General features: G+C 34.4%; 15 protein-coding genes and 1 pseudogene across 27 annotated transcripts in view; 11 read left to right on the top strand and 5 right to left on the bottom strand.

The window, feature by feature from the left end:
- Window positions 1-9,710: 9,710 nt before the first annotated feature.
- Window positions 9,711-17,057, top strand: LOC18055832 (probable sucrose-phosphate synthase 1). 3 transcript variants are annotated; one of them, XM_024192324.1, is made up of 14 exons: window positions 9,711-10,132; window positions 10,216-10,305; window positions 11,387-11,402; window positions 11,575-11,816; window positions 12,104-12,167; window positions 12,279-12,977; window positions 13,103-13,219; window positions 13,362-13,493; window positions 13,594-13,770; window positions 14,097-14,150; window positions 14,259-14,321; window positions 14,454-15,398; window positions 15,548-15,675; window positions 16,425-17,057. In XM_024192324.1, the coding sequence occupies exons 1-14, from the start codon at window positions 9,996-9,998 to the stop codon at window positions 16,702-16,704; spliced, it is 3,144 nt and encodes a 1,047-aa protein (XP_024048092.1). In that variant the 5' UTR covers window positions 9,711-9,995; the 3' UTR covers window positions 16,705-17,057. The 3 variants fall into 3 exon arrangements, with proteins under 3 accessions (XP_024048092.1, XP_006453095.1, XP_024048093.1); XM_006453032.2 differs by lacking the exon at window positions 11,387-11,402; XM_024192325.1 differs by lacking the exons at window positions 9,711-10,132; window positions 11,387-11,402 and having other exon boundaries at window positions 10,228-10,301.
- A 3,492-nt stretch (window positions 17,058-20,549) lies between these two features.
- LOC18055831 (heptahelical transmembrane protein 1) lies at window positions 20,550-22,665 on the top strand. The gene is made up of 4 exons (XM_024192323.1): window positions 20,550-21,046; window positions 21,156-21,248; window positions 21,672-21,729; window positions 21,825-22,665. The coding sequence occupies exons 1-4, from the start codon at window positions 20,760-20,762 to the stop codon at window positions 22,509-22,511; spliced, it is 1,125 nt and encodes a 374-aa protein (XP_024048091.1). The 5' UTR covers window positions 20,550-20,759; the 3' UTR covers window positions 22,512-22,665.
- Window positions 22,666-24,228: 1,563 nt separating this feature from the next.
- LOC112101603 (probable glycosyltransferase At3g42180) lies at window positions 24,229-26,014 on the top strand. The gene is made up of 2 exons (XM_024192322.1): window positions 24,229-24,592; window positions 25,343-26,014. Exons 1-2 carry the CDS (start codon window positions 24,242-24,244, stop codon window positions 26,012-26,014), a joined length of 1,023 nt encoding a protein of 340 aa, XP_024048090.1. The 5' UTR covers window positions 24,229-24,241.
- A 3,956-nt stretch (window positions 26,015-29,970) lies between these two features.
- On the top strand, window positions 29,971-32,488 carry LOC18055830 (probable glycosyltransferase At5g20260). Of its 2 annotated transcripts, none has more exons than XM_024178562.1 (3): window positions 29,971-30,119; window positions 31,253-31,607; window positions 31,823-32,488. In XM_024178562.1, exons 2-3 carry the CDS (start codon window positions 31,266-31,268, stop codon window positions 32,486-32,488), a joined length of 1,008 nt encoding a protein of 335 aa, XP_024034330.1. In that variant the 5' UTR covers window positions 29,971-30,119; window positions 31,253-31,265. The 2 variants fall into 2 exon arrangements, with proteins under 2 accessions (XP_024034330.1, XP_024034331.1); XM_024178563.1 differs by having other exon boundaries at window positions 29,980-30,085; window positions 31,252-31,607.
- Window positions 32,489-36,400: 3,912 nt separating this feature from the next.
- On the top strand, window positions 36,401-45,650 carry LOC18055829 (N-alpha-acetyltransferase 35, NatC auxiliary subunit). Of its 4 annotated transcripts, none has more exons than XM_024177469.1 (16): window positions 36,401-36,722; window positions 37,002-37,069; window positions 37,681-37,836; window positions 38,543-38,608; window positions 38,942-39,092; window positions 40,237-40,316; window positions 41,128-41,400; window positions 41,478-41,621; window positions 42,315-42,449; window positions 42,752-42,850; window positions 43,558-43,614; window positions 43,955-44,159; window positions 44,416-44,534; window positions 44,813-44,881; window positions 45,100-45,198; window positions 45,285-45,650. In XM_024177469.1, the coding sequence occupies exons 1-16, from the start codon at window positions 36,599-36,601 to the stop codon at window positions 45,522-45,524; spliced, it is 2,085 nt and encodes a 694-aa protein (XP_024033237.1). In that variant the 5' UTR covers window positions 36,401-36,598; the 3' UTR covers window positions 45,525-45,650. The 4 variants fall into 4 exon arrangements, with proteins under 4 accessions (XP_024033237.1, XP_006453092.1, XP_024033238.1 ...); XM_006453029.2 differs by having other exon boundaries at window positions 38,436-38,603; XM_024177470.1 differs by lacking the exon at window positions 38,543-38,608.
- A 6,254-nt stretch (window positions 45,651-51,904) lies between these two features.
- LOC18055827 (putative clathrin assembly protein At5g35200) lies at window positions 51,905-57,345 on the top strand. The gene is made up of 16 exons (XM_006453026.2): window positions 51,905-52,026; window positions 52,570-52,694; window positions 52,786-52,855; window positions 52,988-53,085; window positions 53,312-53,453; window positions 53,543-53,643; window positions 54,277-54,360; window positions 54,535-54,585; window positions 54,678-54,743; window positions 54,813-54,878; window positions 54,957-55,037; window positions 55,147-55,224; window positions 55,612-55,761; window positions 55,896-55,968; window positions 56,247-56,359; window positions 56,563-57,345. Exons 2-16 carry the CDS (start codon window positions 52,596-52,598, stop codon window positions 56,923-56,925), a joined length of 1,635 nt encoding a protein of 544 aa, XP_006453089.1. The 5' UTR covers window positions 51,905-52,026; window positions 52,570-52,595; the 3' UTR covers window positions 56,926-57,345.
- A 799-nt stretch (window positions 57,346-58,144) lies between these two features.
- LOC18055828 lies at window positions 58,145-61,822 on the top strand. Its single transcript, XM_006453024.2, has 3 exons — window positions 58,145-58,984; window positions 60,044-60,228; window positions 60,923-61,822. The coding sequence occupies exons 1-3, from the start codon at window positions 58,528-58,530 to the stop codon at window positions 61,436-61,438; spliced, it is 1,158 nt and encodes a 385-aa protein (XP_006453087.1). The 5' UTR covers window positions 58,145-58,527; the 3' UTR covers window positions 61,439-61,822.
- An 80-nt stretch (window positions 61,823-61,902) lies between these two features.
- Window positions 61,903-67,637, bottom strand: LOC18055826. Of its 3 annotated transcripts, XM_006453025.2 has the most exons (6): window positions 67,433-67,637; window positions 67,021-67,344; window positions 65,193-65,313; window positions 63,880-63,939; window positions 63,352-63,766; window positions 61,903-63,247 (listed from the first exon to the last, which is right to left on the bottom strand). In XM_006453025.2, the coding sequence occupies exons 2-6, from the start codon at window positions 67,275-67,277 to the stop codon at window positions 62,112-62,114; spliced, it is 1,989 nt and encodes a 662-aa protein (XP_006453088.1). In that variant the 5' UTR covers window positions 67,278-67,344; window positions 67,433-67,637; the 3' UTR covers window positions 61,903-62,111. The 3 variants fall into 3 exon arrangements, with proteins under 3 accessions (XP_006453088.1, XP_024048023.1, XP_024048024.1); XM_024192255.1 differs by lacking the exon at window positions 67,433-67,637 and having other exon boundaries at window positions 65,193-65,599; window positions 65,742-67,104; XM_024192256.1 differs by lacking the exon at window positions 67,433-67,637 and having other exon boundaries at window positions 65,193-65,599; window positions 67,021-67,092.
- A 1,253-nt stretch (window positions 67,638-68,890) lies between these two features.
- On the bottom strand, window positions 68,891-70,353 carry LOC18055825 (vesicle-associated membrane protein 711). The gene is made up of 4 exons (XM_006453023.2): window positions 70,114-70,353; window positions 69,327-69,517; window positions 69,085-69,248; window positions 68,891-68,978 (listed from the first exon to the last, which is right to left on the bottom strand). The coding sequence occupies exons 1-4, from the start codon at window positions 70,331-70,333 to the stop codon at window positions 68,891-68,893; spliced, it is 663 nt and encodes a 220-aa protein (XP_006453086.1). The 5' UTR covers window positions 70,334-70,353.
- Window positions 70,354-79,394: 9,041 nt separating this feature from the next.
- LOC18055824 (36.4 kDa proline-rich protein) lies at window positions 79,395-80,852 on the top strand. Its single transcript, XM_024177510.1, has 2 exons — window positions 79,395-80,071; window positions 80,622-80,852. Exon 1 carries the CDS (start codon window positions 79,477-79,479, stop codon window positions 80,062-80,064), a length of 588 nt encoding a protein of 195 aa, XP_024033278.1. The 5' UTR covers window positions 79,395-79,476; the 3' UTR covers window positions 80,065-80,071; window positions 80,622-80,852.
- A 2,856-nt stretch (window positions 80,853-83,708) lies between these two features.
- LOC18055823 (CCR4-NOT transcription complex subunit 10) lies at window positions 83,709-90,345 on the bottom strand. Its single transcript, XM_006453021.2, has 6 exons — window positions 89,789-90,345; window positions 88,809-88,895; window positions 87,708-87,890; window positions 87,496-87,582; window positions 87,348-87,419; window positions 83,709-86,060 (listed from the first exon to the last, which is right to left on the bottom strand). The coding sequence occupies exons 1-6, from the start codon at window positions 89,972-89,974 to the stop codon at window positions 84,111-84,113; spliced, it is 2,565 nt and encodes an 854-aa protein (XP_006453084.1). The 5' UTR covers window positions 89,975-90,345; the 3' UTR covers window positions 83,709-84,110.
- Window positions 90,346-95,862: 5,517 nt separating this feature from the next.
- On the top strand, window positions 95,863-99,189 carry LOC18055822 (probable galactinol--sucrose galactosyltransferase 6). 2 transcript variants are annotated; one of them, XM_024177387.1, is made up of 4 exons: window positions 95,863-96,096; window positions 96,196-96,251; window positions 96,325-97,907; window positions 98,219-99,189. In XM_024177387.1, exons 1-4 carry the CDS (start codon window positions 95,928-95,930, stop codon window positions 99,024-99,026), a joined length of 2,616 nt encoding a protein of 871 aa, XP_024033155.1. In that variant the 5' UTR covers window positions 95,863-95,927; the 3' UTR covers window positions 99,027-99,189. The 2 variants fall into 2 exon arrangements, with proteins under 2 accessions (XP_024033155.1, XP_006453083.1); XM_006453020.2 differs by having other exon boundaries at window positions 96,006-96,096; window positions 96,212-96,251.
- Window positions 99,190-99,859: 670 nt separating this feature from the next.
- LOC18055821 (zinc finger BED domain-containing protein DAYSLEEPER) lies at window positions 99,860-105,034 on the bottom strand. Of its 3 annotated transcripts, XM_024192494.1 has the most exons (3): window positions 104,758-105,034; window positions 102,581-103,222; window positions 99,860-102,199 (listed from the first exon to the last, which is right to left on the bottom strand). In XM_024192494.1, exons 1-3 carry the CDS (start codon window positions 104,794-104,796, stop codon window positions 100,028-100,030), a joined length of 2,853 nt encoding a protein of 950 aa, XP_024048262.1. In that variant the 5' UTR covers window positions 104,797-105,034; the 3' UTR covers window positions 99,860-100,027. The 3 variants fall into 3 exon arrangements, with proteins under 3 accessions (XP_024048262.1, XP_006453082.1, XP_024048261.1); XM_006453019.2 differs by having other exon boundaries at window positions 99,860-103,243; window positions 104,758-105,033; XM_024192493.1 differs by having other exon boundaries at window positions 99,860-103,222; window positions 104,758-105,033.
- A 26,146-nt stretch (window positions 105,035-131,180) lies between these two features.
- LOC18055818 (calmodulin-like protein 7) lies at window positions 131,181-132,463 on the top strand. Its single transcript, XM_006453016.2, has one exon. The coding sequence runs from the start codon at window positions 131,562-131,564 to the stop codon at window positions 132,240-132,242; it is 681 nt and encodes a 226-aa protein (XP_006453079.1). The 5' UTR covers window positions 131,181-131,561; the 3' UTR covers window positions 132,243-132,463.
- A 490-nt stretch (window positions 132,464-132,953) lies between these two features.
- On the bottom strand, window positions 132,954-136,362 carry LOC18055772 (annotated as a pseudogene). Its single transcript, XR_002903987.1, has 5 exons — window positions 135,774-136,362; window positions 135,527-135,671; window positions 133,932-134,152; window positions 133,602-133,777; window positions 132,954-133,440 (listed from the first exon to the last, which is right to left on the bottom strand). The product of XR_002903987.1 is annotated as an uncharacterized LOC18055772 (transcript).
- Window positions 136,363-142,169: 5,807 nt separating this feature from the next.
- Window positions 142,170-142,443, top strand: part of LOC18055771 (probable serine/threonine-protein kinase PIX7) — a 3,565-nt gene continuing 3,291 nt past the window's right edge. Inside the window, exon 1 of the mRNA XM_006453014.2 lies at window positions 142,170-142,443. This exon is cut by the window's right edge and continues 268 nt beyond it. The gene's annotated coding sequence lies outside the window, so the exon portion shown is untranslated.

Raw genomic sequence — 142,443 nt, 5'->3', positions numbered from 1 at the left:
CTTAGGAGTGAGGCACCTGATCCCTGCTTACAGTAGAAGTATCGAAGAAGTACAACGAATGTGAAATGGCTTCACGTGCAGTTGAATATTCAAGTACTCGACGGCAGCAATCCCCATTGGAAGACTATTACTAATAATTGATGGACCCCTCAGGTTACGTTAATCATAACTTACGTTCACACACAGCTACAGTACTTATGGTGGAATCCGCTACTATTAATGTGTGTCGCCTACGTTACATAGCACTGGCCATAATTGATTTATAATCAAATTAATTTTTTGTCCTCTTCTTTTGTTCAACAACAACAACAACAAAGCCATCTCTATCGTTGTCATTCGTTGAACTGTGCACATCTTCAAACCACAAAACCTAAAGAAGTAAAGATTACTTATGGCAAAATTCCAAAATAAAAATAACAAAGTCTTCTGCTTGCGCACGACACAATCTATAAATATATTTAGAGTAAATTTAAAATTAATGTTGGACAACTGTAGTTACAACATTAAGGTGTTTGATAAACACTAACTGCTGTAACTCAGAAGCTATATTGATATGCTGGAAAATCTATTATATCTTTAATAATTTTTATCAAAAATATTATTTAAAATTTATATTTACTATATATTATTAACTTTTGTTTCATAATTATAATTTTTTTTCGCAGCAAATATAACTTAAAAGATACAGCACATCAATTCCAAAACAGGATTTTAGAATTCATCACATATCTAGATTGTTTTTATTTTTATTTTTTAAAATTATAAAATAATAACAATCTAATTTTGTGTCTACTTAAATTTTTTTTTTACTAATTTAAATGGCTGAAATGCATATAAAAAGTTAAATTTTTTTTAATACCTGCTCTCTTACCATATAATTCAAAAATTTACACCCATACGGCATATATATTTACTGTAGTATAGCACATATATATCAGAATTCTAGATCTGTAATGGCTCGGATATGCTTCCACACATACATGAAAGAAAATCTTTTCCAATTTTTTTTTTTAATTTTGGGTTCACAGTAGGGCATGTCCTTTACCATTCAGCAATTACGTGGTTTCCAGCGATAGCATCTTTTACTTTCAAATAAAAAAGATATTATTTACAACTGGTAAATAAACAAAAGAATGTTGATACTACATGCATCTGCGGCCAATGAGGTACTCATATCTATCACGAACTCTCTTGTCGAGTTTAAACCATATTAAAAATTAATTAACATTTTCTACGTGCTTGTTAAAGGTAGTTCATATAATCATTCATTCATGTGCGGGTTAAAATTAAATAAATTAATACTCAACTGCTAGCGAGTCTGTACACTGTTACATTATTTTAACTACTCTTATATATATATATATATATATATACACACACAAACACACACAACATCTTTCAAAGAGGAAAACACCAGGAAGCGGCCTATAGAATGAAAATAGATCATAATAATCAAATGATTCGAGTCATCAAATTAATAGTCAAGGAGTGGCCGTAAGCTTTTTGTTCCTCTCTTTTTTCTCTTTTCCTTAATTTCAAATTTCATACGCTCTTACTTGAAGGAGTTTCAAATTTACAATCAATTTTTCCATACTCGGTCTATGAAACTAGAGACAATTTTTTGCTACAGAAGTTTGTTTTAAGAATTTTTCAGAGGTAATGGAGCAGTTGGTCACTCTTGTGAGTTGTGTTACCATTAGTATTATTTTCTTCTTCTTCTTTTTTAATGAATTTGAATCCAATATTTATATTATTTATGGTCTTTGTTGAAAACGTTCATGCTTGCTCGCAAGTTCTTCCTCTCCCCTCTCTCTTAAATCCATGAATGGTTTCTATTATCTCTAGACAGGACTTAGATTTCTTTAAAAAGCAAATTTTATCTTTTAAGTGATGAAAGCTTAAAGAGTCCCTAATGGGCTAGTGTGTTCAGGCCCAGTCCGTTGTTGTATTACGGCTTGCAGTTGTTTCTTTTAAGTCCTAACAATACAATTACTAAGACGTATAATGTGACTGCCGATAAGTTTTGACAAATTATTTTTCTCCAAAATTTCACGTTTATTTGTATACATTTTCAGCTGCGAAATCAGTTAAATTATCTTCTGATATGCCTTCTTTAAGAGAATTTTTTTTTTCTTTAAAAAAAATCTTCTTGTAAGATACTTAATAAGCATTTTATTTCGAGAAAGTATTTGGAAGCACTTTACTTGAAAAAAAAGAAAGGAAAAGTGGTGTCCAAAATGTTTTCTTTTCCCCTCGGAGAAATTTCAGAATCACAGATTCTTCAAACCGCCATCAACGAGCATCACATCAAAGAGAATCAAGAACTTGTTCACTATACTCCTCCAGTTGCATTTTCAGAATTAGATATTAACCCTAGGCCTAAATTAATGGGCCCCAAAGTCCACATCACAAGTAGCCTAAAACTTGTATGTATGTGTGTGTCTATATATATATATATTTATATATAGATAGAGAGAGAGAGAGAGAGAGGGGGGAGAGATGTGAAAGATGAATGATCATAAACCATTAAGCTATCGAGCTTTAGTAATAGCAACGGAGCGGGTTTGGGGCGTAGATCATAATCCCCAAACCCGTACCCAATTTGGAAACAATTCCCGAACCCACCTAGGGATGGCAATGGGGAGGGGAGGGGAGGGGACCAATCTCCCCATACCCATCCCCGATATTTTGCATATGTCCCCGTCCCCTCCCCGTCCCCGTCAGAATTACTTGAGAGAATCCCCATTTCCTCCCCGAATAATAACAGGGGATCCCCGAGGGTCCCCGATCCCCGAATAACTAATAGTCTAATACATTATTTTTATTTTTGATTTTAAATTAATCATATTAAAATAAAAAATTCAGATAAAAATAAAGTTCAAAATATATCTTACATTAATATTGATCCATTACAAAGTCACATTCAAAATATAAATTATTAAAATAATTATAAAACAATGAAAATAATATAAGTAAAATAACTTATAAGTGCAAATATTAATAACTGTATAATATAATCACAATGTAAAATAAACTCATATTGTTATTGTAAGCTCGTAACCAACTTTGACAGCACATTAAGGCCTCCAATGTGCTTGGATGAAGTTTGTTATGGTGTGGGCTCACAACTCTACCACCGGTGCTAAAAGCTGATTCAGAAGCAACTGTTGTAATTGGAATTGCCAAAATATCTCTAGCAATTCGAGCTAATGTAGGATACCTATTAGCATTTAATAATATAAAATATTTTGATATTTATTATTTTTAACAATATTTATAATTTTGTTATTTATTTATTAGTAATTTTAAAAATAAAAATAAAAATAAAAATAAAAATGGGGAAATGGGTAGGGGATGGGGATTCCACCTCATCCCCGTCCCCTCCCCGAATAAAAAATTGGGTATAAAATTATCCCCGTACCCTCCCCGAATGGGAAAAATCCCCGAGGGTACCCGTCCCCGTGGGGATTTTTGCCATCCCTAAACCCACCCCATAACTGACAAAAATTTGATTGGGGGTAATTCAGGGATGTCCCCAATAATCCCTTAACTAGGTGGGAATTAAAATGGGGACTCGATCCCCAATTTTAAAAAAATTTAATAATTTTAAATTTTTAGATTTTTTCAAAAAAAATTAATGATTGTATAAATATTTGAAACATAAGTTTATCCTGAACTTAAATCGTTGGTTGTACTGCAATTCCATTGAAAAAAAAAATTACAGAAAAAAGCATGAGTCTCGCGGATCCATGGAGCGATGAAAGAAACTATGTTGAAAGTAATAAAATAATAATAAATTCTATAATTGAAAAATAATATCATATTAGGTCGGAGACAGACTCAACGGAGCCTATGACGTTCATGGCTCAGGATCCGACTTCCAACACCACCAACGATTTCTTAACGGTCTCCATCACTAATCACTAATTCTTATGTTTAATTTCGGAGATCTCAAATTCATGCTAGGTTATAATATGAATTTTGACATTTTCTTCTATTGGTTCAAAAATTGAAGCCCATTAAACTCAAATGCAAAAGTGAGAAATGAGAGCAGTGGCGAAGCTTGGCCTTCCGGTGTTGAACGCCACGTCCGGGAGGGGGGAAGCCCCATTGGAGACTTGGCGGTGCCTATATGAGTAACTCACCGTGAGTTTAGATCTAGTGTTTTAGTTTAGTTTTTTTTTATTATTCAATTTAACATATGTATTTTTCTTAATATCTGATTAAATTTAAATACATTTTATATTTTTTTTAAATATCATATTTTGGGTTTAAATTTGGGTTCAGAACCCTATAAAATCCTCGAAACTCAAACTCAAAATATATTTGAAGCTTGGGTTTATCCCCGTAATAGACTCATTTTTTATTTTAGAATATTTTACAGGGCCATAACTTACCCAAATTGATCAGGGGCCCACAGGAATGTTGCCATCCATATCGAGCTTTATTTAGCACCATCGTTGGCGCATAATGCCAAATGAAAATAAAATTAAATTAAAAAAAAATTCACCTTATAGTAAAATATAGATATTTATTTATTACAATCGTCAAAATTTATTAATTAATCCATCAATAGATGAAGTTTGTCCATTCAAACTGCATTTCGAAGATAGTTTTTATGCGTGTGACCCTAATTTATAAGTTTTGGTTTCTATATGTGTGCCTCTTAATTTATAAGTTTGTTGGGACCAAATTATCGGCGTTTAGATTTCAGATTTGAAGACGGTCGCATGCACTGCCACATGCCCCTATCAATAGCCGTGATTTGTTTGCATAGAAGAAGCACTTGCTGTCAAATCAGCTCTGTACGTACGGAAATTCATAATCGTTAACCCATCTGTGTAACGTACGTGCAACAATTCCATTTCTAGAGTGAGCTTCCATCACAGCTTATTAGTTATTTCTTTAAATTCTCACAATCATGACTTTTTTTTTTTTTTTTTTGGAAGAAAACTATTGCTCATGCTATTTATACCTAACAAATTACTAAGATTAATTTATATCAATTCTGATATGACACCGTTCAGATTTTTTAATATTTTTAAATATTTGAGAGATGTCTAATTTTCCTCCTGAGAAAAAGACTGCCTTCACTCAAACTCTGAGACTCCAAAAAAATAAAATTTAAATTAAACTCTTACAATACATCTGTCGGGCTCAAATTACTTTCCTCACATTTGTGAGGAAATGGCTCTAGCCACTTGGACTTAGCCCAAGTGGTTCACAATCGTGACAGTTAATGCCAAAATTTTCAGCTTTTTTTTCCCCTTCTACTAAAAGTTAATTGCCTTGCACATGCATGCTCTACATCTTCCACATGCATTTCGGTATTCTATCGCTGTCAAGGCCAAACAACTTTGCTTTGAATTTGTCCAATTTTTAATAATAATGGTATATACATATTTGTGGAAGCTTTATTTTCATCGGATCAAATTGTTCATCGTAAAAAATTGTACATGGTTCATTTGTTCTTCTGTAATTTTAATTGATATTTATAGGGAAGCGGTGGCTTTTTCGTCATTTTAACAGCTCTCTATTAATGTTCTCATCTCAAGAAAGGGTTGAATATAAACAGACAAAAATATGAAGATAAAACAATGGAAAAAAATATTATAAAAGAGTGTTAATAATGTAATAAGAATGTGCCAAAAAGGCACAAGAATCTTATCAGCTCTAGTAACTTAATTTCTCATTTCTTTAACGTTTTCATTTCAAAAAGTGCATGCATAAATGAGGAAAAAAATGAAAATAAATTGATGAAATTTAATTTTAAAAAAAAAGAAAAAAATGCAACGAAAAGTGGTAGAAAATAATAAGAGTATCGTCACTTCTGATGATTCTGTCATTTTAGTCGCTTTCTCTTAATATTTTCATCTCAATAAAATAAAGAGAAGAGATTAATATATGTATATATATACAGGGGCGGATGCAGTGTAGGACTAGCGGGGGCTCAAGCCCCCACTGAAAAAAAAAACCCCTTTTTATTTAAAAGAAAAATTAATAAAATTTTAAATAATCCCAGTTAAATTATCAAATAGCCCCGCTCTTTCAATTTCTACTGCCACAGTAAAGAAAATATTTTCAGCAATGAAATTTGTGAAGAATGAACTTCATAATCAGATGGGAGATGAATAGATAAATGATAATTTGATTGTTTATGTAGAAAAATATGTATTTAATAGTGTTGATAATGAGTCTATTGCACAACGTTTTCAAACTATGAAATCGCGTAGAGAATAATTGTAAATGTGTTATAAAAATTTTTATATATTCAAGTTTCAAATTTTACATTTTGCTGTTATTTAATTTTAGCCCCCAGTAAATTATTTTTCTAGATCCGCCACTGTATATATATATATATATATATATATATATATATATATATATATATATATATATATATATATATACAGTGATTCTGATACAAATTTAAGTAGTATTATCCAACAGAATAATTTCTGTAATACTAACTTAAATACAATCGGAAAGCAGTTGACTAGGATAGAAAACCAAATCCAGAAGTCAACCATTACTGTTCCATCAATTTCTCCTATTCCAACAAAATCAGATTCTGACAAAAAGCTTAAGGAACCTATTTTCAAACCCTTTCAGGTTTCGAAAACTAGCCAAAAGCTTGTTCAAGAGTCAAAATCAGATTTTGCTAAAGCCATTAGAGAACAATTAGATAGGATAGAAGCTGCTTCTTCCTCATCTAGCAAAGTTCAGATAGCCCCTGATACTCCTCAATCTAGCAAGATTGGAGTATTAGAGAAAGATGACCAAACTTCTATAGCCTCTTCGGACGTAGAAGCCTTCCAAGAGGAACCCACTCCTAAAGCCAACAAAATCCATTGGGAATTAGCCCTTCCCGCTGTCAGGACTCCACCGGATCTAGCAATAGATAATAGACCAAGTGCATTAAATCAATCTCGGTATAATGCATCTTCTGTCTATGAGTGGAATATTGACGGCATGTCCGAATACAATATCCTAGGATTGTTGCAACAGATGACAATGGCAGCCAATGCCTATAAAACCCAAGCAGGAACCTCTGATCGTGCTATATCAGAAATCCTAATTGCTGGTTTTACTGGTCAACTAAAAGGATGGTGGGATCATCTTCTCACTAATCAGCAACAATTAGACATTCTAAATTCCATTCAAGTCGATGAAAATGGAGCCCCTATTTTTGATGAGTTCAACAACCCTATTCAGGATGCTGTTGCTACTCTTATTTTGACCATTTCCCTCCATTTCATTGGTGATCATTCACACCTCCGGGATAAAAACGCTGAGTTACTACATAATTTAAGATGTAGAAAACTTAGTGAATTTCAGAGCTATAAAACCTCTTTTTTCACCAGACTATTTCTAAGGGATGATGCAAATCATATAACCTGGAAAGAAAAATTTCTTGCTGGATTACCTACCCTTCTAGGTGAAAAAGTAAGAAATTTCATCAAAGCCCTTTATGATAATCGTATTCCTTATGACGAGCTTACCTATGGTGAACTTGTCAGTTTCGTCAATATATATATATATATATATATATATATGTTAAGCTAAAATAAGTATAAAATGATATATGAAAAAATGAAAAGTATGTAATAAAAAAGTGACAAAATAGCCGTCTATCATATTATAACACAGACCAACCGTACATTCTAACACACGTTTGCTAAACACAAAACATACTAATTAATCAAAGTTTAAAATATAATTTCAGTGGGCCCATTCACTGAATACGTGTCCCATTAGGTAATTGGAAATTCCTTTGATGATAACATTATTATATGAAAAAAAATCAAAACGCTTTATATGGTAATAAAAAAATATTGCGTTAACTCCTTTTTAATTGGTAAGTTAATTTGCACAAAATGCAGGACGTGCCAGCTAGGGACATTATTAAAATCAATTTATTTTGCTGCTTTGTTAAGAATGATTGTGAAAGAAACAACGAGGAATAGGCTTCAATTTGTAACTCTGTCGTGTTAATTAAACCATCACTTTATTCAGATAACATTATTGAACCAACATGGTGAATGGTGATGATCTTTTTCAACGTTTTAAGTTACATGATCACTCCTTTTTCAATTTTTTTTTTTAATTTCAAAAGATAAAAAAATAAAATTTAAATCAACTTTTTTATTTTTTATAATTTTTTAATTCAAATGACCAACCAAATTAAATTACTTAAAAATCACATTCAATCTCGAGATAAATTATATAATCACTCATCATAGGTGTTACATAAATAAAATATTTTTGGTCTCTTTTTATTTTACTTTCGATAATCTGTAAGTTATATTTAGGGCAATTTATAATTGCTAAGGCCCCATTTGGTCTAGTTTTTAAATGGAGCTCCTTAAGGAGCTTTTGTTAATAAAACTTTTACTTAAAAATTTTTAGTTGTCAATGAGAGTTTATATCAAAAATTATAAAATCAATTTAATATAGATTTTTTTAAATTATGTTATAAAAAATAAACAACACCATCAAATAAGTAAGTAATATTTTAGATATTTTAATAATTTAAAAAACTTTTTAATCTCGACTCTACAAAATTTAAAATTTGAGTTTTTACTAGTAGAGATATAATAGCTTATTTAATCTTTAAAAGTTTTACTAAAAAATAATCAAACAACCAAAAAAAATGTTGATAAAAATTTATCAAATTAAATAAGTACTTAAAACTATAAGATAAGTTATATCAAATATGTATTATAAATAATACAAAAATAATAATAATAAGTAAATGAATTAAATGAGACCAATTTTAATTTTTTTTACTTTATTTACACTGGCTGTATGTTACACTAAATATGGCTTAAAGACTTCTCTGTCGGACATGGCTAAGGTGCAGATGCTGCAAGTAACAGCTTCGAACTTTCCCATTTCCATCACCTTGCGTTGGGGCCTCTTTCTCTCCCCTCTAGCACCCGTGGAAGTTTCCCATTGGCTGCTGTTACTTACAGAAGCTGTAACATAGACTTCTCCCTTCTCTGTCATTGATTAGGTAATCTACAAAGCATATTACGAGAATATGTCCATAATAATTACAGGTGTAAAACCAAATTGAGGAAACACTGGACCCCGCACGCAGCCCACTCGCTGTTTTCAGATTCGGTACTAAAAGATTCAACGTCCTTATACCCATATCTATTTGACACCTGTCTTTTTCTCCTATTATTAAACAATTCACAATAACATCTCTTAAATTTCTTTTTCACACGATTTTCCTAATTTGTTAAAATCTCTCTAGTGAGGACATAGTGTGCCCTTTTGTATTAAAATGGTCACAGATTTTGCTAAAATGACTCAAGCTGTGTTTAAAATTGAGGTTAGACAGTTGTAATTTAAAAATTATAATACTAAAATATTTAATAAATATTATTTATTGTAACTTGTAAGTTATATTTATATAATTTTTTACTTGTATAATGAGTATTTTATTATCTCAAAATGGTCCCAGATTGTGCTGAAATGACTCAATTGCCCTTCAAGGTTAAGTCAGGGACCTGTTTGATACAAATGGAAAAATGTGTCCTTGTTTTGAGAAAACGTAAAAAGTTTGGGACAAGAACTTTTTCACACAGCGAGTAATTGATTCATTTCAGTACTCGTTAGTTACTGCAACAAATTTCACAAATTTTCCATCGAAGAGAGGAAAACAAAAAACAAAAAACAAAATTTTACCGTTTTAAGACCCCAAAATCACTCAAACATTAGTGCGTCCTCTCTGTCTCTTCTCATTTTCAATTCATTTCACTCTCTCTCTCTCTCTCTCTCTCTCTCACACACACACACACACACTTCAGTTGAATTCACAGTGCCACCTTATCATATATAAACAAACACCACTAAATAAATTATTCACACACACACACACACACATATATATATTTGGTTGTAGAATCAACTTCTCAACAAGAAGAAGAAGAAGAAGAAGATGGCAGGAAACGATTGGATAAACAGTTACCTCGAAGCAATACTTGATGTGGGCCCCGGTCTCGACGACGCTAAATCCTCGCTGCTCTTGCGAGAGAGAGGGAGGTTCAGTCCGACGAGGTACTTCGTCGAGGAAGTCATCACCGGATTCGATGAGACCGATCTCCACCGTTCCTGGGTTAAGGTACGCTTTATTTGTTTATTTATTTATTCGTATAATAATAGTATGTATTTTGATATGTATATTTCTACGCATGTGTTTTGTAGGCTCAAGCGACGAGGAGTCCTCAAGAGAGGAATACGCGGCTGGAGAACATGTGTTGGAGGATTTGGAACTTGGCTCGTCAGAAAAAGCAGGTTTCCTTTCTTTTTCTTTTCCCTTTTTTTCAAATTTTTAATTTTAATTTGTGAGCGTCGGTTTTCTTTGTTTTACTTGGTTCTGTACTTAGCGATGTGAATTAATAATGCTGTTTAAGAATTTGTTTGGAAGGCTCTGAAGTTATAGAATTTTTCAGAAAGGTCCTCGATGAAGAGAGATCATAGATGGAAGGGTTGAGTAAATCAGTGTGGTCTAATCTAGGTGCAGTTTAGTCAAACATTCTGATTTTGATTTTTTTTATTTATTTAGTATTGGTTAATTTTCTACTTGGTTTATTATAGTTCCATTTATTTATTAATATATTTAGAGGTATTTTCAACATTATTAAAAGAATATTCAAGCAGTTAGAGAGTTTTTTAACCCTCCAGTTTGTAGAATTTGACAAAAGGTGTTTTTTGGATGAAAAAAAGGTACTTGGAATATCTATTATCTTCTGAAGAATCTCTTGACGGCCACTTTTCGATAAATACATTTTGAGTGAGCAAAAAATCCTTGAATATGCTTATATGGCAAATGATAGTTGCTTATATTATTTATTAACTTATTAAAAAGAGAGAGAGAGAGAGAGAGAGCAAAAAGGTGCTATATCAACTGCTGTTTTAGAAAGCACTTTTGAGCAAAGTGATTAATTGAAAAGAACTGCCAATGCACCCTAATTCTATTAGTAATTTGCTTTTACATAGATTTTAGAGTAAATTGTCCTCCGGACTACAGGACATTGATGTTCAGTTTTGTGGCTTATTTGAAAAACATGGAACTCAAATTGAAGGATACATGAAACACTAATTGAAGGATTTTACTTTATTTCTTTTTCTTTATACTTTTCCCATATGAGAAATAAGTGATAATGATTCATTCTTCTCTCACAACTTTGCTGAAATTCCAATTTTTTTTGTAATTGTTGGATGATGGAATAGATAAACTTCCAAATATATGATTTTGCTGTCTTTTAAGTAAGTTTTACTTTGAATATGTGGCACACATTAGACAAACCGAAGGTATTTTAATAATTATCTTAAAGTAGCTTTTCTTTTCTTCTATTCTTCATGGCTGGCACAGCTTTCAAGTGCAAACAGTATGTTCCTGATGGATACAAAATAACAACAAAACGAAAAGACAGTATACTTTGCCATTATTTTCCTGTTTTATTTTTATTGATGTTCTTGTTTTGTTTTAATGGAAAAGACATCATGGTCTTTCCCGAGACTTAGCGATTCATAAGTTAATAGTGATCTGTTCTTTTGTAGCTTGAGGGAGAGGCAGCTCAGAGAATGGCGAAACGTCGTCTTGAACGTGAAAGAGGCCGGAGGGAAGCAACTGCTGATATGTCTGAAGACTTGTCTGAGGGAGAAAAAGGGGACATTGTCAGCGATGTATCGGCTCATGGTGATAGTACTAGAAGCAGACTACCTAGAATAAGCTCTGTTGATGCAATGGAAACATGGATTAGTCAACAGAAAGGAAAAAAGCTATATATTGTGCTAATAAGGCATGAACTGAACTCTCACTTTAATTGATGATGGCAAAGAAGATAATGAAATGATTGGTTTATGTCGCTGTATTTATCGATGTTTTTTTTCTTAGTAAAATTGTTCATAAACGTTGCTCTCATTTTCTGATGTACATATTGTAACTATTATCTGAATATCAATTTATTCACTAAGATCAAAACTTAATGGCTTACTAGATGTGTTTGGATTTTGGTACATGCTAAAATATACAAGAATTCCAATATATAATATTTCTGATGATATTTAACAACTACTTTGCCTGCAGCATTCATGGTCTCATACGAGGTGAAAATATGGAGTTGGGCCGTGATTCTGATACTGGTGGTCAGGTAACATTTGGTTGCAAAAGCTTCTTTCTGCTGTAGGCATTTCTGTCCCTAGAAAACTTTTGAAGTTACATGTCAAATAACAGATGAATTTCTACATATTCTTTCTTCTAGGTTAAGTATGTTGTGGAACTTGCAAGAGCCTTGGGCTCCATGCCAGGAGTTTATCGAGTTGATTTGCTCACTAGACAAGTATCGGCACCGGATGTAGATTGGAGTTATGGTGAACCCACAGAGATGCTGACTCCACGCAACTCAGATGATTTCATGGACGATATGGGGGAGAGCAGCGGTGCTTATATCATTCGAATACCATTTGGACCAAAAGATAAATATATCGCTAAAGAACTTTTATGGCCTCACATCCCTGAGTTTGTTGATGGTGCACTCAACCATATCATACGGATGTCCAATGTTCTAGGGGAGCAAATTGGTGGTGGGAAGCCAGTCTGGCCTGTTGCCATCCATGGGCATTATGCAGATGCAGGTGACTCAGCTGCCCTTCTATCCGGTGCTCTTAACGTGCCAATGCTTTTTACTGGCCATTCACTTGGCCGTGATAAGTTAGAGCAGCTTTTAAAACAAGCTCGATTATCAAGGGATGAAATAAATGCTACGTACAAAATAATGCGTCGAATAGAGGCTGAGGAATTATCCCTTGATGCCTCTGAAATAGTGATAACTAGCACTAGGCAGGAGATAGAAGAGCAATGGCGTTTATATGATGGTTTTGATCCTGTACTAGAGCGTAAACTACGAGCCAGGATTAAACGTAATGTGAGCTGTTATGGCAAGTTCATGCCTCGCATGGCTGTAAGTAACTTCTTCTTTTTTGGTTGTGCGGGAAGTTGCTCTTCTTGTTGTCAAGATAATGTTTGTTGGAGGTACATATTTTCTGGTATCATTGTATATGATTGATGATGTTTAGTTTTCTGCAGATAATTCCTCCTGGAATGGAGTTCCATCATATTGTTCCCCAAGATGGTGATATGGATGGTGAAACAGAAGGAAATGAAGACAATCCTGCTTCTCCAGATCCGCCTATCTGGTCTGAGGTATTAATAGTTACCTGGGCATTTCTTTGTGTGTCCGTGATGGACGGCCTACGCTAACTGAATTAGATGATGTTACTGAAGTCGGATAAACATTTAATGCACCTGTATAATTGATGTCGGATTTTAAGTTATTGTGTTGCAGATAATGCGCTTCTTTACAAACCCACGTAAGCCTGTGATTCTTGCACTTGCTAGGCCGGATCCAAAAAAGAATATCACAACTTTGGTTAAAGCATTTGGAGAATGTCGTCCATTAAGAGAGCTTGCTAATCTTGTATGTTTTAAACTCCATGACATTTGATTGTTGAAGAAATCTTGTTTGTAAGCTGACATTTTTGTTGTATCTTCGTTTTCTTTTCATCTTTGCCTTGCAGACTCTGATTATGGGTAACCGAGATGGGATTGATGAAATGTCAAGCACAAGTGCTTCTGTTCTTCTCTCAGTGCTGAAGCTTATTGACAAATATGATCTGTATGGGCAAGTTGCATACCCGAAACATCATAAACAATCTGATGTTCCTGAAATATATCGTCTGGCAGCAAAGACAAAGGTACTTCTTGCTTCATTAAACTTGGTGGTAATTTACTATCATGATTTTATGAAGTGTGTATTCAACTATGTCCATTATTTTCTAGTCTAAACACTAGTCATCTGTCTGAGACCCCAAATCACCGAATTATACTTCCATCTGACATGTTTAATCATATTACTTTGTGTTATTTAGTTATTATCTAATCTGTAAAGTGGATTTGCTGTTATTACAATTTTCGAGTGTTCAACTGCATGCTTTTGAAATAAAATTTAGCTGTTACTCTTTTTCATATAAATATACTTGTGGTATATCTTACAGTTGTAATTTATCCAACTGTTGTGCAGGGTGTTTTCATAAATCCAGCTTTTATAGAGCCTTTTGGGCTTACTTTGATTGAGGTACTATTTCTAGTACTGTATATTAAAAAAAAAAAACTGCGACTGTTTATTTTTCACCCAAAGCTCAAATTTCACACTTTTTTTTTCTTTTTTGGGGTGGCTGAGCAGGCAGCGGCTCATGGTTTGCCCATTGTGGCCACTAAGAATGGAGGACCTGTTGATATACATCGGGTACACTCTGATTTCCCATAAATATTGGTTATTAGAGACCAAATGAAGGAGTCAAGCAAGTTTTACATTTGTATACTAGAGCCAGAAAGGAGTTTACCAAGATTTCGTTACTGATGGAGAGTATTGTTACAGGTTCTTGACAATGGTCTTCTTGTCGATCCCCATGATCAGCAGTCTATTGCTGATGCTCTTCTTAAGCTTGTTGCTGATAAGCAACTTTGGGCAAGGTGTCGACAGAATGGATTGAAGAACATTCACCTATTTTCTTGGCCAGAGCACTGTAAAACTTACCTATCTCGTATAGCCGGTTGCAAACCCAGGCATCCGCAGTGGCAGAGAAATGATGATGGAGGTGAGACATCAGAGTCAGATTCACCAGGCGATTCCTTGAGAGATATACAGGATATATCTTTGAACTTGAAGTTTTCATTGGATGGAGAAAAGAGTGGAGCTAGTGGAAATGATGATTCTTTAGACTCTGAAGGAAATGTTGCCGACAGAAAGAGTAGGTTGGAGAATGCTGTTCTGGCATGGTCAAAGGGTGTTCTGAAAGATACCCGAAAGTCTGGTTCCACAGATAAAGTGGACCAGAATACAGGTGCTGCTAAGTTTCCAGCATTGAGGAGGCGGAAGCATATCTTTGTCATTTCTGTGGATTGTGATAGCACTACAGGTCTTCTTGATGCGACTAAGAAGATCTGTGAGGCTGTGGAAAAGGAAAGGACTGAAGGCTCTATAGGGTTCATATTGTCAACATCAATGACCATATCTGAGATTCACTCTTTTCTGGTATCAGGTCACTTGAGCCCTAGTGATTTTGATGCCTTTATTTGTAACAGTGGCAGTGATCTCTACTATTCAACTCTTAATTCTGAGGATGGCCCTTTCGTGGTTGACTTCTATTACCACTCACACATTGAATATCGTTGGGGTGGGGAAGGACTGAGGAAGACTTTGGTCCGGTGGGCATCTCAAGTTACTGATAAAAAAGCGGAAAGTGGAGAAAAGGTTTTGACACCAGCTGAACAACTTTCAACCAACTACTGCTATGCTTTTAGTGTGCAAAAGCCTGGAATGGTAAAGTTTCTTCTCTTAATCTGTCTGAACAATTGGGACATAATTATTTCTTCTGAATGGTGAATTTTATTGATATGGGTTAAGATTTAGTGCAGTTGATTGTCATCATGGGAAATCTCATTTGGTATCTTACTTATGTCTGTTTTCAGACTCCCCCTGTTAAGGAGCTTCGGAAGGTGCTGAGAATTCAAGCGCTTCGTTGTCATGTTATTTATTGCCAAAATGGTAGCAGGATTAATGTAATTCCAGTTTTGGCATCACGTTCCCAGGCTCTGAGGTAAAATTTTCATTTTTTATTAATGGCAATTTAAATCTTGTTTATACCTTTAAATTCTTCAGATTCCTATCTTAATCATGTAAGTATTGAGCTGTTAAGTTGCCACAAGGCCCAAAAACTTAACCCTAATAGGTCTAGGCTCATAATTGTATTTAAACATTAACAATGCTTCATGTGCAACTGTGCAAGGCATGTGGGCGAAACTCAATGGCCATGATTCATAGGAACTTCACAAATCAAATACAATAGGGAGATTCAATCACCAGATCACCTAGTCAAAACCTGTCCTAATATGATGTTAAGTTATTACTTGCTTAAAAGCCTTAATTGATGGGTTATGATACAACAATAACATTTAAGCTTTAACAAGCATCATGACTTGAGTTGGTGCACCATGGTAGAATAACACCAAGGAGTTCTATATTTCCATTGATCTTGTATTAATAGCTCAAGCATTGCATGCCTGGGGCAACAGATTACTAGGTTTATGGCTTTATGCACCATTGTTAAATTAAAAGTGCAACTGTGTTTTTAAACCAGTAAAATGCAATAATAAGGATATCATGTGTTGAGCTTTGAACCGATAATTTGATTGATTAAAATTAATAACTATGATTCATATGTTTGTGGCATCAACAGTCAAACATGGTCCCAGGGATTTTGTGTCATTTATTCTGGCCCCTTGGTCATGTAATTAAAATTTGTGCTATAATATTTTATCAAATTTAATGGCTTTGAATATATATCAGGTATCTATATCTTCGGTGGGGTGTGGAGTTGTCAAAGATGGTGGTTTTTGTTGGGGAGTCTGGGGACACGGACTACGAAGGATTGCTTGGGGGTGTGCACAAAACTGTAATATTGAAGGGCATTTGCAGCAGTTCAAGCAATCAAATCCATGCTAACCGAAGCTACCCTCTCTCAGATGTCATGCCAATTGACAGTCCCAACATTGTTCAGACGCCTGAAGATTGCACAACTTCTGATATCCGCAGTTCTTTGGAGCAATTAGGACTTCTTAAGGTCTGAAAGGTTTCAGCCTTGTCTCGCTCCCTCCTTATCCTTTCGTTTAAATTCATCTGAGATCTTCTCACGTCTGTCTGACATTGTTCATATTTGGGTCTTTCTCTGTTGGCCTTGTTATGCAAAGCATTCTCTTCATTTTTTTATCTCTTTCTTCCATTTTGTATATTCACTGAAACCCCAAAAGACTCGATGTCTTGTTGCTGCTATCGGCCTTATTTTGTCAATGAGCCAGATCACTTGCAGATGAAATCTGGATGAAAATAATTACGAGTTACTTGGTATAAATTGTAAAATAAAAGCCTTTTGTCCGCATGAGACTATTACACAAATGAAAGCAGTGTTGATTTTTTCCTCAATTGTTTTTTATAATCTGTTACATAAGACTATCTTCTTCGGATATGCAATCAATGACGAAATGAAATTATGAAGCACAAGGGTTCATTTGGCATTGGAATGAAGCATCTGGTAAAAACATGTAGCTGCTGTGGTTTTAGGGCAATGTGATTTTATCCGAGAATTGTTTGATGAAAAGCTAATAACATTCTTTTCGCGGCGCGGTGGGGGTGGGTAGGGGGCGAAAAACTTATATGATCTTCATTAATTTTGTCAAAAATATTATTTAAAAATTATATTTGTCAAGTGTAATAAATTTTTATTTTACAATTTAATAAGAGTTTTAGCTATTAAGCCATAATAGTACGTTTACTTCTCAAACAGGGGAATTGAGATCTAAAATCAAAATTATTGACGACGTTACTTTGTAAAATAAAGATAGAAATCGAAATTAGATTCGTAGGGTCACTCGAATTTGAGAATGGGGAATGAGAGATTGATTCTCAAGAGAGGAGGTGAGAATTAATCTCTCATTCCTATGATTGACCATTTTGCTCCCTAATAAAATAAAAAATACACATTTTGTCCTCATTTGAAAAAAATTATTATAATCAATTAATTAATATATTATTCTAATTAATTAATGTAATAATGTTTATTATTATTATTAATGACAAAATTTTTTACAATTAATTAAAATATTAATACATTATTAACAACAACAACAACAACAACAATAATAATAATAATAATTTTTTAATAATAATCACGATAATTAAAATACAAAATAATAATTATGATAATAATTCATTAAGTATTTTTTAGTAATATTATTACAATCTCACTTATGTTCGATTCTAATAATAAAACAAAATGAACTCATTAAAAGTAATCCAATTCATTTTGATTTCAATTCTTAATAAATAACTTATTCTAATTCTCATTCTCCGTTCTCATTCTAGTCCATTACGATTCTTACTCATTTAGTAAATACATCTTAGATGTGTTCCCTAATGTGATTACAAAATGTATCCCAAATGCATCTAGAGTGCGCTGGAATAGGATTAATCCAAGTCAAATCAATGTTCCCAATTCCAGTGAGCGTACATTGTTCGATGATGTAAATTGAAGGAAGCATACATTATTACACAATAACATTAAATATTGGATATTAAATATTGGATATGTGTAGTAAAGTACAAGTATGGGAAACTCATTCTCTCCTTGGTAAGCCTTTGACCGGAGTAAAAGTCCATTAAAACGGTACACAAATTGACGAAATTTTCCCACACTAGTTTCCTTTGCCAACCACAAGTTTCTTCATTCAATTCATTAGGAATGGGTGCCGCCCAGTCACAATCTATAACTATATGATAAATGGTGTCATGTATTTTACACACACACACCCATTGAAAGAATTTATGTCCATTCTCTGCATTCATCGTCATCCCACTCTTAAATGCACAGCGCAGGTCACCGTACTTATTAATTTACTCGGACATGTCAACGCGTCTTTCTTCTTTTAATTTTGAATAAATTAAGTACTTCTTTTTTATATTTGGTTTTCACAAGTTTTTGACTATGATGTAGATGTACTCTCTCTCTCTCTCTCTTTTTGACTACGATGTAGATGTATGTACTCTCTTTCTCTGTCTCATTCAATATTTCAAAGCTACTGCCTGAGTGCCTGGCTGTTGAGGTGAATTAAGCATGCAACACAAGTCATTAGTTGGAGAAGAAATGTGCAGCTTCTGGTTAACGTTGGAGTGTCTTAATGACTAATAAGAAAATAAACTAAGTGTTAATTGTTATTAATTATTTGGTAGATAAATTTATAATCCAAGGGTCTAATTAACGGTTGGCCACCAGTCTCCCACCGGTGGAATTAATGGTTGCCCAATTTCCTGGCTAATCCCAACCATCACAATCGCGTTTATAATTAAGAATTTGAAAGGTTTAAACAAATGAAAACTGAAAACTTGGATGATTAACCGACACAATGCCATAAATCTTGCTCCCTTTGTAGTTTGGGTTCCTTTCAAGAGAATAGAATCTTCAAGGTATCAAAAGAACCCCCCCCCCCAAAAAAAAAAAAAAAACTAGCTAGCAATGTATATAAGGCAAATAGGCAACTTCCACGACTAATTTGATGGATAGGGAAATATTATGTTGATGCGATCGAATTTTAAATAGGTTAATGAACCTATTAGCTCAAATTTTTTTAAGTTAATTCTTTAATTTCGTAGTTTGAATATTTAAATTTTGAGCAGGTTGGATTTATTTCTAAATATTTAGAATAAAATCATTCTTCAAAAATATGTATAAGAGAATTTAAATACTTACCAATCCACATGAAACATGAAAAAAGAGTAATTTACCACATTCATCCATTGGATGGTACCCAAGATTTCTTGTACCTATTTACAAAATAATAATAAGAGTTCTTAATATTTAAATCAATGTTTTACTTTTTAATAATGATTACAAGATGATATATATGTGTGGGGAAGAGTGAAGGCTTTCTTAACGTAGTATCAAATTCTATATTTATTCATCCCTTAGACACCAAAAAAATCAATTGGGCATACCTTTGGAGAAGTTTAGATAAAATGATAACATATTTATTATTGTGTAGGTGCATTTGTATTACATTATATTAATTATACCGTATTATGGCGTCTTGCATTGGATGCATTACATTAGTTGTAATATAATATTATGTTTGGTGTAGTATGCAGCGCATTATATATAAAATAATATTATTTTGTATTAATGTTAAAATTATATTAATATTATTTATATTTATTAATATTTTTATCAAAATTTGAAATTAAGCATTAAATAATTATTTTTATATATTAAAATTTTAACATAGAAATTATCTAATAATATGCTATTATTATATAATAAAATATTATGTTATATTATTAGTAATATTATATTATAATATAATTTATTTCTATATATTAATTATCATAATATAGTATAATCATATTATAATATACAATATGCAAAGTTTCCAATTCTATGTGAACAACAACACTACATACACACACGCACACTCTCACACACGGTGATTGCGTGTATTATTATAATTAATTGAGCATATTTTTAAATTATACTCGATAGATTTTGAGACTCGGCTATAATCATATAAATATAAACTCCGAATAGTAGTGATTGTGAAATGAATATGGTAATGTATGATAGTTTGAAAAAAAAAAATCTTCAGATCATATTAGTAAATTAATACAAGTTTACCCATAAAAACAAATATACATTGTATTTTTGACTATTTTCTAACACGTAACTATCATATGAAGACACTAAATTAATACACTAATAAAAGAAGCTATCTCAATTTTGTGGTATATACACCCACCACTTTTGATCCCCCATGAATCAAGAAGACCCAAAATTTATTGTTAACCTAACAACTTCAACTTCAATTTGAACACGCTTTAAAATTTGCATGCAACTCCAAACTAACTTGTGGGAAACTCTTTAAATGTTGGCAGTTGGTGCAGTTAGCTAGCAGCTGCTCTTCTGTTCTGTTTAATGTGTTGTGTCATCTCCTCTCTTCTCTTATCTTCCCAAAAATCTTCAATAAATGGTAGGCTCCATTAATTTCACATCACTCTATTAATTCTCTCTATAAGTATCTCTCTTACCAACAACCCTGTAAAATCATCACCTCTAAGCATAATTGAATTTGGCATCAGGCCATGAGTTTGAGAGAAATTACCAGAAGGAAAATGAATCAAGAAACAACAACAACATCAACCCTTTATCCCATTTCTTCGTCGGATCAAAATGTTAACAAGGTCGAGAATAAGGATCATCAAGAAAGCAAAGCAAAACCGAAACGGTATGGGCTGGTGTCGTTTTGGGAGTTACCAGAGTACATGAAAGATAATGAGTACGTACTTCATTATTACAGAGCTAATTGGCCTATCAAGGAAGCCCTCTTCAGTATTTTCCGGTGGCACAATGAAACTCTTAATGTTTGGACGTATGTGCTCTTGAATTATGATAATTTTTTTTTTCAATTTTTCATTTTATTGTTTCTCTTTTCTTATATATTCACTGACTTGTTTGGCTTCTTGGCTTTTTACTTTCAGGCATTTAATTGGTTTTATTATTTTTGTGGCATTGACTGTGGCGAATTTGATGGAGGTACCTCAAGTTGCGGGTCTCGTTAGCTTCTTTACCAGGTTAGGTCAAATTTTTTTTTTTTTTTGGGTTATATTTTCTTTATAAACTTTTATGAATTGAAACAATTTGGGCTAATTCTTTAGTCAAACTTGGTTTTCTTCATCTCTAGTGAATTTTGGCTGTGGATAAGAAAAATTTATGAATAATCTTGATTTATCACTAGTGAAATTTGGTCATTACTGGACTGAAAAATGAAGAAATTAAAAGTTAAAGTAGTAATTTTAAGGCAAATGGTAAGGTAGTAATAATAAAAATGATAAGAAGTAGCAAAATTCCAAGAGAAATTTCCTTGTGAGAAATGGCTCTGTTTTCAGGCCAGCATCCCATAATTCTATAAATAATTTGTGTAAATTCTTTTTGTAGTGTTTATTAGTACCATGCTCAAGATTAGCTTGCGTAACATTTCAAATTATTTTTTGCAGGTCTTTTCCTAATAGTGGGGATACAAATGTTTCTCACGGTTCTAATGGTTTCTTCACGGTATAGTCTCTTCATCATTATAACCATACAATTTCATTTCCATTTTTGCTTGATGCCAAAAATTAAACTAACTAAAACTAGTAAACAAATTGCAGGGCGGGGGCGCAAAAAATCTCGTTGATTTGAAGCAAATAGCATCCTCGGAAATGGGCGCTAATATCCCCCCAGCAACAACGCCAGTAACCCGGTGGCCATTCCTGGTGTTCTTAGCAGGATCAATGTTCTGCCTTCTGTCAAGCAGCATTTGCCATCTCTTTTGTTGCCATTCTCGTCGCTTAAACATCTTACTATTGCGGATCGACTACTCAGGGATCACAGTCATGATCATCACCTCATTTTTCCCACCAATCTACTACATTTTCCAATGTGAACCTCGTTGGCATTTCATTTACCTTGGTGGCGTCACAGCCTTGGGAATTTTCACAATTGTAACACTACTATCACCAGCACTGTCAGCCGGAAAATTCCGGGCTTTTCGAGCCTTACTCTTCTGTTCAATGGGGTTCTTCGGGTTCGTCCCTGCGATCCACGCCGCAATCGTCAACTGGAACAACCCAAAACGTGACATTACCTTAGCTTATGAGTCAGCCATGGCTCTGTTTTATTTGACAGGGACCATGGTTTATGTGACAAGAATTCCTGAAAGATGGAAGCCTGGGTGGTTTGATCTTGCTGGCCACAGCCATCAAATATTTCATGTGTTTGTTGTGTTTGGTGCTTTGGCTCATTACAGCGCCACGCTTGTGTTTTTGGAGTGGCGTGACCGCTTTGGCTGTGCATAGATTATACGTTTCTTAATTTCATTGATTTTGAGTGTTTATTATTCTCACAAGGTTTGAATTGTTATATAGCTGAGAATATTAATAATTCTTAGTCATTCATTTGTTGGAAGATTCTTAAATCTGAACACTATCTGAAGTAATGAGTTTACATTAACATTGCAGTATTGTGTGAAGTGGAGTCCATAATTATTTTTTTTTTCCCCTTTCTCTGTACAAAATTGTTGATAGCTGCATGACTTGCATCAATTTCTAAGCCCGTTTTGAAGTGCAACCCAAACAAAGTGAATAGCCACTCTTACGACACATATGCATCGGGATATATATTCTTAGCACAAATCCCTGTACTTATTTAAAACATTTTTATGAAGCATCTATGAGATTTTATTTAGATGAATATTAGCGATCATGCTTAGGACCCTGATCTTGTCGGGGTTTCAGCATTATGTGACTTGCATTGCAATCAAGATTAGTTTGAAGATCTGCACTATGCTCTAGAAGTTTGTGATCCAAGACTCGTCCACAACTACAAGCTCTGTAACCCACATCAGTAGCATTCGGTTTTTGAGCAATTTTATGCACCTTTGGGATTAGAGTTCCTATTAATTATTCAATTTATAATATCAATGTTCATCTTTACAAATGGGCTTGTCCTCTAATCAGAGCTAACTAGACTTCTCACATGTGAATATATAAAGTTTGTATCTCAATTCTTATAGATAACACAGATAATTGAACATAGCACGATCGAAAATTAATTAATAAATTCTTTGTCTACTGATGTGAAGCAGATTTAAATTCCAACCTATATATATGTGTGTGTGTGTGCGCGCGTGCGTGCGTGTATTTATGTATATTTTTACCATTGAGTCAACTATCAAATGTAATGAAGGTAAAATTAATAAATTATAATTAACATATTACCAGTTAGTTCAGTTGAAATAAGAGTTATAGAGTTCAAATTCCTCTCATAAGAATAATTCACAGCAACATGCTATGCTTGAATCAGATTATAAGTAAGTATCAACCGGACTGATTTAGGAACTGAATGCTGTCAAATTAAACAAGTATATAAATCACTTTTTCTCAGAATAAAGCAATAAAATATGGTCTACAATTAATGGGCCTTAATTATTCTACATCAAAACAGCATACTATTGTATATATAATCGCTTTCGAAAGAGGATATATTATTAGAATTAAGCCGAAGCCATGGAAACTTTGGGCTGCAACATTTCCCTTTTACTGCTTCAAGCTTTTCTTCTTTTTCTAATTCTCTTGCTCACTTTTTCCTCTCCCTTTACTGAAAAACGTGTTGATGTTGCCAGCTTTTTCAGTACATTTGAGACAAGAAACGTCCGTGTCGCCCAGTTCTTCATCAATGCTTCTTCTTCGCCACCACAAGTTTCCTCGTCTAATTTTTCTCTGGCTACGGCCCTTTACAACAGCAGCATTAATAAATTTTACAAGGCTCGTAGTATCAGAGTTGAAGAAGATTTAGCTCAAGCGCGAGCCGCCATTCGCAAGGCAATTCACTTGCAAAACTACACGTCGCACTCACACAGGACGGAGACGTTCATCCCCACTGGATCCATTTATAAAAACGCGTATTCGTTTCATCAGTTGAGTTTCGATCATATATAAATATTTATATATATATCGGTTTTTCCATTTGATTATTGCCAATTGAAATAATCATATGATTTAATTTCACTTCCAGGAGCCATACAGAAATGGTGAAGAAATTCAAAGTATGGATATATAAAGAAGGAGAGCACCCAACAGTGCACATCGGGCCAATGCACAACAAATATGCCATAGAGGGGCAGTTCATTGATGAAATGGAGAGCAAAAACAATCCGTTTAGGGCAAGCCACCCTGATGAGGCACATGCATTTTTCTTGCCCGTCAGCGTTGCTAATGTCGTTCAATATGTTTATCAGCCTATCACCACTGTCAAGGACTACTCCCGCGACCGCCTACAACGGTTGCTGACGGACTACGTCACGGTCGTGGCAGATAAATACCCTTATTGGAATCGTAGCAACGGCGCCGATCATTTTATGGTTTCATGCCACGATTGGGTAAGTACGTACATATACGTGCTTCTTAATTTGCTTTTACCTTTGTAAATACGGACGACATATTCTTAGGAAAAAAAAGGGTTCTCCATGAAAAACATTGTACGTGGTGTGACCTTTTTTTTTTAGATTAAAGAGGGAATTCTAATTTTTATTAAAAGATATAATTATTAAAAAATTCACATGCCACATCAGTTTATCCACACGTGTGATCTCATTAATCATCAATCAAAAAGTTAGTGTATGGCCAAATTCAAAGTTTCTTTTTCGGGAACTACTTTAGTTTGCTTGAATAACACGTTTTTACATGTGATCAAAAGTTAATATTTGTCTCAATGGTCAAGACTGAGTAGAAGAGAGGCCCCATGATCGAGAAGCAAGGCTTTAAGAGTCCAAAATAGTGCAAAGCTATGGGAAAATAATTAATTTAATGCTTATAAAGCTGTGCAGTCAACTGATTTTTCTCTTCTGGTGCAGCGCTCAAGCCTTTCAGCAAGAAAACAAAACATAGAAAGAAACAATGAATCTATAGCTCCAGTCTTATGCTCGATTTAATTTTACTTCGAAATGTGTGATCATAATATATCACCTTCCAATTTCCGATCTTCCTCGTTTTAATTATTGGGAAAGGTTACCAAAAATACCCATTCCCATTTTTAAAAATGTTTTTGAGGGATTGTACCACAATTCAACTAGTGCCGGAACCATAACATAAAATCAATTTCAACCCTTAACTTTGTTGATATATTTCAGGCACCAGAAATTTCGAAGTACGAGCCAGAGCTCTTTAAGAACTTCATTAGAGTGCTATGCAATGCCAATAACTCAGAAGGGTTTCAGCCTCGAAGCGATGTCTCCATGCCTGAAATTTACTTGCCCTTTGGAAGGCTCGGCCCACCAAACATGGGCCAAACTCCCAATTACCGGCCCATATTTTCCTTCTTTTCTGGCAGGCCCAATGGAAACATTCGAAAATTGTTATTCAACCACTGGAAGGACAGAGACAATGAAGTTCGAGTTTATAAATCCCTCCCAAAGGGTTATAATTACACAAAAATGATGGGGCAAAGCAAGTTCTGCTTGTGCCCAAGTGGGTTCGAAGTTGCGAGCCCAAGAGAAGTCGAAGCAATTTATGCTGGGTGTGTTCCGGTTGTAATTTCTGATAACTACACTTTGCCCTTCAGTGATGTGCTAAACTGGAGCCAATTTTCGATACAAATTCCAAGTCAAAAGATACCAGAAATCAAGAACATATTGAAAGCGATACCAAACGAGAAGTACTTGAAAATGTATAAAAGGGTTAATAGAGTGAAAAGGCATTTTATGCTTAACAGACCTGCTAAGCCGTTTGATGTAATGCATATGGTGCTTCACTCAGTGTGGCTGAGGAGACTCAACTTCAGGTTGGCAACTTTGTCTCAGTGAAGAAGAAGGTGGAATGTTGTATATGTTGGGAAAATATGCTCTTTAAAAGTATATGTGTTTATTTAATTGTAATAAATATTTTTTCTGATTAATAAAATTAATGAGGTATTTTATTCAAATATCTTAATTGCATTAATATTTTTATTAAAGTCCATTTAATCATATTATATGTATTTATGTGATCACCATGTGGATTCACAGAAGACATAAATACAAATTATCTTATGATTAAATAAATTTTGTTCGCAGTTGATAAATAAAGTTGGGCACTTTATTTAGGTATAGACTGTAATAAATTCATTGAATGATTTGTCTTAATCATGTATGAATTTATTGATATAATACGACTACATTGAACATGATCACATATGAGATTTAATTAATTTTGTAATAACTGTCAGACTTATTAAATCTCATAGGCATTGATTTTACTGTAATCTTAATCTTGAGTTAATTATGATTTCATGATTGTAATTGTTATTTCATTTGAGTTACCAATGGGAATGACACATACTTGTAGTCTAGATTACCCCGTATCTTGGTGGGAGCATTTATGAGTATTGGAGTTATAGATTAACAATATAGAATTTGTATAACACATCTCTTGATGGGTTTTCAGCACTTGATCATAGAATTCTCTGGCCAGAGTGTGTCAACATATTTAGTATGTTGAAAATGATCATTAGAGAAAACCAGTAAGTATCAAGGAATAAGATGTTATTAAATTGATTGGACAGTTGAGATATCAATTTAATTAATGATGTGGTACAAAGGATTGTGCAGTAAAGAAATCAATGTGGCTTGGGACGAATTATTATTCGAGCATACAATTATGGAAGTCAGTTCCAATCTTTTAGTGGAGTAGATTTGGAATTAAATAATTGGGCTAGGTTAATTATAGGCCTAATTATTGTAGCCACTATTGTATGTTCCCAAATGATCCCCGGGTTAGCTCATTTAATTGACTGCACTACTACTGGACTAATAAGTAAGATAACTAGCTATTTGGGTCAAAAGCATAAATATATCATTTAGTGGAAGGCTCCATTTAATTAACTTTTGTGTAAGGGGCCTTATGTTATTTTACAAGGTGGGTCCCCTATTGAAAAAACAAAGAACGTGGTTTTTGTTTTTTGATTATTTGGAGCCTAGGGTTTTTACTAAATGGTGATATAAAAGGTTTATTTTTCTCTAAAGAAAATTGAGCAGCCACTTTATACAGATCAGAGAAAAAAAATTTTCTCTTTATTGTTGAGAGAAAAATTTTCTCATACTAATTGCTTTGGTAGTGATAAAGGCGCCCGCACGTCAAGTGCAGATTGAATCTGAGTCATAACATGGAAGATCATTGGTGACAGTTCGTGATCTAACAAGCGTGGTGGTGATGGATCGTGATCTAACAGGAGTGGTGGTGGCGGATCGTGATCTAGGAGCCTAAGTCACTTCAGCGGAAAAAGCCAACTCGGATTTTCAAGGTACGATTTCTAGAATACAAATTCTTATATATTATATGAGAGCGATCTTTAAAAGGTTTTATAAAAAAATTAAAAACCTAATTTTTCCCCAACAGTATATGCCTTAGAATTTTGCAACCCTTTATATTGCTCTACATTCTTCTTTCAGTCAAGTGAGGTAATCAAAATGCTCACTAACTTGTAATCACTATTAGCTGTCAAGTAAATTCCCTCCCCCTCCCCCCGCGCGAAAGCTTCTTTTTTTTTTTTAAGTTTCCTAAATATTTTTATTAGCACAGCTTAGTTTTGACTTTTGACAACAAAACTATCAAAAAAGCTAACAAATAGAGCCTTAACTTCAAATTGCTTGCTTTCTTTGATGACAGAGTGCTTCATCAATATAAATTCCACATTTCCAGGCAAAAATTTCTGTTTTAGAAGACACTAGGATCCGTTCAGATTGTATTAAATTTAGAGAGATTGTATTACATTACATTTATATTATCTATGTTTGGTATATCCTACTTAAATTTGGACGTCTTATTACAAGATAAAATAGAATATTGTCTGACACTATAGTTTGAATTAAAAATGAAAAGAATCAAAGTTGGTTCGTGTAAGTGGTTCGACACTCTCACTCCTTAAGAGAGGTCAGGGTTCAAGCACCGCTCTCGTATGAAGTCACTACTTTGACCAGCATTTTACCCCTTACGGGCCGACCCAGTGCGAGCGGAGATTAGTCTGGGTTGTGGTACGAGCTTAAAGGTGCTTCCCACAGTTGGGACCCACTCAAGATCACCTCGTGGTTCAAACAAAAAAAAAATAAAATGAGAAGAACCGATAATACTTCTTGAAAAACAAAAGTTCTGCAATTCGAATGTCGCTCACGAAACATGATAAATTTGGGAAAACATATTTTATAATAAGTTTGTTAAAATGATTTATGGATCTGTGATAGTAAGCTTCTTACTAGAGGAGTAATTACAAAACAGAAAATGCTTCTTTGAATGAATTTTTAGAACAGCCATGATAGTTTATGAATATTAATATGCAAGCACGCATAGGGCCCTGATTTGGTGGGAATTTCAGCTACCAAAGATTGAAGATTTAAGCTAGGCACTTTGCTCATGCTCAAGAAGTTTGTGATCCAAGTACTCATCAATTTCCAAGCTCTTACCTGAATATATAACTTAGGTTTTTTAAAGAATATGCATCCTTGGATTGGAGTTTAAATTTTTCAGTTTGCAAGATATTTATCTTCTCACTTGTAAATTCCAATTTCTTGAAGGTTCCAGTGCGAACTAACTGTAGATATACGCAGTGTGCCATAAAAAACTCCTTCATATCCGCGTGGAGAAAATTCATTGCCTTAATTGCTTAAAAATCTACTATATTTTGCTGGCTAATTACTACATGAAGAAGCGGCCAAAAAAAAATATCTCATATATAGATTAGTTTTTGTAAAGCACGAATGCTTCTTGAAACCACCACTAATATGATCTAGTGGTTGACTTAAACTTTCTTTTGACGAATAGTTGTACGATTTTGTTAAGCATGATGTATATTATTATGAAATGGTTGACTACTAAGATAATACTGTGTGTTAAAACTGCTCATTTTTCCAAGACTAGATAATTATTCCTCAATAATCATTTCAAATATTTGCTCTATCTTTTTCTTTTTGGAATAATATTAAACCACAAAGTTATTTATATTCATCATAAAAAGTATGTTGGAATCTACTAAATGATCATTAACACTGTTGTAATATCTAAAAACAAATTGTGCCTGTCCATTTTTTAAATGCATTATGAAAAAAAGATAAATGGTCCTTGCGCACAATCAATAATGTTACTTGTTAAAAATTTACTTAATTATCATCAAGTAGATGAATACGGCACCGCTTGATATCCAAATTGAGATTTAAACATTGAAATGCTTGCTCATATACAAAACCATCTCCTAGATATTCTCTCTATTTTTAAATGTAAATAAATCACTCCATTTCTAGAATATAAATAGCCAAATCTGCCAACTTCTTACATTTCCACAATATATCTATATATATATACATGTGTGATGTGTGTGTCTCTTGTTCTCTCTTCTGATAAATAAAAACCATAGAAGGAAACTCAAAGGTCTCCAAAAAAATCCATGGCAAATAATAACTTCAGCTGCCATTCACTTTTTCTATTGCTTTCAACTTTTCTTCTCCTCACAATCATTCTCTTCTACTTCTCTTCCTTTAACCAAAAAGATTTCACTGACATATTCACTTTATCAACTTCATTCAATCATGAACAAGAAACCAGCCAAATCACTCCACGAGTAAATATTCCTCCCTCAAATTCCACCAAAAACATCAAAGTATGTTAAGTTTACAAGTTTTTAAAAATTAATTTTATCAAGTATTTATATACGTTTGGTTTTTAGAGTTTATGATAAAATATTGATTTCTTTTTTTCTTGTGTGCTTCTTGTGTTATATATGCATGAGAAGAAAAAGAGTAATTTAGCAAGAATTGAAGCAGATTTAGTGAGAGCACGAGCAGCCATTCGAGAAGCAATTCGAACAAGGAAATATTCATCTGATAAGAATGGGAGTTTCATTCCGAGAGGATCCATTTACAGAAACGCTTACGCTTTCCATCAGTTAAATATCAATTAGGTCGCAGTTATATAGCTAGAATAAAGTTTGCTGTTATTTCCTTAATTATATCATTTTTTAATTATATATTTGTTAATTACTAAATATGGGTAAATACTCATCTAGACACTATATGATATATCATGAATTAGGATTCAAGACTGAGTTGAATTTTTACTCATCACTTAATTAATAATCAGGATTTGTTTAGTTTAGTCCATATATTTTTAATAATTACTCAAAAAATCGCTGTTATACATTTATTCAATCATCTCATTATTCTTTATTTTTGTAACTGTTACATGTTTTTTTCTTTTAAGTAGAATTTTAAATTGTATTGGACAAAACTACTATTTGCACTTGAAAAATTAAATTCAACATCTATAGAAGTAACGATAAAAACATTTTAGTTAATTTCCTAAAATGTAAAGATTAATTGGACGAAAGGTTATATTGATTCTCTTTTTCATTTTTTATTCTTTAGCTATGCCCTTACGGCAACCGTTAACATACTTTGAACTATATCCTCCCTTGAAAATGTTAATTCTCAAAGTTCAAAAGTGTATATTAAAAGGGTCTAGCTATGATGCCACAGTTGTATGGTACCACAGCTGGATCCAGCCATTGGATTTAGTTCTGGTGACAACTGTGGGCTAGATCCAATGGTTGGATCCAGCTGTGGTACCATACAACTGTGGTACCATAACTTTGCCCATATTAAAATTTCAAAAGACGGTTACTGGATTACAATTCAAACATTTTCCCTATAAGCCTTTCTTTAAAGAAAGGTGATATTTTTTCCATAATTAGTGTAATTTGTGAACACGGGGCACTTAGAACATTCACCTTATTAAGGAGATATTATAGATATAGTCAAAATACTATTTAGTCATACAACAAATAAATAATATTATATGTTCAATTGTTTTAAAAAATTAATATATAAGTGATAGTTATATGAAGTTGGACTACATATATCACATATGCAATAACTAATTATATTAATTCTGACGTACCATAAACTTATGATTTTGAAGTTATGGTGGATACTTACTTGAATCAAGATTCACAAAAAATTCCACCTAAGTCACTTCCCTTAAAATTTTAATAATGGCTTTTTACCCCCTCCATTTTATAGGAGTCACGTAGAGATGTTGAAGAGATTCAAGATATGGGCCTACACAGAAGGGGAGCTGCCCATTGCACACGTTGGTCCCACGAAACACATCTACGCCATTGAAGGCCACTTCATAGATGAGATGGAGAGCGGATTGAGCCCATTCATGGCCCGTCATCCTGATGAGGCACACGCATTCTTCGTACCTATTAGTGTCACATACATTGTGGAGTATGTCTACCGCCCTATCACCGACTATCATCGCGATCGCTTGGTTCGTATTTTCAATGATTATCTCCGGGTCGTTGCGGATAGATACCCATATTGGAATAGAAGCGCAGGAGCTGACCATTTTATGGTCTCTTGCCATGATTGGGTACTTAGATCCTTCCTCTTCCTTTTCTTTTTATCATTTAGAAGTAAAAGATTTTCCAAACAGAGAAAAAATAGAAACATACACATGCACGTACACTGATAAAGAAAGCATTTCACAAAGCACCTCACGTTGGCTGATTTTTAACAAAGGATATGAAATCATGCCACGTGTGTATGTAATAAAAAAATTACCAAGAGTAGGGTTTCTCATTTCAGGCGCCCCAAATATCACATGACAACCCTGAGATTTACAAGAATTTCATAAGAGTACTGTGCAATGCCAACACCTCTGAAGGTTTCAACCCCATAAGGGATGTCCCGCTGCCAGAATTCAACTTACCTCCCGGATATCTAACCCCGACAAGAATCCGCAAGCGTACCGCGCAGGGTGCTTCGGTTTTTGCATTTTTTGCCGGGGGCGCCCATGGAGACGTACGTAAACTTTTGTTCCAGCATTGGAAGGATAAGGACGATGAAATTCAAGTACATGAATATCTTCCCAAAGGCCAAGATTACATGAAAACGATGAGGCGGAGCAAGTTTTGCTTGTGCCCTAGCGGGTTCGAAGTGGCTAGCCCTAGACTCGTCGAGGCAATTTATGTAGGCTGTGTCCCGGTGATTATTTCGGATCACTATGCACTGCCATTCAGTGACGTTCTTGATTGGAGCCAATTTTCCATACAAATTCCGGTGGACAAGATTCTGGAAATAAAGACTATATTGAAAGGAGTTTCCGATGATAAGTACTTGGAATTGCAGAAGAATGTGGTGCAAGTGCAAAGGCATTTTGTACTGAACCGACCAGCTAAGCCATTTGATGCACTTCATATGGTGATACATTCGGTGTGGCTTAAGAGACTTAATGTTAGGATGCCCATTTAATTTTTTTTGCCTTCATTGCGTATATAGAGTTTTTGTTTAGTGTAACAAATTCACTATTGTTAATCGACACTGTGCTCAAGAAAGTTTGTGAGCCAGCACTCATGAGTCTTCGAGCTCTCCCGTCTGGGTTCTTAAATATCAATAATATCTGTTCTTTTAAGCAATTTGATGCACCATATGTATAGGATCTTTTAAAATTACATGTAAAAGATTTATCTTTTTCACGTGGAAATTGATATTCCTTTTAATAGATAATGAAAACAATTGGTGATACACCATAGTCAAATGCCCAGTTGTATATTCTAAATTCCTTAATGAAAATAAGAACTCGGGGATCCTATAATGCAATCCTCTCTGTGCCAATTCATAGGGAATCAAGGTGTGAATATACCATAAAAACCTTTGTAGAGAAAATTCACTATCTTAATTGCTTAATAATTTATTGTGCTATTTAATTAACAGTTGTGCTAAATACCTAGAACGCTGAGAGAAGGATAAGAGAAATGGCAACTTGTGTTGTTGTTTTGCCTCTCACTCTCTCTCAACGTTCTAAACATTTTTTATTGTTAAAAAAATTAAAAAAAGTCAAATCATCCTTATTTTCCCTCTCTCTCTCTCTCTGTAGATTGTCCTCACTCTAGATTGTCCTAAAAAATATCAATATAAAATTATTACAATGCCAAGAGAGAGTGATGCACTCTCTCTTGTTAATAAAGTGAGCTTTAAAATGGAGTGTTTTGTTAATAAAGCAAGCTTAATTTTTTTTTTTAATAAAGCAAAGTACATCCATTTATTGGTTTCTTTGATTTGATGACATTCTTTTAACACCTGTTGATTTTTGTCCATCAAATTGCAGGACCTAACACCAAAGTGAGCTTTTGTTGTTTTGCAGACTTCGTTCTTTGCAACTTAGTGTTGTATTTGGTGACAATGAATTTCCTTGGATAAACCTCAACCCTGGAGGAGGTTTTATAAAAAATAACAATATAAAATTATTACAATGCCAAGAAAGAGAGTGCTGCATGTGACAAATTTGCTTGCTTTGTCATTTTTACCTTTTTTTATTTTTATTTTTTTAACAATAAAAATGTTAGAACACTAAGAGAAGGAGAGGGGGGAAACGACAACACAAGTTGCCGTTTCTCTCAGCCTTCTCTCAACGTTCTAGACGAATAATATTTTCTATTAATTAATTATGAAGCTCTGTGGCAGGCACTAACGAAAGTGAAAATTTGAAATGAGGACGAGAGAACATTTTACTTTCAATACACAAGCGGGAGCCCCCTCTTCATCCAAATGATCTTACAAGTTCGATGGAATCCCATTTTGGAAGTGAGACTACTGACATCGATTAAGTATAGAAAGCACTGTGCTATCACACACTGTTTTATATCTCAATAGAAGAAACTCACCTTTGAATTGGTGCCCTTAACAATTGAGAGCACTAACCCATTGGATTACAAAGCTAATTAAATTGACTCTTAATTAAAGCTTGATAACTAGATATTTTTCAATATATGTTAGTGGGAGTTGATTTTTATGATATGTTTGATCTACCTCCGGACTATACCATAAGTTATGTATCTAGATTTTCAATAAATCCCAACTTATGATATATTCATAAATTGTAACAATTCAAAAAATAGCGAACATCTAAAGCGAACAATTGAAAACAAAACATAGAAGAAACAAGAATCTAGCTAAGAGTTTTTCAGCCTCAAAAAGATACCCCCGTGCCTGAAATCAACTTGAACTTGCCCAATGGAAGGCTTTGCCAACTAAATACGGGTCAGGCTCCCATCAATCGGCCTATACTAGCCTTTTTCGCAGGACAAAGAAATTCAAGATCACGAGCCACTGACAGAACATCAAAGAGTATGTCATTTGACACTCCCTTTAAATATTTTGTAGAATTATTTTTTAAATGAAATTACTTAAATGATAAATTAATTTTTTTATTTTGAATAAAAATTTAACAAAATATTTAAATAAATTAGTCGTTTAATAATTTTTTTACACCCACTCTATTTCATAATTTATGTTTATAAGAATTTAAAATTGTGGAGATAGAAATTATGTAACATTTTAATTGAGTTTTTTATTTTGTTTTAAGAGAACTTATGTAACATTTTAATTGATAACATCTTTTGTTATCAAACTTTTTCCTCTGCAAGTGTAATCCACATCTATATCATGACCTATAGAGATGACAAACATTTCAAAAGTGCAGAGGTCCAAGAGATTTGCAAGAGGATTGTGAGTTTTTTTACCTATACCATGGCATGGACCAAATTAAGCTCGCACAATTAAGCACATATAGTTAAGTCCACTCAGTAGCATACATTAAGGGGTATAAGTATATAATTTTCATAACTTAAAAGAGAAAAAAGAACATAACCTTGGGAAGTAAATTTCTTTCTGTTTCGATATTCTGAACACAGTCCCAGCATGAGGTGAAATCCAGAGCCAAAAATCCCTGTTTGTTAATAATCTCATTGTAAAATCCAAATGCTTGGCACCGGACAGTGGAGGATGTAGGCTTTGTCTCAAATCTGCAGGAACATGCACAGTGCACAGCGAAAAAAAAAAAGGAAAATTGGGTCATATGAGGGAGCCAATCAAAGATAAAACTGATGCTTGCAAGAATAGAACATACATATCTCACAGTCAAGGCTAGCTGCGCAATTTCAACAATTTGGAAACCTGATGGAACCTTGCGAGTAGTTCAATGTATTTGACTACATACCATTGAGAATCATATTTTTGGGGCGGAGCAGAAATGGAGATTGGCTTCCGACAGAGAAAGTGCACCACATGAAGACCAGGAAAATACGTTGCCAGTATATCCGAATACACTCAGATTAGGAGTCTCAAACCTGAGCTCAACCATGGTATATATGGTCCCGAGGGTAAAGATCTTAACATGGGGGACTTGAAAATCTTCATACTTAATTTCTAGTTTGTTACAGGAACCCATATATATATGGTCCTCGAGCAGAGGAACCTAATAATCATCAATTCTCGTCTCCTCCTCCTCCTCCTCCTCCTCCTCCATAAATATAAAATATATTAATATCCCTAATGAAACATTAAATACAATTAGTTGTAGTAATATTTTAACAAACAATGACAGAAAATCAATCTAACAACTAAAACCTTTCAAAAAGTTAAACATTAACAAGTACCCGCGAAAGCAGTTTTCTTTGATAGTGATAAGTGCAGTGATGTAACACTAATGAAGCAAAATGTCATGAAGAGACAGGCAGAGAGATGATCTAATATACAATAATATCGTGGAAATCCGTGAGTAGTAAAAATCAAAATTGGGTAGGATGAGGAGTTTAAATAAAAAGGGTAATTTATTTATAGCTAGGCTACGGCGCCTATTAATCCGATGATCAATTTATATCTTAGTGATTGCATTGCATTGGCAGTTGCTTAAGTTTTTTTTTTTTTTTCTATTTTTTTTTTCAGTTATAGTCTAATGACAACTCATTTCTCTCGCACCATCAATATGAGAATGAGAGTATTTAATACTTCAAATAAAAAGGAAATGATACCTCAAATTAATAAAACTAAAAAAATAATGATATTAGATTTATAGTGATGATATGTATAATTTGTATTTCAACTCAAATACAAATTATATATATATATATATATATATCATGAATTTGTTGTGTATATTTTCTCATTGATTCCATCATAGTATTAATTATTAAAAAAAAAAACACATTGTAAAAGAGAGATATTTTTAATATCCTTTTTTATTTTGTTATGATTTTATTATTTGTTCCCGTTTCTATAATATTAGCAAAGTTTTGAGGATCCATGTTTACTGGTTACAACAGGACGAATGAAAGTTTTGAGGGTGTTTTTGTCTTTTCAGACTTCTAGAAGTATCCGCCCACTTCAAAATTGTCAGCTGCACTTTTGCCCGGGTGAACTCACTGGAGATCCGACCCGACAGGTGCCCTAAAACCTTCCCGTTCGAACTTCCACTTGCGGGTACAGTATGTATTTTCCTCGTTAAACCAAGGCAAAGACAAAAGACGGAGAGCACGAAGCTCCGTAAAGAATCTTTAACCGCTGCCTAACGCTTAGGCGACGATGGCCGAGAGGGATGCAGAGGAGGCTACGATGAGCCATCAAGCACCTGAACGAAGCTCCATTCCTTCCGGCGACAACACTGTCTGGGCCGACATCTCTCCTCTTCTTGACGCCGCCTGTAAAGGTTTCAATTCTTTTTCATTTAAATATTCGCTTAGTAATACCCAAATCTCAACTTCTGTTCTGCTCGCGAGGATTTTTTTAAAAATATTTCTTTAAATTAGGACGACGCAGTTATTATGCTAGATTTTGACGCATGGATATTTTTCTTTTGTTGTATTTTTTTCCTCCTTTAATTAGATTTGCTTACGTGTTTGCTGCTAGTAAACTTGATGAGTAATGTGGCTAGTTATAGTTGCTTAATGATTACTTCCTCTTATTCTCTGTAATTTTCGAGTCACAGAACTTGGAGATGGTGAAATGATTCATGGAGAAAATTTCAATCTTTTTGCGGCCATGTCTGCTTTAGAGGTATTGCTATTTTATATTATATTATTGCTTATCTTTGATATTATATTTTATATGAATGCTTTCTTTGTTGATTTCTTCTCATATTGTTCGTGCTTAGTGAGTGCAATGGTTGAATATATGCTCTCTGCTATGTTCATTCTATGTGATGTAGAATGAATCAATCAAGTGACTTTCATTAGGATGTAGTTCACTTCTTCTTTTATCGCTTGTATCGACATGTTTCCCTACATGAGTTATGTATAAGCTCACTATCGGTTAGGATCCTGAAGCATGATATTTAGTATTGTGCATGATAATAGTTTGTGATTGGGATCTTTAACTTAAAGTTTGACTTGAATTTTTGACACACGTTCCTAACCATTCATCCCTTTTATCTAATGGTGTTGATCTAATTCAAAAGGTTATCTTTCATTCTTTTCAGACCAGTAACAATCTTTTCTATTTGATTAAATGACATGAATGGTTGAGATTTGTGTCCAAATTTTAAGCCAATAATTTTCCCTAAAAGAACATGACCTTATTCATTCTTTCATATGACATATCTGTTATGCTTTATGAAATCCTGATCCTTTGATTACACTTACAACTTCAATTTTTGTTATTTATATCAGATAATGGACCCAAAAATGGATTCTGGTATTGTCTCTAAATACTGTTCTCTTGATGAGGCCATTGAAGATGGAGCTGCTCCAGTTCCTCTTAGCCATGATAAAACCATTGATGTTCAAAGCATTATTGACATTATGGACCATCTTCTTGCATGTGAGGTAATGTCGGGATTATCTTCCACTATCTTTAACCCTATGCGATTTCAAAATAGATGTAGACGACTCTTGAATGCTTCGGAACTATGTTAAATATGCCTTGGCAGTTTTCTTTTTGATGTCACAACAAATAAATATGTGGACACTTTTTTTCTCCTCCCTTATATTTATTGAGAAAGAAAATGAATACATCCAGAATAGTGAGAGAAGGAGCTTGTGCTTGTAAACATATGGGAAATCAGCTCATGATTGCCATCTGCAAATATGCTCTCTCCCTCAATCTCTCAAAACAAACTAGCTGTTTGGTTATCCTGGTTCACTTGCAATGCACATTTGGTCAAGTATTGTGTTTGGTTTGCACATTTGAGCAGAAAGTCGTATGCAAACCCAGATTGATTAAGTTTGCTTTTCACATTACCACTTGTATTTTTCTTACCCTCGACCTAATTGCTAAACCATTTAAATTGGGAGTTTCTTCCTTGTGTATATGCTTATGTAGCATTGTAATTATGGTGCGTCCTGTCATTGGCCTACTTCTCTTTCCAACTGTATGGATTGTGCCTTTACTTTTGTAATCAATAAACTGTAATCTACCATGGCAGGCGACATGGCACAGCGGTCATTCACTGGCACAAACTGTTTTTTCGTGCATCTATCTTCTGAGGCTTGATAGGACGTCTTCACATGCTATATTGCATTCTTATTGCAGAGTCATACGTGCAACCTGCAAGGCAGTTGTGTCAGTTGTCTCAGATGCTCGTACACACGAAGTAAAGTACTCCAACATCTCTTTTCTACTCTGAATCAATTATTGCTACATACCTGTCAATTAATCATTTTCCCCTTGTTTTTGTTGCTTTTAGTTAACTATTACTGTGATGCTTAATGCTCCAAGTTGTTTTAAATCAGGATTAAGCAAACTATTTGGCTATGTATGACATTGTACACTTAGCTTCTCAAAAATAAAGCAATGTTATTTCCAATTATTATATTATATCTTGATGGAAAAAGGATTAGCACATATTTACCCTTTTTTCCTTTTGCTCAGAATTAATATTTTGGTGAAAGTATTTTCTATAAATTTTTATCTTTTATGTTTCTTTGTCAGGAGGAGGATCTATTCTCCATGACATATGGTCTTCCTTTGGATGGGGACGGAGATGAAAAGTGCTTATCATTTTTAAATGCTGTTGAAGAAACCATTTGTCGCCAATTGCGGGCTTGTAAAGCCCCGTCATCTAAAAAAAGAGTATTAGAGGGTAGTTATCCAATCACTTTCTCAAATATATTCATCTTCTTTTTCTGTTCTCTAATTACTGAAGCACCAGATATCAAGATGAAAATAGGATTTAGACTATTTTTTAATGGTGAACAACAACGCAAAATTAGTTTGTGATAATGATTGAGGTGGTGACTCATTAACGAGCCTGGTCCCTTTCTTTCGAGCTGATGTTCTCTGGATTTTTTCATGTACATTTTTTCACATACAACAAATGTGTTACCATGTGTCTGCGTAGGACCAGCTTGACTCTTTTTATTTATTTATTTATTTTTTCTGGGGAAAAGTGGATCACAGCTGTGGATGTAGATTCATACTGTTTATTCAATCAAATCCATGATCAAAACTTGTGAGATCAAATTAGTATAACTGCATGGTCCTCATATTTGAGAAGCCAAAAACTCTTTTCAATTGCTGATGATGCAATCACTGACAGTTTGGTGCAGCTTCATGAAATGGTTCCACATGCTGAGTCACAATCTTAAAATCCAGCAACCTCATTGAATTAGACTTTAAGCTGGAATCCAGACCTGATGTTAATTTGAAAGTAGACTATTTATTATTATTATTTTCCTTTCCATGCTTGAGCTCAAGTAGGTTTTGAATTTTTAACTTCTTATGACCATTTTCTATGTAACATACTTGGAGGAGCTACCATTTGTACTGGTTTGCTTAACAGTCTTGTGATGATATATAAGTCGCCTCCGAAAGATCACGGTGGATCTAGATGGTGTTTAGCAAGCTTTTACCAATGACTTATTGAATTTATTGGAAATTGCTTGACCAAAGAAAAAAGAGTAATAAGGAGAGCTTTGACAGTAGTGTCATATGGTGCAATTCGTTATCAATATGAACTCAAAGTTCCAGAAAATGTGAGGTTGTGTCCACATTTATTTTGACAGTGTAAATGTATATAAACTCTATTTCTTTGATTTTAACTTGAACATTTAGGGATTCAGCATCTGCGCTAGTTAAATTTTAAGTCTATAATGTATCAGGAACAGCTCCAAAGTCAGAACTCTGACGAGTTGCATATTTGTGACTGTCATCCTTTATAAATGCCTGCGAATTAAGTTGAGGTAAAAGTGATTTCCTTTATTGATGTACTCGCTACTTTGATGCAGATATAGAACCATTACAACATAATCTTGATTTGGAAGAGGGCTTCTGCAAAGCTTTGTTATGCCGCTTACGCTTTCGTAAGGTCTTACACTGTGTGTACTCATTTTATAGGATATTTGGATGAAATGAAATCTAGCCTGTGCGTTTTTGTGCATTTGTTTCATACTATTATTGCCTTTTCCTTGAATACATCCCTCTCCTTCAACGGAAATGCATTCTTTGATATGTGAGACCAATTAATGCCTACATTTATATATTAAAATTGTTGTTAATGATTTATCTGAAACTTTTTGAAAAAAATTAAATAGTGAGTCAGGAAGATTGGTGTTGCGTTTCTATTTACTTTCAGTTCTTTAATTTTCAAGCTTGAGCTTTCTATTTGAAGCCACGTGCTTCAAAATGCTCTTCTGGGTTTTTAAACAATTTCTATTATTTTCCAGTTGAATAATTTTTCAGGTGTTTGGTTTTTTCACTCCCTTCTATATATGTGTGTGTGTGTGTGTGTGTATTTTGCAATAGATAAAATGTCTCTTGATGCCTTTTAAAGCATAACATGTTTTTTAAACGATTGTTGAAACACTATCAAGTTAAAAAGTTAAGGCTGATAGGAAATGATCAATCAATAGTATTCAAATTTAAAGACAAATAAGAAAAATAAATAATTCTATTATTTCTGGCCCTAAATCATTGGGCTTATCTTTATCAGCGGAAATGATTGTATCTATCACCATTTGTGAACTTCGTTTTTCAGTTGTATTTCTAGTTTTTCTCTTCTAGCAGCTACATGCTACCATGCTGTGGCATTCTGTATTTGTTTACAACCTATTGTATTCGACATAACCCATAGAATTTGTTCTTTACCTGCACTGTTATCATTTATTCGTCTTCTTCAGCATTTTTTCCATACCCTTGCGTGTATGAGACGACCTCAAGGACGAGGCTTCGAGATGGCCAGAAAACATATAGCCTCATGTATATTGGAGCTTGAATCCATTCTAAAATCAGCAGAGTTCCTCAGGTTTGGTGTTTGTGGAACATGCAAAGATGGTATAGAAGGTAAAACAACTGCCTCTGGTCATACTCCAATTGGATTTGATGCTAGTTTAAACAGCAGATCAGCTGCTCCCACTCCACCACGTGCTATTAAAATACTAAGTTGGAAAAGGGTGAGTATTGTAGAATTAATGATATATCTACTAATTTTATTTCATTTACATAACAATATTTATTTCTATTCTGCCAGGCTGTTGAATATTTTGTGAAACTTCTTCATGATCTAGATGTCATATGTTCCTACTCTTTGGACCCTTCGTTAGAAGGTGTTCTACGCTTTGTGGTTCAGTTTCAAAAGTCTAAACCTGATTTGGTTGCAAGAGCTCATCTACAGGTTAGATTTCACTATCTCTGTCTCTGTCTCTCTTTTAGGGCTATCTACATTTTTCCCCCCTCAAGAATAGTCTTCCTTTGGATGTCTGGTCTCCCTCTTTCCCCTTCCTTTGCTCCTAACCTCCGTCTCTTCCATTTCACATAATTGGGTGTCCTTAAAAAATGATATTAAGAAGACGAAAAAGGGATAACAGGCCCATAATTAAATTGTTGTGTTTGACATTCTGAAGATTTATCATTTTTGCTCGGAAGTTTTTTGTATTTTGGTCGATCCATTTTCTAACACCTTGAATACTAAAAGGTCACGTAATTGAAAACAAAAAAAAAATAACAATTGTTACAAGTGAATTTAATTGAGCAATTCATATTCTATCAAGTTAACGTGCTAAACTTTTGAGTGACAAGATAAACCTTGGAAAAGAGTAATACTTCACGGTGAAATAGTTTTCGCATCTTAGTACAAAGGACCGGTTGAATCTTGGATTTTTGGCAACTCATTGCTAGGACACTTTAGCTCCCACTACAGCTTTGTATTCTCTTTGTACACGTCTCTTAAACCCGCTTAATGTTTGGCTGTATCGAGTTTCTTTTTCCTCAATCATGTTAGTAGTCTTGTACCTACATATGGGATTCCTACTGGTATTTTTTATTCAATCATATTTTTGAATCCATGATCCTGGCAACTTGTGAACAGGTTTTACTGGTTCAAGATGGGAAACTTTATGGACGATATCCTATATTTGCTGTGATCACTAAAGCTTCGGCATTGCCTGAATTCACGAAGAACCATGATATTCAGAAGTCTGAATGTTTCATGCAATTGGGGCAGGTGAAAAATTTAACTCTTGGGATTTTAATTTAAATTTATTTTTTAATGAAATATCCTTGAATGATCCAATTATTGTATTCAGGGGTTTTGTTCAAATTTGAAAATCAATTGCTAGTATGAACTCAGGAATTATTTATTTATTTCGGTTTCACCATAGATTACCAGGTCATAAGCTAGTGTGTTAAAAAATGCCATTTGTGTCTGTCCTCTTTGCAATAAAGTTGGGAAAGCAATTTTTAGCATCTGGATTCTTGCTGATGGCGATTGAACTAAAATGCATGTAATGTTATTATATAATGCAGCTAGTGATCAATATGCTCAAAATTCTTTGCACAAATGCTGCATGGCAGAGGCGTAAGCTTGGGAAAATCTTGCAAGATTGGCGTGTTATTTATGTACAGGTTTGTCTTTAATTTGAATTTCCCATTTCCGTCAATTGTCTTGTTCATTTTCTTTTTTTCCCCAAAACTTATTTGAAATATTCTGCAACTTTTGTATGCTTGGGCTTGTTTATTTTTGTTATCTCTATGAATGTTTTAGTTTTACTATATGCCAATTAGTTGGAGGCTGCACCGGTCCTGTTTTTTATTGTGCTGATAATTTACTAGTAAAATCTTTTTTTGAGATCTAAATTATTCACCATTAATTATATACCATGTGTTATTGGTAACAAGTTGAATGTGTATGTAGACCTTTTTCCCATTATCAATTGAGACTTTGGGTAAGTTGATAAATATACAGAGAAATTATTTGTTTTCACTTCACGTTCTTTTTCACTTTTATTTATTAGTAGAATTTTCATAGATAAAGGATATTTCATTTTGGGGAGACTTTTTTGCAGTAGAACAGTTCCCATAGCTCTTTCTTCTCTTTCTTGTACAGTTTGACATATTTTATATATAGGTCTGCTTTCTAATTAGTTTTTACATTTTCTTTGTTGGTTGAGTTTTGTGTTTATCTGGCCCTTTTCTGTGGATTTATGATATATTTCAACTGGGTGAAAAATAATTTTCCTGTCTTTTCAACATGGAATCTGCATGTATCAATGTAATGCTGAAAATACAACCTTCTTTTTGTGTACTAATGTCTTGTATCTGTTATCTAACAGCTAGAGCTTGCTCTTAGGAATGAGGTTGGAGAAGTCTCAAGCAATATGGATGATGAGGTACCTTGCTTTCCTGTCAGCATTTTGAGTGTATTGTTAGTTTCTGATTTTCATGTATGCAGTGATGGAGCAAGATAACTGAGAGGATTATGATAGAAAGAAAACAAAAACAAGGATAAATGTACAATTTAATACACTAGCCAGAAAAGAGTGGAATATCATAGCCAGTATTCATAAATTATATGTTTTCGTATTTTGATTTTCCTTCATATATTGTTTGGACTTCTGTTTGTCAGTTTCTCACTGTAAATGTTTGGACTCATTGAGAACAGGCCCAGCTGTCATGTGCCCGACTGATTTTACGTTTACTGAGTTGCAAAGAAATTTTTTGATTTTGCAGAAAATGTCTGTCAAAATATTAAGACATGTTCTCAATTGGGTGGAGGAGCAAACTTACTGGATAGCTTCTCGTTTTCTCATGCTGGGATTTGAATTGGATCTGTATTCCCCCAGTGAATATTGCATGGTCTATTGGTACCTGTATGTTGTCTTGATCAAGCTTGCTGAAAAAACTCATTTTAGGATGGCTGTAAGCAATGAACCAAGTAAGTTTGTTTCCATTTTCATTTGTGATTTTACTTCTGAGATTTGTTAAATATAGTTGTACAAGCACACAACTTAATTTAGCTGGATTGAATTCCTGAAAAATTTCTCAGAATGTGCTGAGCCTATGGCCCTGAACTCAAATGTTATACTTGAATAACAACAAATTTTCTTCTAAAGAACCTGGGGTGGTTCTCTGTATGTACTACTGAGTTCTTGAAACTTGTTGATTTGTTACTATGCTTCGGTTGATATCAGTTAAACGGAAGGGGAAGAAGAAAAAAGATTCCTTAAAGGAGGTGGCAAAGGAATCTCGAGTCCATCCAGCAATCTTGTTTCTTCAGTGTCATATGTGTCTTGCCGAAGGGCTTACGATGGTAAGTGTCTTTTTATACATTAGTTATGACATTATATATATCTGCTTTATATATTGTTTAAGTTGTATTCTGGGTAGACATTTACTTCATTATCTCCACCAGATTTTAGGTTTTCCAGTCAACTTAAACACTATTCTGCAGATTTGTAATAAATTTCTAATTCAGGATGATCTGGCTACTTATATGTACCCACTGAAATCTTGCGCATTCTTACTTAAAAGTGTTTACACATCGACATGTCAGCTTCTGCACTTTATTAATTAGTTCTGTCTTTCCAGATGCTTGCTGCTTTGAGGAATGACCTCATGGTGTTACAGAGTCAAAACCCTTTTAATACTGAGCAAGAGGTAAAATATTTCCTTTCATTTCTTCTTTCTTATTCATCAAGCCGATGCAAATTTGATCTTTTTCTCCCAGTTAAACTAATATACTTGAGAGGAATTGAATAGTTGCAGTTTTTCAGGTTCAATGCCTGAACCTGCTTGCGTTCATACTTCTGTTGCTATTGAAAGTTTAATGCATGGCTAGAAATTTACTTCTGTTGCCAATTTGTTTTTTCCTCCAGAGATTCCTCCAGCATTTTGAGCTTTTACAGAAAGCTTGCATTCCTGATCACATTTCGTACCCCTCATTCAAGGAATCAACTTCCTACGCTCGCCTCTCAGTGAGTATTCTATGACATTATCGAATACCCAGTCTTTTCCATTATCCTCTTGTACAAACTGTTAACGGGATTGCTTCTGTGCCTAGACCTTAGTTATGTACAATTACTTTAAGGATGCTCAGAGAATCGCAAAGGAAATCAAGAGTAGTTTTTCCAATGACCCGGAAAAATTGGCTGAACTCAGAAGAATAGAGCAGGTTGCAGAGCACAATGGCATAGCTCTTAATGTCATTTCCCGGGTAGGAGCCCTTGACCCGTCACTCAAGGTTACTTTTGAGTTCACTCATCATCCTTGTTTCGCTACTGCTGTTGTTAAGAGATCTTGAATTTTCCTTTTCATGATCTCCACCAATTTTGAAACTTCGCAGGTTTAGCGGTATTCCTAGTAAATCCAGTGTAGAATATTGTAACTTTAGTGTTTATTCAATCCGAGTTCTCAATTATTTATTTCATATATATTGTAACAATAAGAATTATAAAAGGAATCAAAGCACAACAATTTGTAAATGTTCTGTTTTTGTTCTTTTTCTATTTTTCCTTTAGCTAGCTGTCTCCATTCTAATGGCGGCTAATCTTTCACCGACAAACAGTCAGTCTTTAGATGCGGATGCTGACTGATCATAGGTTATATGACATGATCCAGTCAATTTATGGGTTTCTGAATTTTTATAATGTTTCCCGATGAAGTGCAATATTGCTTGTGTTCATTTAGTGGGTCACCACTGCACAAAAAAAAAAAAGAAAGTCTTGTGCAGATTCTTTGTCCAGTTTAAATGAATTTTCAGTGTTATTTCCTTTTTCTATTTGAAGCTATGCTGCTGCTTCAATTATCATAGGGCCTTTGCCATTTTAGTAATTTTATAAAAAATGAAAAGGAAAGTTGTAATGAAGCTGTAATTTTAGCAAGTAAATGTCCACATAAAATTTACTTTATTATAAAAGAAGAGTAGCTGGACGATTAGGGATTCTAATATTTGATTTCATTGTCGGCCAAAAGCGTCCTGGCATCACGCTGTTGAGCCAATTGCGCCCGGTACACCTCCGTACTTCAAAAATTATCTCAATACCCTAAAATTTATTTTTGCCGAAATTTTCATCGATACCCTTTAAAAACGGATAGGAAATTACTAAGCTATCATCATTTTAAAACATTTCAACTCAACGGACAGCACCTCTCCAATTCTCTACTGAAGCAAACAAACACTCATCTGCTGCAATTCCCTCCATTATCAAACTCAAACAAACAAACACTGCAATTCCCTCACTGGCATCACCTCTACTGAAACAAACATTCATTCTCCATATATGGTAAATCGAACTTCAACACGAGCAAACTAAGCCTGAGAAGGAGAAGCTGCCACAATTGATCACAATTGAGAAAGTGAAGCATAGTTCGTCACTACATAATCGCCGGAGAGAGTTGATCATTTACTGCAAAATTGTTAGAATATAACTAGTTGAGACAAATAATTTCATGTAATTAGTTTTCTTGTTAATATTCAAGGGAAAAAAATAAAAAGTTAGGGTTTTATATTGAAAAAATAGATTAATTAGTTGTGAGTCTCTCATAACATGTTCGAAAATAAATTTCTAGTTGTTTTGCTGCATGCAAATTGTGAAAAATTAATGGATTGTGCTGATTATAATTTTGTTATGTAACACAAGATTTGGTCGTGTAAGGTTATGTAAGATTCAAGATTGTGTTTTACACGACCTTCATGTATTGCACGATTACACGACCTTCATGTATTGCACGATTACACGACCTTCATGTATTACACGTTTACACGACCTTCATGTATTGCATGTTTATACGACCTTCATGTATTATACAATTATACAATCTTCTTGTATTACACAATTACACGACCTTCAATTCCACATTTTGTTTCTTGTCAATAGAAACTGCACATTACATTTAGTTTAATTAGGCTCACAATAAATTGGAATTGTGCATATACCTTTACCTTGTGAAATGTCATTAGTTAGAGAGATTCTTAATTTCCAATTATAAGTCATGGTAAGTCATGATATGTCTAGTTATGAGTGAAAATATTTTATCACTGCGAATGGTGTTCTTATGTGTATAACATTACATTAATTTCCTATAGCTGATATTTTTTTTCTTAATTGATTTCATGGATTAATTATATGCAGGCATTCCTCATGTATGCTTGTATGCTTGGCCAGAGGAAGAAAGCACTTTGAAGATAAAAAAAAAAAGAAAAAAAACTTTTTAAATGGCTGTAATATGTTTAATTGCGATTTTAAAATTACACGAATTTTCCATTAATCATTAGATTAACTTAGTTCTTTAAAGACTTAATTTGTGCTAAGAATTTATATTTGCTGCTATGCAAAAAATGTCAATGAAAATTATTAAAAAAAGAAGTGAAATTAAATTGGAATTTAAAAAAATTCCACATCATCATTGGTTTGAATTGTAACTGGTGGCATAGGATCAGATGTCTTAAGTTTGAACTTCGTTGTGATTTTGAATTCCGAAGTATCTATATCAATAACTTCAGCTATCTTCTCCACCAATGCGGCATATGTTGTCGATCGTGGTATCATTATCCCTTTAGCCTTTGAACTTTTGAACTTATATTCGTCATTTTGTTTAATCCATTCACCATTGAAGAGAATAGACACACGTACCAAAACCATATCTGATGATACAATAAAAACAATAATATTAAATTTCATATACAAGTAACTACACGACCTACATGACCTACACGACTTACACGACTATATTTCTTACATGACCTACACGACTATATTTCTTACATGACCTACACGACTTACACGACTATATTACTTACACGACCTACATGACTAACTATATGACGTACACGGTATCAAAAGAATGCACGACTCGAAATATTTTCGCCATAAATAAGTTATATTGCTGAAAAAAATAATTAAACAACCTACATTGCATATATTTCTACGTATAAGAAAAAATGGTGAAAATAAAATATTGTAATGTGAGGAAAATTTCTAAATTTTCCTAAAAATTAAAAAATTTAAAACCCAACAACATTAACATACCTTATTGGGTTGTTTAATAAGCAATGCACCTTTAAAGAAAGAGTGGGTGTTAAAGAAATGAATACATAATTGTATTTGTGTAAGAAGTTATGAGAGATTCTAAGAGATTTTGAAAGAATCGGCAGCAAAAATAGATTTAGGTGAAAAAAATGAAGAAAGAAATATGAAGATAATTCATTGAGTGCATTTGATGCATTCATTAAGGGTATTTCCGACTTTGCTCACATTTGTTAGGGTATCCATGAAAACCAAAAAGGGAGGAGGTATTTAAATAATTTTAAAACTATTAAAGGGTATTTAATTAAAAACCCCCACGCTGTTGGCCTCAGCTCTCAAGTGAGGGATACTTTTCAAGAAAGGATGACAAATGTGTATGTGATTAGAATTTAAGGAGCATGCTAAGTTATAGATTCAGTAACTTACAGCCCACCCATTTTAAGAAGCACTGGCCACTATTTACAAGCTGTTGGTCCCACTTTTTTAGCCTATACTTGCACAAAATGGGTTGGCTGTAAGTTACATAACTTAGCCACACCCAGAATTTAGGCATGAATTAGGATCCTAAATTTTAAATTATTATGTCTAATTGCTAAATTGCGACTTAAAACCTCTCTATCTTTGGTAAAGTTGACTCTGGTTCACAATGATCTGACAGTTAGTGGAGTAATTGAAAAAGAATTTTTTTTTTTTAAATTTCAATTTCAGCTTTCAATAGGATTAGGATTGGAGATAGGGCTGTGTAAAACAAACCGCACGGATCCAAAATGGTCCATTGGATTGGTTTGTCAAAGTCAAACCATCTTTAATAGGATAGAGGTTAGATTGGAGATGGTGGGTTGTTTGTCTCTTGTTGATCGTTTCATTGAATTTGGTTGACTCATAATATGTGCATCATCAATTCATCATATTGTGTTAAGAACACTTCATACTCACATAAAATTTTCTCCTATCATCACCTAGAAATTAGAATCTTTTCTATTTTTGAACCACAGTAGTGTCAAATTAAAGGAAATTTATTAGTAATTGGGGCGAAATTTATTAGTAATTGGGGCAAAATTATGTTGCAACAGTGGTACCGTACCACTATTATAACGTATTAACTAAATCCAATAACTAAGATATCATGCAAGTTCCTTTCGAAAAAGAAAATGTTAGAACTCTTGTGAACAAATGAAAAGTTGATTATTTATAATAAAAACAAATCTTGAATGTTGAAAAAAAAAACACTTCATCAAACTGGACAATCGACGTACATTTTTAATATTTTGGCAGAGTCCAGGGATGCCGGTGGAGCCCACAATCACAAATTCAGTTTCCGTATACAAAATCATATGGTAGAAGCCCGCCGGTTCCCAGGTTGTTAGCTGGGCCCACTAAACATTCATCATTATGTGGGCCCGAGCGACTCTCGCTCAGGAAAAGCACTATAGATTCCAAAAGACAATATTTGCCCCTGGTTTCAGATCAGTCTTATTTCTTTTGTTTTCTTCTTATTTTAATATGGAGGGTACGATCGTCTTTTAAAAAATAGAATTGTATTGAGACGGTGTCACGTGGTTTAATTGGGATCGTAGTTGTACCTTGGAAGGTAGAGTTGTATCCCTCGTGGCGCAACCACTTATTTAACTAAGATTTGGTAATGCCCCTTGATCTCTGATTAATTACACAATTTACCAAAGGGTTGAACCTAATTGCTCTGTGCAATTTGGCAATTTCGGAATAATATTTTATTGTAAATCTCAATTTTTTTTTTTAAGTTTACTAGCACGATTAGGTTACCAATAATGGACGATTATCTTTTAAAATATTGTATTATCAAGATATTGATATTTACTATAAAAATATCTATTTAAATCTCTTAAATTTGTGATGGTGTTTTTCGAATATTATATTTAGAATAGATCGAATTTATTTTTTTAAAAATAGATCTTGATCAATACACACAGACATGTAAATAATTAAAATAAAATTATTTTTAATGCAATAAAAAAGTATTCAATTGGATAAAAATATTATACCCTTGCCATAATAAAGAGAAAGTTGTATGGTAGCTTATTATCTTCAATAATTAACTAGTCAACGACTTATAAATTGAATAATACTAATGATATTCAATTGAGATATAAAGATTATATCCCAACTTATATGAGATATACAATGTAGCAGTAGTCAATACAACTATTGCAATAACAACATAAGAAAATGATAATTACTTATACATGGTGCTTGTTTATTGCTAACCATAAATTATAAAGAATATTTGTTACAAAGCTTAAATTTTGTGTTTATTTATGAAGCATAAACTAGAATTATAAATCTTTATGAAGTTAGTTTGTACTTCCATTTTTCTTTTATAAGAAAGTTCGTAGAGAAAATGATACTTAGATGTTCGACGATTTGCCTAATCTAATGATTAGTGAAACCTTCAAGATATATATACAAACGTTCTTATAAATTGAAAAATGTATTTAATATTGTGTGTTTGTATCTAATATCTAGTGTACAACTAATCTGCTGTTCGTTTCTAGAAAACGACACTAGTATGCTATTCGTTTCTAGAAATTGATTCTATCATCACGCGGATTTCAAGTAATAAAATACGAAATTTAATTTTGGTGTTCTTAAATAAACAAATATATCAATAAAAGAATTTTTATACATTCGTTACTAAACGTTTTAAATTACATGTATATTATGACTAAACTTGTGTGTCATATTTCAAACATATATATCTCTAAAAAATGTTAAAAAAAACAAACGTTAAATCAAGGACACATCAAGTCAATGATTGAATTTTCTAACTCCTCCTAAAGTCCCCTCCTTTCTTCATGGGACTTTTCTCTCAAATCTGTAAGTTGGAAGGTTAAATTTTAACGAACAATTGTGAGGGCCATTTTGTAAAATGAACCAAAAGCAAGGGCAGAATCACACACACACCAAAAGAAATAAAAATCAAAATGGGTGTGCTGCCACCGTTAGATTTTTCCCGTTTCCAAGCGACTTCCCTCTCCCGTTGAGACAACAATGGACGGTCGACCAACAACAAATAATTCAATTCAACGTTTGCATTAAGAGTGGTCTTAAAGCAACCTGCGCTTCTAGACTCTAGACCAAACCTACAAAAAAATCATCCCCTACAACCGATAACAGCTTGGCCTTCACGTACTCCATCCAATCAACACCAACCGTTTGACTCATAATTCTTTCCAAATTAACAGCTTCGTTTCTGTTGGATCTAACAACCGCCCTTGTTTTATTACAATTTTACGTGATTCTTTTCTTTAGCTTTCCACTTTCGTTAACTCAAATCTCAATTTTCAATGCCCGTAATATTATTATTTATTCATAAAATTTTAATCTTTTTCTTAATTATCATGGAGAAAATCTTAAAATATTTTATTACTAAAAAAACTCTCGTGAATAAGCAAAACGGCGATAAACGCAGCCAAAAGAAAAGAAAAGAAAAGAAAAAAAAGGGAAATCGTAAAATGGTTGTAGAGAAGTAAAACCCTTTAAACATGAGAGTACAAAGTTCTTACAAATGCCGTATTTCTGACAGAGATAAAAGAAAGATACCAGAACTAGTATTAAATATATAATAAAGAATTGTCAACACCCCCCCCAAAAAAAAAAAAATTTAAAAATTAAAAATATAAAATAATAGTGAAAGACGCCGACGACTCAACCAGAGGCAGAAAACTCATTTGCTCATTTTGATTCTTTTTTTTTTTTTCTTAGCTACCTTTCTCTTTCCCTTCAACAATTCAGCTCCAGGTAAGCCTTCTGATCTCACTCTGATCATCAGAGAAGTATTCCTTATCACTGACAGTCATCTGGTTGTCTTTGTTTTTCTGCTTTTCTGTTGTTTTCGTTGATGTTATGATAGGATTCTGGAGAAATTTGTGTTCTCTTTTTTATTAGATCTTTTGATGATAAGTCAAAGTTGCTGTTTTTAGTTTCGTTTCAATTCAATATTAACTCATGTCTCTCCCTTCAGTTCTGTTTGTATGCTTGTACAAGACTTGTTTAAATTCTGAACTCTCAAGTATGTGGCGGTTACTTTTTTCTTTTCTTTTCGGTTTGTTGACTTTTATGGTTTCTTAGTGATGATTAGATCTTAAATGATGTGGTATGAGCTCTAAATTATGGGTTTAGAGTTGAGGGTTTTAATGGATTTGATGAAACTTTTATGAGTTATACAAGTTTGAATTTTGACTTCAGATGGTGAATTGGATTTGCATTGTTTTTGTTTATGGATAAGTTAACAAGGGTAAATGAGGAAAGTGAGTAACATTGGTGATTGATGGGCACTTGTAGAATTTCGTGATTGAGGGGTGGAGAGAATGTCAGGCGGAGGTACGCAGAAGAGCTTCAGGAAGGCGCTTGGAGCCCTTAAGGATACCACCACAGTTTCACTGGCTAAAGTCAATAGTGATTACAAGGTACTTAAAAAAAATAAAAAATGTGCTCTTCTTGATGGTTAGTTCAATCGTGGATGCATCTGATCTTTTCCATGGGGTGTTTAATTCGTAGGAGTTGGATATTGCAATAGTTAAGGCTACGAATCATGTTGAGCGCCCGGCAAAGGAAAAACACATCAGAGGTTTGTTCTGTCCGTTAAGAGTTGTTTGCGGCTTGTGTTTGTTTGGTTTCATACTTTCATGCTTTTACGTCTTTCTGATCTTCCTGACAAAGAAACATTCTCTCTTCTCATTTGCTTTATGTATATTTGCAGCTGTTTTTGCCTCTATTTCAGCTACAAGACCTCGCGCTGATGTTGCATACTGCATCCATGCACTTGCAAAACGATTATCGAAGACACATAATTGGGCGGTACGTAAATCATGCAAGAACATTCTATGATTTGAATACTGAAGTAAATGGGATGAATAAAATGTGTTGAGAATTTAAGCAACAGCAGTGAGACATATTTGCTTTAATTACTTAAAGATTTTAGACATTTCAAGTAGCATAATCTAACTGCATAGTACCTTGATGTGGGACTACATGGATATTTCAATTTGGAGAACATCAGTTCTTGTGTTGTTTGGCTTTATAGGTTGCGTTGAAAACCTTAATCGTTATTCATCGTGCCTTGAGGGAAGTGGACCCCACATTTCATGAAGAAGTCATTAATTACGGCCGAAGCAGGAGCCATATGCTTAACATGGCTCATTTTAAAGATGATTCGAGCCCTAATGGTATATTATATTGTCCACTGTGAATTATTAGTTTTCTCAAAAGCTTAAGCCCGTTGTTTATGAAATATTTTCTTGTATACTATGGTTAGCATGGGATTATTCTGCCTGGGTGCGCTCTTATGCCTTATTTTTGGAGGAGAGGCTGGAATGTTTCCGTGTGTTGAAGTATGACATTGAGACAGATCGTCCTGTAAGAAATTTTTATCTTTAGTGATCATTTAATTTCGATTTTTTCAACTTGATCTGTATCGTTATTATTTATATCTGTGGAAGAATTAATTGCTACATTCCATTTCACTATGACATCTAACCATTCAGTTAATTCAATCTGTTTTAATGGGTTAGGCTTTGATGCATTTAAAAGAAGAGGAATTAAAAAGAACTGCTTAAATTCAAACAGACAGGAAATTATGTTAGATATTATTTGAATTAAAAGAGAAAATTATGTTAGACATTATTTGAATTAAAAGAGAAGATTTTTTTAGATAATAAGTTTTCAGTAAACAGATGCTACAGTTACTACTATCCCTCTTATGCTTTGGAACTAGATTGGATAAGTTTGTAGTTTTTTGACCCATTAACTCGATGAATAATTGGAACTTGCAGTTGTACAATCTATTCCCCTTTCCCTCCCCCAGCATTCTCTTTTTTATTTGCAAAAGGACGTCATCTCATCTTCCTTTCATAAACTTTTCAATATGTTTTTCTAAAAGCTGTGGTGTTGTTAGAAACATGTTGTTGTTGTAGATTCTATTTAAGCCAAATGGAAAACAATAAAGGGCAAAATGAGAAAAGTTCCTAACACATACAAGCTTTGATGCAGAGAACCAAAGATTTGGACACTGCCGAATTGCTTGAGCATTTACCAGCTTTGCAACTGCTTCTTTTCCGTGTCCTTGGCTGTCAGGTAATTCTTTGGATGCTGTCAATTAAGCATCAATGCACTTGTTTCACACATAATGATGTAAGCTTGTTACTTGCAAATGATGGCTTTGATTGCACATCAATCCATACCACACTTTTACACATTTGTTATGTTTAACTTTGCTTTTAATGGACTATATTTGTGATATTTCTACAGCCGCAAGGGGCAGCAGTTCATAATTTTGTGATTCAGTTGGCCCTTTCATTGGTATGTGAACTGTTAATCAAACATGTGATTTCTCCATGTGATTTGAAAATTCTGTTGTATTGTTTCTAACATGTCTTCTTTGATGTAAATAGGTTGCTTCTGAAAGCACTAAAATATATCAAGCAATAAGTGATGGTACAGTAAATTTGGTTGACAAGGTAAGCAACTGTCTATATTTCCTTCAATGAGCTTGGCTGAGAAAAGTTTGCTAACCTTAACTATGACAGTTCTTTGAGATGCAACGCCATGATGCTTTAAAGGCACTGGATATATATAGGAGGGCTGGGCAGCAGGTATTGCCTTTTGCAATATTCTTGTTGTGACAATGATCCCTTCATAGTAGGTTTTATTCTTATTGTCCGTTTTTTCAGGCTGAGAGACTATCTGAATTTTATGAAGTATGTAAAAGTCTTGATATTGGACGTGGAGAAAGGTTTATAAAGATTGAGCAGGTTTGAGTTCTGTACTTGTGGTGCCTTCCAAAACTAATTTTTCTTGCTTTCTATCTCATTACTGTTGTCTTATACTACTGACTGATTAACTTTTGTATTAATACTGAAGCCCCCAGCATCATTTCTACAAGCCATGGAAGAGTATGTGAAAGAAGCTCCGCGGGGTTCAACATTTCGCAAAGATCAGGTACACTAATGCCATTCATTAATCTGGTTTTATTTTGAATGACAACGGATTTAATGTATTTGTGAATGTGTATGCATCTATGTATTTATGTCTTCATGTCTGTGTCTGTATGTGTGTCTCCATGCACATGACAAAACACAAGCATTATCAGCAGGCTCGTATTAAGGCATCCGTAGTGATAATTGTTAAATCTTGTAGACTAATATTGTTGCTTATGTCATTAGGTTACATGCAAAGCGTCTTTTTTTCATCTGTTTTCTTAATATGGATATGGATAATCGTGCATTCGTTTATGTATATCAGACAATTAGGTGACTTTTGAAGTTGCTTTTAATCACTTGTAAATTTTTGTGATATAACTATTGATATTATAATTCTACCACACAGACGGTAGACAATAAAGTTGATGCACCCAAGGAAATGATGGCCATAGAATACAAAAAGACCCCAGAGGTGGAGGAAGCAAAGCCGCCGTCACCACCTCCTCCTGAACCAGTAAAAGTAGAAGCACCAGTCGTTGAACCTCCTGATTTACTGGTAACCTCATAGTCTTTACTTCATTACTTGTTAGTTCTACATATAGCATTTTTTTTTGTTTTCCCCTGAGAACTTAACCATTCAGCTTTCTTTCTCTCACCTTTTTTTTTAAAAAATCTTCGTTTTTACAAAAGGGCTTGGATGATCCTCTGCCTGTCGCATCAGAATTAGATGAGAAGAATGCCCTTGCTTTGGCTATCGTTCCAGGTATATTATTTATTTTATGTGAGGGGATTCTAACTGAAGCAAACTTGATCAAACCTGTTCTAGTAACTAGTTCAGTTACTGTTTGACCCAAAAGCGTAAGCTAACTTGTGAGGGCCAGCAATAGTACCTTAAGTTTTAGTAGTTATCACTAATATGCTTGAAATTATAATGTCATAGAAAAATGAAAAGAGTCTGAAATCTTAGTATTATGTTGTCTCAGTTATCTTGTATTTACGACTGGGAAATTATTTATGATTTCATCATTGTGGTTGTTGCAGTCGAGCAACCGACTTCCGTTGCTCCAACTCAAGGAAATGGAACTGCAGGCTGGGAATTGGCACTTGTTACTGCTCCAAGCTCAAATGAAAATGCCACTGCTGCCAGCAAATTGGTACTCATTTTCCCTAGATATTCTTAATGTTCTGTTTATCTTTTAAATATTGACTAAGGCCCCAAGGTTGCCATATCTCCCACTACACTACAAAATCAGTATTTATGATCAGAAACATTCAGCCTTTATGCACCCAGCACATACATGTTACCTGTTTCAAGTGATGCCTTACTGATGCTCTACATACTGTATTCATCTAAAAGGCGGGAGGGCTGGACAAGCTTACATTGGACAGCCTGTACGATGATGCATTAAGAAGAAACAGCCAGAATGCGAGCTACAGTACTTGGGGGCCACAACCAATCGCTGGTCCAACGATGCAACCAAATGGACATGATCCCTTTTATGCCTCAGGCATGGTTTCTGCTCCACATTCAGTGCAGATGGCAGCCATGGCAAATCAGCAGCATGCTTTTATGTTGCAGCAGCAACAACAGCAGCAGATGATGATGATGGCCCCACAACAGACTTCAAATCCTTTTGCAAACCCATATGCAGCCAATGTCCACCCTTATGGTTCAGGTATGCCGGTTCAAGCCTACAACCCGTATACAGGTCTTATGTAGATGATTTGCACAAAGGATATTTTCGACATCAGTAAACATGGAGGTGAAAAGTGGGGAATAGTTGGTTGAGGATTTCAAAATGCGGGAATGTTTCAAGAATAGATCGTCGTGTACCATATGTTGTGCAGTGTTAGCTAGAATGAGATTCTTTCTTAAATAATTAGTGAAAGGGAGGTTTCTTGATTGTTGATTATTTATCTTGACAAGTGGATAATAATAGTTTTCTAAACTGCCTAATATTTTTTTACCTGTTTGAAGTTGTTGATGCTCGGGCAGGAATCTTATTCTTGTTTATTATTATTATTATTTTTTCCTTGGACAGCTCTGGTAAGATTTTCTTGTAGATGATAAAAAAAGAGCTGTAATCTTTGTGATGTACCACATTCATATCAATGAGACATTACGTTTGAGATTGGTTGATCTTGGATATTCTGCGGTTTCATGTTAAATATTTGGTATTTTTGTACTCTCTCGTCACTTGTGTTTGTTTAATTTTTTTTTTCCCATTATTGTTAATTGTTGCCTTTAGCCAATGAAGTTTCTATTTCTAAATTTTGTGGGGTTTGGTTATGATACAACAGTGGCAACAACACAATTTCTGTCATGAATATGAGCAATTTAATCATGCGTCTGTGACTAGAGAAATTAAAATACAGTACTTAACTTATAAATTGTAACATAAAATTTTGAGTCAAAATTTCTGTTGAGGTCAAAAAGATTAGGTGGGATGGTGGATTCATTGGGTATCAACTTCGTCTGGTCACATGTCCTTAACAAACATGACAGCCCAACCCCAATTCACAGTAACAGCCGCCTTGAAGAGAGACTAGTGTTGCCAAATCGTTGACCACTTTGAGTAATTGAAACGGTGCGGCGATACCCCAAAAGATAGAATTAACCGTCGAACTCGAACAGTGTGAATATTTGACCATTGAAATGCCGGGGTTATTAAGGTTTCCCCTAATACACAACTAGATTTCACTCTTTTCAGATATATTTAGATAAAGATAGTACATTAACTTTAGTGGGTAATGCATATATAAGAATATAAGATGGTGGGCGGTTTAGCCATTCATTTACAAAACAAAAATGACTATCGTGATGAGATAAAAGAAGACCTAAAGTCCCAAAAAAAAAATGAAAAAAAAAAACAAATTTAACCTAGAATTAAGTCAGAGCTGCTTTAATAAACAAATTTACGAACGAATTATATAATTTCTTTTGAAGCAAAAGTCAAACCCAAAAAAAAAAAAAAGTTGAAGTCCTCCTGACAGTCAAGGACTCAAGGGGCTGGAGGAACATTTACAACGTAACAATGATAATCAGCGAAGTACCTGCCGCTTTTGGAGAATGGCTGACGTGGCAAGATCAGATTCACTGTCAAAACTAAACAATAGCTTCTTCTATTCTAGTTCAGTAGTTCTATAAAGAAAACAGAGAGCAAACAAACAATTTTATAATTTTTTTTTTAAAATTTTGTAAAGTATTCTGATAAAAAGAACCGACAGCTTGAACCAGAAAAAGTACATTTTGTTTAGTTTAACCGTTTCCCTTAAATTCCAGAATAGCACTCCAAATCGATAAAGCAAGACGAAGAAAGCGATGTCTTGGCTCTTCAAATCGCTTCAATCCGACGGCTCTGATTCGCCGCAAAGCAGTCCGACGAATCGAAACGGCGGCGTAAAGGAGGAGCTCTCGGTTCTCGGCGAAAATATCGGCCGTCAATTACGCGGAGTCGCCGCCTTCTTGGCACCACCGCCAATCACCGAAAGTCAGTCGCAATCGCGGTCGTCCGATTCCCCGACGCTGCAGGGTATCCGCGACGATCTCGTGGAAATCGGAGGCAGTTTCAAGAGTGGACTCTCGCTGCTGTCTGGTAACAAAGCGGTTGCTGGATTCTCGAAACTCGCTTCTAACCTGTTGCAGTTTCGAAATCAGGATGATTACGGTGAAGAATTTGATGGAGTTGCGGGGATAACGGGGGAGGTTGTTGAGTTTGTTAAGGAAATTTCTCTCCGTTCTGAGTGTTGGACTGATTTCCCTTTATCATTAGATGATGGTAAAATCATAATTTGCTTACTTGCTTACGTTTTTAATTATGATTTCGTTACTTATTTCTTGCCAATTTTTAAATAAGTTCAGCATAAAAATGTAGCATGTATCTTGTAAATTTATATGCATGCCTTAAATTTTGTATATGATACACTAAAAATACGAACACGTGTTGCCCGTGTTTGGATAAAAATGCAAGTATACTGGAAATTTGGCATTTGTCAAGATGAGTTTTCATGGGGTTATCTACCAATGACAAGTGTGATTATATCCTGCAAAATTTGGGAGTATTTGGTTATATCATCAGAGTTGAAAGTTTGGATTTTGCCCGAGGTATTTATCAGCATGCAATAGTTGTTGTCGAGGTACAGTGCTGTCTGGCTTAGGCATAGCTTCTGTTTGTTTGATGGGCAAGTGGAAGTCGCGAAGAATGGTGTCTTGGGTGAGAGACTCTTTAGTTTGAATTTTTTTTTTTCCTTTTTTTGACATTTGTGCAAATGCAGAAGCTAAGATGTGGTGATTTTGTTGAATTTTCTTTTTTAAATTTTATGCTATCTCTTCTTATTGTGAAATTCTCATTGTGAGTTTTTGTGCTTTATTTTGAGATTCTCAAAAGCATTCCTCCTAATGCATGTTGTTACCTGCTATTTCTTCTTTGCCTTAGCTGAACCTTTGAATCATACGCTGCAGAGTTTGTTGTCTGGCTTATATTTTTAGATTGGTGGATGAGTGCTTTAGTGGCAGCTAGTTTCTAGGAATGAGATTATAGATATAAAAGGTTTGGCTGATTGCTGAATTTCTAAGAATTGATTTCTACTGCTTGATTTCTCAAATTTGTATTGGATTAAGTTTGGGACTCGAATGGAGAATGTCATGGTTAGGGTGAGAGTACAATTGCTGATTTGCAAAAGTTAGATTCTGTTTGATATAGAAGATTACTGTGTATTAACTTTGTAGGCCTTATTTACTTCTTCTCAAATTTTTTCACATCCTTTGAATCAAATGGAGATGGATGGCTAATACGACTGCTTTAATTGGTTTTGAATTTTGGCTTGTCATTTTGCAGATTTTGAAATGTCTGATGCTCAGAGAGAACACGCTTTTTCTGTTGAACGGTTGGTTCCAAGTTTCACAGATCTTAGAATCAGCCTTCGTCCTCACTTGGGAGACAACCGATTTTGGATGATCTATTTCATATTATTGCTCCCAAGACTAAATGAAGAAGATTTTGAGCTTCTTTCAACTCCAAAGGCAAGAACTTCCATTCATATGTTATCTCGCCTTTTCTTTTCTAAATTTTATTTGCATGTAAAGCCTAGAAGCAGTCATTGTGGGGCCACTCATGTTTGTATGACCATTAGGCACTTTTCCTCTCCCTTTTCTAAGATATGAATCTCTTTTATTAATGAGACCACTCGCAGCAGAAGTTGTGAAATTCCACCTGGAATTACAATATGGAAGAATCATAATGTATCCAAATACAAACCCAAAAACAACTTTGTTTGATGCATTGAGTCTTGATGGTCTACCTATCCTTATGTTTATTACAATATTTTTTTTTTGTAAATTTCTTCATGTCACCTTTTTGTGGAAGTTATATTCATTGATATGCTTCTATTGTTATTAAAGTCTGAAATTTAGAGAGGATATTTTTTTCTTTAAAAAAAAAAAGAACAGAAAATCAGTTAGTCTGCTCCCTTTGCAACACTACAACCCTTTGTTAGTGTTTCAGTATAATCTCTCACCAACACCGTCATCACCACTACCAAACATGGACACCCGATGACCATCATCACTGTACATATCTTTATGGATTCCAGATGAGAAGACAAATGGTATTGTACAATTTAGTATAAGAAACATATTGTCCAGTTTGTTACATCTTTCTAGTAATAATCACTGTGGAAAAAAAATATCATTCTTAATCAGTCTTATTTCTTTGCAGATTATTGCAACAAGAAATACGCTTCTCCAGAAGCTGCAAACCACGAGGAATGTACAAGTGGGGAATAACACTTCTGATGCATCACAAAAGAGCAGTGAAATCGGTGGGACACAAGAAGAAAATATTGGATCCAGGGAAAAGGATGTTACTAAGATTGTTAATGCAACAAAAGATTTGGAAATTGAAGATGAAGAGAATACTGAGCAATGGTTGGAAGAGGATGACACAGATACAGGTTTTTCTGTGAGTACACGAAAAGAAATTCATCATGAAGAGGATGTCTCATTCAGTGATTTGGAGGATGAGAGCAATGATCGTCCCGGTAGATTATCAGCCAGGAGGTCAGCGGAGGGCACTAAAGCTATTTCACCAAGCGGATCAAGTGATTGGGTTCAGCTCCATGAGAGTTCTATGCATCGTGGTGACCTAGAGAGGGCTTGCCGGTCAACAACTTCTCGGGATAAAGATTCAGAAGGTGAATCAAGCGACTGGCTTGCCGTTGATGATTTTGATTAGGTAATAGGCAGCTATTTGATATCCAGATTTATTGTAAAGTTTTAAAAATTATTTTCTTTTGGGTTCTGTTTTTGTGAATCTCAATTCTCAACTGTCACGCAAGTATTACTGCTTAAAGTAATAATTGAGTCAGTGTCACCTCTAAGTACCCTTTAACCGCGCTGGATTATCTTGAAGTATGTTTCTGTAAGTATTAAAAAAAAAAAAAAAAAGACGAGAGAGAGAGATATTAGAATTATTCCAAGTTGTAAATTTAGAATATAGGTTACAAACATTTTGTATAGTTTCACATTTTTTCTGTGTGTTGCAATTAGATACATTAGTGCCGTTTCACAGAAATGGACTAAATGGAAGAGCTTGCCTGATCTTCTCCAGGCCATCTTCCTTTCCCGGCAGTTATTGTAATTCGTAGTAAATCAACTATACTTTTCTTGGTATGGATAAGCAATAATCGTAAAACGATATAATTTTGACAGGGGAACAAAAAACTGTATGCCCCTTATTTGAGAACCTTTAAAATTCTGGATACAAGCAGGAAAATAAATATTCCATGCATCATCCTGCACATTGGTTTCTATTGTGTAGGAAGCCAAAATAAAATTAAAGCTTCAGCAATGCCCTCTCTCGCTCAAGCAGGTTTCCGCAAAGCTTAGAGTTCCACAGCACTGAAAAATCATGGCCTACAGCCTCCCAATCCTACTGGATTTACAGGAAGTTTGACAGCCAATGAGTTGGGAGGTGGCCCGAATTGTGGGTTTGCGCTGCTACTGATTACCATTGAAGAACCTGGCACTATTTGTGCATATCCTTCTGGCAGCCTCTGTGGCACCACCCTGACTGTAGTGTCCATGGGGTAATAATTTGCACGAGGGAATGCATGGTTAAAACAGTCGGGATAAGCAACTACCGGATGGCTAAGAGAAAAACTTCTTGAGCTTGAGTTGGGTACTTTCAAGGGGTAGGAAGTTATGGATGGAGAAATTAACGGCAGCACAGCCAGCGAGGGCCTCGGATGGCTTAAAGAAAAACTTAACGTTGAGTTGGATACTTTCAAAGGTCCGAAAGTTATGGATGGATGAATTATCGGCGGCGAGGGCCTTGGAAGGCTTAAAGAATAACTTCTTAACGTTGAGTTGGGTGCTTTCAAGGGAACGGAAGTCATGGTTGGAGATGTTATGGGCGGGATAAAAGAAAAATGCCTTATCATTGGGTTGGGTACTTCCAAGGGGCTGGAATTTACGGATGGAGAAGTTACCTGCGGTACTGACAGCTTGGAAATCTCAAATTTTTGTGGCCGCCATTCATGCATGTCATCATCTTTGAAAAGATTCTTCGAGTTAACTGCAGTAGCAGTGACTGGCATCCTGATGCCTCTGCTTTGGGCAGTTTGTGGTTCTCCATGTTCATTAACTTTCTTCAGAAAAGGCATTCTCTGGATCTCATTCAATTGAAACATTATAGGATTTAAAATTTCCGATCTCTGGTTGAAAGTTGACGGTGACTGTGAAGTTGGCGCGGTTGGGTGCATTAACCCATCCATTTTCTTTGATCCTTGAGTCAAAAGTTTTGTGTCAACTGTAGCAGCATGAACACTCTTAGGAGTTAGAAATATACCACAGCCAGTTCCAAAGTCAAATTCAGGAAGGTCCTCAAGAGTAGATGTTGGTTGCTTTGTGACATCAGATGGGAGAGACAAGACAGGTTCTTGAGCAACCAAACTCAGTTTGGTTCTCTCCATGCTTGACTTGTGTATAGGAGGTGCTTCAACTTCAGATGACTGTGACATAGAACCTTTGAGAGAGGTACAGTCTGTGACACAATTGAAATCCAAAAATATTTCAGGTCTCAGAACTGAAGATGTCAGTGAGAAATTAGTATTGGCAGACAAATTATGCAATCCAAGTTGGACTCACCAGTCTTTAGATGCTTGACTTCATTTCCCCAGTTTCCTGTACTCTCAAGAGTGCTGCTCTCTTTTTCTCGTGCAATTCGAATGGATTTCTGGATTGGCTGTTCCCTGGATGAATCTTTTTCCACAGACTTATGATTGGAAGAGCCAAAGGAGGAGTTCAAAGGCTTCTCAGACAGGGAACAATTTTTGCAGTAAAGTTTCTTTGTGGCAGAACTAGTAGATGCTTGCAATTTTCTCCTCACAACACAACCGATCAATGAATCTTTGTAGTCTAGTATAGCAGCCATGCCCTTGAAGAACCCATGTTTTGCCAGTATTGTGATTATGGCGTCACTGCGAGTACAAACGTAGAGATCAACTCCTGGTGACAGTTTCACAAACCCAACTCTCTCCCATTCTTTGTAGCTTTCTGCAACCTGTAAATCAGGATCACAAGAAAAACATGAATCTCATTGATCAGTAAACTCAAGATGAACTCCTATCACATGATGACCTTATTCAACTTTTTCTTCCATTATGATGTACTCACCTTTTGCATGCCTACCAGTCCAGATTTTGAAGAGCCTTCTTTCCAGCACAGTGAGACTACCTGAAGATAGATGTAGACAAACATGTATATGTGTTCCCACTACATATGTGTATTGTTGAATAATCTATATTCTTATATATATTATGCATGACTAGTAAGTAAAAGCTTTCGATATATATATACACACACCTTGTGTATGTAGGGTATGATTTATTGCTCAGCAAGCCTTTTTTATATTAGAACATGAATGCATTTAGTTGCATTAAGAACACTTTTTTCTATCATACATAGTTTTTTGGTGCACTCATCAGCCATCAGTCATCACCTTTCTGAGAATCCTTAGCCCACAATAGCTGTCTGTTGCGGTGCACAAGTACAATAATATCATTTATGAAAACTTTCCAAGCACTTGAGACCTAGTTAAGGATTTTGTTTTCAACCTTCCTAATGTACTTCTCCATAATCTGGTCCCCCCTTGGATGCATTTTCATTGTTTTTTCAATCATCATTTTCCTTAATAACTTAAATCAGAATGATATTTTGGACGATAATTGCAATAGGAGATATGCCATATCCAGACATCATTGCTGGCTACTAAGCACCAGTAGCTTGCCAATCATGTGTGACATCGTTAGATGAGATGTGCCCAAAATCTTTTTAAAAGGAAACATGATTAGTATACTAAGCCACCACAGATATGGATTAAGTCGTTTCCATGCGCAATATACCAAATTTTAATCATTTGTTCAGTCTGTATTTCAGGTGGTTTTGTCTCACATTATATATGCTATCTTATAATCATTAATATTCTCCTTTCTTTGTCTTTGTGGTTAGTTTTTCTTGAGAACCCTAGCTCTCCTATTGAAGAAACAGCTCCTTCACATTATAAACAAACTTGAGAAATCATAGAATTTAAGGATCTGAGGTTTCCATGCATCAAGCAGATTGAAAATATCATCATATAAAAGAGTAACAGGACCAAGATAAGCCGTGATGCAGTCACACAGGAAAATTAACTAGATAAGTAGAGAATACAAAAGAAAAGAAGCGTTACAGTTGAATTTTTTTCAAGATACAAGCCATATATTAAATATTCATTAATTGAAAAAATAAAATATTCCAATGCTTCAGCATCGCCAGATAGCATTCATTTGTTTAAATGGTTTCATCCTTGAAAGACTCTTCATATTTGTTCAATGATAGTTGTATCAACAGGAAACCTAGATTCTTAAGCCAAAAAAACAAAAGAACAAGTGCTATATACATACCTGAACTGCCTAGTTAAAGAAAATGTGGAACAAATCATATCTTACCATCAATCTTCTGTTTCTTGAGCGAGAAAGATCTTGAATATATTTTTCAAAGGCATCTAATCTAACTTTTCCTTTGACTTCTGCAATGTCGGACCACTGGACATCGAACATCTTCTCACCACTACAGAAGAAAAGGAGGAAAAAAGAAAAAAGAAAAAAGAAAAAAGAAAAAAGAAACACGGTCAACAAAATTTTAAAAAATAATAATAATAAATAAGCTACTCAAACCTTCATGCATAACATGTAAATATCTTAGAACTTTGTGAACCATGTCTGAAACGTGCATAGGTGAAAAATATCTATGAACTAGGTAGAATCACTTTGATTGATAAAATTTGTATCAAAACTTCAATTGATGTGACTGGTACAAGAATAAGAGGTTGGCTCCCAAATGTTATCTTGTTAACCTGAAAAAATGATTTAAAAGGAAAGATTATTAATAGGATACTAGAGATCTATAGGATCATTAGGAGTCACTCTATCATACTCAGGTGGAAGTTGAACAATTAGCATGAAATGAAACTACAACCGAAAGTTCCACTGTCTGACCTCATTTATTGAGTTAAGTAACTTGCTTTCATCCCTGGTCCTCCTTTGAAAGCTACATTCTGATCTTGCATTCTGACACAGAGTAGCATCCTCTGCTTGATTTATGTGTTAATAAATTCGATAGTCTTTCTTTTCTCATCACTTCTTCATAAATGATATCAATTTACAGTTTGGGTCTAACTTCTCTTTTATAAGTTTATGAAGAATTTGTAAACATTCATTCAAGTCTGCCTCATAGGTTTAGTACCAAAAAGCTCCTTTCAGAAACTTTTGTTTCGGAATATCGGATTATTTTAGTTTGTGTCTGCAATCATTCTCACAATTGGAAAGGAAGAAAATGTTAAAAGTATCTTTTCAATACAAAATTACTGAGACAATTGATTTTAGGTGTTTCTGTTGGTGGCTCCATTATATTCATTAGGAAAGTTCATGAAACCCATGTATGGGAACAGGGATGGGTCTGTTTTGCATTTAGTTATGCAACTTGGGTGATATCGTGAGAATTTTCCTTCTTGTTCAGTTTTATTTGCTGCTATTTTCAGGCATACTGTGTCAGGGGCCCCCCTTTCCCACACTTCTTCTTGTAACTAAGTTAAATTCTCTACTTGTACAAGATCAAACTGGTCCTCCGACACAATAAGTGTTGAAAATGCCCCAGATGTTACCAGGTCCTGCATTCTCATCCAATAGCCAGGGAGATCCTTGATTATATCCATAATACATATATGCATTTACGAAGGACTCCTATTACCATTGTTAATGACAAATGTAGACACGCAAATTCTTTTGTAGTCCATGTTATGGTATTTTTTTGGTTGTGAAGATCAACCTATACCTTCAATATCTATGCTGAAGGCATGAGTCTTCATCATATTGATTCTCTAAATCAGAAATGTCATGAATATTATATACTTAAAAGTGGTTCATTTCTTTCTAAGGACATTTCCTAGGATGGATGTGTCGCTAATTCTTCAATCATATGGTCCGAGAATTTATAAGTTCAGTGGGATTGTGTCACAATAATCAGTCATCACATCATTAATATGAAAAGAAATAGCGATGCATGCCCATCTTCATTAACTCATTGGGTGATTGTGCTTATTTATAACGCAAGACATGAGAGAATACTGTTATCAAATGAACTAACTATATCAATGCGAAAAGATAACTTATCTTCACAAAGAAAGATGGCCAGTGAAACGCAAGCACGGATATCGAAATTGAAGTTAAAAGCAAAACATTCATAATGGAATCGAATTTGAGAAGTGACTGAATAAACCTTTTAAAGAAGGCAACAGCAGACACGTGCACAGAAGAACTCAGTTGGAGGGACCCATCCCAGAGCTTTTCAGCGGCCGCAGGAGCTCGCTTGCTTGATATTTCATTTTCAGAGCGCTCAATGCAAGCACGAGGTTCCAAAGAGGCTGCCGCAACAGAAACAGGTTGCTGTTGTTCAACGGCAGCTCGTTTTCTCTTTCCTGTTGATCGATGATCAAATTCAAGATAGTTCACAAGCTCTGTCGCTTCTCGCGCCATTTAATTCAAACAACAAACCATGCGCCAACAAAAGTGATACTCAGCATTCCGATTCCGACAAAGAAATCTGCGAGCCAAGAGAACAAAAATCAATCAAAGCCCAGGTAAGCAAGCAATACTATGCAGTTAAAGATAAGGCAATAATTTTCAATTACTTGTGATCAAAATAGAAAATCAATTCCGTCATAACCAAAATCGAACGACTTTCAACAGGAACTGAAATTCGGAATAGAGAACCGGCAATCTGAGAGCGAATCAAGAGTGGAGTAGAGAAGCTTGAAATCAAAATAAAAATTTTGTCTATTGAAGAGTGCGTGTTTGTCTCTGTCAGCCTACTGCCAGCTGTCAGCATTAAGACCAGAAAGGGCATAAGAGCGTTGCCGGCATGGACCGTCACGTGAGTGGGCGGCACTACTGTGCGGACAAGTTTATTTGAATTCATTTTTCTTTTTCTATTTTTTTTCTTTTTTAGTTTTTCATTTTTCAATTTTGTACGTTAATGATTTACGATACATCTTCTTATTTATATTACGTAACATCAATTTGTGTTAAAGACTTCAAAATAAAACGGGCAAATCCCATTCTTCACCGTCAGCTACCACGTACAAACCCCCCGTAACATAGTGTTTTGGATCATATTATCATTGGTACCCCTCGAAATTTGGAATTTTCTTTACAGTATCTACATAATCGTACAGATATTACCAGTGATTAATTTCTTATTTGTAATTTTTGTAGTAAAATGATAGCAATGGAAGGTTCTAAACGTTATTTAGAACAAGACTCTTGAGATGTGGCATCAATGGTGGTTATCGAAAGTCGACAACGGTGAAAGCTGGTAGGAGGGCTGCTAATACTTTTGCAATTGGTCTTTTTCTGATTTATTTATACATTAATGATGTGCAATCAAACTAATATTGTAATTAAGCACCTAAATTTTCCACTTATAAACTGCAGTTCTTTTGCATTACTAAAGGAGTTTCTGCAGTTATTACGTTGTTATCTTTGATTATTTTCTGTTTTAATGAGAATTATTCATTAAAAAAATAATGTAGAATTGACGGATAATTGTTAATAACTAGCTGATAACAACGGATTATTTTAGAAGAAAACTAATATTTGAACTTGATATTTTTCACAATGATGTATAAGGTTTTTTATTTCAAAAAATGTAACGAAATATTTGTATCTATTTAAGCAAATCAACATAAAATAGGTAAAACGATAAAATAAACTTGATATTATTTGTAAATGCTTATGAGAGCAGTATCAAGAAGCTCTCAAAATGTATTCCGATAGTGACTTTTTTTTTTTTTAACCCTTAATTTGAAGAAAATCTGGGTATTCAAACCCTAATGACATCACCTTTTTAGAAGGGAAAACTTAATTATAATTAATTCGGAGAAAAGAGAAAAAAAATTACTATTGAAACAAATTATTCCTCTAATAAATCAACAAATTCTGAAATTGATTTGCACAGCTTCAGTCCAACATGTACATTCCATATATTCAACCTCTACAACTCTGCTCAGCAAAATTGCACCACTACAATGGAAACGAATTTACAGTTAGTCATTAAAAGAACAAGAGATGAGCTGCTCCTGCCAATTTCACTAGAAGCAGTAACGCCACAGAGGATCACGGCAATAAAATGCAAGCGTAACATAGATGATTATCAAGATTAGACATACTAAACCAGACCTGCAAATTGCAATTAATACAGAAAGAAGTTAAGATTGTACTCCTATCTCATATTATACACATGAATAATTAAACTTATTATCAAATGATTTAGTTGACCACATACGCAAGCTTGCAATTCCCCCAGCACACTGAACTTTTGTATCTGCGTGCCTGCCTTTTGAATCGAACTGTATTTCTATGCAGTGTGGCTGTTTTATCAACGAGCAGATTCAAGCGATCGCCCCTCTCCACGATCTTCTCAATATTGTCTATCATTACGCTCCTAACCTGTTGGAATAACAAGATTAATTAAATAATCTGTTAACTAAGGCCGAGATAATGGATATATTATTATACACAACTTACATGACTCATTTCACCTTTCAAACGGTTTAGCCTGTCCGCATTCGGATCATTTGAGTAGTGGTCCATCTGCTTGCTCAGAATCCGTGAAAATTCATCGTTCATCGCATAAGCAGCCGCTGAATGAATAGAGCGGCCGTAAGTTCTCACGAACCTTTGATGGATATCTTCAAGAAATGCAAAAGGGATTCTCCCTGCACAAAGTTTAAACGATTGTATGTATGAAATAATTATTCAAAATAAAAAAGCAATCTCCAACTCCAAGAACTAGCTTAGTCCATCAAAGAAACTTTCTCCTTATACAATGTGAGTCATTTAGCTGGTAATGACCAGCTCAGACCACGTAATGATCACCGGTGAATACTCATATTAGCTAAGTTAATACAAAAGTTAATTAGCCAATTATGATCATCATCTATGGAACTTCACCTACTGACCTATAGAAATTAATTTCAAAACAAATATTCTTGAATTAAACTCCCTCTAATTTACTCCTACGAAGATCCATGGAAATTATTACTGCCTGATGAAAACATCGTGACACATTAAATCTACATCAAGGCTTAATTTTGTGGTGCCACTACATGTCGAGTCTCTAGATACCATGGAAGAACAGAAATATAACACATTATGGTCAAATAAAACTTAATGCAACTGCCCAATCAAACATATTATGCGTCGTGTCAAGTGACAAGCAGGCTTCATTCAATCAAAATGCATTAAAAGAACAATGTACAAGGTTTAATTAATAAATTAAGCGGACAAACAAAAAAAAAAACAAAAAGCCTACATCCAAAGGAATCATCAGCCATGCAAAGAACGGTGAGATTATCGGTTCGTTTGACGTGAAAAATGTAGTGATCATGAGAATAAGATAAAATACGATCACTAATTCCCTGCGGCAATTTATCGATTACTTGTCTCGCTATTGCATTTCCATTTGTTTGCGCCGCACTAAACTCCGCCAATACCACATTCCCTCTTGCCACCATCCCATATAATATCCCCATTATATTAAAAAAAAAAAAAAGTTCTCAATTGATTGATTGATCGATCGATTTCATTACTTATTAGGGTTTGTTATTTGGGGGGGATAATTTCGACATTCTTTGCCTTGCCCCTCCCCTTTCATTTGTTTATTCAGATGGGAAAGGCAGAGGCATATCGGGACTCGGGAATTTTAGAACTTCTGCATGCTTGCTTGTACTTGTTTGCTGACATTCTAGTTCGAGGAAGTTGTCGTTTTCGAAGATCCGGATTTGGCGGGAAGAAAGAAGGTGGGCTTTGAGGAGAGTGACACGTGGATTCGTTTAACTAATTGGAGGAATTGAATCTAGTTTCGATCGAACCAAATGGTCCATTGCATAAACAAGAAAGCATAAGGGATATGGGCTAGAGTGTAGCTTTTAACACCCTTCTAAATTTTTACAACACCCCTTTTAAATTTTATTTCTTGAAATACTCCTTGTTTGAGTTATAAAATATTAACCGTCTTGCAGTAAAATTTCTCTCTAAAAAGAATATTTCTTTTGAATTTTTATTTTTAAATACATAAAAATCTTAAGATTTTAATTTATTTACTCTTACAAATTTCTAAAAAAAATCAATTAAATTTCAAAATATAAATCTAATTTATGAAATGTGATTGGTGTAAAAAAAAATTGAAAGAACAATTCATTCAAAGGGATTTTGATAATTTAATATAGCTTTGGTTATTTTGATAATTTCAATTGAAAAGGGATTTCATGAGGAATTTTAAGGGGTATCAAAAGGCCTACCCTCTGGGCTGCCCGCAAATCTGAGGAGAGGCTTCGATTTCGTTCAAGTCTGTTGACTTGTGGGCTGGATCGCTGGTCATGTAATTCTTAGCCCGATTGCAAGCTTGCTCGAGTTCAATTAATACCCACAAACAACCGAGAATTTTTTCAACCATACTCGACAAATCCAGTTTATACCATCAATCAATCTATGACGAGTAAATAGAGCTCTGATGGACTAAATCTGTGCAATCGTTCAATGAATTATTAGACTCTTAGGCTGTGCTTTGGCATATTAGATTGGACTAAATTAGTTTAGATTGGATTAAGTTAAATTATACAATATTATATTATGTTTAGTATAATATCGGATTAGACAATATTAAATTATATTTAATTACAAAAAGTATTTATGAATATTTAAGAGTAATAATTAAAATTAATTTAAAGGTATTTAATAAGAACATTAAATGTATAGTAAATTAGTTATTGGATAGTCATAATTATAATAAATTAATAAACCTATTTAATTGTTTAATTTATTTTTATCAGATATTTTAGATATATTTTATTTTATCAAAAAATTAGCAAATAATATATATATATATATAATCAATTAATTACTTGTATTATTACTTTTCATGATTATTTTTAATATTACAATAGTGATTATTAAATCTAATACAATCAATTATTGTAATAAATTATTAAATAGTTAATTTTATTGGAGTAAAAGTACCAATTTAATTAGACTATAAAGCAAACTAAAAAATAAATATCAAGTAAATCATGAATAAAATAATTAATTAATTAATTTTTAAATAATAAATATAAAAATGGTGTTATATATGAAAGAAATTTGTAAATGAATAATTTTTTTTTCTCTTATTCTAATCTCATCTAAACCCGCTTATAAATTGGAATTGTTAATCCCATGAATTAAGGACTGAATTTAAATTTAGTCACTACTAATTCAATCCAAGCAAAGTTGCCAAACATACAATAGAATATTTAATCCTAAAACTAATCTAATCCCACACTTAATCCTAACCCTCAAACATAACCTTAAGTCGCTGAAGTTTTATTCAGTAAATTGTACTATGATAATTTTAAAAAAGAAAAGAAAATAACCCTTCTATTTACTTGATTTGATGGTTCATATTTCAATATTAAGAGATAAAGAGTCGCCTTTGTAATGTTATCCTCCCTTCCTAATTATCCATTTTTGTCATTCAATGCTCGAGTGGTAATATATGTTTGTTCGGTTATGGGAGAATGGATTCGCTATTTATAAGCACCAGTATATTTCACCTTAATTTGTTAAGCTTCGACTCCCAGCTATATCCTATGTATATAATTGTAATGATTTGTAATTTTTTATTATTCAAAGCAAAGTGTGGGTCTCTAATTAATGAGGCAAGAATCCTCCAAAAAAAAAAAATTATTTTCAATGATAATCTCAAAATATATGAGTTGGACTTTTTTCAGACCAAATTAAAATGTCTGGATTTTTTTTTTAAGGTAAGGGGGGTGAGCAAGCTCAAATATAAGTTTTTACCCTCTTATCACCCCTAAAAATTAAACTCAGGTTTTGGTAGAGGCTGCAGCTGCACTGCAATCAACCTAACCACGCGCTTAGGGGTTAAAATGTCTTAATTGTACATTGTACATTTTTTATATTTTATTTTATAAATTTATAATTTATAAAATTTTATTTTTTGTGGGATTATGCTTTAAAAGTTGGGCTTATAGGATTTAAAACTATAAATAGATGTTACGGGTGGATAAAGTATACATAAAAAAGTGTATTTCAATTAAAATAATAAATATTTTTACAATTTTTTTTTTTACTGTAAATATTTCTCAAATTTTTGGATCAAAGTCAGACTTTGTAGATGAAGCTCAAGTATTTATAAAACATGCTCTAGTGGGACGGGCTCTCATTGCCATCCCTATCATAATCCCACAAAAAGAAGGATGTGTAACATAATTAATTTGGATAATTTATCAATGACAAAATATTATTATTATTTTTTTCTACAAATGAGAATAGAAAATAGATGGGACATGGCAGGGGGAGTCTAGAATCACGAACGAAGCTTGAGTTAAAACCATTCCCATATGCCTTTCAGTGTAACACAATGACCAAATATTCTTCTGTATAAGCATCGGATCCATATTTGGCTGGTCTGAAAAATGACTAGATCTCTAATGACAAACCGCACAATATCGGAGAGGCAAGGACCTGCCTCGTGCCTGCTTCATCTTATCACTTCTTACAATTTGGCCTGCGTGCATGAATCCGGATGATGATAGACTTAAAAATAATTAAGAAAATGATATCTCCATGTGCCCATATGTTATTATTGCACTACACAAATTCTTTATTAAAAGGAAAAAAAAGAGTTGAACATGGTATCTTGGTATGGGTGTACTTTTATCTAATAACAAGATCTTGAACAAGCCACGACCACCGGATCGTAACCCACATGAGATATCGTACCAGAGAGAGTTTTGCTCCTGGCCATTAGTTCTGTTGAGCAAACCTCAGCCATTTGATCCTCTGGTATATAAAATGAAACACTAAGCAGACACTGCACACGACAAAAAGCCAATTAATAAGCGCCCTGTCTGCTTATACAGATAATGCGACTTCCAGAGTAGAGGTAGACTGATGAGTTTTATTGGCTCATTCTCTTCTGAATTCATCTTTTTCTCATGTTCACTACGGCCCCATTTCTTATTTCTTTTTGTGTTGGCGTATACGTAGCTTACAAGATATCGCGTTAATTAAAATATTTAGTAAAAATTAATTGTTGTAGTTTAAAAATTAAATTAATTTTATCTGATACTTATATATGATCAAAAACTTATATAATCTCTTTGTTATATTTATTTAAAAATATTATTTAACATACACTGTCAATATTTATTTTACAATAATAACTTTTTCTTCACAAAATTTACCTCTAAGATTATAATAACTACTATTAGCGACCAGTGCATTTACTAAATACTTAGTTTGGTTTGGAAAACAGCTAATTATTTTTCACATCGTTTTGCTAAAATAATCATGGATGACTGAACTAAAATAATCATGGATATTAGCAAACTAATTAACTCAACAGAGATATTAGCAATCATGGATGACTGAACTATAGTAATATTTATGTAGCTAATTGAAGGCTCATTTTGTAACATTTTTGTGTGTTGTCACAGTCTAAAATTATGTACATTATTTGATAAAGGAGGTGCAGTTGATCGAGAGAGGGGAGATAGAAGGTCGGTTATAGAGGAAGAGAAAGAGAGAAAGGCCGACAAATCACATCATGAAGGGGAAAGCAGGATCACGGATGAACAAGATTACAAAAATTCCAGCCTCACTCGTTGCCTACAAAAGATAAAATCCACCAATCAATTCACATGACTGCCTCGCTGTACTGTTCCTTCTTGCTCCTATCATTCGCTTCTCCTCTTCATATGGATTGTTTATCTTTATCCCCAAAAAGGGGAAAAAAAAAATTCTCATTATGGGCATAATTCTTGATTCTAAATTCTAAAACCGTGTCCAAAGTAATTGAAAACAATAGCAACCCCAGTTTTTGGACTTCACTTATGATACATATATTGCAAACATGATAAAATTGTAAGGAAATTTTTAATCCCAGCTAAGATCTTACAAATAAATAAATAATAAACAGAAAATAAATGGAGAATAAAAGCAATTGCACTTCAGTTATGGTATATATAGTGTAAACATAATAAAATTGTTAGGAAATTTTTAAAATCACCCAAGATGTTATAAGCAAATAAATAATAAATTAAAAAAATAAAACAATTGCACAACACAAGAATTTATGTGAAAAACTCATATATTAAAAAAATCTACTATGTGAGTATTTTTCTCATACCAAACACCAATAACATATAATTTCTTAATAGACCTATGGTATGTTACGTAAATAAATGAACTCAACGTATATGTAGTGATTAATTCTTGTAGGAGAATTAATTTTTTTCTTATATTGACTGTATTCTCCTTGAATAAGCCAATTCCAAAGAAAAAAATTATTTATTATTTAAATAAGAATACTACTAAAGAAATAAATTATCTTGGAAATATTAATTAAAGAAAGAAGACATATTTGTTAATGAAAGGAAAATTATCATTCGTATACCCTATAGATGCTCTGTTATCAAAAATACTACAACACTTTGAGGGTATATCAATCGTCCACCCTAAGTTGACAAAATGTATTTGTCGTCCACCAAACTGTTACTTGCCGTTTAAATAGGATGACACCATAGGGGTAATTTGGTCTTTTCATATGATACAAGTGATAATTTAAGGGTATACAAGTGATAATAAAAGAATTTAAGGGTATACGAGTGATAATTTTCAAGGGTAAAATCGTCAATTCACTATAATTCCGTTAACTTTCAAACGGCAGCTAACGGTTTGGTGGTTGGCAGATAACTTTTGTCAATTTAGGGTGGACGATTGATATACCCTTAAAGTGTTGTAGTATTTTTGATAACATGGCATCTATAGGGTATATGAATGATAATATCCCTTAATAAAATAGTCTCTCTTGTATATAATCATCGACAAAAAATAATAATAATTAATAAAAAAATAAAGCACTTCATTTCTAATCAACAGTATATATAATCATTGAGTTTGCCTCGATTTCTTTCTTCTTACCTTCCCACTTTTAATATTCTTGACTTTAAATTAATGCTCACTTTGGGTTGACATTGGGCCATAATACTAATTAGGATCCCTCTATCTTATATGCATGTAAGATACATCCCTCTCACATGAACAATGCGTGAGCCCCACACATATACTGTTCATGTGAGGGGGATGTATCTTACATGCATATAAGATAGGGATTACCTACTAATTATCAACGTGAAAAATTCAGATCAAGAAGAAATTGTGGGTAGTCCTTTCAACTTTATACTATTTTCTTTGAAAAGAATTGCTCAACTTTTAAGTGGATCCCATAGTTGTTCACGAAAAGATTGAAACTTTAGATAAACATAAAATGAAATCCGTATATACTTAGGGAAGATATAATGTATGAAATCCAGATCATCGACACGTGAGAAAAGACCAGAAGTACCTTCACTGTAACCCACTCTAGTTGATGAATCTCCCTTCGAGGGGGCCCTAAAGTTTAAAATGATTAAGCTATTTATATATATATATATATATATATACACACACACACACACCCACCCACACACACACACACATAAAGAAAAAAACGATAAAGGGTAGGACCCTCTTTGCAATTTAATCTAATTAAGGACCCAATTGTATCAACGGTGGGATGGTATAAGCTCACTAGCTCGATTGAACTTTCGTGGAGTTTTTTTTTTTTTTCCCCCACAAAATATGGAATTGGTGTTGTTTAATTAATGGGAAGTAAATTTTTAAGTTAGTCTAATCTTTCTAGAGTTACCAAAACCTCATATTATAATATATTTATTGATGATAAGATTTTGTTTATTTTCACCCAAAGAAAAAAAGAAAAAGTCGCAAGGCATAAGTGGGTCTATTTTATTAGATTTTCTTTTCGTGAATTTAGGGCTGACGTTTATGCAGCAGCAAATTGGTCCATTGACTTCCACTATCGAAATTGTGAGCGTAATTTAGTGGCTTGACTGCGGGATCTTTTCCGCAAAAGAATGGATTAGTGGATCAAACAAAACCGCGTCCGATACTTATTTTTAATTATGAAAATATTTTCTGATTTAAACATATATGCATATGGGTCCAGCTACTATACCTATGGGGTTTGGTACCCCTTCTTTTGTCTTTTTTTTTGGTTTAAACCATCCGATTTCCGGCAACCGCATTGGGCCCCGACTAATTCGGATTCGGGGTGTAGTCACAGTTAAGGCTCTTTACCCCTCCCAAATGGTGTGTTTAGTGAGGATCGAACCCGAGAGCTCTTCCCACTTACCCAGCCTGCGCCGCCAACTGAGCCACAACCCTTCTTTTGTCTTTTTTAAATCCACCGTTGGATGATTATTGGGCCACTAGCATTAAAGGCCCTTGTTGTTCATGTAAAATAAGAAAAATCAAAAGTTTTATAATCATGACATATAAGTCCACAATATTTTAATTTTTTTTTACTCTATTGAACTTGGTTTTCAATTAAATGACTTATTCTTACATTTATTAATATCTATTTAAATTAATAAATTTATTAAATGACTTATTCTTACATTTATTAATATCTATTTAAATTAATAAATTTACTTATTAATTAATATATTAACTAATTTATTACATAATTAAACTATGTAAATTCATCATTAAACTATGTAAATTATTTACTAACCATAATTGATGATAAATATAAATGTGATTTTTTTTAAAATTTAACACGGCAACCAATTTTCTTTCACCCATGTGAGCAGGGTTCAAGCCCCACATATTTTTTTTTTCAAACAAGAGATTTTATATGTCTGGAATACACAAAATACGAAAATAAATTTAATTTGAGATTCTAGTAGGTAATGTTTTATTATTATTTTTATAACATAATGTTTAATTAACATACTAAATTATTTAATTATGTAGTAAAAATATTTTAATTTACTAATAATAATAAAGTGTTAGTTTATGAATTTGTAAAATCATTTTTGTTTGTTTGAGCAATGAGTTTTGTATTTTTGGCTGAGTTTTTGTCCTAAAATAAAAAGAATAAATTTAATTGAGTTTTTGTCCTCAAAATCGTGACTTCCAGAAGCATTAATGCAACTGAAAATTTGAAGGTGTGGGACTAATATGTAAAAATTTAAAAAAATTTAGCTTTTTTATTTTTATAACAAATTATAGGACTCCATTATAATAGACCTTAAAAAAGACAAAAAAGGGGTACCAAAACCCCTTTGCCCTATGAATATGATATATAGAGTAACGCTTCTAGATTTTTTTTTTTTTTTCCTTTTCCCCCGCTTTTTATTGTTTAGCGTTAGAATAATCCAATTTTCTTCTTATTATGGGATTCTTACCATCCACAATTTGAGATTGACATCCACAATTAATAGTACGTAGTAAATGTAATTTTTAAATAAAAATTTTAATAAAATTAATAAAAATATAATAATTTTTTTATAAAATAAATATAAAATTAAATTAATTTTACTTTTAAATTATAATAATTAATATTTACTAAATATTAATCAACGTCAATCCCAAACAGAGCCGTAATCTCTTATTTTTTCGCGATCATAAGGCTTACATACCTCTTGTGAATGTAAATCCATTTCACTAATCCCAATTCCGAAGGTAATTGGCTCACTTTTTACAAAGTGAAGCCAAACAATTTGTGTACCCATGCTACTGGGACAGAGCTACTCTCCTTATTTATCAATATTGTTTTATTCTTCAACATTTATCACTGAAGAATTTGCATTAACTTTCATAAGAATATGTACGTAAGACAAAAACCAAAGCAAAATTCTTAAAAATTGTTGCCAAGTAAATGTCAAAGACAAAACTATGATAAATTCTCCTTTAGTTCTTCAAATTAATTAGACATTAATTTGTTTTCGGATCACTTATTTTTTTAAATATTTTGAACATCTTTATTGTTATTTTTGTGAATGTTAGATTTTTTTTGGGGGGGGGGGGGGGGGGGGGGGGGGGGAGTATGTCAGTGCTAGATTAATGTTACTTTTGACTTTTGAGGACCAAAAAAAAAAAAACTACTTTCTGATTAATTTCTTGAGTGATGTTTCCTACCATTCATCGAAGATAATTTTTTGACTCCCTCGAAAAATAACATTAACATTAACTGGAGTAACAACGCGATGACGTTTTGCAAGCCAAAACAGAGCAGCCGAACAAAACAACAATAATTAACAAAGAAACACCATTGCTAATTGAATCATAAATAACACTAATATATAACAATTTACATTCCAAACTTTTATCCTAAATTTAATTTTATCTTAAATTGTGTTACATGCGATGTCTCGTTCATGCTTTATAATTTTCAAAAATTCTAAATAATTATTTTATCTCATCATTCACTTGATAAATTAATTATTTTATCTCATCATTCACTTGATAAATATCAAATAATTTAATTAAAATATCGAACCCTACTCCTAAAAAATAACACGAAATTATGCATTTGTAATACCAACTATCCAAATCTGACAGCTGCCTTCTGTGCTCATTAGCTCATCTTCACGTGATTTGCTTTCTAGACTTACAAAAAAATAAAATAAAATAAAAATAAAAAATTTTGCTCGCACGCTACCCCCTATATAACTCCTATGCTTTTCCTGTAAAATCTTCATCACCCTCTCTTTGTTACAACTTACTACAACAGAAAGAAGAGAGATTTAAAATAAAGAAAAAAAAAAAAATGGACTCCTCCAAACTCTCAGCTCTCCTCATCATTTGCATGCTTTTCATCTCCACAGCCACTCCCATTCTTGGCTGTGGCACGTGTGGCAAGCCGCACCCGAAGCACAGGAAACCTAGGCAGCCTAGACCCATCGGTCTTCCTCCCATTGTCAAACCCCCAGTTCCCTTGCCACCAGTCACTCTCCCTCCGGTGACCGTCCCGCCGATCAAGCCACCAGTCGACCTCCCCACTCTCCCACCAGTTGCACTGCCTCCAGTTCTCCCTAATCCACCAAGTGCTAGGAAGCCATGCCCATGTTCATACACACCACCTCCACCAGCGGCTGCCACATGCCCCATTGACACCCTCAAATTGGGTGCTTGTGTGGACCTTCTTGGTGGGTTGGTTCACATTGGTCTTGGTGACCCAGTTGTTAACCAATGCTGCCCAGTTCTACAAGGACTTGTTGAGTTAGAAGCTGCTGTCTGCTTGTGCACTACTCTCAAGCTCAAGCTGCTTAATCTTAACATCTATCTTCCACTTGCTCTTCAGCTTCTTGTCACTTGCGGAAAGACACCACCCGCTGGTTTCACTTGCACTCTTTAGATCTAAGTTAAGTATTTATAAAACTTTCTACTCTCTCTTAACGTCCTATCTTATATTTATTCTTCATGGTGTATTCTCTTCTAACAGAAAATTGATTTTTGCATGAGCTTACCTTCTTCTCTTATGAGCATTAATTTTTGCTCTTTCTTCTTTTATTGTTACTCCGTAGTTTCATGTACAAATTTCTGTATTTTTGTATTTTTCTTATGTTTGTTTGATATTCGGTGCTTTATCTACTGTAGAATGAAAGTATTAGGTGTTAATTTATGAATGCCTACTTGATATATAGTTATAGAAAATTATCAGTTCTGCTGTTAAAATCAACCTGCAATTTTATCAAAACACTTTAACAAGTAAGCTTACTATTGACAGCACAGTTGCCAGAAAGTTTAAATAAACCGAGCCTCCGACATATCGTAAATTGTAGTACTTACGTACTTACACACACACACCCATACATACATACATACGTACGTACGTACATACATACATACATACATACATACATCAATCATAAATGCTATTGATTGATTAGATGTGATGATGTGCGGATGCAGGTTGGTAGATTGATGATGGATACTGAAGGAAGAAATCGACATGAAAGGATGTCGAGACTTATTTGTTTGTTTCTTTTTCTCTCTCCCCCACTCTCTCTGTGTTTCTCTCATTGTTGGGATTGTAATGTTTGGTCACATTTAATTGTACACCCATTTGTTTTTATATGATTTGTCGCATTGTATGTGTGTTTTCAATGTCCTTGACAAGGCAGCAATTATTTGATTTTCCTACCTCATTTTCAATCTCTTTCATTTTCATTCCAGTGTCTTTGATTTGTTGCATGCACAGATAATATTTTCTTTTCATTCAATCATTCATTGATGTAATCAGTTTTTTAATTCTCCAAATAAATATATATATAGATGGAAGTTTGAAGAAGATCTTTGAAGAATGGGAATTGGTCTGCTTGAAACTGCCATCTGTTATTACATGATTTAATGGAGATAATTAAATAGCATTAAAAGAGAAAAGTGAAGCAAACCCTGATTTAATTATAGAACCGAAAAACAGCGCGAGGTTCTTGACTCAGCAAGTGTTCCATAGGTAGTGCATAATACGTAAAGCGTTTGGTGAATAATAATACCAGTAATTAATAATGTTAATCAACTATCTATCTAATTATAACTAATGAAGAGCCAGTGATTCCATTTTACATCAACTATGATAATTTAAAAGTCCCAAGCTCCATTTTAAAATTGTTTTAAAGCTATTATAACAAGAAATATAGAGGTACGGAGACATGCTGGTTGTGGATTTCGAGTGTTCTATATATGCTAACTTTCACAAGTCTAGCTAGCTAAAAAGTGTTGTACAAATAATTAAAGTGAAGTATAGGGACTATGAAAGCATCTTTAATTCTTTCAATTGCCATTCAAAGAACACTTAAAGAAATCTATGGGTAGAAAGTGGAAACTAAAATCGAAAAAATATACCCCTTTAGAGATAGAATTGTAAAGGAGGTTAACAAATTACTTATCTATATATAAGGTAATAGCTCTTATAAAAAAATTGAAGAGAGAGACAAAGAGCTCACCTTGTTAGGACGTCATACCAAAACTGTCTTGAAATTAAACCTTAATGTACTATTTTAGGTGAGTGTTACTAGTACTAGACATGTGAGTTTACAAATTTAATGGAAAATGAATCAGTCAAAGATATAAACACAATTTGGGCCATCTTTTATATGAATTAGCAAGCTTTTAGTGGTAAAATAAGTAAATCAAGTATTTGGATGAATAGAAACTAAATTTTCTCTCCACCTATGTGAATAGAAGTTCAAACCCAAATCTTTCTATACCATTGTTCTATAAAATTGTACCAATGAAGAAACACTCAAACTTAACACAAGAGGATAGGAATTGTGCAGTAATTTTGAATAATGATAAGCTATGCAATATTTTGATAAAACTCAAAAAGGAAGAGTATGTAAAATTATTGCCCATGTAGGGTTGAAGTTGTAAGGGGCCACCATAAAAGTATAAAACTAAGTCACATGAACTTAGTTTGTCTTTTCTCCCAGTGTAACGTGTGGTGTCTGTGCGCTTGATGGGTTCCCCGCTCTTGTTCGACATCAACAGATGCCTTGGTGTTTTTAAATTCTCTTATAAAATTTATGAAATGTCTATTGTAAATAATTTTGTTTAGGTGTTTGGTAACTAGTTTAGTGAAAGAAAAGAGACCCCAATAAATGTGAGGAATATAATTGTTTCGTGGTTTAAGTTAGTCGATTGTTGTGGGACTGGGATATATGTGTAACCGTAAGGGAGCTTTTAAAAATGATTTTACAGGTGAAGATTAATATGGAAAAAGGAACCAATCAATTGATAAAACTTGGAAAGATGAGTCATCATAATTTGTTAATAAGAAGAAATTATTGGGAAAAAGAATAAAAAGAAAATGCATGTGGAATGAATTCGCAACCTTTCTTTTCAGTGATACTATCTTTTTAAAAATTGTACCTCAAATGATTAGTTAATTATGAAAGAATTATACTCCCAATCTTTGAGGTTTTTTGGTCTCTCTCTCTTTTTGTTTTTTGTGGTGTACTGATTTCGTTAAAATTACTTTATTTAATGTAGAGTTCATTTTACACAACGAATGAAAATGGAGAATATCTCATACTTCATAGATAAAGGTTAGGAAATGAATTGTGAAGCATGAAATAAAGATAGAAAATATGTCGGCTTAGTGTCTGCTTGAATGCGCTGCGGCGTGGCAGCAGTCCCGAACGCCCAACTTTGTTAGAACAGCGATGAAGTATTATTGACTCATTAGTATGTTTTGCATTTTAATTTATACATTCGATATAAGATTTCATCAGACAGGAGCGGATACCACCTCCTGGAAAATTCAACAGAAGCCAAAGATAGAGCCCAGCCAACGCCATCCCAATGTTAGAATGAATAAAATGAAGTTTGATTCTTAAACCTCTTCTTTCTAATTTTTTTGAGATGAGATCTTATCATTTAAACCACTTGGAGATAGACACACTCCTGTCTTGTGTGATACTATTATTACTATTAAAGTAGCAACATTTTGTTTGTTGTTTATGGGCTTCGAAGGGACCCACTACTATAAGCGGAACGCGGAACCATCATGCTCATCCTGTGAAGTTTGAACTAATATTTCAAAGCATGTGAAAAGAGAATTGAAATCGTCAGGTTAAGGGAAATGGAGCCAAAACTTGAGATGACTCAACACAACTTGCCTGACCTCCATTATTGATTTTGTTTTCCACGTACTACCTGTTATCTCGACGATCAAGAGTTCCCTTGCCGCCCAAGCAAAACTATTCACAGTCAAATGAATCTAGTGGGTGGCGGACATGTAACTCGATTTAATGCAAGCGTACATCAGGCTTTGCATCATATTTCTCAGTTCTGTGAGAAAAAAACTTACGGTACATCAGATGAATCTGATCCGTATCTATGTGCTTGCAACAAGAGAACTTGTTCCCACTTCCCACCGCGAGCCCAGTATATCATTACTTTCCCAGGTAAGCATTCTAGCATCTCCTAATTAATTAAAGAGCATGTATCCACATCATAAAATACAGCAATTCGCGAGCCTCCAACAGAAACCGACTCAATTCTAACAATTCTTATAACCATAACATATCTGGGAATCCAAATTCAGAAAAGAATTTTCCTCTCTTTGTTGTTTCAATCTAAAGAAGTGCACATGGTATTTTCTCTACTTCTTTAATACCAAATGGATCAGCCACTAAAAGACAAAAATCTGAATCAGAACTAAATCTCAAATGTAAAAGGTGGGCATCCGCTATAACCAAAACACTCTGCCTCACCACATATCAATGGACCCTAAAAATGAACAACCGGAAGAAAATTAACAGTTAAAAAAAAATTATTCTCTGAATTGAACTATATATATGTTACAAATCCTCTAGAAGGATTGCTGATCTACCTGCTAACTAGCTCCAAGGGGAGGACCAGACACAGAGAATAAAAAGCCACCGGATTACAACATCATCAGCAAGACTTACTCAATTGTAAACCACTGGGGAGGAATCTAACGTGATTACAGTGTTTCAACTTGGCAAGAGCTTCTTGTGACTTGCCAAGCATAAGATCCACATAAATTGCTGTCAGAGTGGCTTCTGTGCTTCTGGGTAATATGGATAATGCTTGTGTCACGAAATGATGGGCTCGTTCAAATTCACCTTGCATTGCAAACATCGCAGCAATATTCACATAAAGTGTTCCACGTGCTTCTTCTGGCTTGGGAAACATGGTATCTTGTGAGTCCTCAGGGGAAGGATTCTTAGCAGCCGCTGGCCCTCCATTTAGTTCTTCACAATCAATGATTTTCTCTACTCGCCATTGCTCACAGTCCTCTCGACTGAATGGCAAATCAAAATGATCTCCTCCACTCAAATACATCGAAAAATGCTCAGCTGCTTCTTTGGGCCTGTTCAGCAAGCACAGAGCCTCAGCTGCATAGATATGACCCAGAAAAATGTAAATTCTTGAACAATCCGGGAGTTCCAAGAGAGACCTTGCGGCAGCAAGGGCCTTCACGGGATTTTCCATTTCCAATTCTACATATGCCAAATTGGCAAGGAGAGCTTGCTTAATCATCTGATTTTCTCTTCTACAGACATCTTCATAATAAGAAAGAGAGTTCTGTATGACCTCCAGACTAGTTCCTCCTTTTTGATCTTTTGCATCACCATTTGCAGTAACCTGACCTAAGCCTACTGATATTTTGGAATCAAGACTGGACAAGCTTTTGTGGTTCAAGTTCTTGGAAGATGCCCCTTCGCTTGACTCACTTTCCTCCACAGATGAATTCGAGGGCAAACCAAACTTCGAATAATTTAAGTCGGGATAGTTCAACAAGTGCAAGGCATTAAGGAGACATTGCCGGGCAAGGGGCATCGAGAGCTTAGGCTGTCCATCACTGCCCAGAGATGAATCATCCTTTTCCGGAGAATCCACATGTCCATTTTTTCGAAACCCGTCCTCCATTACAAGATATCTCCACTTCCCTTTGCCAATAACATGAACCTTAACTTCTGATCCATCAGATAAAGACCTACCTGGTGCAACAAGTCCCTTTTCCAAAGCCATTAGGCAGCATTCAGCAAGTCGGAGCCACAATAGAGGCTGTTTATAGAAAACTAAACTTGACTTCTGGAAACAGCGAGCCGCTAGTACTGGTTTCCCACAAGCCAGATACTGCAGTCCACAATTATATGTTATGAGGAGAGATTTATCCTGGGAGAAAGTTAGCAGTTTCAGAGGTTTGTCCTTCCGAAGAGATGCAGAATTACTTAGTGCCTTGGATAAGAATACTGATGATGTATGATATTTTGCAAGTTGATAATAAATGCAGCCAAGATTGTTGTTGAACATGCTTGAAATCCCCATCTCTGTCCGGTTACTTAACGCCAACAACAACTTAATGGCTTTACGGTGGTTCCTACGGGCATACTCAAGCTGGGACTTCAAGAAGAGAGCCAAGGATGAATCTTTCCCACGTGCAATGTTCATTGCAAGCTTGACTTCACGCTTTGCATGCTTTAGGTTCCTAGTGAGGAGAAGAAATCGAACCTTGTAAAGTTGCAACTTCAGTTTAAGATCAACAGTAGAGATGGACCTATCAACAAGGGTCCTCGAAAGTTCATTTGAAGAAAGACCGACTGGCCTTGTTAAATTCTGACCACTGATCTCCAGGCTTGATAATGCTAACACTGTATCATCTTCAAGCGTTTCCTCTGATAGAGTTCTTGACAAAGCATTTTCCGAGGCATTTACTGTAGCAGCCAAATCGGAATTAGAAGCATCTGCAGTTGATGAATTGCTTGGCACAGAGGAATATTTTGCAAGTAGATTAGTCGATTGTTGTCCCATGCTACCACTATCAACTTGATTCACACAACCAACACCGAAAGCTTTTTCCAAATATATTAACACATCCTGTACATCAAGAATCACAATGGAGAATACTTAATATGATACAATTTATCAGTTGCAAAAACAGTAAAGAAGACCTCATATCCAAGACAAAATGTCAGCAAAATAGTTACAAAGTAAATCAACTTTATTAAAATCACACACAAGAAGGTTCACAACAAAATGCACAACAATCATCAAAACAAGCAGCAATCCTGATACAAAACTTTTACCAAAAGTTGAAACAATTTCATAAAAGTATCAATCGTCTTCTACACAAGGCTTGCCAGGCCAAGAACATTAGAAGTATTACACTTGAAAAAAGTTTTAATTAAAAAGGTTAGGCAAGCTTCCCCATATGGATGAAATGCATATCTAGCTATGTGGCAAGAAAATTTGGAAAATAAAATGCCTTCCTCCACTCCAAAAACACAGCTCACAACATTAATTTCCCAACACTGTACACACAGTTACGCACAGACATGGAGGGAACGAGAGAGGGGTTGAAGAGTTGGTTATCATTACTGAAACAAGGATAGAAAGAAAACAAAGATAACCTCACAAGACAAATTATAAGGTAAATAATTTTCAAAGCACAAGTAGTAAAACCCATGAAATGCAAAAGCTATTTAATAAAGCATAGTGCTGGGGCAAAAAAAAGAGTCGTGTGTACACAAATAGAATGCAATTCTGATTCTAATGGAATGGTTCAGCAACATTGTTTGTAATCGGCAGCACAAAATGATGAGATTGAACCAAGTGAATTACGATACAGAATACAGATTGCATGCACTTCATCATAAGAATTAAATTTGGATTACAATCAAATTTACGATTCCAGTGATTAATGCGTAACATATTCTAATCACAAAGAATTCAACTTTAAATAAAACACCGTCTACTCTGAAAATGATTGTATTGACGTTTCTCTTCCAAAAGTAAGTTGTTCACACAGTTCACCAAGCAATTAAAGACCATAGAAGAAAACTCTAGGGCAACATTCACCAGTCTTTTCTGACAAGAAACTGGAAAAGATGAATTGAGAGAAAGGGGGGAAGTTATCACTAGTTATGCAGCCTCTAAAAATATTTCCTATAAAAAGGCTTTCAACTAACACGTAGCATGATTCCTCCATGCATCACAACATTTTTTTAACAAAGTAAAACTTAGTGGTAGGAAAACTGAACCACAGATCTTCTATCAGATGAAGTTTCATTACTGCTTAACACAGAATCAGCCTGCTGGAAACATGCAGGAAAACAGTGAAGTTTGAAAAATTGCAAAAACCACGATGTAATCATAATCACTTACAGCAGATCTGAAAGCATCATGGCAAGCTAGCGCAACATCAAGCAACAAGAGACAAATTTGAAGCGCCGTTGTCTGCTTAAAAGTTAGAAAAGCAGTTAGCACATCATTACAACAACCTAAACAAAAGTCAGGCAAAAACTAGTTGTACCTCATCTATTGGTTCTATATTTTGGTACAAAGGCTCTAAAACTGATAATGCCTTTGCATATTCATGAAGATGAAACCAGATAACCGCCTATAAAAAATTGAAACAAGAAGTCATTTCAGAAACAAATAGCATAAAAGTTAAATTCCTTTGGTTGAACACTCAAAACTAATTATAGCAATTCAATAAGCTACTTGAAGATCAAGGAAGCATACAATGTTCAGTTTTGCGACAGACACGTCAAACTCATCCATGTATACTAAACTCCCACTATTAGCAGCAGAAACTTGATTTCCCACAACACCACTTCCTTTAGACCCCAAACCGACTTTATTTCCAATATTGCCACCACCCTCCGTCTGTTCCCCAGTTGCACGTGCAAGTTCTTCACTTTTGTTCTACAGCAGCACCAAAGAAGAAATGGATGAGAAATCATTCAGAATCAAAACAAAATGAATAATTATTTGCTGAAAATATTAGTATAACAAGATGAATACATTACATAATGTGCTGAAAATCTTAGTATAAAACAACCTACTCTTTCATAACATAAATAATAATGATGATGATGATGATTCTCTTATGACCTATCCTTTTTCTAGTTAAATTAGAGAAATTCAGAAAGAAAGGACGAAAAATAATTATTAATAAAATAAAGCAGCCTATCATAGAGGAGCACAAAACTGAACCTATAAAATTTCAAGTTCCGACCATGCAGGGCAAGAGAAATCTCTTGGAAATCATTCCACACAACCTCCATAAAGAATAATCCAAATCAAGACCATCTAATCAGGCTGCAATGAAGGTCAAACATGTTTTTTTAACAGCAATTATATTCGCGCTTGCACTCTGAAAAAAGATCTGAAAAATGACTGGGAATACTTTTCAAACAGTAGATGAAAGGTAAAGAAGCAAGATACAGTTAGATAGATTAATTAGTAAACGAGTGAATATATTTGTTCCACAAAACCGTCCAGTATGAATATTGCTCCTTTTGGGTGGAAGATCTACCTCCCCATTAGCTCAACTGTTTAAGAAGGATATATGTCTATATTTCCACAAACAAATCTAAAAACAAAAAATGCGTACTACAGAAAATCGATGGCCTCTTACTATAGACAAATTCCAAAAGAGATGTCCTCAATAAAAAAAATTCACTCCATTACAACTATCTATGTACCAAGATTGACAGACTACTGCCTCTGGATCTCAACTTCTATCATACTATTCAAAAATATGATTACAAGATGGGGTTGTGGATGGCCAAGAAAAAGGATGTCCTTGTGAACCTCCATATAAAAGAGATATTATCATACCTTCACATTATTAAGAGCTTCAAGCAGCTTCTTTGGATCTGTACAACCGTCCCGAAAGTATTCGGCAATTGCAATGTTATGAAGAATCTGAACAAAAATCAACAATCCAAGAACTTAAAGACCATCCACCAAAATAAAAAGGGACACGCAACACTGCACTTACGTTGAAATGTTGCAAAATCAGGACAATTAAAAGCTATTGCTATTGTGCTGTGGAACTAACTACAAAGACAGCAAAGGTCATAGAATATGGCCTTAACTGCTTAGGTAAAAGAATCATACTTATTCATTATTATTTTTGGAGATAATGCATAAATTCTCATCTACACATATAATAAAATCAAATTTCAATAACCTGAATACAGGACATGAACACTTCCAAAGGAATGAATAATTTAGTGCAGCAGCATAGAGTAAGCCACAACAGTAAGCATAAGATCCCTCCAATCCCAGTCACAGTCCACAAACAAATCCCTAGACCTAGTCCATACTATTGTTGAACTTAAGCAGACAGTCCAGCTTCTAGTGATTTTGTATTTTCTCAGTAAAATTACTTGGTACACCAGCAATTAATACTACTCTGATAAAAGTAGTTAGCTTGCATAAACATTTTTTTTCTACTGCTTACTCTTAGTCATTCTCTATCATTCACCAAATTCACTCACATTTCAAGGTTTCAAACAGCTCAAAATGGATTGGATAGTCTAGTTCCAGAATTGAAAATACTAGTATAGTATGATTAGCATGCAATAGAGCACAAACCATCCACATTGTTTAAACTAAAATTCTTATAATGATTACAATGAAACTAACAGTAGCACACACAACTTTATACGTCACAATTCATACAAATCAGAGCCGTATTCATTTCCAACTAAAAACGAAAAGGGGCACAAAAAAAAAAAAAGATCGAATCATCATTAAGCGTGTACAAAGGAACAAACACCGAAAGTTATTTCACAGACAAATATTGAAATTACCTTAGGATCATCGGGCTTCTTATCCAGGAGCTGTTTGAGCAAATCGAGGCACTCGTCGAACTTACGGGACTGAAAGTAGAGAGCGGCTTCCTTAGCAAGAGTGGCAGTGACGGAGAGAACGCCACTGTCGTCTTCACCGGAGGTATTACCAGCGGCCGTCGATTGCGTTGAATCTCGAGAATCCATGACCAGATCGACCGATCAGGGGCTACAATCGCAATCAGGTACAACACAACTTGAATCTCGACAACAGAACGTATCCGATTCAGTAAAATATCAAACAATATTTTTGTAGAAAAATATAAATTAAAAACCCTAGGTTTTACGATAGTCTAGGCAGAGATTTTAATTTCATTTGGATAGATTTGGCCTTTTGGGGTTTTTTTTTTGTTCTATTTTTGTTATTATTATTATTTTGTTTTGAGAGGTGGGGAAACCTAAAGAGATTTAATTTGGGAAATTTGCAAAGGAGTACGGTTCAATTAGAGCGAGCGTATGTAATGTGCGTCCGATTTGCAGAGGAAAAAAACCTATGCTACCGAATTTGCGATAGCGAGAGAAAGTGAACGGGTTGCGTTTTGAGTCCAAATGAGTAACTTTACTAGCAGTTTTGATTCGGTACTTTGCAGTTGTATTTTCTTATCGTGGTCGTAGGAAATTCTCCTTTTGTTTTGTCTTCTGGTTTCGGGCTATTTTCGGAGGTGGACCTCTTTTTCAAGTAAATAAGTAATAGTTTGAAGTGTGGAATTTGACTTACAATAATCCTTTGATGTATTTACTTTTTAGGGAATGAGATGAGAATGTGAGTAAATAATTTATTTAATTTTAAAATAAAGAGGGGATTGAAAATTAAATTAGTAAGGGATACATTAATTTTAGAAATGATTAGTAGAGTTCTGAATTTTATGAGGGGTTGAAAATCACAACTCTATTTTTTAGACTCACAAAATTATCCCATTCAAACTTTATAATTTTTGTTTTGTCATTCCTTTATATTTGAAAACTTAAAAAGAAAATACAAGAATCAGATCGAGTACTGCATAGACCGATCTTGTTGGCACTATTACTTGTTGATTATCATTGTTATTACTCGTCTCGGTTGTCGCTGACTGTTGTTTAACAATAATGATGCTCATGATGATGATGATTGTTGTTGTTGTATTTATTATTATTATTGTCGTCATCTTTGTTGTTATTTTATAAATATTTTTGTTGTTATAAGTTTTTTTCATAATAATAATTATAATTATTATAACACATGATAAGAATAACAACAACAACAATAATAATAGTTAACTAAGTACATTTTAATAATTATAACAATTCATTCTCGATTCCAAGATAAAATAAACACATCAATATTTGATTTTGATTTTAATTAATTTCGATTTCTATTCTATTATGATTACAAATTAATGAAAGCACCACTGTTGTTACAATACATATCCATCATAATACGTTATGTGTTAAATAATTACTTATTTAATACGTCATCAGGACATCACGAGTTGTATGAATATCATATTTAAGTCGCTTCGGTGGAGACACGAACTTACATCAAAACTTTACAAATGTCGCATTGTAATTTGTTAGTAAAAATATAGAGATGACATGACACGTCACTGATTTATACAAATATTTACATCACTAATATTACGCATAATATTTTTACAAAACTAATGTTGCAAAATACAAATAACTCATCTCGTATTATGTTGGGGTATTAACGCCCTTACCACGAGTCTTTAGTTTGAAAAACGTAGCTCATATAAATTTCCACATTTTTTTTATTTCGCTTTATTTTACAGCATGTCTTGCAATTTGCAATTCATTATGTGCGGGCCAAGACTTTGGATGGGCTGGGCTGCACTGGCCATCGCATGTCGTCATAGGAAACACCCCAGTATTCTAACCTTCTAACCACACCCATCTCTTTTTCTCTTATAAAAAAAAAATCAATTACAGGCTCCTCCGGGTTCGCTGTCAGTCTGTCACATGCATAATATTAATTTTTATAAAGTACAAAAATAAACTTAAAGAAACTAGTGATTCAATCGAGTTATATGATATGATTCTGATTTGATATTAATTGAATGAATCAGTTACTTAATAATCTTTTCCCCAGATTGCATGACAGAATCACTCGTCATAAAAGACTTTCTACGTTTGATATGCATCTCCATTAGAAATAAGTGTTAAAAGAGGAAAAGCACAAGCTCATTGACAGCGCTAGTGTTGGAGGAAATATCGTGGACCTGTCTTTAGCGCACACTTTTCTGACGCGTCCCTTTTTCTTTTTGTCAATGGTAAGAAGTCCTCTGAAGAAAGAAACCCATATGTCCGAGAATTCTCTCATTTGTTGACTTAATTGAGCTGACATTACAGCAGCATCAAAGATTTAGTTCTAAAGACAAACCTAGCATTTTCTTATTGTGAACACAACTTAAATGCAAGTTAGTCTTGAAATTTTATTACCTCACAAGAATTACTGCATTAATAGACTGTGTTATGTTCCATGCTTAGGGTAATAAGAGCAAGTCACTATAGTATCAACAATTACTGTGTCTGGTACCTGTACGGCCTCTAATGTTGTTAGGCAAAGGACCAATAGGATTGTCAAGGGCGTGAATAACTGCCCGCAAGAGTGACTCGAAGTGAGCAGAAGAAACGATGCCTCCAAATTATTTTTTTGGATAGATATACACCATACACCTAAATCACATATTGCCTGCGATCAATAGATAAACAAGTGATAAGGGAAAAAAAAGAAAATAAATCAAAGTGGATTAAAAGGATAGAACACAGTTATTGTTTTCAGTAACACAACGTTACCTTCATTTTAGTCAATCCAATGAATAGGCGTACTTATTCTTACATTTCTTCATCTTCTTCAAATGTATTAGCAAGATTGAGGTGATCAGACTATGAGTGCTTTGAGCTAGGGCTTGAATTGAAGACGGATTGATATTAGATTATTCTTGCAAGTTCAACAGAGAAGAGCAACCAAATGACTTGTTTGAATTGGAGCTTGGAGATATTAGACTTATGATTTCTTTCAGTTGATCGGAGGAACTCAACATTGTTGTAAACTGCAAAGGTTTTGATAATTGATTAAAGGACAAAACCCTAATTTTGGAGTGTGTGCTTGGCTAGGCGAATAACCGTGCTCTCATTATTATTTCCACCCTAATTTTTCAAAAAAATTTTGAATTAAGCATTCACAAAAATCAATTGTTTAAATTTAGCCAAATGTTTGGATTGATTTATTTTTTTAAACAACTCACAATCACCGACCGTTTCTATAAGCAAAAAGTGGTTCATATCAAAGGTCATGCTAGCTTACAGACTAGATTAGCTACAGCTCTCACAAAATACAGTGTCTAGCCCTGTTTTTAAAATTCTATAATCCTATTTGATTTAGTTGTAATTGTTAAGATATCTAAGCCCCGTTTTTAAAATTCTTCAAGGACAATTATACTGCAAATGCACTGACCCATTGCTCAATGGGAATGAGAAAATTTTCTAAGGAGAATTTTATTTTAAGATAGTTGAGCCAAAGTAGTTGAAGATTCGGCTTAAAAATTTTGACGAATAAATCGATATCACGTGCTTGTTACCTCGTCAAAATATCTCTATAATTTTCTCCTTGGCCGGATACTAGGGTGAGCGTAATGACCTCATTTGTCTTGAAGCTCCGAGTGGCTTCACTTATTATTGACTTTTCCTTCCAACAGGAATGAACAGGAAGATATTTTTGACGATTTCATCACATAAAAACAGCAAAACCACTCATTTTTATTTCAATTCAATCATCACCCGACCCCACGTTACCCAATCGCCATTCTCGCTGCCAATGCCCCCAAAATGGGTGACGAAGCACCAGCATACCATAACTTTACCATTTTCAAACATCAAGAATATTCACGAGATCTTCACAGCATCACTGGTTCATCAATCACCGGTTTCCAGACTCATCTACACCCTACATCAAGTTACACTCCATCGAATATTTCTAACCTCGCGTAGCACCCAGTCCTCTCCCGCCATCTCACTCGCCTTCTCACGCGTTTGCTTTCACCCACGCTACTATAGCAAAACTACCCCCGCAGGAGGTAATCTTAATCTAACCTCCAGAAACGAGTGGTTATGACAGGTGTCAGCTAGACCAAGCGAGTTTTCAGTGTTCTCTACGCCGGTATTGTACGGTTAAAAACTCGTGGAGACAAAAGGAGTACGAATGAAACTCAAGGCGTGTCTCGTGTACGATGATGATGTCAGAGACAAGCTTGCGGACCGCACTTCACATCATACAGATCTTCCACGACTATCAGATATTTTTGTTCGAACAACTATAACCACACACGTGTCCTGTCCTTTTCACTTAATCAGCGCAATTATTTGGGATTTCTGTTTAAAAGCTCTTATGTCACGTGACAACTGACACGTTTTATCATTAATTATCTCACAATCCTATTAGTAGGTGAAGAATATTAGTGGCAAAATTAGCAAATAACCGCAGATAGTTCCAAAGTTGGTGCGTGAGGCTGAGGCACATAATTAGTGGAAAGGAAACATCACGCACGTGATTTGATCAGTGGAAATATAACAAGTTTAGGCTTCACATAAACGTCCAATGAAACGGTAAAAGCCGTAATGCTTTTGGCAATCGTTATTATGTAGCGTGATGGAGTGAAATTCTTTTATTACGCACACAAATTTTCCACGTGATGAAAAATCTAATTGGAAGGTGAATTTTGTGGAAAGTTCTTGAAAATTTTTGTGAAGCCAAAATATAAAGCACGTAGACGGATGGAAAATCTAGTGGGTTTTAGTGCTTCAATCATTTTATTGAGTAGGAAAATATCAAGATTCAAATACGATTTTGGTGAAAAATGAATTGCGACTTAAGAAGCTCAGCCACCTATAAGAAATTGTAAAATGTGCAATATCAGCAATAAATTTGAATATTATTCAATACGCACTCTACGTAGCCCATCCATTGTTTGAGACGTACATCGTACTAAAATGAAATACAGAAACGAGAGTGACACCTGGATCAAGTTGCAGCCATAAATTAACAATTTCTTAAACGAGATGTCAATACGATTGATTGATTTACAAACTGACAAGCACGGGTGATCAATCATGCACTCCAATAATTGATTTGTATGTTGATATAAACAACACATGATTTAAAATCGAAAAATTATGTGGAATATTGGATACGTGTGAAAATATATGATAAAATAAATTGTTGATGATTCATAAATGACTAGAATCGGTGTAATCGTGTAAATCCAGAATCTCGGGACCTATGATGATGATAGCTCCTAGCAACATGCATTCCACTTGCCCCGATTTCCCATGTGGTGCAGTAACATTATTAGGTCCCACAATAAACAAAAAAAACATAAATATAGGGAATCATTGAAATCAAGGGCCCATATGTAACCTTACGTGTACCATCGATGATTGATCATGGTTGGCCCCTTCGAACACTCTAATCAAATTCTCCAAGCACAAGAAAAGATGCCCAGGACACTTGTTTCAGGCATTTTGCCCGCAGGGATTTATTATACGAGAAAATTAGATATGCGTCCAAATTTAAAATAATTATTGCTTAGTTACCAAGATATGGAACTATCGATCTTGACTTGGACAAAATAGTGGGTGGTTGTGGTTAGCCAAAACGAGCAGCCAAGGCACCGGCAGCTGATGACCTGGTGTTGCGTGGGACGGTCACGAGGGGGATGCCTCGCGATGCCGTTTCGGTTCACACTTCCCAGAGGCCGCGTAACAAAATTTCATGGGAAATTGTTTTATGATTTTAAATTTTAATTTTCGAGTGCGTGACGGAAACCGAGTACGTGGACACACATCAGCTCATTTGATTTAATCTACGCGCATGACCTAATAAAGTCCACGTATTAGAACTTATTTGGTACATGGAATTATTTGATTGAACCTTGGTACAGCGTGGATCCGACGTGGGAACGTAATCTCTGGTGAAGGATATTTTAGCTCCGTTGGATTGAGTGTGACGTGGCGCGAAACACGATATAATGCTTTGAGAACGAGGACGAAAAGATCGAAATCGAAAATAAAGTTATAGAGAGAGGGAGACCAATAGAAAAAAAAAATGGCGTCAAATTCTTGTTACAGTTTCAGATCCCCCACTATAAATAACAAGCCTCTCATTCATTCGTCCTCATCTGTCCCATCGTTCACATCGTGCTCTCTTAACAGCATCTCATTCTCAAGCTCAAAATCAAAACTCGTCGTTTTAACCAAGAAGCATTCTGATTCTGGTATATTATTATTTTTTTCTAATTTCTCCAATCCTTTCATTTCTGAAGAAACTTTTTATTTCTGCCAGTTTCTAACAAGCTCTTATTTATTGGCTTCATGTCTTCGAATTCGCAGATATTCTTCCAATCCTTCATTCTCGGTATTCACTTTTAAGGTAATTAAATTGTTCAACTCATTTTGCTTGTTAAGTCTTTTTATGTATGTTAATTTTCTTCTTGGAATTTCAGAGAGACGAGCTAATTACACCTCGAAAGAAGCTTCAAGAAGAAGAAGAAGAAGTTAAAGAGATGACGATCAAACCAGTAGTTAGGATCGCCGAGAGGAAGCTAATTGTAAAGGATCGTACGATCCTTACCGGAGTGCCGGACAATTTGATCACGACGTCCGGTTCGACTTCCGGTCCCGTCGAGGGAGTCTTCATTGGCGCGGCTTTCGATGAAGAAAGCAGCAGGCACGTGCTCCCCATCGGGGCTTTGCGTGACATTCGTTTCTTGGCCTGTTTCAGGTTCAAGTTGTGGTGGATGGCTCAGAAAATGGGCGACCATGGCAGTGAAATCCCACTCGAGACTCAGTTCTTATTGGTGGAAACCAAAGAGGGGTCCCACATCGAATCGAACGATGGAAACGAAGACAATCAGATCGTCTACACTGTTTTCCTCCCTCTAATTGAAGGCTCATTCCGCGCGTGTTTGCAAGGAAATGCAAACGACGAGCTCGAGTTGTGTTTAGAAAGCGGCGACTCCGACACCAAAGCGTCGTCGTTTAGTCACTCTTTGTTCGTCCACGCCGGCACAGATCCTTTCGGGACAATCACTGAAGCAATCAGGGCAGTTAATTTACATCTCAAAACCTTCCGTCAACGACACGAGAAGAAGTTGCCGGGAATCGTGGACTATTTCGGCTGGTGCACGTGGGACGCATTTTACCAGGAAGTAACTCAGGAAGGCGTGGAGGCCGGGCTCGAGAGTCTCGCCAAAGGTGGGACCCCTCCGAAGTTCGTGATTATTGACGACGGCTGGCAATTAGTCGGCGGGGACGATCACAGTTCCAACGATGAGAACGAAAAGAAACAACAGCCGTTGATGAGGTTGACCGGGATTAAAGAGAACGAGAAATTTCAAAAGAACGAAGATCCCAAAACGGGTATTAAGAACATAGTGGACATCGCGAAGACAAAGCACGGGTTGAAATACGTGTACGTGTGGCACGCGATCACCGGGTATTGGGGTGGGGTCCGCCCGGGGATTAAGGAGATGGAGGAATACGAGTCGTTGATGAAGTATCCAATGTTGTCGAAAGGAGTGGTGGAGAACGAGCCAACATGGAAGACTGATGTAATGGCGGTGCAGGGTTTGGGTTTGGTGAATCCGAAGAACGTGTACAAGTTTTACAACGAGTTGCACGGCTATCTGGCGTCTGCGGGTATAGACGGTGTTAAGGTGGACGTCCAGTGCATATTGGAGACGCTTGGTGCTGGCTTAGGTGGCAGGGTTGAGTTGACCAGACAGTATCATCAAGCGCTTGATGCGTCGGTTGCCAGGAACTTCCCTGATAATGGGTGCATTGCGTGCATGAGTCACAATACTGATGCACTCTACTGCTCAAAACAAACTGCTATAGTGAGAGCATCAGATGATTTCTACCCACGTGATCCGACATCACACACCATTCATATTGCAGCTGTCGCATACAACAGTGTGTTCTTGGGAGAAATCATGCGGCCTGATTGGGACATGTTCCACTCCCTTCATCCAGCTGCTGAGTATCACGGATCGGCCCGTGCTATAAGTGGTGGGCCCATTTACGTCAGGTAATGAATCATATAACATGGCCATTCATTTTCTCATAAAAGATCAATATTTTTCTTTTTCTTTTTTTAATTTTTTGATGATAATTCTACACTGCACTATATTAGGTAATATAATCAATTAAGTATATGTATGTCGCGTGTAATTAAATTTAACATAATGGTCACTACTTACATATACATATCAATATATTAATATATCATAATATCATTTATTTTATTTACTATATGACTGACATAATAGTTCCGAAATATTTTAGAATTTCTGATTTGGTGACGTTAATTAAGTTAAATTATATATTAATTTTGAGCAGTGATGCGCCCGGGAAGCACAACTTTGAGCTGCTAAAGAAATTAGTGCTGCCTGATGGGTCAATTCTTCGAGGACGCTTGCCTGGGCGGCCCACACGCGATTGCCTCTTCTCGGACCCAGCCCGTGATCGTGTCAGCTTGTTGAAGATATGGAACATGAACAAGTACACAGGGGTGCTGGGTGTTTACAATTGCCAAGGAGCGGCTTGGAACAAAACTGAAAGGAAGAACACGTTCCACGAAACCACAAGTGATGCAATAACGGGGCAAATTAGGGGCCGTGATGTTCACCTCATTGCTGAAGCTGCCACGGACCCCAATTGGACCGGTGACTGCGCCATCTACTGTCACCGGACCGGTGAACTCATCACCCTGCCGTACAATGCAGCAATGCCAGTGTCCCTTAAAGTCCTTGAACATGAAATCTTCACTGTCACACCCATTAAGTTTTTATCCCCCGGCTTTAGCTTTGCGCCCTTGGGGCTCGTCAACATGTTCAATGCTGGTGGTGCTATTGAGGGGCTCAAATATGTAGTTGAAGGCGGCGCTAAGTTAACGGAGATTGATGATGGGTATGGAGGTGATCAGAGAGCGGAGAATTGTAGCAATGAATTGGTGGGGAAGGTCTGCATGGAGGTTAAAGGTTGTGGCAAGTTCGGTGCTTATGCATCAGCTAAGCCAAGAAGGTGCACTGTGGATTCAAATGAGGTCGAATTTGAGTATGATTCAAATTCTGGGCTAGTCACATTCTGCTTGGAGAAATTGCCTGACGAGGATAAGAAAGTCCATTTCGTGGATGTTGCGTTATAAATCATCAAAATGTCCACATTAGTCTAGAAATTATGAGTTTGTATAACGTGGGGTCTGTGGTGGGAGGGTAACACCAAATTTCCCCCAAAAAACGTATCATTTTCATTTGGAATTTATGTAGAGAAAGAAATTCAATAAAGTTGTTTCTCCCTTTTATTATTAATCTGGTGTTTATTTGCGCTAATTTTTATGCTTGTGCATTTGGATTTACTCGTTTGCAACCACCACTGGTGAGAATCTGCAGATCTTTTCTTTCCTGTCCTGCCTTGAGGACATTAGTAGGATTCAACAGGAAAATTGACATAAATGGTTACATAAACCGAGCCAATGCATTACCTCATTCAATAAAATCCACAAACCGCAATCATGGTATTCCTTGTCAACAAAACATAATGCAAAATGAGATGCTTCAGGTTTGAAGTGCAGAACCCTGTTAGCTGCTACTTGCCGCTGTGATCCCTTCTCTTATCAACTGGTTCGTGTTTCACTAAGAAATTATTTCAAAACACCTATGATATAGATTTCCATTTTAGCCCTGGCCCCAGGCTGATTGAAGGCAATTGATTACTACGTGATTAAGGCTAAAAAGAAACAATGCCAAAAGTATTAACACATCACCATTCTCTTTTCAGGGGGAATAAAAACCACCCTCGAACCTGTTGGTTTATATCCTCAGAATCACATACAACTGACTATATAGGTTATGAATTAGAAAGATTAATAATAAGAGGGGCTTCCATAATATATGCTGTCACAGAGCAGGCTTTGTTTTCCTTCCTGTAGATAAAAGAGGATGCACAAGCAATGGACATAGCTTCATAAAACACATAATGATAAAGAAAGAAGCTACACTAGAAATATCTTCACGTCCCATGTATCCAAACAATCCTTTAGAATGTTACAAATGGTAGCCTAGTGTAAAAACAGGAGAAGCTACAAGTGACTAACTTAACAACAACCTACCATGATCATAAATTGTGATTTAAAGCGACACCTAAGATCTAAATTTCCAATTTCACAAGTGCATTTGATCCTTCTGAAGATCCATACTGGAACCAATCCTTTGCACATATAAGGGCTTCCACCGTCTCTGGTCGTAAGGAACTCCTGTACCGATCCAACTCTTTGCTCACAGTATCAAATACAGAGTCTTGACCAACAGAGCATACAGGTACTGACAAAATATCACGTGCCATCTTTGAAAGGGTGGGATACTTCATCTTGTTTAATTTCCACCAACCCAACAAATCAAAATCATGCGCACGAGGCAACAAAGACTCATCCAAATACTGGTCCAGCTCAGACTTCATCTGCTGGTTAGTTGTCTCCATGATGAACATATCAAAATCTGTCAGTCCATTATCTGATAGAAGAGTTCCTCCCTGGGATTCGTCTGACTTCATATTGTTTCCTGCATTCCCTTCTTCATAAGTTGGAGTTAGAGGCAGAGGAAGCGAAACATACTCAAGAAAAAGCTCATGGATTCCATCATCAACAATCTTGATATAAGTGGGAGCATCATCACCATAAATTTTTGTGAAACTGAATTCAACAAGCTTCATTTTGAACCGGGGGTCCATGACAACTGCAATTGCCAGAACCAGGCAACAATCCCTCCAGTATTTATCAATTTTCTCCAGCATTCCTTTGCTAATGCTACTGACAAAGGGATCCTCATTAGTAACCGAACGAGTCAAGTCTGACAGAATCTTCCATGCTTCGTGAAAGAATGTAATTCCAGTTGGGCTAGTGGTAGTAGTCAGGATGTTGGCTGCATCAAAGAGCGGTTTCAAGAATGCACAGAGAGTCTCTACCAGCCTCCAGTCTTCCATAGATGGGGCTTCTTTGTAATCGGGATCAGAAGTATCCAAGCAAGAAAACACTTCCTTCAACTCAGAAGCAGCCACCAGCATGTGATATGTTGTATTCCATTTAGTTTGGTCATCAAGAGATAGGCTCTTTTCACTGGGCACTTGAAGTTGTTGCTTCAGTTCAACAAACTTTTCTTCATGAGATTCTGAAGTTTTCACATACTTTACACTATCACGAATTTTCCTGACAATTTCTCGTCCAGCTGCTAACACATCCTTTGCCATGCTGCTCAAAGTATGAGCAATGCAATTCCCAACCAATAACTGCCCATTAAGAATAAGGGGATTCTTGATGCATAATAAGGGCCTAAGACAATCAAGCCCCGCTTCAGGTAGCGGATGTCCAAAAGTGAGAGAAAACACCCTACCCTCCAAACTCCAATCAGAAATGCATGCAGCAACTGCATGGCTAAAAGCATTGTCAGATTCAGGATACGGTTCCATCACAACATTGAGAATCCTTCTCTGCAGCTTCCACTCACTATCAATGAAGTGTCCAGTGATAAATACATACCCTAAGGTGTGATTTGAAGTCCACAAATCCAGCGTAAGGCAAAATCGTCCAGGTATGCCCTCAATGAACTTCATAAGACTTTGCTTTTCTCTCAAATATGTGGCAACGCAATCCCCTTGGACAGTGTTAAAGCTCACCTTGTCAAACCGAGGTTGAAGATTTTGGACAAAAGTAATAAATCCAGGATGTTCAACCATATGAAGAGGGTAGTCATGCATGATGATCATCCTAGCAATTTCGTGGCGGCAACGGTCCTGATCAAATGAAATGTAAGGCAAGCTAGGGGATCTGTAGCGCCGTTTTGGTGGGTCACTTCCACCGACCCTTGGGGTATATGGAGTTAACTGATTGTTGTCCTGATTACGTAAAAGTGCTGGACAGGTTCCCTTAGCAATGTGCCGTTTGAGGTGACTGGTACCTGCAACCTTTGAACCTGTGCTGTAGGCAAAACTTTGCTTACATTGCTTACAGCAAGCTCTTCTACATCCAGCACTAACAGTTTCTATGGTGAAGTGCTCCCACACTATGGACTTCTTTTTCCTCCGCTTGTTAGGTTGGGTTTCTGGACTAGTCACCTCATTGTTAGGCTGCGTATTCACAATAGCCAAAGCATTGTTAGGCTGAGTCGCCGGAGCTGCAAATGCATTGTTAGGCTGAGCCTCTGGAACAGTAAATGCATTGTCAGGCTGAGTCTCTGGAATTGCAAGTGTATTGTTAGGATGAGTCTCAGGAATTGCTAGTGCATTGCTAGCTTCCCCTGATTCTCTCAGCTCATTGTTTAACTGTGTTTCTGCAGTCATCATCCCATCATGAGGCTGGGTTTCTGGAGGAGTCATCTCTTCGTGAGGTTGGGTTACTGGAGTCATCATGTCATGAGGCTCGGTTTCTTGAGGCTGGGTTTCTGGAGTCATCCACACATCCTGATCCTGAGGCTGGGTATCTGGAATCATCATCGCATCATGAGGCTGGGTTTCAGGAGTCATCATCGCATCATGAGGCTGGGTTTCTGTAGACATCATCGCATCATGAGGCTGGGTTTCTGGAGTCATCATCACATCATGAAGGTGGGTTTCTGGAGTCATCACTGCATTGTGAGGCTGTGTTTCTGGAGTCATCACTGCATCATGAGGCTGGGTTTCTGGAGTCATCACTGCATCATGAGGCTGGATTTCTGCAGTCATCATCCCATCATGAGGCTGGGTTTCAGGATTTGCGACAGTGTGAGGCTGTGTTTCAGGATTCATGACGGGGACTTGGGACTGGGTTTCAGGATTCATGACTGCATCGTGAGGCTGGATTTCAGGATTCAGTATCACATCATGAGGCAATGCTTCAGGATTCATCACTGCATCGTGAGGATGTGGTTCAGGTATTCCCTCCTCATTAGGCTCAGCTTCAGGACTCATCTTCTCATACTTAGGCTTGGCTTCAGGACTCATCTTCTCATACTTAGGCTGTACTTCAGAAGTCATTTTCACCTCATTAGGCTGTTCTTCATAAGTGATTTTTCCATCATGAGGTTGTGCTCCATAAATGGTGTTTCCTTCATTAGGTTGAGGTTCCTGAGAGATTTTCCCGTCATTAGGCTGAGGTTCCTGAGATGTTTTCCCATCACTAAGCTGAGCTTCCTGAGGCGATTTCCCTTCACTAGGGTGATCTTCATTTGCCACTTTCTCATCATTGGCCTGAGCTTCATCAGTTATTTTCTCATCATTAGGCTGTGCTTCTTGAGTCATTTTATCTTCTTTAGGCTTTGTATCATGAGTCATCATGACATTGTTATCAGGCTGTGTTTCAGCGGTGGTTGCCATCTTATCTCAAAAAGAAAATTCCTGTATTAGGGAGCATAAAAAACCGCTGAATAGATTTACTCAAATCGACAAAAAGGAAATTGATTTCTGAAGAATACAGGACACTGACTAATAAGATTCAATAGAAGCACGCTAGGAATTATTGTCAAATAATGGAAAATAATTTCATTAACAGCTAATTACAAACAAAAGCTCATGTTGTTTGTGATGCATCATCACAGGAAACATTGCCTCTTAACAACAATTAAATATGATGTAATAATGGTGGCAAATAAGACATGCATCAAGAACCTTCATAACATCCACAAGTAAAAGACCTTTAAGGCATTAGAAACTACGTCACTCCTTGAGTCAACTTTCATTTTGGGGGAAAAAAAAAATTATCAGGAAATCTGCACATATGACTTCATAACCACTATTATAAAATTTAAATGACGATAGTATGCAATGAAAATAGAAGTGCAGTGTATTCTGCCTGCCTGCTTCTTAAAGCATGAAGTTTAACTGGTGCACACACAGTCGTATGATAGTGTGCGGGGAGATATATTCTCAACAACTGATGCTTAAGTCATCTTAGTTATAAAGACTACATCCGAAACAGGGCTTACAAAATTGTATTTTTTTTTCCTTTCTTTTCTTTTAATTCCTTGACTAGCTCAAGGAAATATTCAAGGTATTACCTAGAAACATTGTTTAGAACTTGCTTATCTCATATTTTTTTCATAATTTGAGTGATTGACACCATGTACTACAGCAAAATTATTCAGAAAAAAGGCCACCGCAATATTTAGCCTGTAGCTTTTTATTTAACAGCAGTGACAAGCTAGAAAATTTTTAACAGCCATGCGCCAAATAGCTCTTGAACTCTTGTTACTAACCAAACCATGTGCAGGCCATATCATGACAGGCATGAGGACTTAAAACGTACAGACTACAGAATTGAAAAAGAAAAAAAACGGTTGGGCCTGGGCCAATAAAATGAGGGCCCATTAACATTGACATCACAGCTTCTGCATGATGAGGTCCTCTTCAGTCTTCACTCTAAGCACTCGGGATAACAGTCTGGGCCAGGGCTAAAATAGGTATTTTATATATTTGTGACTGAAAAGGTAAAAAATTCCAAGAATTCAGACTAGATCTAGGGTTTGAATTTGATCAAGCTTTGGGCTTCAGGGAAAAAATAATAATAATAATAATGGAACCAGCCCAGATAAAGCAAGTAGTATACCCATCGACCATGAACAAGAACAGAACACATCCAGTCAGATAAAAAATAAATAAATAAATTTTAGATATCAAAAGTATGTTAATGAACAAATAATTAACAAAAAAGAACAAGACAATTATAGTAATTAATCTCTTATATGCAAACGCAAACCAATAATTCCTTAATCAAGCAACCAAATTATCAAAATTAAGACCAAAAAGCAGCAAAATCGAAAGGACGCGAACATGGGAAAAGTCACGACCAAGAACAGACGAGCTGAAACCTAAACGGAAAAAATTAGGTCTAGGGTTAGAGTTCGGATTATTACCGGTAGTAATGAGCCGAGAGATTCGATCCCGACGTGCATACGAAGCTCAGAGACCGATTTTCAGGTCCCCCGACCGGGGAGAGGGAGACGGAGAGGGGGAAGATCGATCTAGGGTTTTGCAGAAGAGAGAGAGAAAGAGGAGAGAGAGAAAGAGATTTGGGCTTTCGCGAATTGGGACTAACCCGAAAAGCTAATTGGACCTAACAAGGTGAAAAAGAGGGAATAAGAGATAAGGGTTTGGTTCTGTTTGGTTTTGGTTTTGGTTTGGGGGGGATGCAAAGATTAAAAAGAAAAAATCAAGTTGGGAGATTGACTTGCATTATTTTTGGGCATTGAGTTGTGGACTAGTCACCTTGCCTTCTTTTTTTTCTTTTTTTTTGTTTTTTTTCCCTCCCGGAGGTCCAATAATTATCATTAATATTATAAAATAAAATAAAATTCTATCATACAAAATGGACCACAAAAGCCCATATTTTATTGTATTTTAATTTCTTTCTGGGAATTTGGGTGGGTGGAGGGTGAGGGAGTAGAGGGGTACGTGTAGGGCGTGTCATGTAGCCCACCGAATATTTGTGGACGGTTTCGTTAGTATAATGGACCCACTCCCACACCAAAACTCACGACTCTCGCTCACGACTTTCGCTCCCGCTGCTTCCACTGCTACTGCTATTGGGAAACATTGAAGATAAAGTTGGTGATTTTTTCATCTCCAGTTAAGCCCAATCAAGAGTGTCCAAAAAAATCAAGAGGCTCTGAACTGAGCCATGAGTCTGATGCCCACTGTGGGGCTATCCGTGAGTCGGTGTGATCCACCCTGGGGTTTTGGGTGTGGGGGAATGGTCTTAGGAACCCACATCGGCCATATGTTTGGTTTTCGCAGCTCACTAGTTGCTGGGTGATTTGTCATTTCACGTCACTAATTCAATTTCAACTTTAATAACCAGTAAAGAATATTCAACGTTAGAATCATAGTGATTGAAAATTCGATCCGACCTAAACGACTAAACACCAGAAATATATGATTTCTAAATATTTATCAAAGGTATTTAATAAAAGATACATCTCAGACGTAGTTTATTTTTTAAATATTCGATTGGAAAATTTTTCTTATGATATTTGTGTTGGGCTTTAATTGTATGTTTATTTATTAGCATGTTCAAACCCAAATCCCTTTTCTTCATTTATCAGTTGAATTAGCATGCATTCAAAACAAATTCATACTCAGTTATCTAAAGCTTCTTTTTTTTTTTTACCCTTAATTTTGATAATAGACTTTGTTTGTTCACGAATCACTCCTACCCTGGTGCAATTAATCACAGTTAGGTTGTTGAGCCAAATGAATAAATATACATAAGCGAAGGTCCCTAAAGTCAGAGACTCCCCACCAAATATTCATTTACTTTTATAGCTTTTCCCTTTCACCGTATCATCATCTCACAGATCCGGAGCAGAGCAAGCGCAAATTCAAACTGCAAGGTTTATCGATCCAAATCCAGTACAAATTCACCCCATATCGAAGTTATATTTTATTTTTACAAATTGAGGATCCCTCTTGCACCGTCGGCCAGTTTTTGTATGGGCTATGTGGCCCAATGTGATTCACCCACGAGCCCCCTTTCCTTCGAGAGCTGCCTTTCCTTGTCAAGGACAGTGACAGATTGACAACTCGACAAGCGAGAACGAATTTATTAATTTAGCCCCAGTCATTGTGCAGGTGTAGCGGCTTTTAGAGATGCCACGACAATTCAAATAACACCGTATCCTTTTTTTTAAAAAAATAAATAAATAAATTTCGGAATATAACAAAATTTAAAAGTTCACAAAATACCATTTATGACCATTTGATTTTTTTTTTTTTTGGATAAAATGACCATTTGATATTTGCAACACATGATGAAGGACAAAACTATTTATCTATGTAAGCTAAACGGCAAACATTAAATGGGATTAGGTGCTAAATAAGTTTACTTGACGAAAAGTCGTTGAGGTGACACAAAACATCTAAGATCAAATATTTACGATAAAAAAGTTTGATCATGGTCAAAAGGGGGTTTGAATCACTCGTTTATTGGGTTGAAAAAGAATTTGATTGAAATTATAAAAGACAAAATTAACGAGGGGAGATTATAGACATTGTATGAGCTATTTTGGCTTATTCTGAACGTTTGGGCACATATAAGATAGTTTTTTCCCAAATATTTTATGCAAATAAAAAAATAAAAAATATTTCCCTAGCTACTTAGGGACTTGATATTGGAATGCAATGACTAATTAAACTAAATTATAGGGATGTAAAAGACATTCACCCTTTACTATAATTCAGTGTAGCATTATTTTATCCGTTGCAGTTATTACGTGGAATAGAGTTTATCAAAGTTGAAATTGATACCCAAAAGATTAGCTGCATTTACTATCTTGTCAAGAAACTAAAATAAAATAGATGAATGCCTATAATATTGACTATGGACTAAGATTTCTCCAAATTGGGCCTCTATCTAAGTAAATATAAGTTGGAGATTGGTGGGTGATGTAATAGAATATAAGTTGGAGATTGGTTGGTGATAAAATAGAATGCGACATACTTAAGAATATGATTTAACTATATATGCCCAAATAAAAAAATTTAGATGCATTAATAATAATAATAATCATCATTATCATCGTCGTCGTCATCGTCATCTAATGAGAACTTCCTCATTTTAACAAAATGATAATGTTAATAGTAGACAAAAAAATACAAATTTCAATACACTAACAAAAAAAAAATTAGCCTCTAGTGTATTGAAATATGTGTTTTTTTAATATATTTTAATGATATACTTAATCTATTAAAACGAGGATGTGCTCATTAGAGAATAACTATATATAATTTTCTAATGATCCCTTAAGTTATTAAAATAAGAGATATGCAAAAAGAAAAGAAAAACAAACAACTCTAATGCACTACATGACACTACATTTGAGTGTAAGTTTTACTTATCTTTTAGTTTATCCCTTACTTTAATAACTTATGGGATTCCTTATTAGATTATATATGTGTATGTATGTGTGTATGTACATGTATATGTATTTGTATATAGCTTCTCATGTGTGAATACTAAAATGCAATTTCCTAGGATCGTAGCTAAAAAACAAGAAAAATGCAAATTTCAATGCATTATTTTTTGTCATTTAGTGTTTGAGATTTCTTTTTTAACCTCTAGTTATGTCCAAATAAAATCTGCATTTTAACATCCATATATGAGAAGCTCTGCATGTATGTATGTATGTATGTATGTGTGAGTATAGTGGTGCTCACCTGCGGACATTGCATAAAATTAAAAGATAAGAAAAACACCAATTTTAATACACTATTTTATCTTTTAGTATATTGAAGTTCGTATTTTTTTTACTTTTTAACTCTATCCGCATGAACTTTTAATGCAGACATTCGCGCCTAAGAATGACTTTATAAATATAGTCGTATTCTATTAGATTCAAATCTAATAACTCTTAAAATATGCACATGGTAGACCCTATCATATGTAGATTTAAAACTAGTAAAACATTGAATCATTGGATAAATTAGGATGCTTAATGAAACCTAACTATAACTATATATAGTCTCGTTGAATGTGACATTCACTCGTTACATTCTTGACTTCTTAGTATGACAAAAACCAGTTCAGAATCAAGGTTTAAATAATCAATCAACATGTGCATATTAGCATACACCACGTTGTTTATGAACATACATTAATAGGTGTAAGACATTAATTCATCAACTAGTACATCTCATCGACTGTGAATATAATAAATAAACACCGTAATTAGTTGTACGAAATAAAAACATATAATAATTCATAAAATATTGGTAATCTAAAACAAAAATGGACGAGAGGAACGTCATGAAGAAGGGAGGAGTTTTATAGACAAAGTTGTGGGTTAAATCAAAAAAATCAACTGCAAGAGCGCTTTCATATCGTGTCGGGCATGTGTGTCTCTGTAGAGTTAGATAGCGTCAGTGATATGCTGACAATCGAGTACATGCATTTCCATGCATTTGTCGCTCACCTCTTACACGTGCGTGCATTGCGGATCTCCAACGGAGCCATTAGCTCATCACAAAAACACACCCCACGCTTCAATAGTTAGATAGCTTGGAGACTTATTTTGATCAAGTGCCGGAATTAATAGAATAGAATTTTCATTTATGTATAGACTTTAAGCAATTGGGTTCTTTTTTTTTTTTTGGAGTGAAAAAAAAAAAAGTTTACAACACATTTGAACCTTTCACTGAATAATATAATTAAAATAATAAGAATTCTAAAGGAGTTAAATATGTATTCTCGGGGTAGGGAAATACATTTTTTTGTTTTCTTTTTCTAATGCTGATAATTAAGGCTCTAGTTCATAGTAAAATATTGTAGTTTCTATTAAAAAAATGTAATTATAAAATAAAAGTTCATAATGAGTAATTAATATAAATTTTAAATAACCAATAAAGTGTTGGCTCCACTGGCAATGGAGTCCCCTTAAGTGGCTTGACTGGGTTTGCTCCTCAGTTCAAGTCGCAGGGAAGTCACCTTTGTTGGAAGAACATGTGCCTCTCGGTTCGAGCGGGGACTTCTAGCTTGGGTTATGGTACGAGCTTAAAGATGCCTCCCACAGTTGCTCAGTTCAAGTCGCAGGGAAGTCACCTTTGTTGGAAGAACATGTGCCTCTCGGTTCGAGCGGGGACTTCTAGCCTGGGTTATGGTACGAGCTTAAAGATGCCCCCCACAGTTGGGGCTCTCCCCAGGATATCTTGTGGTCAAAACCAAAAAATATATATATATAAATTTTAAATAATAATTTTGATAAAAAAAATTAAAGATATTATAAATTTTTTATTACATAAGTGGTGAATCAAGTCAATTTAGCTTTTAAATTATAATAGCTAGTATTTACCCACTATTTTAATATTGTAATTTAAAAATTACAATTACCCAACTTTAATACCAAACAAACTAAAATCGGTATTAAATTATAAGGATTGTTTTTCAAAAGTTATATATATCACCGTACATCCCACTTATTCTCACTCCAATTTAAGCTACCTCATTTCGAAATCTCATTTCACTTCAATTTACATCAACTTCGAATCACTAAGAAGAAGAGATAAAATCAAGAAAGCTATTTGAGACGCAGACAGAATAAATCAGCAAAAGCGAATTGCACCCAATATCAAAATTTGATCAACTTTCACTCCAACCGTGCGAAGATTAATTTTATTTGTAACAAATTTAACCATCAAGGGCACATTCTACGGATTTGAATAGACAAGATTAATGATAATTATTAAATATTATTATTTCGTCGAATAAGAGTAATAATCTGTTAGGAAAAGAAAACTATATGGTCCACCATTTAGACATCTGTCCCAACAACTATAAGGATAGGTGAAAAGCAAGAGAATTATACAATAATGTCAAAAGAAATCATCAAATTAAACAGTAAAAGAAGAGGTTAATGAAATAAAGATAGGTCTAAAAAATAGTAAAATATAATAATCAAAGTGATTGCCAGCTAAATTACTTGAACAAGATTAAAGGAAGTGATGATTGATGAAGTGAAAGGAGACTAAACTAATTAATAAAAAGGATGTTTTTAAATAATAATAATAATAATAAGGTGACACAATTAAATTATAAAAAAGTGAAGGGGGAATGGAAGAATTGTAATTTGTAAGTGTTGTTGCTGGACAAAATGCAAATGCAAATTCAAATGGAAGGAACAAATAGAAGTGTCCGCCCCGACAAAGCGACCTCCGTCCCGGGAAAGACGGGCTGTAATGTCAATACCCATTTGTGGGGTCTTCTTCACATGCCTCCATGTGAACGCTCCTCCCTAATTTTTTTTTTTTTTTTTCCATTTCCTTTCTCTCTTCTAAGTTTAGCTTAAGCCCCATTTTTAATTTCGGCCACCCACTTAAATTTCTCTTTAATTGATTTCATTCGGAGGGGCTTGATTTAAGTGGATTGATTCAATCCCACATGCCATAGAAACGATGTGCATCTCACACTCACTAGATGACCATCGAGTTCGTAAATCAGTTAGGGCTCTTTGGTCTCATGACATGAACCAAGGGACTGTTATTGTTCTCTAAATATTTTCGAATTAAGGAGATAAAATTTTATACAAATTGACATGTTAATAAATTAAAATAAAGTTCGAGACAGGATTTGAAATTGTGCTCTTCATTATTCAAGGCGTAGATGCTCCTTCTTGGTCATAAAGCTTGGTGGTCTATCATTCCATTTATTGAATTTTGCTATTTACGTTTTTATAAATAATTTTATATGTAATACTCTGCTCCCAATAGCTTTTTACTTTGTAACCGTAGAGGTGTACTCATTTGATAAGCGATTGTAAAATTAAAAAATGGTTTCATGTGCTACATCTCCATTGTGGAAGTTTTACAATAATTTATTGTTTGACAAGTAATAATGTCTTAAGACAAAGGTGCGAATTATTTATTTATGTAAAAGTGCATGTATCCCTTTTGTATATGGAACAATTTTAAAAAATATATTAGAGAAGCAATATATTCAATTATGGGTTTGGACCATGCTGCATACCATTGGTTGGTGAAGAAAGTAGACGTGCGAAAACATTATATAAATACATTATGGATGAATAGGACTATAGGAGCAAAGACGAATATTGAAATTGCATGTTGCAATTGTAATTCTATGTCTATTTCATTTTATCAATCACATGGCCTATTTAGGTTCTATTTCATAAAACTAGTAGTAAAAGGTGAAGGTGTAATGTCTTGAAAAAAAAATTAATGCCTCCATAAATGTTCATATAATGAAAGGAGTGATGATCATTTTGGAAGGGTAATGGAAATGATCAATGTAGAGGCGAGCAATATTTATGAACATGATTTTGCAAGCAAATATTGTTGTGTGTAAAAATTTATTTTGTTTGACAAAGATAGTAAAGTCATGACAAGTCTTGATACCTCAATATTTAATAAAATTTTATATAAGCTAAAGTATGGACTTACTTTCATAAAAGTAAATCGATTTCATACCTTATTTATGATCTACTAATATTAGTAATTAAAAAATTTGTCGAAATATATTCACAAATCACAATGCACATCAGAGATTTGAACCATAGACACAAAATTAGTCGAATTTTGAATGAGCTATTCTTGTAGTAAGATTTAAAATCTACATTCTACGATTGTTTCAAAGTTCAAGATTTATTTATTTTTATTACATGAGACTATTGCTCAGATTACAACTCATATTACATGAGAATATAACTGATATTTACAAATCAAACTATGACTGGGACCAACTTACATCAATGTTAATGGAGCGCTGCCCAGATTTTAACCCTCTCAAATATTCGAGGAATGTCTACTCCTCACTCTTGGATAAGAGAGCAGACTGCCTTCACTCAAATTTAATTGAGGAAGGAAACACTATAATTAATGGTTAATTGTTGCATGGATGAGGGTTCACAAAATTATTTAAACTCAGCCAGATATATATAATCCCCTGTAAAGAGAGAATTGGTGTTATTAACACAATATATAGAGAGAAGTCTGCATGTTAATATGTTATATATAGTGCTCTAATTGGTAATTTAAATATCTTGCACCAGAACACGATTCGAATTAACAATAAGATATTGTGAAGGAAAAAAAAATATTTACCCTAACGGGAGAGTGTAAACCAAACTCCACTAAAAGCGCGTGATGCAAGAGTCTTTGCTTCTGGACAGATCTTACGTAGGACCCACAATGCGCCCCTACTGGGGTATCCGCCACCGTCAGATCCGGTCGATAGCATCCTTGCCGCACGTATATTCATGACCAGCGTAGGAAAAGAAAATAAATATACTGGGTGTTGTATTGTTAGGGCTAAATGGGATCAAACAAACAAAATACGAACTTTTAGTCAGCTTTTTAAACGGAGAGAGCTGGAAATATAAAATATGAAAATATAAAAAGGAAAACGGTAGGGTTAACAGTTGAGTAATCTTAGGCCCAATATTCTTCTTGGGATTGGTGGTAAAAATTAAAAGGACCCCGTTTTGCCTATAAATACAACCCTTTCTCCTTCCCCTAAACCTATGCCTTTCAGATATTTCTCTTAATCTTTTTTATTTTCATTTTAATTTTAGGGTTTGATGGCTGAGAAGGTTTGTGGAGTTTAGAAGAATATATGATGTGATTATGATCCTCTTTGTATTTTTCCACAGCTTTCTTGAACTGCATCATCTTTGCATGAGGCCACAGACTTGGCATGGCATTTGTTGCGGTTCAATAAAGCTGTGGGAAGATACAAACAGGTTCAATAAAATTTCAAGATCCATCTTCACATCACTCGCCTCCTGTAATTGATGTATCCAGCGATTATGATCTATCTTTTACATTTTGTGGGTTATTTTGATTTTTTTAAAATTCTTTTCATCTTCTTTTTGTTTTCCGCTTCGATACACTTTTGTTTTATTTGTTGGATCCATTGACTTGAAGTACTGATAAAGACTGACAATGGAGAATATATTCATTTATCTAATGCTACACAGCTTTTTGCATGAATTTACCGCTTCTTGTCGCCCTTTTTTTTATTTTGGCTCCACCAATCAAGGATCGCTTATTGTTAAATTTTGATGCGATTATGTTTCAATTCTGATCTCTTACTTTCAGGATGATGTTTTTCAGTGTTTCGGCATGTGTGTATACATATATGTAGCTCCCTGAGAGCAAGAAGCTGTGTGCATCTGATAGTTGGTATCATATCATGGATCTGTTGTTAACTTCCTTCAATTTTGAATTTCAATGGATATGTTTTGTGTGTGTGCGCGTTTATGCTGATTCTAATTGTCTTTGTTAACTATCTAATTATTGAGGAAGCATATTTCTGGATTTTACTTTGCTTTATGGTACATGGATGTGTGGGTTACATTACATTGCAGGCAAAGGATAAAACAACAATCGGTCGATTCCTTTGATATTAATGAATGAAAGTGATGTAGACCCACTGAGCTGTTTATGCTGTGTCTTGATCGATAAGGTATATATATCACCAAGTTCAGTCACTTTATTTTAACATTCATTCTCTTCTCTGCAGATTCCATTTATTTCAACAACTGCATCTATACTCCTTCGCAATTTAAACTCTTTTACTTTTACTAATATTGCACGAATAATTAATATTTGTGTAAAGCATTTCAGGTAGGTAATTCAATTCAATTAGGGTTAGTTTATACACAAAATGTCTGGACCATTTGAAAGCTTTGTGTACATGCAGTAATTAGATTGCAAAAGCTCCACTTATTGAATGTTACATGGACCACATACAGCTTAAATATCATTCAGCTATATGTATACATACGCTTTATGAGCCTTGGACTTGAAAATTTAAGTAAGTGGGTGGGTGATGCTCTTTGCTAGCTACAATTTTTATTCCAATATTCTTCCTTTAGAAAGTAAAACCCTGAAGAAGGACGATGATGCACAAGAAGCTTGGAGAAGCAAACTAGGGTTTTCTTGTTCTTTTATCCAATGGAGGCAAAGACAATTAGGTGGCAAGAGAAGGTCCTCTTGCCCGATGACTCTCTTGTCTTGTCTTGTTTGTGCTGAAATTGTCTAAGATGAGATCATATTGCCCATGCTTCTTTCTCCTGGTATAGTAAAAACAACATAGCTTTTTTATGTCTATACACAAGTGGATCTAGCATATCAAAGCTAGATTTTTCAATTTCCGTTGCTTTCTTATGATGCCGCTGTTGCCTATTGTGAGTTGTGACTACAAACTTAGCTGGATTTAGAGGCACTCACGGGGAGCTCAGTTTCAATTAATTGGCCTCCTTTGTTGTTATTTTATAAATGCTGCACAGATCATATGATCTAGCTGCTACTTTGATTACATGTGCCAACTAATCTTAAAGTTTTATTATAATCTTTGTTGTAAGATAGATGTTTTAAATATTTTTTTTTCTTTATGTTGGATCATGCCATGGATAAGCAATTCTCCATTATTCTTTTGGATTTATTACTGATCTTTATCTTTAACAATAGTTTTGATAACTCTGTGATTATAGTACTTGTGATGTAGACTTAAAGGAAACCCACTAGGATAATAAATAATTAAACAATGTTGATTAATTGCTTATAAAAAGTAATGTAGGATTTGTATGTCTGCCTGACTTTAGTTTAGCTTCCCTTTCGGGGAGAAAGTTGTTGAAAAAGCTAAAATTTTCTTGTGCTTTGTGATTGTGATCTTGAAGAGAGATAGGTAAAATGTTTAAATCAAAGCTATAATTAATTAATTGATTGAAGAAGCTTAATGCACATTCCACTAGATCTCGCTGTCTAGCTAGCTAGTACTGTGACTTTTGTCTTATTGCTTAAACTATATGCTGTGATTTGGTAATGTTCCGATTATTTTCAGGACCTCATCACCAAGTCTCTTAACTCCCATCTCTTTACTTCTTTAAACTTATTTGTAAATGGTCTTCTGATTTGGAGACTTTATGGCCATGCATACACGTGCAACCCTACCATATATGCATGAAACATGCATGCCTATTTTGTTTTTGTTGATGAATTAATAAATGGTACATAGACTTTCCAAAGCCTTCGAATTTTCTTTTGTTGCGCTATTCGTTTCCTTAATTTCCTTTGATTTGCTAAACAAGCATTTCTCGCAGACAACAAGAAATTTACGATTTTGTAAATTTCCAATCACTTTGTCTTCATCTTTTATGAAAATTACATGAAAAAGTGAGCTGTCTAGTTTGTTTCATTTTTGAATCTTTTGACAAAGCTAATCAATCATGATTGTTCATTTTTGTTTTGTGCCATTTGATTGTTGGTGCGCACTTTCACATCAGATAAAAAGGAGGCAGGTAGCCGGACCTTTTGCAAAATGAAATTATGTCCTATTTTGTTCGAATTTGTTAAGCTTGCTAGCTAGCTATAGTTTTATGCTAGCGACGTGACCGTAAAATTTCCCAAACACATGGGGGCGGCATTATTGCTTTGGCCCTGCCATTTCCCTTTCGCTTTGTCCATGGTTCTTTATGAGCCCGTTGTTCTTCACAAACTCGATAATTTCACAGCCACTTGCCTTTTTTGGAAGATGTTTCCAGCACTTGGTTACGTTTATGTTGCAATTTGCTATTCGTTTTGTTCAGTTAGATTATGAGAAATGATTAATGGCCGACCTTTTTTTACATTGTGATGAGCGTTGTTCTGATAATCCATATCTTACCCCGTTTAAATCACACATCATTTGTCTAATTGCTCGCTAACATATATATATTGGATGAATTTTACATTGGACCGTTCATTTTTTTTCTTTTCTTAAATGGTACTAACTTTCAATCCCCTTTCAAGTGTAATTGAAATATCATGGAAGTTTGAAAGCTATCAATGCAAATAATCAAAATCTTCAACTTGTAACTTGCGAAGCTTTCTCACAATATCTTAAATGTAAACAATGTTAACGTTAAAGTTCGAAAACTACGTTAACGTTGAATGATGACGCTGACACCATAGAAGTTAACTTGCACCAGGAAAAAATTCATGGTTATAAAAAAAAAATGACAAAATTCAGTTTAGAAACTTGTCAGAATTTTGCATCACATGGCAGTTTCAAGAGCTTGCATTACATCAATCTCTGGGAATTTGGAAAATATGAAGCGTGAACGTACAGTTTAATTATTTCTCTATTTTTGTTTCTTTAAAAAAAAATAATAATAATACATTGGAACTTCACCATACCAAGTTGTGTCAATCGACATAAAAAGGATATTAAAGGATGAAGCATCGATTGAAGAAACGATGAATTAGGGTCTAATATTGGCAAATTAATTATCTGTTTCCGCTCATTTACATCATCTCAATATATTTTGCTGTACAGAAGAACCATGCCCCTTTGTCTGGCTGATTATAATCTACTTTATTGTGGACCTACTCTCCATCAGAACCGTGGAATTCCACTAGGCTTAACATGAAACTTTGATTAAGCTTTTTATTAGGTGAAGATTCCCTTTAACACATCATTATCTGATTAATGCCAATGTTCGTTCAAATTATAAATGCTGTTAATTCACAAATTTAGCTTCATGTAATTGTATTTTTTTTTCCGTAATGGTACCAAATTTGTAGTGTCTAAGTGGCAGAAGCTTAATTAATTGTTAATCAGGAGTCACTGGTAAGCAACTGTTGTTTACTGATTAATGACCCCACAATGATTTCAAAGCAAAATTAAGGAAATGTAGATGGAACAAGAAGTGCTTGTGAATCAACGAATTAATTTAAAAGTGCTTTTCGCTGTTGTACATGCTGTGTGAATCTTGTGAGATCAGCCACTCTGGTTCTTGCATGCGGGTTTCTCATTGTATATCCTCAACCACTGGTCACACCTTTCTGATCATATATAACTTGCCAGCACAGATCATACAAAAGCAAAATTGGAAGTATTATCAGCTCCATTCAAATCTCAAATTTAACATCCAGTAACAGCAAAAGTAGTAAATTTGCAAAACCAGATAACTAGCTAGGGTTATAATTAAGTCATAACAACAAAATTCAAATTAAATCTTTGAACATTAATTATTACTGAAAATGCATATACCATGAAAACGGTCCACAGTACATTTCCAAATCATTAGAGGGTAATCAATTTTGAATCAGAGCAACTATTCCAAGATGGAACATATAGTAAAATTACACAATAAAAAACATGGACGTACACACGAGTAATTAATAGCTAATTAATGCATATTTAGGGCTAAAGGGGTCTTGGTTTATAGATAGATCTTTAGACCAAGAGATGGAAGCAACTAAGAAGAATAATTGAGTAGGTATTTGACAGTAGAGATCATCAGTTATACAGGTTGGCTTCTGCTAGCAGGCTCGCTAGCTCAGCCGTGTAGCTTTTGTATCTTTGAAATTATACAAATACATCTTCTTCTTCTTCTCTTTTTTAATTGTGTGCGTATATCTGTAAATAGACTCACTCAACTACCACTGTCCAGAGAGAGAGAGAGATGTGATAAGCAAAATTAAATATAATAAAAACTGATGTCAGATTGAGAGAGAGTGGTTAAAAAATGATGTCACAAAGTGACAAAGAGAAACCTTTTTCACAGAAATGTAGGATATCATCATGTTCAAGTGGAGGCAAAACCAAAAGGGCCAACAGAAAGAACTAAAAATCTTTCAAGATAATATATATACGAAGCAATTAAAGCTGGGGATTCTCCTCCCTGCAAAAGTAAATATACATTTTTCACCATTTTAATTGAATGTACAGAACGCAATCACACAAACCCAATTATCTGCGAAGAAAAACTGTACATAAAAAATTTACAGCAACTAGGATAGTTTTACACACACACTCCATGCATAATGGAGCTCATGTGTTAAAACAGTAAATATAAAATGAGTGTGTGTAAAAACAAAGACAAAATCATGTTGCAGGGTGATTTTGATCTGTTCTTGAACGTATATTTTGGAACCTTGTTGTCAGTGTCAAATGAGAAAATTCACATTTTGAACATGAATCACAGTCACAGCTAGCTAGCTTAAAGAAGCGCTTCTGTCACAGGATAATGCAAGAATTTAAGAGGGTTACTGTGTATACAATTCTAAGAAGTAATAAATAAATATAAAAAGTTATAATTGTATAGGAATTAAGGGTAAAATATATACAATTGATTACCGGGAAGAAGACCGTGGGGAAGATCTTGGCAGGGCCGCCGGCATACCAAAGGATGAGGTATCTGGCGAGCAGGCAAATCCTGAAGGTGTGCCATGTTCTCCCACAGCTTTCTTGAGCTCCCATGGCGCGCGGTGTCTACATACGGCGCCTAGCTAGCAAGAGCCGTGTATTAATCAGCAAACAGTGGAAGTTCAAGAAAGCTGTGGAAAAGCATGACCAGGACTTAATAATAATAATGTTCAGATCTCATATCTGTGGCTTGATGATCTTCCATTCATTTTACACTCGATGTTAGAGAGGAAGAATTAAGCAGGAAGCCCATACAAAGAGGCTATTTCAAGGACCACTCTACCATATATATAATCTGTGTGTATTGCCAGCTGCTTTATAGGGAGGGAAAGTGTAGTAGTAGCCAGTAGGGTTCAATTCTTACTCTTTTAATACACACACATAAACACACAGACTCACCTACTTTACGACTGAGTGCGCAGTGGGGTACATTTCCAACCAGTCATGTGGGTCACAAGACAGACAATATTGATAAACCCATCAATCTTTATTCAAAATTTCCAAGTACTTTTTATATATTAGCCTCGACTTTCAGACTAATGATCGACTAACATATAATATCATCAGACTCACAATCTCATTCTTTCTTGATAAACTTCTTAATCTATTAATCTCTTAGGGTCAGTTTGGTACGGTCCAGTTACAACAAAACCGCGAAAAGACATTAAGAGAGAGAGAGAGAGAGAGCTTTGTGTGTTAAAAGTATTATTATTATTATTATTATTATTATTATTATTATTATTTAGTGGAAAAGCATGCCAAATCAGCTCTCGGCCATATTGAAATTATTACACTCAGTTTTTAAAGAAAATTGACATTTTTCTCCTATCATCTTTGAATTTTACTACTTAATCCTACAATTTTGAATAATACTCCATTGACATTTTTCTTTTTAAGTTGTTGCTTACGCATTTATTGAAGTTCGAATCTAAGACTTGAGCCTTAAAAATTAGTCATTACCACTGGAGGTAAAAAATAACTTTAATGCGAATAGTAATTATTAGCCAAAAAAAAAAATGTATGTATGTATGTAAAGATATATATATATATATATTGGATTTAAATGAAGGAAAATTTACAAAACGATCCCATCCCCATCACATGGTTGCATGTGATGTGGATGATCTCTTTATTTTTAATATATGTATGGGAAACAAAAGGTATGGGTTGTTTATGGTCCCCCAATCGTCATGTACTTTCTTTTTTAACTTCAAATCTGTACATATTATATATGTAATCATCAATCATGATATTGTTGTAACCGTTCTGCATCTACTTGTTCATTTTTTTTCTTTTTTTCTTTTTTATTAAAAAAAGAAACAATCTTCATATATATAGGATCAGGCTACGGTGCAACTGTGGTACCGTGCCACAGTTGTATCCAGCCGTTAGATGCACTTGGATTGATGGGGTCCACTGGCATCCAACGGTTGGATGCAACTGTGGCACGGTACCACAGTTGCACCATAGGTTTCCCCATATATATGGATCAGGCTACGGTGCAACTGTGGTACCGTGCCACAGTTGTATCCAGCCGTTAGATGCACTTGGATTGATGGGGTCCACTGGCATCCAACGGCTGGATGCAACTGTGGTACGGTACCACAGTTGCACCGTAACCTGATCCTATATATATATATATATAGAGAGAGAGAGTTTATGTTTTGATTCTTCTAGTTCTAGAGTATGCTAATATAAGAGAAATGTTTATTTTTGTTTTTGGTTTGTGTATGGTTCTGATTTTCGAGGATATTCTTTTCCATGAACGGGGACCACATATCTTTTCTGTTTCCATTTTTTTTTTAATTTGGGTGAAAAAAAAATATGTGATGTGTACGACCTTTTTAAATTGCTCGGCATTAATGATAGTAAGTTTCGATTTCGCTTGAAAGACGTGACTGCTTGAAGATATTGTGATTAAAAATACGTTAAAGTACTGCATGAGACTAAGAAAAATATGATTTGCATATTTGTAATAACAAGTTATGTGGTAGGGTGATTCTATGTGAACTATATAAGGATTCGTCTATAATGTGATATTTCATAAATTTACCCATTTATTAATTTCGCATGCTATCACACGACACTTTGAAATTTTACTGTAAAATTAGTAACCGATTATCAATCTGTTATTACATTACGATTGGTGGAAACTATTTGAAAAAATTGAAATGATAGTATAATTTTTTTTTCAAAAGACCTAGACTTGGCGTTTGTTTTTTAACTTAATAATTTAAAGTCACTTAACTTAATTAATTAAGTTAATTAGAGATGTTTGTTTTTATAACTTAATGAGACTTTTTAGATAATTTTGACTTAATAAAATAAGCTAATTTTTTTGGCTTTTTACTTAATAGAGAAATCTCAATTAAGTCAATTACTTGTTAATGTCAAAAATATCCCTGCTTTATAATTTATTTTTCATGTCTATCCCAAAACTCACCCATAGACATTTACCCCACATAAAAATATCCATGTTTTTTCTTTCTTATATTATATACGATAAAATTTGAAATTTATGGTATTTTATATATTAAAATTTCAAAATAATTATGTATTCACTTAAATATAGTTTTATTTATAAATGTTAAAATATTATGGTATTTAATATATTATTTATTTGACATTCAAATTTAATAAGGATACAAATGTAAAAGTCATATTTTCAGCTTTGTAAGTTGAAAAAAACAAACAACTTAATACTTATTTTCCAAGATTCAGACGAAAAAATAAACATATTATTTAGATTCAGACATTTAGATCTATTCAGAATTCATATTAATTCATGTCTATTCAGATTTCAGACAAAAAAACAAACGCCAACATGTTTTGTCTCTTCTTCGCTAATGGTTATAGTATATTACATAAAGACCAGCGGGCATCCTCATTTTTTTTTCTTCATACGATTAGGTTTTTAAGTCATATGGTTTGATAGAGTTAAATTTTAATGCTATTAAACAACATGACTTTATAGTGTATTAAAAAATAAATCTATTAAGTCGTGCAATTTAATAGAGTGTCCACATTAAAAAATATGAGGGTGGCCGCAGTTGAGAATAATACACACACACACACACACACACATATAAGTGAGGGTGTCCTTTCTTAAAGTGAGAATGTTATTAAAATATAAAAAATAAATAAATACATTAGAAACTATGTTTTTTTGTCTGTCAGTATATTAAAATTTATATTTTTTTATCTGATAGTGACATTTAATTAGAGAATAATTATATACATATATTACCCAAAATAGTTGTTATCTACGACAAAGTGAAGGTGGGGGCATGACGCTATTAAATTACGAACTTTTCAAAATAATAACAATATTAATAAAAAATAAAAAAAACTCATTACAATCAATCTAGCTTGATATTTAGATTGTTCTGATTTGTTGGTAAACGATACAAGTGACCCTAAGCCTACGGCATTTATGAAATGTACCTTAAAACTTATAATAAACGCAGACAACCAAACGTCATGACTGATGCACTGTTTGAACCTAACTAGAGTTCAATTAAGAATTTTTATTAATTACGGTGTAATTGGTTTATTTTCATACACTAGTGACGACCGAGGCCCTAATTTAATATTTTAGTGTAAAAATTAAATATTGGTTATTGTGATTTGAAATTATATTAATTTTATTTCATAGTTATATGATAAATAATCTATAATAACTATCACTTTTTTTGTAAAAATAATCATTTAAAAATCACGTTTAACTTAAGAAGAAGGGTGTAAGAGCGTGTGGGTTGTACAAGTAGAGATTTATGAAATTTAACAGCAATGGGTGAATTCAAAAGTTGAATGGGGTATGGGTTAAAAGAAATTTTTGGGGAGCACAGAGAGGATTACAGCAACACATATTGACAATTGATAATGTCACATCGTAATCAAAAGAAAGGAAAACAATCGGAGTCACATCTTTCACATCAAGATGAGGAAATCTTGCTCTCTGAATTGTACGCATGATGCTTGTCGAAACGTACGTGGCCCAGCATCTTTTATTAGGGATTCTGTGCTGTACTAGCCCATTCCTGACAGCCACTTTAGCCTTGGGCCCAATTTTTTATTAGGCTGAATATAGGCCCGGACAGGACACTTTCTGATTTTTTCACCAGAAAAAAAAAAAAAAATCATATAAAACTAGAGATAAAAAAATCAATTGGAAAAGGATTGATAAAGAAAAAAACAATTAGCACGATATTTAGGAATTTAACACAAAGAAAATAGTTTCTAATTATGGTAATAACTATTAAGTATTACCTAACATAGATGGATTCATTGGAATGAGAAATTCTGATTGGAAATTGCAATAGGTACAAAAAACATCAGCAGGCTAGATGGCTCGTTCCATCATCCGGATGATTAGTTCTTTTCACCTTTACTATTGGGTGGTTTGATATCAAAGCGAAGTCGCCATCCATTCAGTGGCTTTATCACTGTACTGAGCGTAGTTTCAAATCTCAATCGTCTTTCAGTCACAGCACAGTGTGTATTATTACACATACTGCTAAGATCAGCTGCCCCCACTGACAATTTCAGCCTTCACGGTGGGTCAAATAAATAAATAAATAAATATATATATAATAAATAAACCGCCCTCAATCATGCTTACCGCCCCCCTTGGACAGCAGAAACGTATGAATCATGAAGTGTTCCCGATCGATCGAGGGTTAAAAATTTGTGTCATACAAGTATTTGACTGCATTTCGAACTTTGTTTGTGCATCATGTATCCTAAAGCTAAGCTATATTTGGTTTTGGTATTGTAATGGTGAAGCCGCGGCTGCTGCCGTGTGGAAACAATAATTATCAAGTGAGAAAGTTGATAGGTGTTTACTGTTTAATAAACACAACTTGTAGTAAAGTTATGTGCGCCATTTTGCTTGAGTTCTTGTCACATGTACCATCAACTGAGTAGATAAGAGTTAATGCGCACATGAAAAGAATTTAACAGATGGACGCACATCCACTATGTCTCAAGATTTTTATGTGATTGATCTATTTACATAATTTAGTAAATTGGATAATAATTCAGAACCTCTCTCAAGGAGTGGTTCGACACTCTTACTCCTTAAGAGAGGTCAGAGATTTAAGTTCTACTCTCGTATACAGTCACCATTTTAGCCAGTATTTTATTTTTTACGGGCCAACCTGGTGCGAGCAGGGATTAATATAGGTTGTGATACGGGCTTAAAGATGCCTCCTACAGTTGGGGCTCACTCAGAATCACCTCGTAGTTTAGACAAAAAAAAAAAAAAAATTTAGTATCACGACAAAGTCCTAATCACACCACGAGTTTTGAGTTTGTGAGAGAAATAACATTGTTAAATGCTCTAAAATTTTATTAAATTCACTTATTTAAAAAAAATCACTCAATAAATAGTTCAATTCCTTTTAAATATTCTGTATTATAAAAGAATGCACACAATATTTTTTAGGGTTCGGTTATATTGAAGTTCACCTCCGGTGGAACACAAATTTCAGCGACATACGTAAAGTAATAAATAATAAATAATGAGTTTTTTTACTATTTATCACTTTACGTATGTAGTTAAGATTCATGCTCCACCGTAGGTGAATTCCAACGTATCTATAGCTTATTTTTTAATATCATTTTTTTTTTTGAGATGTTATAAAAAAAATATTTGTCACCTTTCTAATAAATAACATGGGTCAAATTATTAGATAACGCAAGTGCGGGCAGTACTTGTAAAATTAACGTACCATATGGTAAAAGAAATTTTGGCAAGAATAAGATGAGTCTCAAATTATTAGATAATCAGTTGCCTGCTTGCACTCTGCACTTTGCGAATTGCACGCGTGTTGATGTGGCCGGCAGGCGGCAGTAAGAGAAAGAACAAATTAATCGCGGAGGGAAGTTATTAGGTGTTTCTGTTCACAATGTAAATGTTGTGTTAATCGAGGCGCGGCCCACGTATCAGCTACCCTCCAAATCAGCAGCGAAAATTCTGCGCCATGATTCGTGACAGCTCGAGAGTGCACGAGCCAAACGCTGCGCCTGCCATCTGAAGATGACCTCTGCTGTACTTGTACGGACAACTGACCGTACCATTCCGTTATTTGCCATTTTCTCTGTATTTTCTTTTTCAATACCTTTTATGGTAAAACAGTGAGCAGTGACAAGTGAAGAGTCACTTACGTCCGCACATGCTCCAATCAGTAAGCATGTATTCTGAATTTTAATTAAAAATCACAATATTATTAAATTCATTTATTAAAAGAATTTACTTAATTTGTATTTAATTTGTACACTGCCTACTTCATTAGTTCATTTGATGCAATAAAGTTAATATGTACCAAACCCAATGATTGTCACATAATCATCTCATCATTGTAGCCGAGTTGGAGTTTACCAGTATTTGTAATAAAATATAGACCTCTTGTTTAGTGAAGGCAAATCATCATTCTCAAAATAGAGAACTAAACCCCCCTCAGTTTTACATGTATACATTTAATTATGTTGACGAAGATAAGAGATTTTTATTATAAAATAATAATCTACTCGATCTAATTGGATTAGATATTTTAAAAATTATCCACCTCGATATTGGGTGGATTAATTTTTTTTAAAAAAATTATATTTCTTATTAACAACTTTATAGTATGTTAATCTTTGTTTAAAATTAAAACATATCTTCTATATGTGGATTATTGTGGAATATTTCAAAATTTATTGTAGAATTGAGAAAATATTTACGCTATTATTGTCTTAAAAATTATTTTTAACTTAATAGGACATTATTAAGTAAATAAAAAGAATAATTTTTCTATTATTTATTAAGAAGCATTTTTAATTATTTCATAATAAACATTCCAAAACCTATTTTTCCCATTCGAAAAAGAAGAAATGAAGAATGAAATATCAAAAAGGCGAAATTACAAAGTAGCGCGTCGCCCCGTGCTTTCATCACGCACGCGCCTAACGGAACAGGCTGCCGTGGGACCATATTGGAACAAATGGTAGTGCGAGCGTGTGATAATATACCGAGGGAATCATGGCGTGCGTAGAACGGGACGGGGAGGTGATGTAGAAAGATGAAAGTATGTGGTCACTATCATGGGGTCAGGTAACAGCCTGTTCACTCCAGCAAACCCGTAAATCAAACGGCAACATGAACAAGAATAAAACGTTATTATTTTTATTTATTTTTAAAGTGGGGGTAGATGGGCCGTTGGAACTTAGTGGGTACAATGGTCATTTAGATGGGCCCCCAACAACAGTCTGATCACCCACAGGGCCCAATCGGTAATAATTAATTAAATTATTTAATCACGTGGAGTGCCGCTCTTTCGTATGTTCCAAATGTTAAAGAAATCGAAATTTCCATCGACCGTTGTGCTACCATGTACATTCCGGTTTTCTATTTGTTTTTTTTTTCTTTTATTTTGAAAAAAAAAAAATGAAGTCGAGGGAAAATAAAATTTGAAAATCCGAAAGGGAACAACACTGCCGTGCCTGGCGGGCCTGAGTTGTAAAAGTGGGCTACGCCTGAAGACAAAAGAGGATGTGGAAAAATGACCTCTAGGGTTGGCTTTAATTCAGTGGGTGATTGGACACCCAAGACAACGATGGACCAACAGCATCAAATGGGATCATTTTGAAGTATCAAATCAAACAAAGTACTAAGTTAAAAATCTGTTTAGTTTATTAACCAAAACAAGAACCAAAGTAACAAACTATTGGCTGCATGGGCCAAGTGTCCGACCCATTGCATCGAGAATTGGACAAAACTAAAAACAAAAACAATTAATTTATTTTGGGTCGAAGTATCATATGATTGTTCATGGATTGTCATCATTTTTTGTTATTAAAAAAAAAAAAAAAGGAATTTTGTAAAAGTAAATCTAAAAAAATAATAAAGAGAAACATATTAATTGCCATTGCTTGAATTAATGCCAAACTTTGATGGGCTTGCGAAATAAGTGGGCTAAGCAGGGCTTTTTATTCCGTCGGTGCGTGGACGAAGCAAGACAATGATGGACCAACAAAATATAAAGCTTCTTATCGGCTGACGTTGAATGAAAATTGCGATCAGGATATGCATTATCCCGTACAATAATTTTCACAACAAATCCTAAAAAAATATACAAATGTAAAGGAATATTTTGATTTCAAATTGAATGTTAAAAATTTTTAATGCATTTATTCAGATATTCATCAGAACGCTGATAGTATGTTTGAGCTCGTTTAGATCATATTTGGTAGAATTTACTCTTATTAAGGGAGACATACCCTTCAACAGGACTCTAAATTTCGAGCGAAGCATGAATGACATTCGACTTACTATTAAATGCATTTGTTAAAGTTTATAATGGGTGTACATAACATAAAACTTGAGTGTATTAAAAAAATGGTGGGGTGCTAGTAGATTTTGCACTGGGCTACTGGGCCCAGCAAGTTTGAAGTCCATGATGGCCATTGTAGATCTATCTGTTGATAGGCTTGTTGTATATTGAAGCCTAAAATCATCTGATAGAACATGTATATATATATATATATATATAATGTGGCGGTCGTGTAATTCACCGACAGTGAGATAATTAATAATTTTATTTTCTATCTCGTCAAACTCCCTGCCTAAGTTGATAAATTACTCAACACACTACAAATTACGATAATACCACATCAATTTATAAATAAAATTTATTTAATGAGTGAAAACCACCTCAACTTGACCGTGAACGTTCATTTCATGTTTGAATTAAGATACTAGAAGGTAGAGTTGCTAAGTTTCGTTGATTTTTTTTTTTATATTACATTTAAAATGTACTGATATTTACTGGCAGAGAGCTCTATCTCATAGATGAACTACGTGATCACAAATTAGATGTATGAAACCAAAACATGTCAGATCTATTTTCAAATATTTAAAAGATAATTAACCTAATTACTACTTACATGAGGACTGAACTCAACTCCTTCATCATAAATGGGAATTGAGTTTTCTTTTGATGGTATGGTAATTTGTTTATGCATACCACTCATGTCAAATCGATCATGCTTGTGATAATAAGTGTCTCTCCTATAATATTTTGAAGACTAATGTAAGACTATCACACTATAGTTAACTAGTTTAATTATGGCTATATAAGTGTCATCCAGTGGAATTATGAATTCAATTATATTAGCGGAAGAAACTCCGGTTATATGTTGCATATTATTGACGTATGTCTTGAGTTATATATTTCTTAAAAATATGACAGATGTATTACATAATATAACAGTCTCACACCAAATTTGTAGAAATAAAATTTAGGTAAGAATTTGTATTTAGAGCATTACTGAAATGAGTTACCTTCTTTATGAGAGAGCTAGAGGTTAGAGTAAGCATATTGTTCTTATAAAGATAAGATTACGTGACGGTCATTATCTATCTATATCTATATATATATAAAGTTGGGGCTTGAGGAGGTGATGTGGCATCACCATTTCTCATCATCTCATATTCTCTATTATCTAATAAATTGGTTGAAATTAAAAAATAATTACATTATAAAATATTAAAATAGAAAATAATTATTAGATTATAAATGATTACATGTCTTTTCCTCTTTCTATTTAAATTCAACATTATTTAACCATTAATAATAATTAATTATAAGTCTTGAAACATTCATTTATTTTATTATGCCAACAATTAAATTTTAGTGGCTTAAAATACATCAATTAATTAATATTAATATATGAAGGAAGGTTCCTTCATCTTCCCTCAACAATTCTATTAGAGCCTAATTTTAATGTCATAATCCCATATTTAATTATTCAATCTTTTGTTTAGTGCATTTTGGGTTCTTCAAACTCTATAAACATTAAATATTTAAGATTTGTGGCCTCATTATTTCTCATCTTTTTATATTCTCTATTATCTAATATATTGGTTGAGATTAAAAAATAACTACATTACAAAATATTAAAAATCTATATCTATATCTATATATATATAAAGTTGGGAATACAAGAGCTGATGTGGCATCATCATTTCTCATCATCTCATATTCTCTATTATCTAATAAATTGGTTGAAATTAAAAAATAATTACATTACAAAGTATTAAAATAGAAAATAATTATTAGATTATAAATTATTACATGTCTTTTCCTCTTTCTATTTAAATTCAACAATATGTAACCATTAATAATAATTAATTATAAGTCTTGAAACATTCATTTATTTTATTATGTCAACAATTAAATTTTAGTGGCTTAAAATACATCAATTAATTAATATAGGAAGGAAGGTTCCTTCATCTTCCCTCAACAATGCCATTAGAGCCTAATTTTAATGTCATAATCCCATATTTAATTATCCAATCTTTTGTTTAGTGCCTTTTGGCTTCTTCAAACTCTATAAATATTAAGTAGTTAAAATTTGTGGCATTATTATTTCTCATCTTTTTATATTCTCTATTATATAATATATTGGTTGAGATTAAAAAATAATTATATTACAAAATATTAAAAATAAAAAATAATTAGTAGATTATAAAAGATTACATGTCTCTACCTATTTCTATTTAAATTCAACAATATGTAACAATTAATAATAAATTAATTATACGTTTTTAAACATTCATTTATTTTATAAAGCCAACAACTAAACTTTAGTGATTTAAAATACATCAACTAATTAATATAGGAAGGAAGGTTCCTTCATCTTCACTCACCAATGCCACTAGGACCTAATTTTAGTGTCATAATCCCATATTTAATTATGCAACCTTTTATTTAGTGTTTTTTTATCTTCTTTAAACTCTATAAATATTAAGTATTTAAGATTTGTTATGTTCGAGTTTTTTTTTAATTATTTAACCAACATCATCTTTAGAAATGTTATTGTATTGTTATTTTTTGACTTATTTAAATTTTTTGTATTGTGTGCTTCATAGAGTACTCTTTTCTTCATGAGTTAAATAATGATAAAGATAGTTGGATGATAAGGGTTAGACTTTGTAAGATGTGGGAGTCTGTTAATACCAAGAAGAATGGAGAGTTGATTAGTGTGAACATAATTTTTATTGATGAAAAGGTTGTGTACACTTAACTATACACATTAATATATATTTTTAAAGTTAACAAAAAAATAATTAACTTTCATAAATAACATTAGTTTTATAAGACTACGTCATCTTAAAAAAAAATCAATTCATATTTTTTATCAGTTTCATCAAGTGTAAAGTAATAAAAAAATAATACTAAATTTTTTTTTGATAGCCGCACGAAGTGCGGTTCTATTTCCTAGTTGAACTATAAGCTTAAGGCAATAAATACAACCACTTGACACTTGGACGTACTATAGAGATGGAAGGAATGAGATAACAAGTTCGTTAATTGAACTTTTATTTCTCGAAGATGACGCACAAATAATTAATTAATTAATTTAATTAATTAGCCAGAGCAAAGCTCTGATGCTGCAAATATATAAAAATGTAGCCTCCCCATCTTACACGGCATCTGCATCATAGAATATGGTTTAAGTCAACAGCTAGCTTAAGCCCTCCACATCCTTATTATATCGTGCATATTGATTAACATAAGATACGTTTTCCTTGAACAAACAAAAAAGTAAATAAATCACTTTGTTTCCGGCCCCCACCCGCAAAACTCTAAAAGAAAGAAGGAAAAAAAAAAGACAATTACTATATGGCAGAAAAGGGCAAGAGAAGAAATAAACAAAGAAGAGAAAAGAAGAAGAATGATGAAGTAGTCCAAAATTTGGCTTAATTTGTTTGAGCTTCTGTTTATTTATATTGAGATGACCTTTTGTGGATTTATTTAGTATTGAGTTGTCGTACATTTTAAGTTATTTATAAAAAAAATAAATTATAATTATGAAATAAAAATTAATAACATGTAGTAAATATAAATTTTAAAAAAATTATTAAAGATATAATATATTTTTTATTATATAAATAAAAAATTATATTAACATATTTTTAAAATTAATATTTATTAAATAATTTAATACTATAACTTTTAAATTATAACTGTCCGATCTACACCGCGTTTATTAAGTTGAGTCGGTAACAATCTTGGGTGGGACACAACACGAGATGTCTAAAGATTCGAACACGCCCAGGCACGTGAGAAGTGACTTTACTAAATGCTTGTCAACAGATTCCCAACTTAAGGGGAAAGAAATGAATTAGACCCCCAAGAAAAGTTTTTTTTAAAAAAAAAAAAAAAAAACGACGATTCTAATACTGGATTGGATATGAAAGATTTAAAAAGGGTAGGCTGGGCTGGCCCTCAAGCCTTAGTTTTTGCTTTAAATTGCAGTCCACACAATTTGTCAAGAATAATATTGGATAAAGAATTTATCAAGTTTTGCATATGTGGAGGGTGATACAGTGATTTGGAAATTGGAATGGTGGTGGTGGTGGGTTGGTGCAACGTAGCATCATTTTGTTTCTTTTATTACTTTTACGGGTGATTCTACAGTTAATGCTCACTTTGGCTAATGACTTCAAATTTATTTATTTTTATTTTATTTTATTTTTTTCACTTAGTAAGTCATCTGCAGTACTTTTGATCAAAACGTGCCCAGTTAACTAATTTTTTAAACAAAATTCTGCTTCTTTAATTAAACGAGAATCATACGAATTCCAAACCGAAAGAAAAAAAGATTGTTACGTTTCATCCATAACACATTTGGCGAAGTGTGGTTGAAGAATTAATTGCATGCTTACACCTTGGCATATAAAGCTTTATCAATATGTTGCACTTTCACTTTCTTCTTCATGTATTATATTAAATTTCTTTATCAGTTTATATTACACTTCACGCGGTTTGTGGGGATCATAATAAAGTACACGGGGGATAGGATGCCGCGTATAGCTTCCTTCTTCTTCAATGGCACAATACTTATACTCCACTCCACAGAATTCTCAATATCGAAGAGCAACATCGAACACACACACTAGCTAGTTAATTGGTTTCTCCTTAATTGCCTCTGTTAACATCTCTCCTTTGTTGCTCTGAGGTAACAAAGAAGATGGTGATATCGATATTGTTATTAGCAGTTCTGTTCATTGCCGGCTTCATTAATATTTTCTTTTACTTCCCCACCAAGAAGTTTTATGCGTGGATCCAATCTTTCTTCAGCAAAAAGGCTACTTCTACTAGTGAATCCCGAGTTTCGTCGCCAAGCAAAGAGACGAGTGCATACAAGAAAGCTGAGCTCAAGAGGGTATTTGCGACTTTTGACAAAGACGGCGACGGATTCATAACAAAGACGGAGCTTGTAGAGTCGCTACGGAACCTAAGGCTGATGGTTACCGACATGGAAGCCGAAGAAATGGTTGCAAAAGTTGATGCTAATGGAGATGGGCTGATTGAGTTTGATGAGTTTTGCATGTTGTACGAGGGCATGATGGGTGGAGATCGCCAGGAAAAGGGCGGCGCCGGAGATGGGGAAGGTGGTGGTGGTGGTGGTGCCGATGAAGGCGATGATTTGAAGGATGCTTTTGATGTGTTTGATAAAGATAAAGATGGGTTGATTTCAGTGGAGGAGTTGGGGCTAGTGTTGTCTGCCTTAGGGTTAAATGAAGGTAACAAGATTGAAAATTGTAAAAAGATGATTAGGAAAGTTGACGTGGACGGTGACGGGATGGTTAATTTTGATGAGTTTAGGAGGATGATGAAGGCTGGAGGAGTGCTTCTTACAGCCTTTTGAGTCTCTGTGATTCCAAGTTCACTGCGTACAGAACAGAGATTGTACATACAACAATAATTAGAAGAGCTTGTTTCAGAAGCCTTTGACGCCACTAACCAAATCTACGGATGCTTCGTGTAATGGCATGGCACACACAAACTTAAGTTGTAGATTATGCCTTAAATCTGATTTTGTATTAATTCCTCTCGTATTGGAATGAAAGTTGTCTTGAATCTTTTCTCTACATGTTTTAAACTTTTGATCCTGGAGTACAGGGAAGCAAATGGATTTTACATGTTTAGTTAATGAATGAACATTCAATCACCAAGCAGTTTAAACCTGAATGGAACAGAGTGATTTTCACATGCTGGGTTAATTTCTTGTTTTAACATATCAAGCCCAAAAGTCAAAAAGGATCCAAAGGCAGCGAATGGCAAGTGGCCAATGAGAAACCAGCGTGTGTTCCAAGGCTTGAGAAACGCTTTTCCCCTTTATTGGTGTTGCAAACAGGGCACGAAATGAAATACATGGATCACACACCGAGAAAAAGCAGTAGGCATTATCCATCTTCCATAAAGAACATGATCATACAGAGCAACAAGCTTTTAATTTTATTCTCACTCGCGCCGCCTGTAAATTGGAAAACATGTTCACTGGGAACTGATTAAGCAATTGCTCAAAAGCATTAGCTCTAATTGTCTTGGCAAACCTAAGAGCTAATTGTATGGTTCAAAAAACAAATCCATCAGAGTAGTTCCATAAAATGACAGGCACTAAAGAAATAGGAGCACCACCAAATCCTATCATATCACATATGTTGATACAAAGAAATTATTCAAGTCTACAAATTGAATGTCTACAAACATCTATCAAGAGTTGATACCCACTTCAAGCCAAATACATAAATTGTAAAAGCAAGACCTTCTAACTGTGTGTTCGAATAAATGTGGTTCTGATCAAACCAACTCTTAGGACATAAATGAGAGAGAGCCCTTGCATGGATGTGCACCAATTGGCAGCAGAATCAAAACCTCAAGACCATTCATTTGGTTAGCACTATTCTTCCAGTAGCGCTTCAATACCCACTTTGTATATTCTATCCACAACAGCCAAATCAATATTTCAACTATTTTTAGAAAACATCAGGATGGAAACGGCCCGGGATAGAGTTGCTATGCTCTGCTTGTTTCAGGTGCATTGTCAATGCATAATTGTTCACCTGGTTGGACAGCACAAGATCAAACATCAGTGTCATAAGCCTCCAAGAAGTCTGAAAAAGTATAGGAACATGCGTAATTTAAAATTGAGACAAGAAGGAGATGCAAAGAACCATGCAATATAACTCAGGTAGTATGTGAGTTTGTGTTTCACGGGCCTCACCTCCAGTGTTCTCAACTGCTCTTGGTACTGGGACACTAACTGCTTCAAGTGATGCAATTCTTGGCTCCGATCTTCATATTCTTTTTGAGCGCGTCATGTTGGATACTCACAGCTCGCTTCAGAATCATATTTTCCTGAATAAGTGCTTCTACTTGTTCCTTTAGCATCTTATTTTCCTACAATAAAACAAAGAATATTAATAAAACTTTACAAAACTAATTTGTAATTTATAAATTTTACCTTCCCTGCAGCCAAATCAATTCTACAGCTATGATTTACCTATAAACCACCCAAAACAGTTCATATAAAACACCCAAGACAATAACCAACCTGGTGAAAACTTTGCGCCGCCTCAGCACTAGCTCGTGCACAGATGGACTTCTCCAAAATCTCTAGGGCTCTTGAAGCACGGGCTCTAGCATCATCAATGTTAGAAGAACTCATCATTTCTCTAACAAACAGCTCTACCCACTCTGGACCATCTAATTGGAAGACTTTTGAAGCTGATGGATCGTCAGGAGATGGAACCTCTCCATTGGTTGTCGCAACACCTGCAAGAAGATATTGCTCTTCCTTTGAGTCGCTAATGCAAATAAAAACAATATCACAAGAATCAACATTTCAAAGTTCATTCTGTTCAAAGAGTCATGATATCAATAATCGATTTCCTTTTCACGTGTCACAGAGTTGAACATAGATCCAAGTGCTGCCAGCCAAACTTTGCAGAGTACATAAAAGGTACTTGCAAGAGCATCAATGTGATATTGCTAGCAATCTGCTACACTTACACGTCTCTGTAATTAGAACTCAAAGGAGCAATGTCATTCAATCAAGCTTAGATTTGACAGGAAAAAGTACCTTTACACAAAATAGGAAGGGAAAAGACTTTAATAAGAAAAAAATGCCATGTATAAAGTTGAGGATTCTTGTTCGGCTAAGAGTAGTAGAAAATATACTTGCAGGGAAGATGAAGCACCTAAATTTGTTTATAAAACAAGATAAGCACATAAAATTGCACAATCATTCAGAGATGAAACTGATGATAGTAATTCATTTGTGAACAACATATGAAGAAATAAAGAACCTTAAGGATAAGGTTAGGCACCTTATAAAATCATAGAACAAAGTGGTCTACAGAATACACTGGTGATGGTTTTGAAATTAACTTAAGTAGAGTGGAGCTGCATAGATTTAGATTGGGTCTAGAGCTGCCGCCACCTACAATTTTAAACAAATCATAGATCCCAGCCTTTCACACTTAGACCAGCAACAATATCCAATAACATTTTAATTTCAGGATATGCAGAACAGAAAACAAGCTACAAGTAGTTGGTGTACCAAATTTTATAAAAACAGAAAAGATTACTCTAGAAAGGTAGCAAATAAAATAAAAAAATGCCAGAGTTCCATTCAAAACACAATGTAATTAACAAAGTAAAACATGTGATCCATGCTAGAAGGTTTCTTATTACATAGACATGACTTAAGTTCAGAAAATGCTTTAGAAGAAGAAAACAAAAGGCCCAAGACTTAAAAGTGAATGCCTGATGATTGCGAAGTCACCAAAAGAACAAACTGCGAGCAGTTGGAAGGTCCCAACACACAATCATAAAGTTATAAGGTCAGTACTGTGAGCAATTTTTCACCCAGGTCAATCTATCATATAAGCATTTTCAACTTGGGGAAAATTACAGCAAAGGAGAGAAACTCAAAAAATAATTGTGACAAATAAGGCTGTGCTTTTTCAAGATTGCTTTCCAATTTTTATTTTTTGTCTTGCGTTGCTCATAAGGCTCTTTACATTAAGACTAATTTCGGTCACATTAAAATACCCACAATACACAATCGATGATCATATACAAACACAAATAATTGAAGAGCGTTCCGTTAATTCAAAACATTTTCGCACACTACACTACACATACCTTGAGCATTGGCATCAGCGGCTAAATCAGATTTGCCGGCAACAGAGCCTAAATTGTTATCAGCAGATCCCAAACGAAGTTCATTTAAACTCCTGATAGCCGAATCCAAATCATCTCCACATTCCTCAAGCGCTCTGTCAAGAATCTAAAAAAAAAAAGGGGCAAATTTTCAAAAAAAAAAAAACTTTTTGCAATTAAAAATAAGTAAATATAGTAAAATCCAGAAAAAAATTAAAAAAAAGGGTACCTGGTTGTCCATGTCAGGGAAGATAGCGGCGAGCTGGTCGAGGAGATGCGAGCGACTGGAGCGGGGAGGAGAGAACCGGACCGGAGAAGAAGAAGAACAACGGATTCTCTTGGAAACGGGAGGTGACGTGGCAGCTAAATTATCCTCAAAGAAAGATCTCTTTCCGCACAGAATTGCAGACATGTTTTAGCTTCCGTCTGCTTCTGTTATTTTTCAAGCTCTCTGATCTTCCCCTCCAGTTCCCCCTTCTTCTTTTTCATGCAGCTAGCCCACCGATCCCCAAATTTTTTTATTTCTTTATTTATCTATCGATTGATATCAATTAATTGAAAAATCATTAATTCTACTATGATTATTATAACTCAATCGGCGATTAGGTTTATTGCTTTCGTCAATTCGATGGAAGTCGAAGGAATGAATTGTCGCCCTTGATTAATCGGCTTCAGCTTCTATATATATATATATATATATATATTTTTTTTTTTTTTTCCTTGGTTTAATTTTTCTGAGCGGTGAATCCGGTGGTGACCTTCTCGCCTTCTTTTGTGGTCGAATCCGCTGAGGACGATGCACGTATGCCCAAATTTTGGTCTGTTTCGGGATTTCCCATAAAACGTGTTGGGATGCGACTGGGGTATTCTTGGAATTTATATTTACTAGGGTGCTAGTTTTTGACTTTGTTTTATCCGGTCAATACGTTCTTACCAACTGGTGGGTTGAAACTTCAAAACGACAAAAGGTCACCATCTCATTCGGGTCACTATCTTTTGGGCCTGTTGATTAATATCTTCACGGCCCAACGTCCTATTACCCCAAGTCTTAGACGTTAGTTTGGGCCTGTTGATTTTAGCATGTTAAGCCCAAATCATTTGGGTCTGCTTGGATAGTTTGATTCGTACACCTATCAGACAGCCTTGGGCTCTCTAGCAAGCATTATATTTACACCAAATAACGGCGAGATCTTGAAATTATGCAAAGCACATGTTTCATCCTTAATTCCTTAAACACACACGACAGCAAACGAGTCCTCAAATTAAGGAGAACTCCCAACTTTTCCATCGTGATTGCGAGGAGTTATCTTTTTTTTTTTTTCATTTTTTTTTTTATCTATCGCTAGGATCTGGTGGCCAAGATATATATATTCAAAGAAGAATGGAAATCTTACATAATGCTAACACTATCATATCAGGTCGTTATCTCACCATTCAATTGGATGTCATTACATATACGCTTATTACTAAATTTAAAATAATCATAAATACATTATGTATGTAATGATATCAACACCATCTAAGGTTTTTTTTTTTTAAAAAAAAAAAAAATTTAGACAAGGACTTGAATCACATCACCTTATAAATACTAAATCAAATGAATTATATGCGCATTGATGATCAAATACAAGGTATGACATATACACTAGAATAAATGATATTATGTGATTCAATGGTTGCATACAAGTGACGTGATAAAGGGAACTTTTTACCAAAGATTTTCTTGTATCTTCTATGATTATATTAGAGCAGATAAAAGGGGCAAATATGTTGCAACTGCTACCTACTACTATCACTACTACTACTAATGAAAAGTGAAAAATGCTTAAGAGAAAGATCGATGAAACACAAGTTTAAAATTCAATCTCTCCTTTTTTTTCTTTTTTTTTGTGGTCTTGAGTTTTCACCTTTCGTGTGTTTAACATCAACAATCATAATGTTTATACGTATATTATATAAATATTTTCTTTTAATTTCCCGACAATAAGGAAAATTCGTTATCGGCAGGTGGTGTCTAAGGTCATAATATCCAGTGCTAGGGTGCTCTGCAAATAATCAACATATCATGAGAGGGGAGCCCAATTTATCAATAAAAATGTTGGGTAAATTTGTACTGGTTTTGGTTAACAACTCTGCTTTTGCGTTGGGCCTCCTCTTTCTTTCTTGGTTTAACCATTAGAATTGATTACTGTTCTGTGATAATGTCCATTGCATTGAGCTTATAACGGAATTAACAACTAACAAAAACTAATGAACTCCATACACCACTCAGAGAGTTGAAATTGAGTCGCCGCTTTAAGCTTTCAAATTATTAATTTAGTAAACATGGTCAAGAAACATCTTCATATTTTCAGCCACTGAGGGCATTTCTTTCTAACTATGAACCCAGCAAGCAGCCAATATGATCTCTCTTTCATATAAATAAATTCAAAACATCAATGATTGTGATACCAAAATTGGAACCATGTTGCATTAGTGGTTCATTTTGTGGTGTTCGTCAACCAAACAACAACGACCCAACCTCTCCTCTCTCCACAGTCCACACAACCAAAAAAAAGAAAAGAAAAAGTAATTAACATAAAAGAAATGTATTCAATTATTACTTGAGAGAGAAAATGGGCATAGTCAAAATGCTTGGATATTTTATCTTTTGAAAATTTAAGAAATTTCGGAAAGTATTTAGTTAATTTAAATTGGTAAAAAAAAAAAAAAGTATTTGAGATAACAATACTCTTAACTATGACGATAAGTTAACTAGACATATCTATTGTAATAAACGCCTATTTAACATTTACCATAGTCGACAACATCTATCGACACCATTTTATTCAAAGATTTTATTGCTCAAAATTTATTTTCCTTTGATCTTTTGGGCCCTAGATGATATTCAAAAGATGCCCAGTTAATCAAACATTTTTATTCGATTCTTATTTGAAATTAATGATCTCGAGCACTCTCTTAATCTCTTACCCCAATCATAGGGGTCGGTAACTTTATACTATACATACATCCAAAAGAAGGATATCTTCTTGTATGATCATATCATATCATATGATGAGGGTGAGTGGTAGGGTGAGAGAGTGGGACCCACAAATTTAGTGGGGGCAATGCCAATGGGTAATCAATCACTCCTTTCCAACATGGACTTTGTCAATTTGCAAGTTGCAACTTGCAAGCACAGGTACAGTGTGTTTTAACGTAAATAAAATAATCTTTAAAACAAAAAAAAAAAAACATAAATTTAACAAAAAAAAAAAAAAAAGGATCTTGGCATTGGCATTGCTTTTATTGAGCTAAGCTATGGGCATCAATAGAATAACATTTTTTTTTTTTTTTTTTAATTTTGGTTGTTGATGAAAAGACCTCTCACCAAGCACCATCTTTTTATTCCTTTTATTTTTATTTAATTTTTTAAAAGATATAATAGGTCTATTAAGGGGAACTCACAACATAGGATAAAACTCTCAATTCATCATCCACATGGAGGAATTAGGGATATATCTAAAACTCTCATTGCATAGAGAGAGAAAGAGAGAGAGAGATTGATAAGATTGCACTCAAATATGCTCTTGACTATCTTTCCATTAGCTTTGACCAAAGCAACAATAGAGAACATGAATTATTTTATTTGAAAAACAATTAAAATTATTTGTTTGAAATTCAAAAACTCATTTGGTAATGATTTTAGTTTTTTTTTTCTAACTATTTTCTGAGAATGAAAAATGATGTTATTTAGATTTTTAAAAAAAAAGGCCTTAAGAGTACAATATATATATTATACGTTAAAAGCAATTTATTAATTTAAAAATACTAACACAAAAGCATTTTCAATAATTTTAGTTATCGGTTCTACTTTTGAAGATATTGTTTTCTATCTATATAAAAAAAAAAACGCTAACTCAAACATATTTTCAATTGTTTTTTTAATTTTTGAAACTGCGGCGAAATGTTTAATGAAATCAAACGTTTTCTCTTAACAGTCAGTTTTGATCCTGACCTAACAACGTGGTGATATTGAAGCCTTCTAGAAACAGCTTGTATTGGTTCATTAATTGCTTTTGCTTTGGTGATGTTGGACAAAAAAATAATTCTATATTTATTCTCTCTCTCTCTCTCTCTCTCTCTCTCTCTCTCTCTCTTTAATTACCAAAAGCCTGTAAAATCTGTTCTCAAGATCTTGATTGTTGTTCTTTGCCTGCAAATTTTAAGATCACCGACTGGTGAGGGTCGTTAGTCGTTACATCACATGAAGACGTTAGGTTCATTAGCACAAAGTGGGCTCGCTTGGTTGGTGTCATACATAATAACTAGTATTAGGAAAAAAAAAAAAAAAGAAGTTCGGCTTAAAAAGATAATATATTATAGGTTTACAATAGTAGTAAAGAAAGTATTAGCGGATGCTCTAACGTGAAATATGCCTGAAATTGATTTTTTTTTTTGTTATAGGATGCCTAAAATTGAGATAGATGTAAATAAATTTGAGATTTTTTTTGCTCTGATACGATGACTCGAAAGCTTCAAGTCTCGTTTGAACAATTACACTGTTATAGCATATTTCTCTAAAAATACAAAGCAGCTATCCCGAATGAGCTCTAAGTGTTGATGGGTGGTTCAATGATAATGTTAAAAACAAATTAACTCTGAATATGACTATTTGAACCCACTAAAATACTTAATTATGAAACTCACAATTTAATAAGAATTCATATTGCTAAAACTCTCACAATGGACATTCATATTTTTATAAACCGTAATCTACTAATCAGTTTATAATTAAACATATTTACATTCGTCTGAAACTGTTCAAGCCTCACTAAAATTGCCTTCAATTTCAGTTCATCAACCAAAGACCAATAGCGTCCGAACCACACAAAGATAGGGCTTACCCTAAGATCAAGTCATCAATCATGCTCTTTGACGACAAACTTCAATTATTATCAGAAGCAGTTGCCCACCCCCCAATTATCTTCTATGGGTATTTCAATCTGGAATTTGATGTCATTTGTAATGAAATAACATTAGAGACAGAAAGAAAATTATCTTCACCATTCTAGACTTCTCTAAAAATATGCACAACTTAAAAAGATAAAACACTATCAAAATAGTTCTACTAATTTCTCTATGTTAAATTTATTTAAAAATTTGTTTAGTTACTTGATATCAAATGTGTAAAACGAACATAGTATAATCAATGACTGCAAAAGTAGTTTTAGTTTCCATTTGATATAACTTTTCAATCATTGCTTATTTAAATAGAGTTTTAACAAGTTGAGTTTTTATAAATAAATAAAAAATTAGTTATTTAGTTGTCAATGAGAGCTTTTATTAAAAAATTAGAATTATTTTGATAAGCAAGTTATTTTAAGTTATGTAATGAAAAGGAATTAGACGAAATTATCAAATAAGTAAATGATATTTTAGATATTTTAATATTGTAAAAAACTTTTCAACCTCTATTCTCAGAAGTTTAAAATTTGAGTTTTTGCTAGTAGAGGTAAAATAACTTATTTAATATTCAAAAGCTCTATTGAAAAAATAACCAAATAATAATTAAAAAAATTGAAAAAAAACTTATAGGATTAGACAAGCACTTATAACAATTAGAAAAGTCACACTAAATATGCATTTAATGTATTTATTTGGTAAAATATATCGAAATAAGAATAAAGCTATTAGAGGGCTTGTTTGGTACTTTAATGAATTTATTGAGTAAAATCTTATTTTTTAAATTTTAGAGTATTTTTTTTAATAACAAATAGGTATGGCGAGTACTTTAGTGGATTGAAATATCATTATCACCACCCATTAATTCCTATTCCTTTTGGTTTTTTGTTCTTGTAAAACACTATCTAAATTGCGTTTTAGTGCCTTCTTATTGCCCAAAATGCAAATTTCAATTATTGACTTTTATTTCACAAAAATTATGAAATATTATCACATAGGCCTATTTTTGTTTGTTAATACACTGGGGTTTGAAGTGAAGGAAGATAAGATCATCGGGATTCTTTGCAACTACTGCTTTTTGTTATGTATTGTGATCACTTTTTTTTTTTTAATTTTGTTATACGATACTCTTTTATGTGTCTATTATGCAGTTTGCAGGAGCAATGATCTCAGTTTATTATCAAACTAGGTTAACCGAAATAATATGCATGAAAGTTCAGTCACCATCAGTCCAATATATGGGCCAAATACACACACACACACACTAATAATAATAATTGACAAAATTGGCTCCCACCATTGTCACTTCAAATTATTAAGATAGGAAAAAAATAAAAATTTAAATTCTCAAACTTACTAAAACAAAAGGGTAGCCTAAGAGCATTGTTCAAGGTGCTACCAGTGGAACTAAAGCTATAACTCACTTGATACAGGTCTCTCAATAAAAATAATCAATAATTAATTGTCTCAATCCTAATGCAAATATATTTTTGGGAAAAGGTGTTGCCGGGCTTCCCTTATATTAATTAACGAAACATGCAATTTTAAAAGAGGTTTAAACTCACGACCCACGTCTTGATATAATATATATTACCCACTAACCAGAGTAATTAATTGAGTCTTAGGTTCCATCCACGGCTCTCCTTATTTGCCAAAAATTTCCTACACAACATCTTTTTGGTAATTTCCACCGAGTTAAGGGAGAGAGGGGCCTGAGGGGGCTAATTCCCCCATCCCCCACAAAAAAAAGGTGGTGGGAAAAAAGTTCTTTTTGTACACACTGCGATGATGGTGATGATGATGATGCCTGCAATCTCCAACCAGCATCACCGTTTTTAACATTTAGCATTTTTTATTTTTTATTTTTATTTTCTTCCTCTCTTTCTATCATTTCACTTCTTTTCTTTGCCTCTCACTTCACTTCTCTTTTCTCTTTCTTCTTCTATTAAACCAAT

Source organism: Citrus clementina, unplaced genomic scaffold (assembly GCF_000493195.1).
Source record: "Citrus clementina cultivar Clemenules unplaced genomic scaffold, Citrus_clementina_v1.0 scaffold_1, whole genome shotgun sequence".
NCBI classification, from domain to species: Eukaryota; Viridiplantae; Streptophyta; class Magnoliopsida; order Sapindales; family Rutaceae; genus Citrus; species Citrus x clementina.
The sequence above is the reverse complement of the archived record's forward strand: the minus strand, read 5'-3'. Positions and strand labels throughout refer to the sequence as shown.

Bases quoted from the DNA above. Each gene is read 5' to 3' on its own strand.
- LOC18055825 (XM_006453023.2), bottom strand. From the start codon at position 70,333: ATGGGGATATTATATGGGATGGTGGCAAGAGGGAATGTGGTATTGGCG. The intron at 69,518-70,113 runs GTAGGCTTTTTG...AACTTTGTGCAG, and splicing joins GGCTGATGATTCCTTTGGAT to GGAGAATCCCTTTTGCATTT. The intron at 69,249-69,326 runs GTAAGTTGTGTA...TTATTCCAACAG, and splicing joins TGAAAGGTGAAATGAGTCAT to GTTAGGAGCGTAATGATAGA.
- LOC18055831 (XM_024192323.1), top strand. From the start codon at position 20,760: ATGAGTTTGAGAGAAATTACCAGAAGGAAAATGAATCAAGAAACAACA. The intron at 21,047-21,155 runs GTATGTGCTCTT...TTTTACTTTCAG, and splicing joins GAAACTCTTAATGTTTGGAC to GCATTTAATTGGTTTTATTA. The intron at 21,249-21,671 runs GTTAGGTCAAAT...TATTTTTTGCAG, and splicing joins CTCGTTAGCTTCTTTACCAG to GTCTTTTCCTAATAGTGGGG.
- LOC18055826 (XM_006453025.2), bottom strand. From the start codon at position 67,277: ATGGCGCGAGAAGCGACAGAGCTTGTGAACTATCTTGAATTTGATCAT. The intron at 65,314-67,020 runs GTTTATTCAGTC...TTTCTTCTGTAG, and splicing joins GCTGTTGCCTTCTTTAAAAG to TGGTGAGAAGATGTTCGATG. The intron at 63,940-65,192 runs GTAAGATATGAT...ATCTATCTTCAG, and splicing joins CAAGAAACAGAAGATTGATG to GTAGTCTCACTGTGCTGGAA.
- LOC18055832 (XM_006453032.2), top strand. From the start codon at position 9,950: ATGGCAGGAAACGATTGGATAAACAGTTACCTCGAAGCAATACTTGAT. The intron at 11,817-12,103 runs GCATGAACTGAA...CTTTGCCTGCAG, and splicing joins CTATATATTGTGCTAATAAG to CATTCATGGTCTCATACGAG. The intron at 12,168-12,278 runs GTAACATTTGGT...TCTTTCTTCTAG, and splicing joins ATTCTGATACTGGTGGTCAG to GTTAAGTATGTTGTGGAACT.
- LOC18055827 (XM_006453026.2), top strand. From the start codon at position 52,596: ATGTCAGGCGGAGGTACGCAGAAGAGCTTCAGGAAGGCGCTTGGAGCC. The intron at 52,856-52,987 runs GTTTGTTCTGTC...GTATATTTGCAG, and splicing joins AAAGGAAAAACACATCAGAG to CTGTTTTTGCCTCTATTTCA. The intron at 56,360-56,562 runs GTACTCATTTTC...TTCATCTAAAAG, and splicing joins CCACTGCTGCCAGCAAATTG to GCGGGAGGGCTGGACAAGCT.
- LOC18055824 (XM_024177510.1), top strand. From the start codon at position 79,477: ATGGACTCCTCCAAACTCTCAGCTCTCCTCATCATTTGCATGCTTTTC.
- LOC18055829 (XM_006453029.2), top strand. From the start codon at position 36,599: ATGGCCGAGAGGGATGCAGAGGAGGCTACGATGAGCCATCAAGCACCT. The intron at 39,093-40,236 runs GTAGTTATCCAA...ACTTTGATGCAG, and splicing joins TAAAAAAAGAGTATTAGAGG to ATATAGAACCATTACAACAT. The intron at 45,199-45,284 runs GTGAGTATTCTA...TTCTGTGCCTAG, and splicing joins CTTCCTACGCTCGCCTCTCA to ACCTTAGTTATGTACAATTA.
- LOC18055822 (XM_024177387.1), top strand. From the start codon at position 95,928: ATGGCGTCAAATTCTTGTTACAGTTTCAGATCCCCCACTATAAATAAC. The intron at 96,097-96,195 runs GTATATTATTAT...TATTGGCTTCAT, and splicing joins CAAGAAGCATTCTGATTCTG to GTCTTCGAATTCGCAGATAT. The intron at 96,252-96,324 runs GTAATTAAATTG...TTGGAATTTCAG, and splicing joins TCTCGGTATTCACTTTTAAG to AGAGACGAGCTAATTACACC.
- LOC18055821 (XM_024192493.1), bottom strand. From the start codon at position 104,796: ATGCACGTCGGGATCGAATCTCTCGGCTCATTACTACCG. The intron at 103,223-104,757 runs GTAATAATCCGA...TTTTGAGATAAG, and splicing joins CTCTCGGCTCATTACTACCG to ATGGCAACCACCGCTGAAAC.
- LOC112101603 (XM_024192322.1), top strand. From the start codon at position 24,242: ATGGTGAAGAAATTCAAAGTATGGATATATAAAGAAGGAGAGCACCCA. The intron at 24,593-25,342 runs GTAAGTACGTAC...GATATATTTCAG, and splicing joins TGGTTTCATGCCACGATTGG to GCACCAGAAATTTCGAAGTA.
- LOC18055828 (XM_006453024.2), top strand. From the start codon at position 58,528: ATGTCTTGGCTCTTCAAATCGCTTCAATCCGACGGCTCTGATTCGCCG. The intron at 58,985-60,043 runs GTAAAATCATAA...GTCATTTTGCAG, and splicing joins CCCTTTATCATTAGATGATG to ATTTTGAAATGTCTGATGCT. The intron at 60,229-60,922 runs GCAAGAACTTCC...ATTTCTTTGCAG, and splicing joins AGCTTCTTTCAACTCCAAAG to ATTATTGCAACAAGAAATAC.
- LOC18055823 (XM_006453021.2), bottom strand. From the start codon at position 89,974: ATGGATTCTCGAGATTCAACGCAATCGACGGCCGCTGGTAATACCTCC. The intron at 87,891-88,808 runs GTATGATAATAT...GTGCTGCTGTAG, and splicing joins AAGCTCTTAATAATGTGAAG to AACAAAAGTGAAGAACTTGC. The intron at 87,420-87,495 runs GTACAACTAGTT...ACTTTTAAGCAG, and splicing joins ATATAGAACCAATAGATGAG to ACAACGGCGCTTCAAATTTG.
- LOC18055830 (XM_024178562.1), top strand. From the start codon at position 31,266: ATGTTGAAGAGATTCAAGATATGGGCCTACACAGAAGGGGAGCTGCCC. The intron at 31,608-31,822 runs GTACTTAGATCC...TTCTCATTTCAG, and splicing joins TGGTCTCTTGCCATGATTGG to GCGCCCCAAATATCACATGA.
- LOC18055818 (XM_006453016.2), top strand. From the start codon at position 131,562: ATGGTGATATCGATATTGTTATTAGCAGTTCTGTTCATTGCCGGCTTC.